At 41.1% G+C, this 106099-nt stretch overlaps 1 protein-coding gene across 4 annotated transcripts; it reads right to left on the bottom strand.

Annotated features, from left to right (window-relative positions):
* Positions 1–8572: 8572 nt before the first annotated feature.
* On the bottom strand, positions 8573–105210 carry FAM171A1 (family with sequence similarity 171 member A1). 4 transcript variants are annotated; one of them, XM_062623648.1, is made up of 9 exons: positions 104487–105210; positions 103791–103936; positions 44584–44811; positions 38997–39089; positions 33652–33810; positions 28397–28573; positions 14502–14618; positions 12196–12310; positions 8573–11454 (listed from the first exon to the last, which is right to left on the bottom strand). In XM_062623648.1, the coding sequence occupies exons 2-9, from the start codon at positions 103882–103884 to the stop codon at positions 9753–9755; spliced, it is 2685 nt and encodes an 894-aa protein (XP_062479632.1). In that variant the 5' UTR covers positions 103885–103936; positions 104487–105210; the 3' UTR covers positions 8573–9752. The 4 variants fall into 4 exon arrangements, with proteins under 4 accessions (XP_062479632.1, XP_062479633.1, XP_062479635.1 ...); XM_062623649.1 differs by lacking the exon at positions 104487–105210 and adding an exon at positions 104169–104183; XM_062623651.1 differs by lacking the exons at positions 103791–103936; positions 104487–105210 and having other exon boundaries at positions 44557–44675.
* Between the last annotated feature and the right edge of the window lie 889 nt (positions 105211–106099).

The following is a 106099-nucleotide window of genomic DNA, read 5'->3' as shown; positions in this document are numbered from 1 at the left end:
TAGAGCTTCAGCAGTGACTATAGGTTTGCTTCTAGATGTAGCCAAAATATACAGATGTTTATAGCAACAAATTGGAAGAAAGGAAGAGAGAAAGGTCAATAACACACTACAGATGTAGCTCTATGCAGCTACTCCCACCATGGTCAGCCACTGAGACAGACTACTATAGGGGACCCTTGACACTATTATAAATCACAGCTTTCTGGATCTTTCCCAATACTACTTCTCTTTCCAGGCTCTCTCTCTCCTCTGCTTTCCATAACAGATGCAATCATGGGTCTGTCATGGCTCACAAAATCAACCTATGCCTAAACACCAGATTCTGGTGTTGCCATGTTTAACATTTTCCTAATTGATTCCCACAGCAAAATCCAGGACTCAAAACAAAGCCCTATAAACACTGGAATACTTGGGGCATTTCAGTGGCCAGCATGAGTTCAAAAGAATCCCAGGCTATCAAAGGAGGAGATAGGTACCTAAGCTTGGAGGTATGAAATACTGAGTATTGGGAAGCCTTAACTCCCAGGGCTGTATGGGGCTTTGTCAGATCTTGTCTCTTGGATGAACCCTCAAGTGAAGCTGTGTAGTACGCGGTTAGGGTCATACCCTTCTTCTCCTTGCTCTTCTGTAGCTGAATAAAGCCAGCCAGTCACAGATAGTTTCCCCCAAGCAGCCAGGCATAATCCAGACTTGTTTACCTGCCTAGTGATATATCTTAATTACATCCCAGGGCGCTAGTGATATACAATACAGCATTCAGACTATTGGCATCATCTGATTAGTCTGTGTTCTGAGTGTTAAACACAGCAGAAGAAAAGCACCTGAAGCACCTGAAGTTTTCATGCAGTCTTATGACTGCTCCTACTTTCACACACCATATTGGAATGTCCATGGCATTTGTAATTTAAAATGGATTTCCTATTGCAAGTAATAATAAAAACATGGTATGAACTTTTTGTAATCCTGTAAATTGGAAGCAAAACAGATCCAGTTTGAAAATTAGCTAGCAGTTTAGTGTTTTCTCTATTTTCCTAATATATATATGTAAAAAGTTATGGAACAAATATATTTAGACTTTGCTTCATACAAGTGTCTAGTAGTACTGCCTTACAACAATATCTTTTTTATTGGCTGTTCTTTATACTGAGAACTTAAATACTGCCTTCTTCCATCCTGAATGAAATGCAAGGGTAAAAGAATACAGGTTCAAAATACACTGAACAAAACATATCCTATAAAACAGAAATAGGTAAAACCAGAATAGGTAGAAATAGGTAGGGAATGAAATGAACTCGTGATCCCATGTGTTGCACACTTGTATCCATGTGAGGTCATATATCCGATATTTATGGTTTGTCTTACTCACTTTACATCTCTTTAGCCTCCTGCACACCACACTTGGTGAGCTGCAGCCTTGCCTGTCTCCCACAGCCCATTTGCTGCTGGTCTGTACTGGCTGCATTCATATCATACAGGGGGACAAGCACTCTAAACAGCCCACTCTTTCTGCTGCACTCTGACATTCAACTCTTTTTGTTGAATTTTATTTTAAAATGCAGCTCATACCACACCTCTTCAATTTTATATCTTACCTTTTGCACTAAAGCATCTGCTTCTCCATGCTGATGCCTGCATCTGAAAGGGCTGTGGGCTATACAGCATTAAAAAAGGGTTAGACATTTACATGCATCGTGAGAACATACTGTAGCATTAAAAAAAAAAAAAGTGTGTGCTAAATAAAAAGCCTGATGCTTAAGGATATATGTGATAAGGATAGGAAGACTTTTATCCTGTGGGGTTATTATCACTAGTGGAGATTTCTTCTGCAGTTTTCTGATCCAGCTGTTTTTGATGATTGTTTGAAGCAGGATACAAGACTTAGATCAAACACAGGTTCAAACTGGTTCCAGCATTGCAGTTCCTCTGTTCCTAGGGTCTTTATCCCTAAAAGGTAAAACATAAATAAATCATTCTTTATACTGCAGCGACAGGACAAGGGGTAATGGGTTCAAACTTAAACAGGGGAAGTTCAGGTTAGATATAAGAAGTTCTTTCCTATTAGGGTGGTGAGGCACTGGAACAGGTTGCCCAAGAAAGCTGTAGATGCTCCATCCCTGGGAGTGTTCAAGGCCAGGTTGGACAGAGCCTTGGGTGAGATGGTTTGGTGTGAGGTGTCCCTGCCCATGGCAGGGGGGTTGGAACTGGATGATCTTAAGGTCCTTTCCAACCCAAACTATTATAAAATTCTGTAATTCTGTGGTATTTAATAATCAGTACTGACTCTTAAATAGTGACTATTACAAATATATACTACTACAAATATATTACAAATATACATATTTTGCATTTCTATGTTTTTTTTTTCCTCACTCTTCAGGTTTTTCTCAAACTATATATGTGAATGAGGATTAGTGGTGACAGTTTTTTACAAAGATGATGTTGACACTCCTGCTGCAGGAGCTCTGAGCAGTACTCAGCAATTACTTCAATTACTTCTGCACATCCAATCTCCAAATCAATCCAATTTACTCCTGTCTGCTTCTAAATCAGTTCTCCCATCAGCCTTTTACAGTTCCCCTGTATCATTATGCCTGCTGTTTCCTCGTCTTTCAGGGAGGCTGCAGGCACAGTCAAGATGCTTTGTTTTCCAGATTCTGGATGGAGGGAGCAATAGAGACATGAATTATTCTTCATCTTGTGACTATTTCAGTATTTTTCCAAGCCAAAAGTTTTCAGTGTTTTCTTTCTGTCTGTTTCTGATAGTTTTTTTATTCCAAACCAAAAAGGGACTTTTTCCATTTTTTCCCTGCTGGATTGAAGAGGCTACAGCCTGACTATAACTCTCAGAGCATTTGTAACAGACTGGAACTATTAGGGTGCTCCTAGAGTATTTAACACTGTTAGACATCCTCAAATGGAGACTAGAGTCTGGAAACCTTGAGGATATTAAGTAGGATAGTTCTCCAAGTTCAGGTCCAGATAAGAAAACCTGGAAGTCTGACTATCCCCAAACAAATGGTATGTTTATCAAATACTGTAGTATTCATTATCTATTCACATTAGCATAAATCACTGTTACTTGGAAAGTGCTCTTCCAGTCTTGGGAGATTGCAGTCTAAAGACAAGCAGGCCTTGGATGAGGATAGTATTTTATGATGAACAGAATGCCCCTTGTGACAACCTGCTCAGGGACAGTATGTTTTTACTTCTGGGTAGACACTGTATTTCTCACATTTCCATGAGAGAGCCAACAGGAAATATTTTCCAGTGTTCTGTAGGTTACTCCAACCAGAAATATCCCATTAACTTACAAATCAGATAAATGGATAATGCCAATAAAGGTTCTGCATACCTTCTGGGCAGTTAGAAGCAGATTAACAGTGTTGCTCAGGACGCACGCCTACTGCACGGGGAATTACTTTGGATTAAAAGTGTCTCATGGACACATTGTCTTCCCTAGGATGAAAATGGGAAATCAGACTTTATTATAACTCCTCCATTTCTATGCAAAATTTTTGGAATTTTTGCAGTAAGATTTTACCCTTCAGAATTTTACAACTTTCTGCAAAAGAAATGCCTCTGTCAAATGCTGCAACAATTGCAGAGTAAATGACTTAAAATATTGTCACTAGACAAGCTTTAATCATAAAATTTAGACATTTGGTCTAGGCTAGTAGGGGAGTGTGAATAAATCTCATGGAAGTTGAGGGCAGAGCCACAGCAGAAACTCAGCATCAAGCACGGCTTTGACCCTGCAATGTCATACCACAAGGACAATTATGTTAATTAATACAAGTCTTTATGAGCTCTTATGCTGGTTCGGCCAGTCAGCCTAGGTGAGCGACCTTTACTTTGGCATCACGTGATGTCAAAATGCTGAAAGTAGCATTTAAGCCAGTTTTTATATTAAATGCACATGTATCTATGCATGCAAATACACACATACATTTACTCAGGTATACTTTGCTGATTTCAAGGAATAAAGGACCAATCCATCTCTCAAAAGAAAAATCTTCCTCATATGGGGGAAGACAGCTACCACATTCAGCTTTTGTCACTGTTACTGTGTTATTCAATACAGGATTACAAGATGTTAAACTCAAGGTAGAGCTAATGGCATAGACACAAAGAGACATAGCTTGAAAAAGCTCACCCTCACCAACACCTACAAGTAGCATTCCTGAAATGTTATTAGTGTCACATTGCATGTCCCATCCACGTTGGCCTCACACCATGGCACAAAACTGAAGGTGGAACTGGGGTTTGAGTTTATAGAAGGGCTATTCCCTGAAGACACAGGGAAAGAAGCCCCTGAAGACAGAGAAGGAAGCCAAGGCCCATGGCCTCTCACCTTCAGGGGCTGGGGACACTGGGAGAAAGGCCCTGCTCTGAACATGTAGGTAAGGGTAGTATGTAGGCAAATCTGCTGTTAGTTTCTGTCCATGCAGATTTTCCCAAATTTGAGGTGTTGTTCTGGCTTCTTCCTTTATTGATGGAAAAATCCCAGAAGAAATGCGCAGGGAAGAAAATCTCCCTGGAGTAACTGGCTCAGCTCTGGCTGTGGTGCATATGCCACAGCCAGAGCTGTAAGCTCCAGCATCAGAGTAGGACAACAGTGGGTTTCTATCTAGGAAGAAGCTGAGGGGCCAGCATTGCTGCAAGTGTGCTTGTGAAAATCTGGTGAGGGTTGGCAAGAAGACAGTTTTGAATATTTTTTTAAAATCCCTACAACCACTAAACCCCCAAAACCCTTTAAAAACCAATGCTTGTAACAGGACCCCTTTCAGATAATTTCTTACAGCTTTGATGCCCAACATCTTTCACAACAGGACCAGCCATTCCTCTGAAATGGTATTTCTCATTTCAAGAACCATTTCCTACCTTTATAATATAGAACTGGCAGGACCATTCCTCAGGTGGGTTTATGCAGGAATCCGTTTCTCCAGTCATGTGAACACAAAGTGCTTCTCTCCAGAATACCATAAAATAAACCAGAAAGAAACCCCTTCATTTGTACCTCCCTGTTATCTATTTTCCTTCTCTGTAAGATTCCCAGGCAGAAGAGATATTTAATGATCAAACATCCTAACTGGCACTGTTTATTCCTAAAAGAAAAGCACAATAATAAGAAGTACTTCAGTTAAATGATAATAGACCAGGTGCCACATTTTGCAAGCTAGTAATCTGGATACCAGAGGATTATTAAAAAGAACTAGATACCTTGTCTGTTCTTACTGTCACATAGAAGACAGTACCTGGTGTCAGTTTTCCAGTTGGAATTATACCAGTAACATAAAAAAAATGGTCCTCCACGCTGAAAAAGACACTTGGCTGCTGCCTACTGGTCTACCTGAAGCTCCAATTCCAAATGGTTTGCAGCCTGGAAATGAAAATATCAGACATATATCATGAAAATATTATGTGTATATATCTATCATGGTACAGGATCTATCATTATACTCTTTGTATCATATATCATATATATGAGTAAGGTCAGCAGTAAACCTGACAGCTTATTACATTTATCTGTAAGCAGAGGAACAGGAAAAGAATAATTATTGAGTAGCTTTTATTTTTCTCAACTTCTGAAGCATTCAGATTGACAAAGGCCCATGGAACAACTGATGCTCTTTTATCAGCTGCCTTCAATAACTGGTGTTACTGAAGTTACAAACTGTGCTTTATACTGAAATTATGGACTATGTTTTATTATAGACGGCATGTATGGAGAAACAGTTCACCACCAGGTGGCAGATATTCCAACTTCAACAGTTTCAAATGCTAAGAGGACCCAAATGGCAGCGATTTAAAAAATACAAAATACCCCTTACCTGTCACCCGTACATTTTAGAAAAACAAATTTATGTGTTTTTTTGTTTTGTTGTTTGTTTGTATTTTTTCTTTTTTTTTTTTTTTTTTTTTTAGAAAAGACATTCCTCTTCTAGTTTGACCAAGTCCAAGGACGTATGGGATGAATGCTACCATGCCCCAGGATACAGCCTATCGATAGTTTCAGAGGTACTGTATTATACAAGAAGTTTTAATCCTCAGATAAATTCTTGTTGATTAAGAAAAAAATCATGTCTTTTTGTTTCACGAGGGACCTTCCTAGAGAGAGTAAATATCTAATCCAACACTTGCTCATTTACACCTGTACACCTCTGTAAGCTAAACCCTACATGGGACAAGTAATTTCTTACCAGACCAACCATGTTGGTTTAGGATAATGAAATTGGTCCACCAGAGCATTCATGGATAAAACAAAAGGAAGAAAATGAAAATACTGCCATGGCATTTCGAGAGTGCTTAATTTACTCTAATAAAGCTACTAAATCCTTCCTGTAAGACAGAAAAGCATCATGAGCAATTTCCATATGATGGGGTTTCTTTGTAAACTGTTCATTTAAGCTCAGTACCACAATTTTGTGTGTGTAATGCGTTACTGCAAATGCTGTAAGGCAGGAACCATTTTTTTTCCTGTACTTGTAGAGGGTTTAGCATGCTGGTACGGACAAAGCACTTAATCAAGTAACAAGGTCATTATCACAACAAGTCAAGGTGCTTTACAGACAGTTTAATAAGCTTTGAGAAGCAAGTATTTAGTGGGAACTTAAGTGGGAGCTGAGAGACAACCATGAAGTGAATGGATTATTAATGAGTGAATTAACTTCCAACAGTCCTAACATTTCACAGGCCCTATGATATGAAATGGACTTTGGGTAACATATCCTGAGATTTGATTTCACTCCTTCACTCATTATCCATTTGAAAATCCTGATTACTGACAGGCAGTTGAAGACCTGCTCTTAGTTTAAGTCCAATGTATTTTCGTGACTTTTGTAATCTTTGTCATTACAATATTTTGCATTTTTCCTCACTAATATCTGCCATCAAAAAGTAGGAAAACAACTACTTTTCTAGGTTATCTTATGTTCTACATGGGCTAAGAACACTTGGGAATTGCTTAAGCCAAGACCTATTAAAGTTATAATTCGCCCTGTTTTATACGTCTTACTGGTGCTTGCTTCACTGTGCAACTGCAAAATGTATGCAACAAAATTTCTTTATATCTTACAGAACTCTTCCTAAGCATGCTTTTGAAAATTCAAACACAAAACTTGGCACTGGACTATAAGATTACACAAAGTGTGTACCATGTACACACTTTAATCTCAGCTGATTATCTGATCTGTGTTACTCTGTTCCCATTTCATTTAACACGTGTCTCAGATCTGTTGGATATATTGAGAATCAAGTTTCATAAACTATATATTCTGCACAACCCAACTACTATATGGCTCATAGTATCACAGCAATTTAAAAAAATGCTATTTTAAAGATTTGCAAAATACTCACATTGTGTTTGTTCAAATATATTTGTTGTATAATTTCACAAATTATCAGACCATCAAAATAAATGTTTTGAACATAAAACCAACACAATTAAAGAAACAAACAACTGCAATTTAATAGCAACAATCTCACTTTACAAGATAATAATGATGGAAAATGCAAAGGAATCTGAAAAATAATGCAATTAAAAGTGACCCATTTAAGACAACAGAGAGTTCAAAATTAAATAGCACGATAATTCTAGTACGTGGAAATTCTAACCAGAATGTTTACTTGATGCAGCATTCTGATTAGTAAGTGACACTGTGTTACCAGCACCTACTGACATCTGACAAATACTATTCCTTTAAAGCAGTATTTTTCTGGAACACATGATGAATAAACCATAACTAACTGCCAATATGGTGACTTCACTATTCAGTGCACTCCACAAATATTATTTTAGATTTCTTTTACAACATACACCACTTCCAAACATAAAGCAAAGCAAAACAGAGGTGAAGTGACTTTGTGGATGGAGAGGAGCACTGGCCTGGCAACTAGGAAATCAGGATTTGATTCCTGGCTCAAGCCCAGATTCCCAGTTAAGACATTCAGTAAAACAGAAATTACAGCACTGGCCTCCTAAGAAAACCTTGAAATCTACTGAAAATCCCCCCCCCCCATGAATGCAAGTCAGGGCTTACTATTAAAAATTAAATAGGAACTATATAACACTTTCTCTAATCACTTTGGAGACGATGTAATAATTAACTTTATTAAGCATGACTGCTGCTAATGCTGCATAAAAATAATTAAACATGATAAACTGAATGTATACGAAGGATTCCACAACAGTGAATGTCAAACTTGCCCTTCTTTGAACCCAATTCATGAAGAAGTGAGAAGTGTGTGATGAGCACCCACAGAAATCTCAGAAAGAAAACTGGTCCCACAGGAAGTGTGACTCCATAGCAAATTTTAGTGATACCAGGATTTAATTTCCAAGGTTTTCAATGATACTTAAGTAAATAGTTATGTATTTATCAAGACAGGGAGGATGCTTTTCTGAAAAGTGGTCTTAATTTCAGTATTGACTGAAATTCATGAGAATTGCATGAGAAAGTAAGTCACACAAGCATAGATACATACGCAAAGCAAACTGAAACCAAAGTATTTTTCTCATTAAATAACATAAAATAATGTGATGACTATCAACAGAGTAAAAAATCCACAAAGGTATGTTTTGCAGTTTATTTTCAATTATAATTTTTGGATAACCAAGCAGCTCTGTATGGAGAAAGCACAGAAGAGTCATTCTGGCACTTTTGGATAGTACATTATTATTTGTTTTTTCTTTCCCAAAATTTTTCTAGACACATTCAGCCCACTTGCTCGGTCTATAGTCCATTTTATATGAGCATGATTAGCTCATATGATTCCAGAGGAAACTAACAATATATACAGTCAATGAAACTATCTTCTTGTCTACTCTGGGCCCTTTAAAATGACTTCTAAGTCTATCCTGGCTAAACAGAATTCACAATATACATGATAGCTACAGAATACACTGTATTGAAATGAGAAATGCTCAGCACAAAATGGGACTCTTGGCATGCAGCTTAAAATAAAAGGTAGAAGTTCAGAAATTTATAAAATCTCAAATGGGGTCAATTAAAAGGAGTTAGCAAAAGAAGGGACTGTTCATTGTTACTGTAAAAAAGGCACTTTGAGTAAATGGGACCAGAATTGGAGGAATCTTAGTCGACACAAAGTTCAGTTTGGTTTCATAAAAAGGCTTCAATGCTAAGGGATGCTACTCAAGTTTCCTGCAGTTTTACATTAAAATAAATTGCTGAGTAGTTTATAATAAAGGACATAAAATGTTTACAACCAACTTGTAAAATTAAGAAAAAGCACAGTATAAGCAAAATATTACTAAAAGCAGCAATGCATAGCCTTTCATAGAGATAATGCACAATTTTGGACACCATGTGTCAAATTCTTGTTTTTAAGATACTTTCAGTAGCATTATCAACATAAAATTGGCCTACAAAAAAAAGCTTTACCAGCTCCCATTCATAAGGAGATTGAGGTCATAAACCAACCAAAACAACTTGTCAGTATTTTCAACATCCTGGATGACCAATATCAAGTATATGGAATAATAATCACACTCTTTGTTCAGCTATCTCACTGGAGGCAGCTGTTAAATCAGAGGAATGATTTTAATTCTTTTCTAACATTTACACAGTAATGCATTTAAGTTCTTTCAAATGTTGCTCACCACAGTTTGTTTTTCTCTTTTCTCTCCACAACAAAACAAAAAACAAGAAAGGAAAAAAAAAAAATCAAGCACTTCCACAGAAAGAATATTTGGCAATTTTATACTCCACTGAATGGTGGATTTTCACAATAGCTCACTTCAGATTGAAAGTCATTAGTGGTCGTTCCTCTCGCTTCTGCCAAGGACTCTTCTTATCTTCACCTTGGTCATCTTCCTCATCCTCCTCATCCTCCTCCTCATCTTGAACTGATGTTCCATGTTCAGGACTAGTTAATGGCTCTGGTTTGGTATCCACAGTTCTCGTTTCCTCCTGCAGGCTGGGCAGCTGCACACCACTTCTCTTACTCGTGCCTTCTAGCAGGCATCGTAGAGCATTGTCCTCAGGGCTACAAACCGCTGTTCCACACTCACTGCCACTTTGGTCCATATCATCCAAGTACACAAGTTGTGTGTAAGCTGTGCTGTCTGAAACCTTCCGCTCTCTCTGCTGGTGCTCTTGCACTGGTGGGTGACTCTGTGGTGCAGACAGATGATCTCCTCTTCCCTTTCGGACAGATTTTGGTTCATTCATGTCAACACCAGAGTCCAAACTGGCATCATTACTCCCATTCCTACCAGCTCTTTGGAGATCGATGTATGAATGTCTAACATGAGCATTTGAACGTCCATCTAGAGAAACAAACCATGCTCGAGGATGAGGCAATGGCTTTCCACCTCCTAATTCCATCAAAGCCTTTTCTGTAAGAAGCTGCACTTCGCTATTCATTTGAGCCAGGGATGCATCGTTGAGTGAGGCAGGAATGGAAATAGATTCAGACATGGAAGCATTTTGTTGACTCCACTCAGCTGCACCTGCATCTTGCAAATGTTGCTGAGATATTGCTTGGGATGCTAACTGCTGGGGTTGCAGCTGTTGTGGGGGGTGTGGAAAAAGCCGTGCATGAGGGTTAGGAAGCTCAGCCTGAAGTCTTTCTATATCAATCTGCTGGTCAGCTGGGACAACCAGTGGCTGGCTAACAAAAGGATGCTCTCCTGGCAATTTCATGTAATGACCTGGGATGACCAGTGCAGGCAAAACTTTTCTGTAAACACTGTCATTGACTTGGTCAACAGAATTGCAGCAGATTAACTGACCTGGTCGAGGGAAAGATGTAGGTCTTTCAAGGTGATCAACTGAACGAGACATCATACAATCAGTAGGTCTGCAGTCCAGCAGCTCTTTTTCAGGGGCTGAAGGTGTGGGGTATATTTGTTCCTGAATATTATATTTACTTCCAGTAGCAATATGATTCATAGATACTTGAATTTCTCTCTCTTGCTTTTCAAATAAAGGCTGAGACAGCATAGCATTGTAACTCCTCCTATACTCATCTTTGATAGGGGACTCATAGCCTTCAGCTGTTTCTGTAGATTTTCTTGTCTTTAAAGGAAAACTATCTGCTGACTTGTGATAGTCTTTCCTTAGAGACCCACTGGGAGTCAGGTCATCCAAGGAAATTCTGCTCTTGTCTTTCACCTTTTCAGAGAGCAGTTCCTCTCGTGAGCTAAACTCCTGAGAAGTGCTGAATGAGTGTTTGAGCATAGGCGTATGCATATCTGCTTCTCCACTAGGTGATGCCATCTCCATTTGGACAGCACTGATTAATTCCTTTGCACCTGAGTTTTCAGTGTGCCCATTGCTAGCAACGGACAATCCGCCAGGAAATTCTGACTCACGACGTGAAAAGATTAAATTTATATGGGACATCGAGGTTGCTTGATCCTTTTTAGAAGTGTCCAGTGCTGTTGAAAGCTGCAGTTTCTTATGATGCTGACGTGGTCTTAAACATTTTCTTCTACAAAAGCCAGTAAAAAAAGAAGTTACAGATTTATGACTGTTTTACGCAGAAACAAGAGCAGCAAGTGTGTTTTAATGGGAGATTTTTTAGCAGTGATTAGTATTAGGGGAATTGTGCTTTTATTACATAACCTAACAATTAAAAGCTTATTCCAGCAGCGAAGATAAAATTAAAGAATAACTAATGTCAAGTGGGAAATGTCTCAAGCACCAATTACAAATTGGAGCAAATGTCTGGAGGAGGCAAATACCAAATCACTCATTAATATACACTTGCTGATAAAAGTTTAACAGACCAACAGAAATATCACTTGCAAATATTTGAGGTGTCCCTGCCCAGGGCATCTAGTTTGGAACTAGATGATCTTAAGATCCTTTCCAACCCTAACTATTCCATTGTTCTATGAAATACATAACAGGTACAACGACAGACATCTTGTACCTATGCCCATGTTCGACAGGAGGTTTTAGAACATCTTACAAGAAAATCACAGGTACAGATGCATATGATTCACTCAACTCCCATCCTACCAAAGGCAAAGATTGTACATACTGCATGTAATCAGGAATGTATGAAATTTGATTTCATTGTTTCTTTCTTCTTCAAGCCTTTGCTTGCCTTCCCCCTCTCCCAAATTCCTAAAGTGAAAAAGTTTCAATACAAAAGTTTGTAATTTGACAAGCACAAACCCCCTTCTATTTCCAACACAAACTAAGTAACCAGGGTTGTGAATCTTACCTGCAATAATACAAAAGCAGACACAGCAAGACTAGAAGTATGAGAGCCATCCCTCCTAAAATTGCCAAAAGAAACATTGTGTGATAGCTGGTAATGTCGTGAGTTACAACAGGACCTGGAGGGCCAGAAAAGAGAATTTAGACTTGTAACAACCTGCAAACAGGAAGCTGAACAACACTTAAACAGAGAGCGACATCCACCTCCGTTATGAGGGTGATAAGTGAGCAACACTGCCACTCATAGCCCTGGTGCCTATTGAGCAGACCACCTCTGGATCAGGGAGCAAGTTGTGGAGAAAGCATGTGCTAGTTTTCATGACTGCGAGTCCAAATAGATCATTCTGTGGAAAAGCAGTTAGTTTCAATGGGAGTATGTGCCAGTGAAGGCTGCCTTCCAGTTCCTGATGCCAACACAGTGCACCAAAGCTCTCATCACTGCAGGAAAAACCATTACAACATCTTCCAGCACTGTAATGCATGCAGCAGCTCTGTGGCAAACAGCTTCTCTTTAACATTTGTGGTGCTTTGCACTTAACAGTACATACAGTGCAGTACAGGATTCACTGGAAGATGTGTTGGTGCTCTGAAGTCTAGATCAAGCCAAGCCAAGCAGATCTTCAGTAGCTTTAAAAACCAGGCCACTAGTGAAACAGTGTTGTAACTCCAGGTTTCAATAATGCTTAGTAGATGTTCTAACATATGGAGGAATGCCCACACATGAACAGCATCTGTTCACAATTATGCATGTGGAACCCTGTTGGTTTGTAAAATCCTTATCATGATTTTGAAGTAACAGCCCAAATGTTCATCTGCAGGAAAGGAGGTACAGCACCAGCCGACAGAGTAACATGCACATATTGTGAAGGACAGCCAACTTGGCCAGCATTAAGGTTCTAGATCATGAGGTTTGTAAAACCTCATCTGTGGATCTTGAGTTATCAGCAGAGCCACTGCTAGGAATACAATGCCCATTTTTGCCCATTTTTTGAGATAAGAAATTAAATAGATTCAATGAGGAGATAAAATAAGCAGACATTAACCTTATTAAAAATAACATCAATTATATGGCATTTGGGAAATACAAATATTTATACATTCTGGCCCACCACTACCTTTATATAATTGATTGATACTTTTGCTTCAGGACATTAAGCAAAAAGAAGAGATGAACCACTTGAATTTTTTCATGACGATATTGTTCCCATTACAACAAAGTTTTAGGAACCCAGATCTAGCCCTGAGAAAAAAAGGAAAAGTAAAATACAAGTAAAAATTCTGCCATACAAGTGAAACTGCAAGGACAAATAAGCCTTCTAACCTTAGAGTTACAGGAACAATTTTATGGCTAGTGTAACTTCCTTGCAGTCTGCAAAATGTCTGATTCAGAGCAGTTGCTTTTTCTTAAAGTACGATTCTTTTGTAAGGTTCCATTAAATTCAGTATGGGAGCTTATCCAGATCTGCACCTGCCTCTAAACTCTGCTCACCAAGGACTCAGCTAAGTATTCCAGCAGTTTCATTTAATATAGCCTCAAATAAAAAAAACTTGCATACCATGGAACAGCTTCATGGCATATACAACAGACTTTAAAAACAGTCCTCATGATAGAGTTTGTTTTGTTGGTTAGATATAGTTTATTTAGCTTGCACAGCCAAGACAAGAATGTTTTCATTTCTATTGATTTGGTTTTCATCCAGAAAACCTACTAAAGAAAATCTGGAAGAGGAGGAGGTGTTTTTTGTTTGATTGATTGGCTCTTTTATACAGAGAGGTACCTCTGGTTATTGGTGGCTGAAGAACTAATACTATGAAATCTAGGCAGCCACCTAGAAAAAAGGAAGAGCGAGCTGCAGCATTAATGATCTCCGTAGGCACAGAAGTACATATAATGCCTAATTCAAAGTGATTTTCTGCAGTTATGCCAAGAGGCTTGCAGATGGTAACCAGTCAGCTGGTCTCCTAATGCCGCTCTGTTAATACACTTTCCAGAACCAATACATTGATGTTATAACTCCCCTCATCTTCTAGCAATGGCTCTACCAGGCAGTGGTGACATAAATGCATCAAAGCAGGAACACTTTAGTAAGTTTCCCATTTAAATAGCTCAGAGATTTTGAGCACAAGGGTTACCCCCCACAATCCCCAAAAGATTTTAGCCCTTTACTTTCAGATTTCTTTTTTCTAATAATCCATTATTGATCAAGCTGTGGCATCTCAGATGGGGTCATTCTGAAAAACATAAACATTATAGATGAATAAATAATTACTCAGTGCTGTGAACACCAATAAAATTCAATTCCATCTTACCTGGCACAGTAGGTGACATAGCTGCAACCCAGTAGCCCAGCTGAGGTGCAATGTAAGTCCAAGTCAACTGATTTCCTTCTTCTTGTACAAGGCCCAAACTACTCTTCAGCCATGTCCCTGTGAAGTTTGTAGGAAGGCGTTACAGATATAATCATACCTTCCTCTGCAAGCAAGTGGAAAAGTAAGTAGCAACAAACCCTGTAGGGGTTGTTTGCATTGCTGTTAAGTGGAAGATTGTGTCAGTGGCATTTGAGAACCCCCACAAGCAGTCATCCCCGTGGGTTCTCAGAACCTTTGTACAGAAAAAACATTGAAGATTAAATAAAACTATCTTCAAAAGGGTTAAAATAAAATTATTGCTGCAATATTAGATTCCATTTTTTAAAGAAGGATATTCCTGAAGCTGATTATATGTAGGCAGCACACTTAAAAACTGTATTTCAAGAGACATCACATCTCCCAGACCACATGCGAGTTCTGCACACCACTCTTCTATGAGCTCTGGCTGTCAGCTTCTGAGGGCTGAAGAAAATACTTCCACAAAATGTGAGTCTTCCTATACAGGAAACAAGCTTATGAATATTACTGCCAATTCATGTGAAATTAAGTTGCACCATCACTTTGATTCAGTCAGAATGTGTATACACCCAGGAATCCTCTTTGATAATAGATGATGAGTTTTTTAAAACGTTTCTTAACAGAAATGTAAAAGATTTTTTAGAATTACCAAATGATCATCCTGAAATAAGTAAGACTGGCAATTGTAAAACAATGTGTTTAAGTTCACATAGCTCTTAAGTAGTCCAGATAGAACAACTCTCAACTGGTATAGACTGTCAATTTACAGAAGATAAATTTTGTTGCAAGAACTGAGCTACAAAAAACCTTTATAACTGAATCAGCTGTATGCCTTTTTATAATTCGTTAAGATCTCCAATTCTGGGGTTGTAGGAGAACAAAATTATTGTAGTTTCTGATGTATTAACTGTCCAGTATGACTTTTAGGCTGCTCCCATATGTACTGTCTCTAAAAGAAACACAGAATTGCTGGCCTGGACACTGAGAGCAGTTGCTGGAAAGCCACCCCTGACACCAAGCAGCGTTTCCAAAGCTGCAGTCCTGGTCTGGCATATCCAGTGGGTGCCATAACACAGGACATTAACTCACTAAAGAGGTTCTTCACTTTGGTGGCTACTACCAGTACAGCTGACTTGTGTACAGAGAATGGATTAAGTCCCTCTGCACTTCTGTAGCACAGCTCTCTGTTTTTGTGCATTTCCCTTCCTCCAACTGCTCACTGTAAGGGCAAGCTGCATCTTGCGATTCCCTTTCCATCAGTCTCTGGCATGTAATTCCTGAAACAGTGCTTTTCATCAGATGTCACTTAGGACTAAGACCAAGCATATGTGGATGACAGTCACGTCAACACTTAGCAGTGAATGCATAGCATGCAGAAGAGATGCTGCTATTGTTTTGAGTTTTTTTAATACCTCTGATATCCTGATGATTTACTCTGTATTCCGTAAATTATCCATCTGTGCAAATCCCGTATGAATCAGAATGACTTCCCTAAGTATTTAGTTTCTCTCTACTACTGACTTGTCCTACGTAAGCACATCCCTAAAGTCCACCATCTTTGGCTAAAAATAAACACATTTACATATTGTTTATGTCTGTTGTTTAGTCTGGAGAGGGGGGGACCTTATCACTCTCTACAACTACCTGAAAGGAGGTTGTAGTGGGGGGGTGAGGTGGTATCAGTCTCTTTTCCCAAGTGATAGGACAAGAATTAACAGTCTCAAGCTGTGCCAGGTGCCAGGGGAAGTTTACATTGGATATTAGGAAAAAATTCTTCACTGAGAGGGTGATCAGGCATTGGAACCAGCTGCCCAGAAAAGTGCTGGAATCACCATCCCTGGAAGTGTTCAATAACCATTTAGATGAGGCCCTCAGTGACACGGCTTAGTCATCGACTTGGCAGTCTTGGGGTAATGGTTGGACTTGATGATCTTAAGGTATTTTCCAGCCTAGATGATTCTGTGATTCTATGATACAATGAAAGGTTTAGAAAAACACATGTTTGAGAGGATTTCTAGATCTAGGTGACTAATATTGCCAGACAGTGACTCTGTATTTGCAACCAAACTGAATTTGTAGGCAACAGGTGAAAGGAATTACTGATGTAATTTTCAGCTTTCCAAGTATCGTTTCAGTCTGTACAGGACAGCTATAATCTGCTATTTCATAAAGAAAGTCACACAAGACAAGTGATTTTGATTCACAGTACCAAAAGGACTGTACAGATCTGCACACACAGCATCCATAGCTGTCATATCAGAAAATATAACTGAGCTGTCCACAGTTATGTGTGAAGGTTCTAGAAAACCCAGGAAAAGTAGATTCATTTTCTCCACTAAGATGATCACTATCCCTTCAAATTTTCTACCCACACACTTTTTGGGAAGATGTCACACTAATAGACCTGAACCACAAGGTGAGAAATAGCCCATAGGGCCAAAATCTGCTTCTAAAATGTCATTTGTAAGAAAACTCCTGTAAGCTTAAACTTTGTAATCTTTTTCTGCAAGTTCTAGACAACAAGATTGTGCACCAACTATTCAAATACTTAATAACGTGAAAAAGACTAAAAGAGATATAAAACTGCTGATTAAAAACAGAAGAATGGAAGGACCTGGGTGATGAATTCATCATGCTTCCCATACTTACCTTACCATCTCTAAGCCCTTTACTTTTACACACAAGCAGAACACATATGCAATGTAGCAAAGTTCATTACCTTTGCAGTCTATATAGCTACCTCCCTGCGCAGAAACTATTACTGATTCCCTCACTAGGGGGAACTTGTGTTCAGCTTGCCTTATTCACATCGCACTGCACTCTTAATGAACACAATCCTCCTAATGGCTCTTTAAAAGCCTTTTACTCATAATACTCTGCTTGCATAATGCAGTGATCAAGATGCTAACAGAGGCTGAACTCTTATCGCTGTGAGCAGAGCTCAGCTGCCATCCTGCCAAACAAGCAGCAGCTCAGATTGCTCATATTTTAGCAATGAAAGGAATCCCTGTATTTGCAATTGAAGCAAACAATAGTATCTACTGCACATGATCAGTCAGGTTTCATGCTTGTCTTCTGCTCTTTTAGGTCACCCTTTTTTGCTAACCACTGGATATACACAAGAAAATGTATGGGTCTGTATAACATTAGAGAAAAATGTAATTCCCTCTTTCTCTTACGGACAGTGAAGAATTTCAAAAGACTAACAAATATATCTGATACTGGTAATGGAACTTTTGTTGATGATACCCTACATATCAGTATGTGATGACTGCTAGAAAAGAACTACTTTTTAAATGGCACTCTCCTGACTTCCTTCATCAAGACAACACCAAGTGCGAGTTCCTAGGAACCATGGGTACACATCATCAACTGCCTTCTTTAATACCTTCTTGGTCCAACATTTTAGTGATAAACTCTCCTCTTATACTTTCACTATATCTTACCAGTAGTCCACTAATAAAACCGAGCATCCTCCCACATGATGGGATAACGAGAATGAAGAACTTCATCCTTCAGAACAGCAGCGGCAAAACAGGTTCGAGTGGAAGCAGTTGAAACGCAAAGTCCCGTATTGTTTCTTATGCGACCATACAGCTGTAAGCCAGCACAGTATTACTGGAGGGAACCGATATGCCTTTGGTATTCTCCAAATCCATCACAACATTTCAAGTCTCTCTCGTATTTCCTACTTTATAGCTTCTAATATCCTGGTTGCTTTTCAACTATCATTAAACACCAAGCAGCGTTCTTGTAGTTTACTACGTACAATGCCTTGCTTTAATAACTAATGCTGGACCTCCTACCAAGCAAAACCCAACCACATTGTACTTTCTGGCCATTGCTCCTAGTGTGTTTCAAGCTGCCTTGAGTAAGCAAGACTTCATCGCTGTGCAGCCTCAAGAGTGAATTCCCTATCCTGCCCCAGATTCTTCCTTGCAGGGTGAAACAAGATGTTCTACTCTTCTAAAAAACACAGCTGCTTATCCTCTGTGTTGTCACATACTTGCTCTTGTAAGCAAGAGAGGAGACTGAGGGGCAACGGGTAAAGGACTTTTTCTGTCCTTTCCTATCCACTAGCCTGCAAATGGAGTAAGGGCAAGCAGCATTCATTTTGTTCTGTGCAAGCAGGATTCCAACTGCAGAACTAAGCAGAAGGATTTAGGAGGGAAGAGAGGTTTTAGCTCCCTGCATGGCTGTAGTATGATCATTTAATTCATTATTCTCCAAATATCCCATAACATCTACTTCCTCCCCTACCCAAGGCAGCTCAATCAACTGGCTTAATTGCTTATAAAGTTTAATATATGATGTGCAATAATTGTTAAGTAACAAGTGATATAGGATTATAAATAAAAAGCAGTATAGATAATTGATGTAATAGAACTGGTAATTTTTGTTCAAGATTGACTGTGTACTTACAAAGAAAACTTGTCAATGGATCTCTGGAGCAGAAACAGCAAGTTCAGTATAGTTTGTAAGCACTGTATGATTTGGGCCAGTTTGCCATTAATTCCTAAGAAGTGTCTGGTGCTCCATGGAAAACTTCTATATATAGAGACATTCTTGCGTATAGATCACTTTTACATTTCTCTTCCTCTTTTTCCTCTATTGCTGCTCAGTGGAGCCAACATGCTGATCCAGGATTCAAGTCAGGGGAGCTGTCTCCTGGCTCAAACTAATGGCAGGGGGAGAACCAAAAAGTTTCTTAACTCTTTCCTCACTAAAATTATATTTAGGGTTACTGACCTTTTCAAATAAATGGTGTCATTTAACAAACTTTTAAAAAAGCTTATAAAACAGCTACCCAGCACTCCTTCCTATACAGAACTTAAAACCAAGGCAAGAGAATTACCATCATCGACACTACAAAGGATATAAAAATGAGAGTACTTTAAAAGAAATGCAAATCAAAAAACAATCAGATAAAGAACACTGAGCTCCATCTGGCCGCAAAAAAACCCATATATCAGAGACAAGTTGAAGATTTCAGCAGAACAGGAGAAATAAATTCTGCTACAGAGAAGCATCTTAATGCTTTGCAGTGACTTTGATTCTGATGAACATATTTATCTCAGGCAGCTTTTAGGACTTGCCAGTTGGGGCAAGAAAGGGTTACAAGTAAATTTAACGGCAACAGGTTTGCACATTAAATCTTTGTTCCAACACACATTCTGCACCAAAAATGTTGTTTTGTAATTTGAACTGGTTTACTTTTAAATCATATTGAGAAACCACACTTTCAGCAAGGAGGGTGTCCACGTGGGCAGCTACTGCAAAGAAGCCATCACAAAACAGCTATTCTAGACTATTTTCCTGCACAATCGGGTCACTACAAGCACAGCCAGTCTACCAAGAAAAGAGACATCCTGTTGTCTTCAAAGGCACTAATTATTCAATGTGGCAGCTTGCTGGATCCAGGCAGCATGAATGGATCTGATTTTGTAGCACGATGCCTCTGAATAAGACATTGCTTCCATATTTTAAAGCTAGACCTTACTATTTTAAATTAATCTGTGGTGAAATCCAGGGAATCGTGTACCTCTCTGGCTTCCACGTGTGTGACTCTGCATGTTGACAACCTTGTGCTGCTCCAGCTCAAGCAAATGGCAAACCTCTGACTGGCCTACATGAGGCAGGACCACACTTCATTTAGGCGGGATTGCCTCACCAGGCCACCTACTCCAGAGACACGCTTGTGACTCCTATTGAAGTCAAGAAGAAAGGAGACAAATTCCCCTTGTGTGTGCTGGCTGTATGGGAAGTTGCATGCTGGCACCCCAGCACACAGTGCGACTCTCTGGGAAGATGTACAATGCTGCTCACTTCAGGTTGAACTTTCTAAGCTAATTGTTTCGGAGCCTCCCAGATCATTACTGCTGCAGTGATTTCTGTTGACTTTGACTGTGACTTCTTCCTATCACTGAGCAAAACAGTTCTGGTAAATGACTGTCAGAGGAGCATGCTGTAGCCAGCAGCTTTCCCTAAGGACAGTCATAAAGTCTAAATATTGCTAGTGTTTAAATATATGGAAGCTGTGGTATTTTTTTCCATGGATTACTTTCACATGTGAGCTTTTGGTAAGAAACTCTTCCACTGATCAAATACTGGTTGTTTTTTATTTTGTTTCTTTTAACTGGCATCATCCAATCCCACTCAAACAGGGAACCAAAACTGTGCTATTTACAGCATGAATTATTTCCATCCAATAGGTTTGACAAGTAAGAGGATTTAATTAGCCAGAGAGCAAATTAAGCATAATCCCATTATATGAATTTATTTTTATTCACAAGATTATCTTCCCTGGACAAAGGAGTTTTGGAAAGAAAAGAAAGATACTTTTAACTGTACAATTAAATAGCATAGATGTTTTAAATAAATATAATGGGAAGGGCTTGTCTTTCAGCATGGGTCTTTTCTATGCTGTTTATGATGTCTTGCAAGACTGCCATTGCCCCTTGCTTGGGCAGAGATTCACAGTTAAATGGCGATAAACGTGTCAAAAGGAATGAGGCAGGTTGTTAAACAGGGTGTGGGACAGCAAAGGATATTCAAAACATACAGTGTTTCCAGGAGTAATTGATTTAGACACTTCAAATGGCAATGTTGTTATGGAGGTTAATCAAGGGCAAGTTTGTGAAAATAACTTCCTAAAGCATGTTCTGACATACATAAAATGAAGCTTTTAATTCTACCAGCTGAAAGCTGCTTATCAGATTTCTTCTTCCAATCGAAAATCACCTCTAATCTGCATCAGCACAGGAAGTTTTACTACAGAAGGATAGTTTTGGGTGGTTTTCTTTTTTTGTTTTACCTTTGTTTATTTTCTAGAAAGCAAAAAGCTGCTGGAATTGGAAGCTGAAAAATTCCTTCTTGAATATTGGTAGAGATTACAATCCTCCTGCCCTCCCCCAATACACAGGGGTTTAAAAATTCATAGTATTTCAGTTAATATTACAACTTTGGTTTTGGAGTTGCTAGGCAACATCAAAAAAAAAAAAAAAAAGTCCCTGCTCTGAGCTCATACTTTCATTATTCTGCCACTCTCACAGAATTTGTTACACAAGCCTTCCAGGGCTGAATCCTGCTACTGTTCAAGCAGCACCACCATTATTTGGTGCGCTGTAATGGAAATGTTTTTAACATCATGCCTTGAAGATATTTGCAAGGATGTCTAACTGTTCTATTTGTTACTAGTGTCTGAGAAGCTCTGTAGTTTTTGCCATCTCTACTCATTTTTCCTCTTAAATCACCTGTCAAGTAAAGAACAAAAGAACACAACAGTTTCATTATTTCATAATTTTAATTATGTCAGGGCAGAAGGCAGAGCACATTGTCCACAGAACTGCTTGCATTGCTTCAGTCCCCTAGCATTTCCTTCCAGAATGCCAGAAGAGATTACTAAAGGAAATGACTTCCATACATAATTACTGGTTAATAATTGTATTTCAAAAGGGAAAGCTTAGCTATGCTCACTAGACCACCATCCCTAGTTACTGGTGTATGTGAAAGATATTACCTTTAATATTTATCACATCATTAACCACATTCAGTCAATTACTGACAAAATTGTTAGAACAACTAACAAATAAAAGCTCAAGGCAGTTCAAAACACTGCATGCCTTTTCCTTCAGTCAGCCTCACATCACGCTCACATTCAGTTTCTATTTTTCAAGCTGGAAGTAGAAGCAGACACACTTAGATTTGATCTGCCACCCAGGAGCTGTCCCAGCTCCTCCTCAGCCTCTTCCAGCTCCACCCAGACATTTCACACCCTGCTCTATGCACTCCTGCATGTATTTCCACCAATCTCCAAGTCCTCTCCAGCTCTAGCAGCTGCACAAGCACAACAACCTTTAAATCTCCACTTCTGAAATTTCCATGTCCACCTCTTCCCACCTTCTACTGCATGCCTTCTGTAGGTGGAGCTACAGGGCCATCTACATGATGCAGCATATAGTCTGTTACTAAAACCTGTTCCCAGAAGCCACACTATTTGTATCATCAGTGACATAATAGTAAAGTATTTGCATTTATCACTAAGCTTTGGCACCAACCTGATTCCTTGACCATCCTCTTAAGCTCCACCAGCATGCTATGCCATACATATCTGCTTTACCACAAATGCAACTCACATGGCGTATGAGATAGGCAGAGGATCAAACAATCCATTCACGTCACTTTCACATGTCTAAGTCACAACATCCCTTTTAAAACCAACATACATATCAATAAACAAGCACAACTGCATCCTGTGATCCCCTACACCTCTCCAGAGGAATCATGATAATGAGAACATACCTCAGTGAGCTACACTGTGAAGCACTGGAGGAAGAGCTTCTTTTCCTTTCAATGCTGAGGTCTGTCTACTACTCTGCAATTGTATCTGCACCTATTATGTAGACATCGTAAATGGTAAAAAGCTGGGTTTGGTAGCTGCCATTTCTATGGCAACACACAAAATATGAAATTCTTTGAGAGCAGTTAGTTAAAAATCTGTATCCCTTGGCGTATTTAGTCTTTAAGAATAATTTAACCTGCACAGCTGAGATAGAAAAGGAAGTCAAAAATTGTCACAGAATTTGTAAACTACGGAAATAGTGTAGCTATGAACTTTGTGAAAACTTGGATTTCTTCTTGCAATCTGCAAATACATCTCCATATTACCAGTGAATCTGAGCTAGAACCAAATGTTCTGGATCTGATTATATTACATTCAAAGAGGCAAGTACTTGTCCCGAGTGTCTGATCAAGTAACAGACAGCAGAAGCTTTTGTTGAATGATTGTTTTGTGTTACGCAGTGTATGTCTGCAATCAGAAATTAACAGAATTCATAGCAAAAGGGAATGATTTTTACTTTTAAACTATGAAAACGTTAAGTCAGTCTTGTCTTCAGGTGGATTATCTTTGCTACCACACGGGGAATCTTGAATCAGATTTTTACAAAACATGTTATTTACAAAACATGTGCAGTGAACTAGACAGGTAAGTGAACAGAAACCCGCTTACATCTTCTGCCTGACAGTAGCTGTTGCTCTCTCCCTATGAACAAAAACCAAGCACCATTTAACCTCCATGAAATACAGCAAAACCATACTGCAGTCAAGTTTAAGTAGGCACTGATACTGTTTGTGCATTATGTATACCCTCATGGCTTCTGAACACAGAAAACATTATCTTCATTTTGCTGAGGAAAGAACATCAGGAAATTCTGACTCTACAAAAATAAATGGAAATTTTACCGCCAAAGGCAGGACATCACCCTGAAAAAGCAAGTACCAGACTCTGAAATGTATTTAGAAATCTATTATGGCATTAAATGCAGTCAGAAAGCACTGACCAAGCACAGCAGAGTACATAAACTATTGTGCTTTACAAAGCTATAAAAAGTGCTCCCCAAGATACTCTTCTCTGTATTCTGCCATCACTTTACATTAATACATGGTTGAGATTTCAGGCACTGGGGAAACATACTGCTCTGCAAAGAAGCTAGTAATTTAAAGACAACAAGGTCATGTCAAAGATGTACACCGAGTGTTCGGAGAGGAGGAAGAGCAGACAAACAGTACTTCATTTACCCGTACTGCACAAGAAATAACACATTTTAAGGAGGAGGAGCAAAGGAGTGTAGGTTTAACCCCTTCACTCCACAGTCCTTTGCCCCACAAGGTAAAAATAGTGTTGAAAATATTTTCCTGTTATTGGGTGGAATTAATAAACTAGCAGATACATTGATACTGCCACTGAAGAATAAATCCCCTTTCCGTATTATGCATACTGAAATATTTGGTAATATTTTAAAGTCCTTCATACAGCTCTAGATGTGGTTGTAGAGGTCTAGTTGCAGTATAATGCCTCTGGATCACATGGGATGAAACTGAGGACTTAAAATGGAGAACTCTGGTCTTACAATTTTACTCACTGAATCCAACAAGAAACAGACACCTTAACATAAAGCGCAAGCCATTTAAGTGGAGGCTGAGGAGAATACAGCTAAGCAAGTGCTGTGTTATTCAGTCCAGCTGGTGAAAGCTGGAAATGATACAGGAGGTACAAAGTTTCCTTCCTACTGGGATCTGTAGCATTCATTTCTGACTGAAGAGGACAAGGCTAGAAAGAAGTCTTGGACAGAAATCTGGTGTCCAAGAATAGAGAGATTAATTTCATTGCTGTAAATCCTGCTGACATCAAGGCAAATACAGAGGGAGGAAGTCATGATCCCAACCATCTGTTTATGGATAAAGAAGAAAAAAGTTTTCCATCCCTTCAGATTTTGAGAAGAGAAAAAAACAACACATTTGGGAAAGAAAAAAAGCCAGGAACCCAGAAAACCACACTGAGCAATCCTGATTTATAAAAACAAGAACCCATATCTCTTCTTGCTCAAACCTTTAAGTGTGCACTATGAAATAAAACTACTCTCCTACAGTAGTGTGAAACACAAGAGATACAGATATGTCAACAGCAGGGAATGATTAAGATACATTTTAGAGTATGCACCTCCAGAACATCAGTGTACCTGTGCTTATTATTACCAACACTAAGAAATGCTGCAGAGAAAAGTGGTGGAATGCATCTCCATCACAAGAACAAGGCTAGACATATTCCTTTACCCTAAAACTTCTCCCAGGCATAGCTCGCTGCTCTTTATTAATTATTCAAAAAGGTATTACTGCTTTAATTTGCTTGTTGTGCATGCAGAGCAGTAAGTTTGTTTTGTAATGGAAAATCTCATTTGGAACAGCCTAAACTAGATGTAGCAGATTGCCTTATTTTGATGTCAGCCTGCTTTTTCTGGCTGTGTGTTTCATCAGTGTCAGTGGAACCACCCTCAGCCCTAAGTAGGCTATGCTGCTTCTCCTCCTTCTCTCAAGGGCAGAAACTGTAGTCATGAAAATACAGATTGTTTACAGTAAACATCCTAAAAAGCCATTAATTATTTTTGGCTGCTATAATATGCTAATATGCCTAATTTCTGTAGAAACTATAAAAATCTCTGCACTTCCAATCAGGCGCCACTGGGTTTATATTAGTACATCATGAGATCAGCAAAATGTATGAAATTCTGAGGTTTAAAACATATTTGTGGTATTTCTGTCCCTTCTCCATTTTTCCCTCTAAAAGTGAAAAGTAACTCTGCTTTTTAGAGCAGAAATTATACTTCATGCAGTAATGATGACAACCACATGGATTCTAAACAAAAACAATGGCTTGCACGAACAAGCACCCACTGTACTCTGCTAGAGAAAAGCACTGCACTATTGCCTGGTAATAGTCACAGTTCCCTATCTCTGGCATTTACTCGATTTTCAGATACAAGTGTGAAAATTTAATCCACTGAAAATCTATTAAGGAGAGATTGCAACAGAACTATCACTGAAAAAAAGCAGCTCCTGAAATGAAAGACAATCAGAATAATGAGGTTAGGTGTCCTCTCCTGACAAGGCACAGATTTGGCAGTGCAAATGTGTTAAACTTATTTGCCAGTTAACTATTTCTCCAGCACGGAGCCATCCCAGCCATCATCCATCCTCCTCCCTTTACAGTCCAAGCGCAACAGGAATGGGGAATGACAGGATAACACCGTGTTTACTTTACATATAGCTACTTTGACAGCCCTTAGAGTGCTCATGCAGCCTGCACAAATAGAATGGCTGCTCTACTTATTAAATTAGGCTACTTTAATATAAATTGGTTGGGACATGGCCAAAATTCTACTAGAACTGGCATGATGCAGTCAGGGCTCAAATGCGTCTTTGTTCAACATCTTTGGTTGCATGGAAAGATGCTTGCTTCAGCTGAAGTGTGAGCTGGAGCCTAAGCATATCATCTTCAATACCTTCCTCTCCATGGCTTTGTGAAGCTAAGCGACCCAACAAAGACACATTTTGTTTAGTGGTCTTCAAGCCTTCCCTTTCCAATAACACAAGTCCTCCAGCAGTTTGTCATGAATCAAACAAGGCTGGACTTGTCTCAAGATTGGGAGCCTCAAGCCTGCAACACTAATTAACTAACCCGTATTGCTCTTTACTAATATATACTGTACACAAAAGGGTAACTAGCTTTTTATACGCAAGAGTAAAAACCATTTTCCATACCAAGAGCCTTTGTGGCCCCATGACAGGGGCATGGAAATTCAGCCATAAATGAGAAAGCTCCATAATCAAAATCAGAACCATTTTACTGAAGTGAGTGACTAGCAATGAAGCAGTCTGCAGCTATAACACAGCTGACAGGAAGGACTGGGGATGGACTGCTTTTTGTGGAGAAAGTAAACGTGAGTCAGTCTTCCCTGTCTTTTTCTGAACAAGGGAAAACAGAATAGTTTATAAATTCACAAATTAAAATCAGTTTCAGGAAGAATGCAGTGAAACTTAGTGTGAGAGCACCACCAGAGAAGTGCCATTTCCACAGTTAAGGGAAACGCTGAATCCATTCATTGCACTCTTTTTTCTATTACTCAATTTTCATAGAATCATAGAATCATTAGGGTTGGAAAGGACCTTAAGATCATCTAGTTCCAACCCCCCTGCCGTGGGCAGGGACACCTTACGCTAAATCATATCACCCAAGGCCTCGTCCAACCTGGCCTTGAACACTGACAGGGATGGAGCATTCACCATATTCAAATTTATTCTTTATTAAATCCCACTGTTTCACAATCTAATACAGCCAACTTCTGACAGAAGACTTACAGCATGCTGTTTGAAAATACATCACCTTTTTCAGTGAAGAGAGGCAGGAAGGAAACAAGAAATGTTTCCCCCTTCACCTCTCTCACTCTCCCTCCCCTCCCTTCCGCCAACACGCTGGTTTCATGCTTGTTGCTCTACTCCTGGATGTGATCATACACTGCCTCAAAGCATTTGCCTTGCAGGGACAAAAATCCCACCAATTGTCTATACAGACCCACATTTCTGGCTCTTTTTCTTCTTCTCTTCCTCACAGCATCTATCTTTCTCACCTTCCAGCCTTCTTTTTTTCACTTCTTTTTCTTAACAACCATCTGGTCCATATTTAAGAAGACACAGTGCAATTAACTGAAGGGGAACCACCAGAAAAGACTTATGGACCCCTTAATCATTTACACTTGGAAGGTGTAAAGATGGCCAGCACAGTATACCAGCTAGCAATGAAAAAACAAACAAACAGAAATAGGGAGCCTGAACCACATATTTCTGGAAAACGTCCTGTTTGCAATGGGAAACATTATCCTAAAGTGTAGAACACTGAGTGCATTTTACAGCTCATATTACTCACTTGGTCCTTTCAAAATTATTTTATTAATTTTGCTTGCCTTATTTTTTTTAATTTGAAATCATTTATATGTACTTTTCTGCTTTAATGTAGTAGTCAATCTTAAAGTGATTTACAAAAGAAGTTGGTACTATATTCCCTATCTGACAGGCAGGAAACTGAGCTACAGACAAGAGACAGACCAAAGGTCAGATGCTGGCTGCTGGCAAAGATAAGGCTAGTTTCCATTTCTCCAGGCTTCCAGTTCAATGCTGCAGTAAATATGTCTTCCTACTTCTCCGCCTGTGGGTGAAATCAAGTTCTTTCAAGATAGTTTTTACATGAAATATTTAATAACTGCAAAAATGGTACATTTACAAAAAATTCTGTCTAGAAGTGGCACACAATGCTACTCAAGTATATTTGCATATATACTATGTATTACTTGATGAATAAAACTCAGTCTTCTTTTAGACAGAAAACAGATTTCTGTATGCTTACGTTAACATAATAAATACAGCAAGACATTTGTTTCAGGCAAATGAAGCCATCCAGGGAATCCCAATGAGATGTTACCTACCAAATTTTTGGTCAAACCTCCACGCTGGAACGTGCGCATTGTGCTTCAGGTTGCTGTTTGTTGGCAGAGGCACTGTTACATAGATGGGGCCATTCACAGGGATTGGAGTCCCATCGCTGTTGAGGAGATGAACGCTGACTGCAGTGACAGGGGTGAGGTCATACCTAGTGCTGTTTCCTACCAAGAGAATGAATGAATATTGTGACCACAGAATTTCCTAGAATTTACACCCATGGTGTCCAAAAATGCAATACTACACCAGCGTATTTCCTCTAGGGACTATGGAAGTAATCCTCCCCACCTTACAAAATTTACAACACAGATATCCATGCTTCTGTATTTTTCACTTAATTTTGGAAAACTGTGAAGAAAATGACAATGAAAAAATCTCCTGCATATATTTTAATTCATCTTAAATAAATATATATGAATATCACAGTGATAATCATGGCAAAAAAAAAAATAATCTCACAAGCCTTTACTATAGCCTCACATGGCCCTATTATAACTGACAGCCAAACACGCAGTGCAACTACAGTGATGATCAGGCATATGTTTAAGAATGCCAGGATGGGTTTCCTTTGGCCTTTCACTGAAATAAACCAAACTAAAGGGATTATTAGGATACACAGTGTTAGCTCCTTATCTATGTAAGGTAATAATAATTACTCTTTATGTTTAAACTGCATGCCAATGGATGTTACCTCATGACAACACTACTTAAAAAAGCGTTATAACCCTTCAGCCATTTAACCAAATTAATCAATGACAGGGAAAAATACCATGTATATATAAAATATATATATATATATATGCACACACACATGTATTCGGGGTATATACATACATGTATTCAGAGGAGGAAAGCTTGAAGTTTAAAACCAAAGAGAACTGAAACTTTAAGCAATAGTGGTAGTAGTTCAAATCTGAAGAGATGGAGCTTCCAGTTTTACGGGTCCCTAGTGCTGCCAAGAGCATCAGTCTTGCAACCTCCTTCGTGCTAATCTGGGGTTGTGCAGCTTGTCATCTTGCTGTGGGGCTAATGTGACAGAAGTAGCAGCGGTGCCTGGTTGGCAGAGCATGGGGTACTGTCCTTCCTGCAATCCTGGTGCCTTACATCAGCATAAACTGCCTGTAAAAGCACATTCACACTCCGCAGTGGTACACTACCTGCAACGCTGAGACACACAGTATCCTCAGGAACATGCATTATCTCAGTGACTATACATTAGGATGAGTACATTTGAGAGAATGAAGGGAAAGCATTAAGACCTTTATGACTTCTCCTAACAGTGAGTAAGTCTCAAGGAATGGCTTTTAAATTTGTTATCTCTGAGTAACAGCTCACCAAAGTTAAAATTGGCAAACGGAAAGGAAAAAGATAAAACTCCTCAGAATTTTCAGATTCTTTGGATTTTGCAAGAGTTGCCAAACTGAAGACATGGAAAATAACCAGCATGTGGCTTATTTACTATAGCATCTGCTCTGATGCACATTTTCCCCAGATTCCAAGGCAAGTGTCACTGCTGCACAGCTGACAAGCAAAGGGGAATGCACACTGCTTTGATCTACTGTGAACGGCAGGGCAGAAGCATATCTTCCAGAGGAATTAAAATGCTGAGAAAACAGGCACTTCGAAGATGACCATATAAGAAAGCCACAGAGCTAACAGAGAGAAAACCAGAAAAAATAAGGTTTGGAAATTCAGTTAAGGTGTAGGGGAAAGCTGACAGCCTACCCAAGCATTTGTATATTACAGGTTCCAATGGTGCACAGTATCATCCCCTTACAGCCTTAGAATATAAAATAGAGGAGGGAACTGGTGGGGGAAAAGTTGTTCCTTTACTCCCGATTGTTCGATCCACTGCTTCTGTCACGCACCTGTAACTTATGTCAGACTGATACATGTCCCCAGGTCACTGGACTTGAGTCACTAAGTTTCTCAGGCTGTATCCCAGAAATAAATTCCTGGTACTTAGTAGCATAACCTGACTAAGTTCTGGCATACTACAAATTCCTAATGACAAAAGGTACAACTTCAGATCTTAGTTATCTGAAGTAAGATTAATATTTAAGATTAAATTATATATTTTACTTATTTTTAGATATCAAATGTCTTGAATTTCTCTTTCATTAGTGTCTTGATAAAGCATATCTGCCTAATATCTGTAAATATGAGTTTTCATCCCCAGAAAAAGCATTCTGACTTTGCATCTTTTTTACTTAAGATGTACTGACTTTGCTCTGTGTTGTCTTGTACTGATGCTTTGCTCAGTGCTGGGTTGAACAAGTTATATTAGAAAATGGAAGAAATTTCTGAAATCCACTGACCTCTGCAAGAAGAAATAATCCTTCAGTTTTCCACCTTGCACAGTATTTAAATGCTCATTAAAAAGATAAATCTTTGTCTTTTCTGTTGTAAAGGTAAATTAAAATCAATGCTTATGAAATTCTCACATGCTAAAAAATGATAAGCACATGCACAGATTAAATGGGAATGGACTTCAATAAATGTCAGCTTTCATTTCTTTCTTATCATTTTTGACTTCTGGTGACCTGCAAAGAGCTTTAAAAATAATCAGAGGAAAATCCTCTGTGATTTAGACTCAACTCTTTATAGAACAGACTACAAATGCAGCAGGAGTAATGGTTATTAGCCAGCTTTGTCCATTGCTGTAGCTGATGTCAAGTTTTGTTTACCTTAGTTAAAAAGACAAGATACTGTGAAACCAGTCTGTTCAACTGGTGATTAATACAAACAATCAGCTAATACTATACAGGCTTGTCACTACGAGCAGCTAAATTCTCGGAATTTTTATGTTTGGAACATGCTGATTCATGCAATGAATTTTCACTGCTCCATATTCGACACCCAGTTGGGATTTAGTGGAAACTGTTGAACTCATAGACAATAGGTCTTAGTTAAAACAACTGTAAAGTCACTCTGGATGAATATTAGTCAGAGAACTGAGCTCACTGAAACAAATGGGAAGACCTCTCCAAAACTCTACAGACATGTAGAACTGTGAAAGAACAGAGGAGTAACTGGGTGGGGAAGAGAGGTGAGAGACAGAAGAGACGGAGCAGTGTTCAGGAACAGGAACACTCCAAAACTTCCCATGCATGTAAATGATAAGTTTTTTTAGACTTCTAAAAGTTTTACATATTTTCCTTTTGATAAGAGAAATATTCAAATTACCCCAGCAAGTGGTGATTTCATTTTTTATTTCTGAAAAAGCTTTTCAGGTGAAATCTTCACCAAGCCATGTGGAGATGAAGGAAAGCAAGTCAACCCAAGTTTAGGATTTTAAAGTTCCATCTTTCCACAGGAGGAGAAACTTCTCATAAAAATGGAGAACATTTCACCTATACTACTGTGCATATACCAATGTATTGTATTTGTAGTCTGTATTATATCATACTGAATACTAATACTACAGCATTCAGAAAACATGGCTCTTCACAGTCTTTTAAACCCCATCTGCCAGCCATTTTGGTCTTTTGTGACATACTTTTACTTGAAGGCTAGTAACAGTCAAATCCAGGGCTCCATGCTCAAGTAGAAAAGGTTCTGTCATGCAAGCAAACACAACACTAAAAATCCAGGGGCGCATTCACCTGTTTTGTAGGAGGCAAAACAGGAGAAAGACGATATCCTGGCTATCTGGGGTGTTCAAGGCCAGGTTGGACAGAGCCTTGGGTGACATGGTTTAGTGTGAGGTGTCCCTGCCCATGGCAGGGGGGCTGGAACTAGACGATCCTTTCCCACCCTAACTATTCTATGATTCCATGTAAGTCTCAGGAAAGTGATCATCTGAAAACGTGGCGAGACCTATTTTCACTAAATAAATGCAAGGGTGGGAAGTTGGGCTGCTGAGTACTAAGGAAAGACTTGGGAATCCCACACACATTGTTAACGCTTTGTTCAGTGGGTTTAGAGATAAAAAGAAAGGAGATGAGGAAGGAGACAGACGAATGAGATCAAGTGCATTCCTTCATTTTAAAAAAGAGATAAAGAGATATTTGATCATGTCTGAATATGAAGAGCCAGATAAGACTGATGGTTGAAGATGAGAATAGGGAAATAACAGAGAGAGAGAATGAGATAGGATGAGATGTACTCCCTGGAGCAGACAGAAGCATTGGAGTAAGGTAGCAGACGTTCCTAATCATAATAGAAAAGGGGATATTCAGATTTGTACAAAGGGAAGTTTATTTTGCCTTTTTTAGGGAAAAGATAGCAAGCTCAGTATATACACACATGACCTAGCATTCAAAGTCACCTAGATCAATACATCACAAGTAAACGCATCCTGAGAAACAGCAGGGGTTATTCAGCCTGCTTCAAAGCAGGCTCTTTACGCCTATGCCATCCTCGCAGGTCATTGCCTAACCTTGTCCAACACCCGCAAGCAATTGTTTCTAAAGCTTAAACTATTCTCACCATAGTGAGGTTTTTCTCATAACTAGTCTGTATCTCTCTTGCTGCACTGCAAGTCCACTGTTGCTTTCTACATCACTAGGAACATAGAGAAAACATTATTCTCCTTTTCCCAGCAGCATTTTATGAATTTAAAGAGCTCTGTTCCCAATTCTTCTATTTTTTGCTAGCCTACACAACACCAATTATTTCAATTAAGAGTAAATGAGAAGTGGAAGAAGATTAACAGGCAGTCACAGTCATAAAAATGTATTACAGCTTTGAACTGAACAGTGGTCGTGTTTCTACTATGAATTTTCATTGTTTTCCCTTGGTGCTAGATGAATTTGCACACTTTTGGCTAAAGCTAGATCCAAAAGTATTAACCAAGCCATTGAAACAAGTCATAGCTGAAACAACAGAATACTGAATCCTTGATATACAGGCATTTTATTTATTTTTAGAAAAAAAATGAACAAGAATTCTATGGCATCCTCAAGTTAAATTCTCTTTTGTCCCTTCACATTAACTTCCATTCTTGTACATGCACATGTGACACATTTGGAAACTTAGCTCTAAACTACAAGTGTTAACAAACTTTTCTGATCTCCCAAGATCAGAGTTTTCACCTTTGGTATTCAGTGGCCCCATTTAAGGGACAGCGGACCTTGCTCTCTTGCTTATTGGAACAGCACGTTGGTAGGGAAGTTGAACCTGTAACATCACATGAATTTTAAGGAACATCTGCTGGAATGGGGAATGGAAAAAATTGTATGGTCAAAAGTCAATCTCAGGACCAATATGAAATCAGAGCAAAAACAAAGTAGTGGGTTACCTGTTCCATTTCCATCTAATCCCTGCAAATAAGGAAAACTGTCCACTTCCCAGGGTGAACTGGCTGCAGTCAGATATGCTGTCAAATCGCTGTAGCTAGTGTTCTCAGGTAATTTCACAGATCTTCTCTGAAAGTGAACTTGTGGCTGAGTCCGTGCACCTAAAAATAATTAGAAGTGACTTTATATCCAAGGTGGGCAGAATACGTAGGTTTCTGCATTTATGGAGGCACATCTACAGTCGTCTTTTATTAGAAATTGTGACAGTTTGTGAAGGATAGAGACATCAGAGGGCTATTATGACAGAGGAGGGAAAACAGTATTTTTACATTTATTTTGCACTCGCCATTATTTTTCCACAAGTATTACAGAGCAAAACTGTTAAGGCACCTAATGTCAGAGGTTTTTCTTGCTATGTTTTTCTCCCCTGGATCACCTCCAATTTCATTACATGCTTATTTTAATGTATATAACCGAAACTAAAACTGAGTTCAGAGACAGAGCACGTGAAAGCACAGAAAAGCATCCTGTTCACCACATTTGTTTATATTTTGTTTTTCCTGAATTCCTGAAATAGCAAGATAAACGTAATTTATATTCTTGAAAGTGATTTTCTAAGAGACAATTCTACCTGTAGTCCAAATTAACTTGTGTAATCTCTGTATTTAATTTTTACAAAGCTTTGGCCACATTACCTACCTCTAGTGCTGAGGGAACAATTGCTTTTCATTTAAATCCCTGGATAAAAAGATTTACTTGACAAAACTTGGGTGAAAAGTTTCCACATTTTCCCACATAAAGAACACATCTAAACAGAACCAGATTAGTGGGCATCTAAGATTTCTCTCTTTTCCTCTGTGTTGTATAGTTTGAGAGTTTTTTTCAAGATCGCTAGGTGTTAATTGAGGGGTCTTTGCTGCAACATGATTTAAGAGTGTTTTATGTGCTATGGCACTTCATGTCTCATTTAAATCTCAGTTTATAAAGTCAACAGTCTTTTTTCAATGGATGCTCACCATTATCACTGTTCAGCAACACACAGCAAGACTCCATCTGCAAGTTTGTGTGTGCAACATGCAAATTAATTTTTAAATCAAAAGCTATTGTATTTTCTGGAGCTCATTTTGAATATGCACAGAACACACACACACACCCCCCAGCACAAAATCAAGAGGCAAGCAGGTTTTTTCTTAATTCACATTTGACTATGCAGTTCAAAGATGGCAACTCAAAACAATTTTGCTTTTTTTCCCCTATTAGTCTCTGCCAGCACTTTAAGGTTACATGCAACTTCACGGCAAGAAAGATTAAAGAGTTTGACTCCCAACTCCTAAGCTCTGTAACTGCCAATGTCATTAACCAGGAGACTGGAATCTTTTCTTCCATTATCTTCTAGCAGGAGCTCTAGCTATGAGAAAACACAAAAATTCCACAGGACAAACTTTGTATTGGCCAACAGGAATCGCTATGTAGGCAGGCAAGTACCTCCAAATGGCTGATCACTGTTTAGCTCTCATGTCTTTGGCAATTCTGCAAGAAAAAGCTATAAACCAAGCTTTTCAATTTCTGAAACACGTAAGTATTTACAGCAGGCTCTCAGGACTGGCAGTATCCTCAAGTGTTTAAGACAGGCATTACACAACACTCATGTGAAATAGGGAGAAATCTCCCTTACCCAATTTCTAGGTTTCAATGGAAAACAACACGAAAGACTAAATAAATTGACTGCAATGAACTTGGGGAAGCTTTCTCTCCTGAGTGCTCTGCAATACCACAGTAGTTTGCTATACCCTGGGAACAGATCTGTTCAGGGAGCTGGGAACCTCTGATTGCACTACTGAGCAGGCTCCTACAGCCCGTAGTGATAAGCGTTCACAGTAACAAAACAGAAAAAAACCTGAACACAATAAAGAAACTGGCATTAGGATTACCACTAACAGTTCAATGTAAAATTGTAGGCTCTTCTGCAGTCTGAATCTCTGGTTAAGATGACTTATGCAAGTTGCCAAGAACCAGTATTATATTTCCAAAGATCTGAAGTAATTAAGAATTAAAACCAAAGTAACTGCTGCTGAGTGTCTAACACTGTAGTTTATGTGAAGGCTCTACGGTCTTCTACTAACAAATAGCTGTTTTGTAGCACTAGGAGAGCAATGAGCTTCCAAATTTTAACTAGATAGGGAGGATTCAGAAAGCCAGTCTTAGTTTCTTGAATCCTAAAGGCAGCACAAAGCATTCCTGTGACTTAGCCCCAAACCTGGCAGGAAAACTTGGATGCAAGTTTTAAGGTGAACGAAACAGCTTCCTCTGTAGATAGTGCTTATACCTACAGTAAATCAGTGCAGAGTAGTTAATTCACACTCTATGTTAACAAGCTCTTTGATAGAGATCTAGCCTCAGCTGGATCTCTCCAAACCTGGCAAGAGCCTTTGAAGGCGCAGAATACCGGGACCTACCGGTGAAAGGCTTGTGAGGTAAGCAGCTACCAAAACTTTTGCCTTCTCTCACCACCTTGCTAGAAAATAATCCAGTGTATTCCTTTAGAGGAGGTCATAGAGGATTTGGGGGCATATGTTTAGGAATAGATTTACTGGGGGAATTGGAAGTGGTAAAATGCAGAGACAGACTTGTGCTGACCATACTCTCTTTTTTTTTCAACAAGTCAACACTTATCACTGGGAATGGACTTATTGCTTCTACTGAAGGTACCTGGACAGCATGCTGGGACATCTAGTCTATGTCCTGCTTTGCCTAGAAAGGTGGGACCAGATGATCCTTGAGGTCCCTTCCAAGCTGTTATTCCACGATTCCATGATATCTAGTTTTGACTTAAAAACCCCAAACAAAATCCAAACACATTCAAGTATAAAACTGGCATGTGACCTCTCTCCACTTGGTGAGTGCCATGAGGTATAAGACTGCTGAGCACTGATCTTACCTTCTTTAAACATCTTCTTGTCATACACTGGCCCTGCATTGAATCACACAATGATTCAAAGGCTGTCAGCTCCAGTTTGGACTGGAGTCTGGACTGGAGTCCAAACTCCAGTTTGGACACACCTGAAGACATAACCATCTCAAAGAGTCCCTCTAGGGAACCTCTCGTCACACTGAATACATGACACATGGCATTACTGGCATTTGAGCTTCAATCTATGCAAAATAACATTGAAGTATCAGCAGTTCATGCTCTGATTGCTCACATGTCAGAGGCAGATAGAGGGTACCCATACAGCTCCCATTCACTGAATGCTGAAGGTTCAGCTCATCACTGGGCCGGTATTGAGTAACTTAAATGACCCAGTGGCTGGCAAGCTCCATCCCTTGCAATTACTGACAGAGCAGAGCAGTGGAATGTAATGCCATCATGAAAATGAAGCTGGCTGCATCAACTCAGACAGACCTCTCAATTGCATAATAAGTCGCTTGCTTGCTTAATTATTCAGAAGCAACTGGTAACTTACTGTACCAGACAGACCTTTCTTTCCCTTTGACTGGGCTTCCAACACCAGTGTTCCCAGTCTGTTCCTGGGTATAATGGGTTCTGTTTTGCTCTCATTTTTGCACTGAGGTAACTCCTAATCAGCTCTTTTGAAGCAGAGTGAAATTACTGGGAAATAAATCGGAGAAGTAACAGAGAAAAACTAGGTCACAAGGACCTTGGATCAAGACAAGAGAGGCTCCATTCAAATTTTAGTACAATGTCTAGGCTGTCCTTCATTCAGGTTTCACCATAAGAGAATTCCCAAGAAAAGGACTGTGGGCTGTTCCCATAAAATAGTTTTTACTGGACAAGACTGAGAGTTCAAATCCCAACCCTTAGAGTACTTGGGGTATCACTTTCCTCTTTTATCCTCTTTCTCTGCTATACCAGCAGAACCAGTAATACTATTCTAATTTATATATATATAGGGGACACTTTGGATCAATTCACTGAAGGGAGCATGATTATGTGGGAAATATTTATGAGTGTCAGTTGTTAAATTGTCCCTCTAGCCTTTTAACATCCCTCATTTATTTGAAGAAAGGAAGCTGTAAATATGAAAAGACTGTTCTTTTAAAGTTAACTGCATATTAGCACTTTACAAAAGAGTAAAAGTATTTAATATACTGTGCTAGTAGAATACTGTTGGTAAACAACATTTCATGTCTTGTCTAATGGAATCCCTTGTGGTTTAACACAGTTCACTGTCCATCTAATCTAAACCATTAGATAATATAGCTCTCAAATTGCAGAATGTCTGTATGGCAGCTGTGCTGTTCTCCTTCTGAGCATTCCATCAGCTACCTAATTTGTTTAGTGCTTTTTCAGCTCCAGTTGTATCTACTGCTATCATTAATGAAAAGCCTATTGTATATCTGGATGCTTTCTAACTATAAAAAAAAGGTGTCAGGAAGGCATAACTGTATTATATTCTCTCAGATAAAACAAAGTTCTCTTAGGATATTATTGAAGGTAGTATTCCCATGCATATTAATTATCTGGTGGAGTGATGCTAATCATAATACACAGGAATAAGACAAAGTTTATGCACTATAAGCTCACAGGAAGGATGTGCCTTGTTTTGGCTCATTAAAGGTATCTTTAAAAATTTCTGTTCTTACATCAACAGACTTACCTCAGTTGTCACATCAACTGGGCTAAGTCAGGTCTGATCCCTAAATCAGATTAACATTTTATCCTTTACTGTGTAATTCAGGAAACACAGTGTTCATCCTACTGATGCTACTGTTGCTTAAACTTCTACGTTTGGCCTTATGAAAAGGTGATTCAAACTTTACTCTTCTAAAACAGTGGGTTTCATTCTGTAATATGTGGGTTTGCAGACAGTCTGATAAGGGGTCCACAGGAGGTACTTAAGAAAAATAAGTTTGTATAGGATATACAACAAAGTTGATATGAGAAATTTTTCTATGCCTTAAATTTCTAAGGCCTTCACAGTAGGAAGCAATAAACAAAACCAGATAAATTTCTCAGACAATAACAACATCAGAAAACATTTTCTGTAAGGGCAGCTAAATGAGGTTAGATATAAAAAAAGAACCAAAACACTTAACAGATAGCAAAATAAACTTCATCTCTAGCTCTCAGACAGCACACTGAAGTCCAAACTTGTTTATTACCAAGTAACTTGAATTCCCTAATCACAGCAGTTAGGAATGAATTTAGCTATTAATCAGTTTGGTAAAACCATCCCACAGAAGAGCATTCCTTGAGGAACTCAGAAAAACTCCCAATGAGATAACCAGTCTCATCCACAGGATAGAGTTCAGAAAGTATCAGGCTGTCAGGCTTTTTGTTTAGAGACCCTCAAATTTCACTTCTGACTTCCAAGAAACATCATACCTTGAAATCCTGAGACTATCTGGACTACATCATCATAGACCATGAGAGTAGCTGAGCGTTCAGGAAGAAGGCCGAGACTCAGTGAAGAGAACACTGTGGGAGAGAAGTGGTTTAAGTGGCATATATTTGAGTTCTCATAAACGCAACAACAACACGTACTTTCTTCTACATTTTTGCAAAAGCAGGCCACCCAAACTATTATAATCATACTGTATACATGGCAGAAACCATATGCATTTTCTAAACCAAATAATTAAACTGCCAGGGTATTATTATTGACCTAAACAGCCTGTTCTACACTTTGACTCCTGCAAGTCGTGCATGGTAGCTGAAAGCACACAACAGTGCAGAGTGAAGCAGGGTTTTGGGTTATAATTCCCAGCTCCAGAGAAACACTTGTCATTACATGAAGAGGACTGGAACAGTAACTCAGTCTGACTGCATTATTTTTCTGTGAAACAGCTATACTTCTTACCTCAGGAAGATATTAATGAAACTTAACTTTTAAATACTTTGAGATTACATAAAAAGTCATACAGAAAGGTAAAGTATGATGAATAAATGTGAATAATTTGCTTTAAAATACAGCATGTCCCTACTGAGTCACCACCCACACTACAGCAGTGTTAAATATAGCGGAACTACTGTCTCTATCAGTGGTGCAAAAGGAGAGAGATAAATGGTATTTGCTGCAAGAAATTTGCCCGCAAGGACCTCATTTGCCACTGGGTACTGACGTTCCTTACAGGGGACTGTGTCTGTATGCACACACATCTCTGAAGAGTGAAGATCATGGTATAATTTCATGCTAAGTTCTTCAGACCCAGAAGACCAGAAGTACGTATGGAATTAGCCACCAAGCACATCTAACTCCTACACCCATGAAAACAGTAAGAAGTAAATCTGCTCACAGTCCATGCATGGCTTTCAAAGACAGAAGAAGAAAAGGAGATTAATAGAGACTAATAATTTTTTGGAAGTGGGCAGCATCCCACGTTTGCACCTGGAAAGTACTCATCTCATTCTGAAGAGACCACAAGCTGAGGAAGACATTTCCAGAACTGATTAATGGAACACTGCAAGCTCTTCTGATTTTCTGGAGCTTCATAAATTTCCTCTAAACTAATATGTATTACCTAATACAAAAGACCGTATAGATGTTAGCTATGAATATGGAGACTATTTTAAGCAATATACTTTTTTAAAGATTAGAAATTTTAGTATTTGGGAGAAATACAGAGGAAAGGAGAAGAAACCTGGAGAAACACACTGATAAGAACCACCATCTAGAAGATGGTCTTAACGTATCTGAGCATTGGAAAAATAAAACAAAGAATCATGTGACTGCAAGTACAGCTGAGAATTTTCTTTCCAATGCTCTAGATGTGAAACAGACCTATACATCAGGCAACATAAACAGGAAAGCCTAGTGTAAGTAGCACTAAGGCCACACAATTACAGAATTTGTCTGTCTTTACTCCAATAACTTAATTTGCATGAAGAAAGCTAATATAATTTAGACACCCTAGGGAGCTCACTACAATAAAACATGCCAACATCTTCTTCCAACATATACGCCAGGCTATAATGCACATGCAACCTCTAAAGTTCCCTCGGGCTTTCCTGCACAATCTTTTCTCAGCATGACAGAAGGATGACTGTGACAATCCAGTCTCACTCCTGTGTAACCACAGCCTTCCCTGAATTAATTACTGCTTCAGCTCCAATAGCTGAGCTTAAACTAGAAAACATGTAGAAAAGCTATCAAATTTTCTTTTAAGGTGTCCAGTGGTGAAGAACACACCACAACATCAAAGTAAATAATTATGAGCACAGTTGAACTCTGTGCCTTTTTACCCATCAAAATTTATTGAGGTTAGACTTCCAGCCATTTGATCTTCTTTTTATACAAGCCTGCTAGACAGAGGAATTCTCTCATATCCTTTTCTTGTTCTCTGTGTGGGTACTGATGGATTACGATCAAATTACTCCATGAGCTTTCTCTCTGGTGAACAAAATAAATTAAGCACTTCCAAGTCTTCCCCTGAAGCCATATCTTCCAATCTTTTAATCACTCCTGATATAACCCTAGAGATATAAACATTCTTCTTGCAGCCTGGATCCAGAACTGGACACACATTTTCCTGAGTGGTTGCACCAAGGACAAGTTCTGAATCACTATACTCTGCCTTCTCAGTCTTTACCTTATTTTACAGCTAAGGATCAGATTATTCTGCCTTATTGCAGTGCTGAATTGGGAGGTAATTTTCAATCGCTCATCTACCATGACTCACATGTCATCTGCAGAGATACTGCTTCCCAGATGAGCTCCCCTCTCCCAGAAGCACCAGAAGCATCCTCTGTTCCTAGGACTACATTTCACCACAGTGAATAACATGCCTTGCCTTGACTGACTGTCATGGTTTCAGCTTTGAGAGAGTTACTTTTTTCTTAGTAGATGCTGCAGTGCTGAGTTTCAGCTTTAGTATGAAAACAATGCTGCTCACCCACGTTCAAGTTGTTCCCAAGTAGTGCTTACCCTGATCAAGGACTTTTCAGTCTCATGCTCTGCCAGTGAGGGCACAAGAAGCTAGGAGGAAGCAGAGGCAGGACACCTGACCCAAACTAGCCAAAGGGGTATTCCACACCATAGCATGTCATGCCCAGTATATGACATGGTGCTGGCCAGGAGGGGCCAATCGTTGCTCAGGCCTGGTATTAATCAGCAGGTAGTGGGTGTGAGCAAGCAGTTACATGGTACTTAGTTGCTGGCTGGGGTTAAACACAACCATGACCCTACCAGCTTGAATGAACTGTGCTGCCTTAGCAGCTTCCCACTGTTCACTGCACACACTGCTCCAACAACATCCTCATAAATAGGGACTAATATTTTTCTTCCTAATCATTTAGAAAGGAAAATCTATGTGCAGCTAAGAGCAGATAGATGAGCACATCTTCCATCACGAACACTTCAACAGCTCAAGTGATGTTAAATTAATGAACTGTTAATAAGTGGAGCCATGGCTCTGGTGATAAATATTTCAATGGAAAAAAAGATCTTAATCTTTTCCTCCTACCATTTATCTTTATGTAAATAAATAGTTTTTCTGCTTAAGTGGCAAAATGCTAGTAATTATTTTGGTTAATATAAGAAAAGTTCACTTCTGGCGAATTAAGGGAACAGAAAACCCTTGATGTTTATTCCTTAAAGCTAATACAGGAGTTCAGTAGCTGCACAACTTTTCAATGTAAGATTACAACTAATGCATATTGACTGTGATGCAAACATCATGACTGCCTGTTCCCCATCATCCAGCCCAGATTAAAAATAACAAAAAATGCCATGGTTTTCAAGACTTCTATACTGTGCTGGTTACAAATCGAAGAGGCATTTAAATACAAGGCATTTAAATACAAACAGTTCTTGGAAAGGTTTTTAAAGACTACGTATCTTAGTCAATACAGAAACTAACAGCCTAAGTATCTTGGGCCTGAAGTTTTTCGTCATGTCCCTTTGAAGGACTAACTCAAAGAACAACCCCAGTAAATCTACATAGGACGTATCAAGTTGTAAGTTGTTGTTTCTTTAATCAAGGAAAGGATTAAGTTCAAGGTAAAGAAAGCAAAAGAAAACATTCTACTCCCAATTAAATAAATGGCAAGCTATCTATCTGTTTCAATGGAGGATGACCAGAGGTGAAAGGAATCTATTTTCTGAGGTAAGATCACATTTCAGCCTTGGAAAGATTTTGTGGAAACTATATACAATTACTGCTCTTTAAACTTCAATGACTTACCAAAACAACAATGCCATGTTTGATTCCCTTGCCTCAAACTCAGTATTAGAGAAAAAGCAACAAGAAAAAAACCTAACCAAACAAACTCCAGGCCATGGAGGAGTAGGCTGCATTCAAAAGACCTAGGGTGCAAAGTCAGAAAGATAGGAGACACAAAACAAGAAAAGGTTCAAGCAAGAAAAGGCTATTGCATGCTTTACTCATACATGATTGTATCTTAAGGAAGTACATGAAGTATGCTGAAGAAATTGCACTTCATCTTATTTAAACAGAAAAACTATCAAGGAACTTTTTAAACAGTCACAGAACAATTACAGTTGGAAGGAACCTCTGGAGGTCACCTGCTTCAACCAAGCAGGGGCATGTCCAGCTGAGATTTGAGTATCTTTAAAGACAGAGCTTTCACAACCTTTCTTGGCAACCTATTCCAATCTTTGACTACAGCTGCTGTAAAGAATTGTCCCCTTTTATTTATTTCAAACTCGCCTTGCTGAAATGCATTTCAGTTGCTTCTTCTTTTTCCTCTATGCACCTAAGAACCTGGCTTAGTCTTCGCTATAGCTCCATTAAGCAGCTGGAAAACGTGGCAGAATACAGCAGAGGAAATGTGGAAGAAGTCAGTCTATCTTATCTGAAGCACACAAATGCAGATAAGTAAACAGCATGCTGAAATGCCTAAAGCATAATCCTCAGTTTGAAGAGACTCAAGTTCCTTTCCTCATCTGAAAATACATTTGCTGCTCCACCTTGCAGCAAGTCACACAGTCCCTCTGGCTGATATTAATAAATATTATTTAAAATTGATATTAATAAATAAAAATATTTAATAACTAAAATGGGGTTTTAGAAATATTAATATAAATAGATATTAATATTAATAAATAAAATAAATCTTAATAAATAAAATGGAGCCAAGGCATGGGACTGAACACTGTCCTGTGATCATTTATATTATTTAAATATTAGCACACTTAAAACCTGGCATGGCTTTGGCATCGGCTAATTATCAGATCTGAGGTGATATTTGGGTGTGATCTGGATATAATACAAGCCTGGGACCATTCCCAAACTACTTGGACTCTAATAATGGCTGGGGATTAGAGGAAAGGCAGAAGAAAACTGAGGATGTGACCTTCACCTAGGTGTTATGTTTCAAGGTCTGAAAGCCACCCCCAATCTGTTCTATTTAGCAGTACATAAATAAGTCTTCATGACTCAGAATCCCATTCTGTACAACTACTGCAATGTCTCCCACTTCCCATAAAATTGAGGCATTCTGATAAAAACTAACATGCAAGTATTATTGTTACAGTTTTTGCCTGCAGAAGAAACAAATCACGCTAATCAACTTTAAAAAAATCCTTACATCTGGATAACATAGCTACAGATTAAAACTGTCCTATGGGCACAGCCAAGAATTGAAAGGCCAGGACTTCTTTTGTACACTACAGCCTATGGTGCAGCAGTTGTTTCTACACCTTGAGAGAGAAACGAATGAGTGTATCACAGCTGCTGAAACAAAACACTTGGAAACAGAGTTCCCATAAAGAAAAAGATCTGGAATAGATTTGCATTTGCTGTGGAGCTCTAAGAGCACCAACAGTTGTTTGAAAACTGATGTAGCCCTGATGCCACAGTTTAACTGAGGAAGAATCCTTGCCTTTTTTGAACAACCCAGATGTTCTTCCTCCTACCCAGGATCACAAGCATTAAAAAATACATCATACAAAACTGTGTAGCTTCCTTTAGATGCAAAATCTTACCTCAGAACAAAAATAAAGATCTCTTACCAGGCAATCTTACAGGTTTCCACGGTGCAGAATTTGGCACATATGCATGTTTACTAGCAGTCACTATCAGCTGATTGCCCAGCTTATACTGAAACTTGAGGAAGGCAGTGCCGTCTGCTCCTGAGGTTCCAGATGCAATGGAGATCTGGTTGGTAAAAATCTCAATGAAGGCTTCAGTTACTGGCTGATGTGTGCTGGCATCGCTTACATGGACCTTCAGCGTTACTTCTGCAATGACAAACAACCATAGCAATTATCGTCCCAAAAGATTCTATATTCTATATTCCACTTATGACTCACACGCAGCCAGGCAGCACATCACCAGGGGCAGGCAATATCCCCCCGATGGGCAACATGTCAATCTCACAGTAGCATCATAATTCTAATTATGCATGCTATCAAACATCATGGATAGTACGGCATCCCAACTCCGAGAGGTCCCCGCCTTCCTGTGCTTCTGCTCAGCCAGCCTTCTCCACCAGCAGTGGGGAGAGGGAAAGGCTGGAAGTCTGCTGTGCTCCCTCACCCCTTCCCCAAAACATTCTCTCTTTGTGTAGTGAAGGAACAGAGGATGTCTGCTGTGATGGAAGCCTGGGAAGAGAGTGGGCAATGCGTGGCCTGTGTTACACTCAGAGATTTTGATCTCCATCAGGAGAGGTTCCCCCAGCTGGCAAAGGACTTCCCTGGCGATGTCTAACCAAGACAGTGAAAACCCACAGGATCAGGTCCTTGTCCTCAAAACACAGGGCAGGGAGGATGCTAGCAGTGAGGAAGAGGGGTACACTCCCCCCACCACCTCCCAGTTCAGTGGCCTTTTTTCTGAAGGGGCAAACATGTCACAGGCCATGGTGATACCTGCTTGTCTGCCCTGATACCACTGCATTACCTGTCCCCACATATAAGTAGCGGCTATGAGAAGCAAAGAAGTGATAAGGTTAAGGCAGTCTGGAGAATCATACATCTTGTAGACATGCAGTCAGAAGCTAACACAATGGACTTCATTTTCCTTGAGTAATTTGCGATTTTTTCCAGAAAGTAATTACTTGTTTAAATGTTTCCAGATGTACAACATTTGTCTACTCCAGGGCACTCCTAAGACTAAACCATGCATTGTGTCACCACACTTTGTTACATAAAGTGGAGTGGCTTGTGCAAGACAGTCCCTGTGGAAGGCATTCCTCTGTATCTACGATTATTTTTCTGCCCCTCCAATATTTCCTCTGCCTCATGCTCTAAAGAAGCAGCTGTTGCCTTTCTTCAATAACTATGACTTAAATGCAGTGCTGCACTGAAAAGACACAACAACGGTTCAATGCCTCCACCAAGCCACTCCTTGGATTTTTTCATTTACAGTTGCCTTGTTTTCCTCCATGAGTATCTCCCTCCCTCCCTTCTCTCATTCTCATCTTTGGAAATCCTGCTGTTCTTGCATGATGTCCCCCACCTCTGCTTATTCCATTCCCCAAGATAATAGACAGTACCATGTGCAACTCATTTCTTCATGTGCTGCCCAGAAAAGAGAGCATGACCTCCTTTTCATACAGATTTTAAAACGATATATTGATTTACATAGAACAGTGTTGGTGGTACAGTTCTATTACTACTGTGCATTAGATTTTAAGAACTTATTTCAGTGTAAGCCCTGAGCCAGAAAGACATAACACCAAGAACCACAAAGAACAAAATCTCTGTTGTGAATTTCAATAGTGAAATGACACAACTGAGTATGCTGAGAAACATACTGTAACAATGTATAAATTTAAAAGGATATCAGGATCTAATACAGAAATATCAGCACATCTGTCCTAAGGGCATTGCAGCCAGAAACTTATTGAGCCCTTTTATAAGCAGAGACTTTCTGTTTTAATCCTACAGTACAGAAAATACAAATATCAGGCAGCCCTGAACAAAAACCCCATTAAGAGAAATTCATCATCATTGCAGCCCTCACTTTAGAACTTGGCGATGGTGAACACCAATTTAGAAGGGATCAGCATGAAATACATTCTAGCTATTAAAGATTCTGGACTTGTTCCCAGTTTTGCATTTAGTAGTCAAAGAAAACAATATATACTGAAAAACAGTGTCCATACACTCTGATGTGCACATACTGAATGCCTCCTTAGAAATCTTGCCTTGACCACCAAGCAACTTGTGAAGTCTTATGCATATGAAAAGCAGCCACATTAATTAAAGGAGGAATGCCTATGTATTTATGTATTTACAAACTGTACATGTATTTACAAACATGAGGGCAAAAAGCAATATAAGTTATTTTCAAAATGTGCACGAACAATACACTTAGATCCAAAGCCAGATAGCTGTGCTGTTAATGTTTCCCACTTTGAATTGCCTAGCAAAGAATGTTGAAGAACAGATGCGGTTAAGAATAATGGGTCATGCATTAAAGAAAAAGCAAGGGAACAGGACAAGCTGAACATTGTGGTTAGTAATTTCAACAACATGAAAGTTTAGTCTTTTCTAAACAACCACATATAAGAAGGAACTAAAGAGCTTTGAAATATTAATCAAGGAAGAATATAAGAAAACAACAGAAGTACCAAATCTATTTAATTCCTTATAGACAGTCAAAATTCTAGAATAGACTACCACTAAAATTGATCTAGAAACAAAGACTGATAAGCAAAAATTTTCCTGAATACACAAATCCAGATCTCTCTTCCCAAACAAGAGAGCTAGCCACTGGTATCTCCAATAGGAAATTCCTTTATCCTTCACTCTATAGCTATATAGGTGGTTCTGTCTACATCCTTCTCTCTTTCTGATAAGGAAGGATAACGGTTTCCAAAATCCTGTTTCCAAATGAAGTGACAAAGGCCATCACCCAAGATGGAAGACGGATGTCCTGGAATGCAACAGACTGGAACTGCTGTTGTAATCCACAGTCCCTAAATCAGACACTGGGCTTTGTTGTTTTTTTTTTCGCCTCCTTTTTAATATTTAGACTTGTTGGGGCTTTTTTATGACTCAGAAGATAGAGAAAATCCTAGCAGCCTGAACAACCCCAATTCCTTTTCATGTATTATTTTCCCTGACATATATGTGAAATGTATACAACTTACTTAACTCAGGGCTTTCTCCCACACAAAAGCTCTTTTTTTCTTCTTATCTAATGCAGCAGTGAAGTCATGAACAGCAAACCTGCATTATCACAGTGATTTCCACAGCAACAGAATGATTACAAGCTTTAAATTGCAGAGAAATTGTTGAAACAGTGAGTGTGACGAGAACAACCTATAAAGAGAGACTACTAAAAAAACTTAAAGCTATACAGTAAGTTTGAGAATTGTTAGGAGATACTCAGGACTTCTTAACAGGAAAACTGAAGAAAGAAAAGAAGAGAACAGAGGAAAGACAGCAAGTGATCAAAATCACTCTGACCTCAAATTAATAGGGAGGTCTTAGACCGAAGCATTACGTATAATAAAAGAACTATTTAATTATTAAAAAGCTGCCTCGAAGACTCATTATTAGCTACAGAATACAGTCTTTAAAATATCTGGCAAACATTTTAGTCTGTACTTTCAGTAAAACAGTGGGAATAAAGCAGATACATTATTCTGGAGTTTTACAGCCTACCACAGCAAGCAGCTCACCAGAATTAAAGACACATGGACTCTGAGAAGGAAGAACATCTGCAGTAGGTGGGGAACATGATGGAGACAGGAAACTGAAAGCACTGCAGAAGGTGAACTCTGAGAACATGAACTGCTAACATGAAGCATGCTTCATCCTTCCACAGATTTGCGATACTGTTTTCTCTCTATTATTGACTACAGCAGGAATATTCAGTTACAAAGATCTGAAGGAGCTTTGCTCTGTGCTGCTAGTGAGGTTCTGTAGGAAGGAAGGGGACATAATGGTGCACAGTGTTGATGTTTCCTCCCTGCAGATCAAAGCAGACGGCTGAGGTGACAGGCCCCAGGCTGATGAATTCACCCAGGGCAGGTGACATCTCTCCCATCCCCCAGACAGGCCAGGCTATGCCTGAGCCAAGAGCCCCTAGGTAGCAGCCAGACCTGGCTCCTGACCAGTGTGCTGTGAATGTGACCCTTTCAAACCTGGGCTCTGGCACACGGCTACCTTTTGGCTTGCAGGGCACAGGCAGAGCCAGAGTAATTTGCTTGTACCACTAGCCCATGCCCTGTAATATTCCCACAGGAATGTTTCCTGTCCAAAGCAAGAGCTACTTAATGTTAACTGTTCATTTCCAGGAGATAAACTACAGGCAAAGGTATCCTGTCTGGATGGGCAAAGAGACCCTGTGTCCCTGTATAAAAGCACTGCTAGGAATGGGCCACACAACAGTTAAATAGTGCAAGCCATCTGGGAAACCCTGCAACTCCACTTCAAGAATCCCAAAGCAAAGTGGGAAAAGGAGGTTAGTAGGAAAACAGCAAATACAGAGTTACAATCCACAAAGAGGACAAGGTTGCTGTATGTATACGCTGAAGCAAGTCAAGCGTAAATTTCTCTTCTCACAGTTATAATCCTTTGTCGTCTTTCAGCAATTGCATCTTGCTGTTCAAATGAGTGCAAAAAAACCCTACCAGTTACAGTGAAAACAGCTGCTGAAGTATAACTCCCTCCCAGTTTTCTAGTACTAAATTTATGTCAGCTGTATAAAAAAAGTCCCAGCATCTCCAAGGTTATAATTTGGGAAAGTGAAACAGAAAAAGGCAAAAAAAAGCCCTAGCATGTTAGCTAGGCAATCCAGAGCCCCATCTGTCTTCTTAATCTGATTTTTGAGATTTTGCTAAATCTAAACTTTCTCTGAGCAATCCTTCCAGTGCCATCTGCTTTATGAAACATACTGCCTCCTCTGAAATACAAGTAACCTTAAGACAACTATTTCTTCAGTTGCAACCCCTCTTAGACTCACAACTGCTCTTTATGTTGCTGTGTACTCCCAGTTTGGGAATGGTTTCCTTCAGAACTGGTATAATCAGTGCTGTTGTCTATAACCAAACTCCTGAAAAGTGAAAAGCACTGGTTTTGGTTTTTAAAAATAACCGAAAGCACACACAAAACCCCCATTCTTTGTAAAATTCTATGTAACATATAGAATGTTACATAGAAAACTCCTGAGCCATCTGAGTGATGGCACACTGTCAAATCTCAAATACTGAAATAAACAGAGAAAAGTTATGACACAGATTGGAATTCAAAGATGACAATCTTCTTTAGATGCCAATCCTGCAATTTGGTGCACGTACACTTCTCTGTCAGGCAGATTCTCACTGATGTCTGCTGGACAGATGATCTCTTTTGGGAACATGCTGACACAGACAGCCTTTATCACTTTTCTTTTCCTCTGAGGGTCCCCTATCCATGGACAATGTCAGGATATTACCAAAGCAAGAGATATTTAAATTATCTAGGTTTTGATTAGAGAAAGAAAACTTCCTGTTCATGTAAAAAATACCATTATGAACTTCATTTAAAATTGCATCCTCTGCTCTGACTGAGCTTACTGGCAACTTGCCTGGTTTTGATTCTTATGTGCCAAATGGATAAGCCTTTCTGCCTCCTGACCTTTTGCCCAAGTGCAAGGTCACGCCTCAGCCAAACAATAGGATTTTCATTTATCTAAAGGAAAACATTTTCCTAGAAAAAGGAGTGTTTCCCATCCCCTAGCCACAGATGCCAGCTCAATCATTTATACATTGTCATATTTTTGTAATGTACTGTATCAAGAAGGCTCTACTGACAGCCATGCTTCAAAATAGTAGCGGAGTAAGTTTGTATGAAGAAAAAGGAAATGTGCATAAAGTCCTTCTAGAAGCAAAGTCTGATCTTCACTGATGTCAACACCTGAAAAGTAAGTGCACTAGTACCACCTTAAATAGCAGACTAGGTGTGCTTGTAGAATACTCACAGCAAAAACAATGACATCCCTTGCTCAAAACAGGCTCTGGTCCACAGGAAACAGGACAAACCAGTGGTGCTACACAGCTTTCCCCTCCACCACAGAAGACCAAGCCTTCAACTGGCTGAGCATCTGCCACTGATTTCCAGGGTACCCAGCCATGCACTTAATTCTGTCCACAGCACTGGTCAGAACTCTAGTAAGGACCACACAACAGGGCTTGGTTCTCAGGCCCACACTTGAAGGATTTAGACAGTGGAAGGGTTCAGAGAAGAGCCACATAAAAATCTAGGGTACAGGGAAACAGCCTTGGGACTGGCCATCTGAAGAAGCTGACCTCTTCATCTACTGAAAGAGAAGGCTGGATGATTGTGTGAAACAGGGAAACTGACGAAACCAGTTCAGCTTTAGTCTTGTTGAGAGAGGTACAGTATGACCCAAAAGCTATACATTGAACTTAAGCAAATTCAGGTGTCATTTCTCAGAAACAAGAGAACAGCTCAAGAGATAGCAGACTCGTTTGTGCTGACAGATAGTGGGAAGATATCTTTTTTTTAATAGCATTAATTTTAATTTTAAGTGCTTAATTAAGGCTTACAATTAATGTTTAGTTCTGGAGTTAAGAGAATTAACGTTTGATTCCAGAACATTTATGAAGACAGCCCAAATGGTTGTCTGTAGTGCTTCTGATTTTTTAGCACTGCAATATGAATTTGCTAAACACTTTTCTGCTTTACAGGTCACGGGGAAGACTGTCAGTACTGTCCTGACACACTCTGTCTGCACACTCTGAGCACTTGTAGTGTGATGACTATAATTAACTCTCACACCTCAAGTACACTTTTCCCCAAATGTACAACTGACTGTGATTTCTGAGTTCTTCTTTTTTTCCTCTCCCTTGCTTTTCCTCAGAAACAGTAAGAACTCATGCAATGGGAGCTGCACAGTCCAGTCTCTGAGCTGGCGCAGAGAAGCCCATCTGCAATGCTCTTGGGTGGCACATAAGGCTTTTTTTCCTCCTCTGAAGCACAGGTTGATTTGTCTGCATTTCTCATCTAACATTCCTTGCCATTGCAAGTGCCTCAGGCATTGCTGGCACTGTGGCTGGTTCCTCCAGCGTGCACAAATTTAATTTCCAGGGGACAGAAATGGTTTATCTTAACTAAAATAATTAGACTAAATCCACAATATTAAAGCACAGTGGTCTGTGATACGAAGGTCAGACAGGTGGCCTACTTGCCTCTTCAGGTCCAAAATCTATTAAACAAAGCATTTGAAAACTCAAATGATAAATACATTAGTTAAAGTATCTGCTAGTAATAATGCACACAGATTTTAATAAAATGTCACAACAGGAACTCCAATATAAAAACTAGAGCAATTTATGCCATATCCAGTGACAATCAGGCTACTAAACAACCATGTAGAGAAAGGATAATAAAAGATATCCATCACACAACTGTCCAACATTTAAAAGAGGATTTGCATATCCTGACCTGCGAGAGCCTGGAGCAGTACCACCAAAATTAATTTCTTAGGGAAAAAAAAAAAAAGGTAGGAATTTGCTTTAATTAAAAAAAGTGAGAGCTATATGCACAATGCCCAGATGAGACTCCGATACCCTATTGTTAAGCAATTAAACAAGCATTTATAATTAACTTGAAACTCACACGGCTATGAAACTCATGAATAGCAATAGTTGCATTAACAGGTCTGCCTCTGATCTCTGCAGGAACTGTGCATGATGCAAACTAATTTCACTTCCAAAGCTTGTCTTTTAGACATGGAATTATATAAAATACCATCATGGAGCACAGATGGAAGTTGACTTTCAAAGCTTTAGCTTGCCCCACACATAATGGGTTCTTTGCAAGACATGAAAACATAATCCCGGCTTAAAACTCTCTTTTTTTTTCCCCCTAAGACAGTCCTTTGAAACTCTGTTTGGAGATCAATATGGAATGAAAACTTAATGCATTGATATTTTTCAGTTGCTGAGCATTAGAGTTCTCCACTGATTCAAACAAGACCACTGCTGATTTTGCAACATCATCTCTGAGGATAACAACACATGAGCTCAGCTGCTGCACAGTTTGCGGGGATTTTAAGCCAACTTTATACCTACTGAATCACCAGTCCAACCTGGGGGAGGGCAGAAAAGGAAAGCCTGGATTTGCTTAACCATGAACGGATGTGTTACATTTTCTCAGAACATCTTTTTCCTAACTCTATTATTAACAGTCTGCATCTGATGAAAACAATTTAAAGCAGTTGTATTGTATGACCAAGTGAACCAGTGTATGTGCAATGGGGCAGGGAGGAGATAACCAATTCTTCCTGCTTATTTCCCAATCAGCATTAGTGTTAGGTTTAAGCTCTACTTATTTCCAAAACCTGTCGTGAAAGCAAAGCTAGATATCCCTTTGGAAGAGTGTATTTTTATAAAATAAAAGACAAACAACTTGAGTAAACAAAACACTGTAGCAATTCAAACAAACCCAACTCAAGTGACTCTTCTGCATTCCCACTGCAGTCTGCAAGGCAGATTTCCACTTTCATCTCAGTACTCCGCTGGTGAAGGCTAATACAGAGGCAAATTCTTGTTTAAAGTTTTATCCAAGCACTTGCATGACCACTTTTTTTTTTTTCAAATAACTAAACAACCAATTTATATTCACTTCACTCCTTGAAGAGGTTATCCCCAACCGGCAGACAGGAAAATTAAGCCTAGGTGAAGCTATGCATGGGAACAACCTCATTCTTCCCAGCAGCCTGCCTGAGCAGATTTCTGCAAGGTGATTAGGAGCTCAGCACTGCTGCTCAGCTACTCCAGGGCAAAAAAACAGGGGCATCCCCTCCCTTCCCGCCTCCATGGCCTGGCTGCAGACTTCTACTCTGTGTCCTGCGCTGCTCTGCTGCTCCTTGGACCTCGGACTGTGTCAGCTCCATTACTAACCCAGCACAGCACCAGCCTAACAAAACAAAAGGCTTGTCGCCAGGTTATCAGCCTGAGCTGCTGAAGCAACGTGGCTCCAAGTGACAACATCAGCAGAACAGGCAGGCGTGGCGGCAGAGAGGCATGAAGTCTTCTGGCCAAGCACAACACTGGTGGAGGAAAAGGCAGGAATGGTTCCATCCCTGCCAGTTCAGGGGCAATTAGGTCTGCCCAGCCATACCACTAAAATACACCCCGAGAGACCTTCTCAAGTAACTGCACCCCTGTGGTCACTCTGGAAGGCTGCCTGTGCCACTCCTGACTCAAGAAAAACTTTAGGTCAGTATTTGACATGTACAGTTGCAGGAGACCTTTAGTTTGCGTTAGTCCCAAATGCCAAACAACTTCCTGGCTGTGGTACCCCTACCACTGCAAAATGGTACCTGGCTCCTTAAGGATAGGATGCTTGTGACATGCCAAAGGGAAGAGTCTGATTTGGAGTAGCAAGGACTTTCACACGGGCACTATACAGGGTTTACAGCTGCTCCTGAACACCCAAAAATCTCTGCAGGCACAGCTGATATTTCTGCCTGGGTGGAGGTCACAGTCACAGATATTGTGGTAGGTTATTGTTTGTTCCTCCTAACCCTAAAAAGCATGCTTTCATTAACATGCCAGCTGCTGTGGCTTGTTTTCTCCTCACTGCAGCCGAGGATTAACTGCCCACCAACTTGTCTCTATTGAAACTTCCGTAACCTCCAAAAATTTTTTGCTGAATTTCCAAGTTTCTGAGATTTTTTTTTTCTCAAAACAGTGTTCACATTTCCTTATTTGAAATAGCTAATAAAAAAAATTAATCTATGATCTAAGCCTTCTTCTTGAAAATGAATGAAGACTATAAAACAAAATAGGACCCACTACAGTTCCCTCCGTCCTGTGAAACATACCCAGCTTGACACTGGGCCATTTGTCATTACCCCGTTTAGTCCTTCATCCAGTATCAGTAACACGGAAGCCTTCTCATCCAAGTCAATTTTCAAACAGTATTTTTGAACCAGGCTGCTGTACTGTTTATATTTCAGCTGAGATGACTGCATATATATGCAGAGCATAGCAACTGACTCAGCAACCAACACTTGCTTCGGTTTAAATTACTGTAACAGCATGGTGATCTTAATTCCTGTAAGAGGATTAATTTAAGGGCTGCTAGGATTTCATTAGAAAAATTTCTAATCAGACTAAAATTGTGAATTTTAAAATATTACTTTCTATTCCCCTACACTGGAAGTCAAATATGTAAGTCAAAGTTATTGGCTCTTTCACAAATTCACAATAATGACTGGAAAGTACATTGACAGTTACACTTGCAACATGCATCTTTCTTGCAGACTTATTTTATACAAAAACCACAAAGCAACAATGACCAGAGTTTTGATACGCTGCTCATCCAGCCTATATTGCTTTCCATCACTGGAAGAGCACTGGAGCGTACCTTTGTATTTCTTGGTCACCTGCAGCTCTGATTCATGCCAGTGCTTGTTGCAGTCCACTACAGTTCTACAGTCTCCTGGCAGTGTAGCTAGGAGACAAAGGTTTTCAACTTAGAGGTCCATGGTCCAGGCTTCGGGCATGTGTGAAACCTGACTTGGTGAAGCATGTTCATTTAGGCTGTGAGACTGCCTGCCTAAGGGGAGCCTGAAGGGGATGGCACTTTGCTAAAGGACTCTTGAGGTTCACAAATCAAAACGTTGAAAATCAAGGAAGCACAACAGAAATAGCTGATCAAACAAACAGGTGAATTACCTGTTCTCTTTAGAAATAAATCTCAATGTGAAATGCTCTGACTGGCCAATAAATGATGGAAGACGGCTGAAAGGAGACAGGCAAGGGCAACATGCCCTGAAGCTCCGGGAATAATGCAGGGTGTGACTGAACACAGCTGCTGCAAACAGGTCTGACTTTATCTCAATACGAATGGGACTCAAGGTTGGCCTTGGTTTCGCATGAACATGAGTTCCTCCGACAGCTACTGGATCAACTGACTATACCACAGGTGAGTGTATCAAACCTTTCTCCCAGGTTCATTAAAAGCAATGTCTCCCAGACCAGCATGGGGATGGGGTGTATACATGGCTCAGCCTGGTACAGAGTATAAAACCTGAAAAAACTAACAACAGATACAAGTAAATTTGAACACAGCAAAGAGCTTCAGCTGGTTTCAACCCACAAATTTCTTCTTGGTGTCTGGTGATGTCCAGCATTGTGATGGTGAACATAGTACAGAGACCAGCAACAGGTATCACACATCGGTGATTGTGACTGAACTGTTATTGCCACTGCTGTATTTCCTATTTGCTAAGTGCAAATTGCACTGGTATTGTGATTACAGTATATTCTGTATCACTGTGCTAAAACAAAAATCCCATGTAACATTAAATACCTTCAAATAAGTATATTCGATATTAAGCATTATACTCTCCACATGTGGCCTACCTGAGTCCAGTCAGAGAGTACAAGATTCTGACAAACATCCCTATCACTTACTAGCTTGCCCATCTGACAACAGAAAGGGGTTATCCCTTACACTCTACCATAAACCCATCTGAGATATTTACAGCTGTAAACATCACCCTGCTCAAGCTCTCTCACACAGCACAAAATCCCTCAAATTATGCCATTTTATCTCTTCTGTTTCTATGCTCATGCTGCAAAACATACATCTGTTTAAAAGTAACACTATCATGACAAGCTGCTGGCATTTTTAGTTTAACAAATACTTCCACTTTCCCATTAACAAGCAGATATGTAGAACTGAAAACATTCCAGCAGCATGCTCTGTTTCCTTGGCACAGACAGCAACATGAATATTTTGTAGGCCATTTAGTCTATGCATTAAGCAAGCATTTTGAATTATTATACTGCTTTATTTACTGTGTGTTTGGAAAGTAAACTACTGCATATGAGCAATGTTTGAAGGGGAAACAGGAGGAAGGCATTTCTAAACAACCAAATCATACAGATGCTAAACTTATATACAGAAGCTGCATTAACAAGATGTGCTGGGGGAATTTGCTGGGAAGCAAATAAAAAAAGTACATATACAAAATGAATAATCAACTTCTGAAATGGTAAAATATGCTCTATTTTCTATCTAAGATGAACATAAGGTTAGCAGATGAAGGGTTCATGGATGTTACGCATACTTGCACACATGTATGTGTGCTAAATTAAACTGAAAATACAAGGTACAGCTAATCCCACTAAAAGTTCTAGCATTTACTTAAAAAGTTTCCTCAGCACTATCAGTCCATATCACTGCCCTGAAACCCATTCTAAGAAACTGTTTATGGGTACTTTCTTGATGTTAAGAAAGTATGTATTTCATGCAGGGATATATATCATCTTTTGTTTGTTTGCAATTAATTCTGTTCTCACACTTAGAAAAGAACTGCTAAGGAAAATAACTGTATACAACAGTTAGCCAATATTTTAAAGCAGCCAGCTGAATACATTTAAAACCTGTTCCACCATATTTAGTCATAAATACAATTCCAGTGAGAACTACAGGAGTGCTAACCACCTTGTAAATATGTAAAATAAAGATACAGAATCCTCAGCTTCTGAAATTTAACAGCTTTAGGAAATCTACAAATACCAGTTTTTAGCAACACATTCAGTAACATTTCATGTTACATATTACTTTGACATCCATTTCTCTGAAGTGCTATACATCTAATTTTAAAGTTCAGATAATTTCAACATGTGCTGGGATTTGGGAAACTAACACTCCACAACAGAAAAATAAGGTATTCTTCCTGCTTTGCTGAGCATATGTTCTAAATCAAAATTGCACTTCTTTTTTTTTCTCCCTCTTCACATTGAGCTCTGGGAAAAAAACCTAAACACATAACCCAGTGGATGTGTATGTACATAAACACACATCCCACAGCAAGCAGTTTTACAAGAAAGCTGATATATTTATTTCAACATCTGGTCTAATAACCCAAGTGGCCACTTGTTCTCTTGAGGTTACAGAATTACTTAAGGGAAGAGTAAAAGTACAGCAGACTGCTATTATTGCTCAAAGCCAACCCGAATTCCCAGGCAGCCTTGTGCTACCATACCAGCACGACAGACGCTTCCAGCCAGCAGCTGGCAGAGCACGATATGCACAGTTTTAAAGAGCTTGAAACATAAAAAGGTTAGGAAATCCAGCAGCACTCATCCAGTAGGAACTGGCTGTCTACCCCAAAGATTCTGACAATCACCTGAGTTGCCTTAGATGCTTACAAAGAGGAAAGGACTTTGGGTCCACTGATCTAGTACAGTATCAGCTAATGCAGGGCAGAGAAGGAGGGACAACTCCGATTCTACAGTTACAACATTAACATCCTCTACCCATATACATGTGGATGTAGCATAAATGAAATTGCCTTACCGGCAATGCAAAATAGCGTATCTGCAGACTTCAAGTTTCTCCCAGAAATAGCTGTTACACCAATACCAAGACTCTCAATGTAAGCAAGAAGAATTGTAACTTCGGCTTTGGACCATTCATCAGATGCTCCCACCTCAGTGGGTAGTTAAATAAAGAAAAACCATGACAAGTAATAACCATTAATAGTTAATGTGAATGAAACAACCTTAAGTATTTGAACTTTATCTTTCCAGCCATTAAATGCATATTAAACTTAGACTGAAATTATTTTGTGGTTATATTCACATAGAGTACAAAATCCTTAGGATCATGAACAGCACATAAAATGCAAGGTAATCACCTGGCTAAGTACAAACATTCATAGTGTACACGTACTCATTTAAAACATGGTGGTTCATATGTTATCTGCAGTACCAAAGCCAAGCAAAATACATTTTGTATCCTTTTAAATGAGCATGCTTACATATAAAACATTGCTGTGTACTTTGGATGCTGCTTTTGAAATTGATTTAACAAACTGCAGCAAGGTAGGTGGAATTCCTTAATATCTCTTCTCAGATAGGAACTCAGCAAACGTGTTTTCTAGAGCCACTGTTCCAACTCTCTTGGTAAAAAGGACTTTCTGAAAATCAAATAGGCACCTGTGAAGCATAATGGGTGAGATTTCATGATTCACTTAGGGATGCAGTGCTAAACTTTCCGTCAACACAGAGAATGGTAGGAGCAGATGGCTTTGCAGGCCATAAGCTAGTTTTGCACTGTGCCTATCCTTTGCTACAAATTAGAGGGATTTCCTGGCAAAGTGCCTTGGGGACTGCCAGAAATCAGCTGCAACAACACCTGGACTCTGGAGATGTGGCTTTGCCCTTGACAGTTCTCTCATTTCTTCTGCCCAGGCTACACCAGAGGGCATAAGGAAGGGGTCTGTGAAAGGCAGCTGTGCTCCAAGACTCTCTGGCAGGCAGTGCAGTTGCAGAGCATCTCCCTGGCCTACATTCCTGGCACAATCAGTGTAAGATGCTCAAGGCTGATGGTCTCACCCAGGAATCATGGTCTGGCTTATTTTCCACTCTTGTGCTGAAGTCTCATTTGGCTTAAAACCACCTCTTTGGCCTGATGAGCTTCTGCTGAAATAACTTTGATGTGTTTTGTACCTCAGCTATGAATTTTCAGAGATGTTTATCAAACACCTTGCTTCATGTTCAGGTACCTTTGCCCTGCTGTCCTCCCACTCCAAGACTCCATCACTTACTAATACACGTTTTTTAAAAAAGGAAAAGGAGAAAGCTCTGGTAGAGATAAATTTAATCAAGTGATTATGTTTAAAAACCTGAATAAATGCATTTACTCTAGAGCAATATGTCTTAAGCTCCATTTTATCTAAGTAGTGATAGCAAATTATACCAAATATGCTTAAAGAGCAGTCCCGCTGCCGTTAAAAGAAAAAACAAAACATCTATGTTACTTTTGGCTCTCTCTGCAAAAGCTTGGTACAACCTGCCTCAAGCTTCACATGAGGTTGTGCCAATCTGCAGAGAAAAACAGGTTTCAGAAGTTCCTCCTACAAAGTGCATCAAAATTTGAAATTGCTTTTTAAATTAAGACTGCTCATTTTTCAACAGCTTCATTGCAACCCTCAGTACTTTGATGCCCAAGAGTCCTCTTGAAAATACATATCCTTTTTAGTTTGCTTACTGCAGTGACAGCAGGCCCACTGCTTCCAGCAAGTGCAGCAGCTCCGTTGTGAAGTTACCAAATTAAATCCAAAGATAAAAGAAGCTCACAAAATAATGTTGCACAATATTTTGAATATCTGGAATGTGGTAAGATCACGAAGGTCAGAGCAGCAAGAAGGCCCCTTGGTACACCAGAGTCCTGGAGCTGTTATATCTAGGGTGAGAAAACACAGGGTTTAGCAGACTCACAAGAACGCATCTTCCTCTCATTTTGTGTGGGCAACCCTAATTACTCTTGCATATCACTCAATTGTAACAGTCAGCAGACGGGTACTTGACCTACTCCCTTTCAAGGGAAGCTATCACCTACTCATCTATTTGTTTTTCATGGCAGTGTTTTTCAGGTTCTGTACAAGGCCCCTGAATCTACAGATTAGAGAAAAAGATTCACAAATGACACCTGAAAAACAATACACCTTAAAAAAGCAAGCCATGAGGCTTACCAGTGTTGTACTGGGATTTTTGCTGTTACTGGATGTTTCCGTCTTTTTTCATAGGATCCATAAAAGCAAAAAGGATAAAAACTACTGCTGAATAATGAAAAAAATCTATTAAGATGGCAGTGGGGTTGCTTCTTGGTTTGGAATTCTTAAGAAACTGATACTTAAAGACTGTGCATGAAAACAAGCTCTGAACTCAAAGAATAATAGTGCAATAGCGGAAAATGAAAATGTAATAAAGATAGCTCACAGCCCTGGAGTTCAAAAGAGCAAACTTTGGCCTCTTCAGGAACCTGCTTAGGAAGATTCCATGGGATACAGCCCTAGAGGGCAGGGGTGCCCAAGACTGTTGGTTGATATTCAAGGGTCACCTGCTACAACCTCAGGAGTGTTGCATCCCAACCAGAAGGAAGTACAGTAAGAGGGCCAGGAGACCTCCTTGGATGGATAAGGAGCTGCTGAGGAAAATTTGAAGGAAAAAAAGAGGCTTATAATAAGTGGAAGCAAGGACATGTGGCATGGGAAGAATACAGGGGTGTTGTCTGGGAAGCTAGGGACCAGGTTAGGAAAGCTAAGGCCCAGTTAGAATAAAACTTACCTAGAGGTATTAAAGATAACAGGAAGGGATTCTACAGGTACATAGCAAATAAAAAACAGACTAGGGAGAATGTAGGCCCCCTCAGGAAGCTCTCAGGAGAACTGGCTACCCAGGATTTGGAGAAGGCTGAGGTTCTCAATGACTTCTTTGCCTTGGTCTTCACTGGCAAAGGCTCTGACCACACCACCCAAGTCTTGGAAGGCAGATGCAGGGACTGTGAGAATGAAGACCTTACGGCCACAGTAGGAGAGGATCTGGTTCGAGACGATCTTAAAAATCTGAACGTGCACAAGTCCATGGGTCCTGATGAGATCCATCCACGGGTCCTGAAGGAGCTGGTGAATGAAGTTGCGAAGCCACTGGCCATCATATTTGAAAAATCATGGCAGTCAGGTGAAGTTCCCGACAGCTGGAAAAAGGGAAATATAACCCCCATTTTCAAGAAGGGGAAAATGGATGACCCGGGGAACTACAGACCAGTCAGTCTCACCTCTGTGCATGGCAAAATCTTGGAGCAGATTCTCCTGGATGGCATGCTAAGGCACATGAAAAACAACAAGGTGCTTGGTGACAGCCAGCATGGCTTCACTAAGGGGAAATCCTGCCTGACCAATTGGTGGCCTTCTATGATGGGGCTACAGAACTGATGGACAGGGGTAGAGCAGTTGATGTCATCTACCTGGACTTGTGCAAAGCGTTCGACACTGTCCCACATGACATCCTTGTCTCTAAATTGGAGAGACATCAATTTGATGGATGGACCACTCGGTGGATAAAGAACTGGCTGGATGGCCGCACACAATGAGTTGTGGTCAATGGCTCAATGTCCGGCTGGAGACCAGTAACGAGTGGTGTCCCTCAGGGATCAGTGCTGGGGACCGGTCTTGTTTAACATCTTTGTCGCTGACATGGACAGTGGGATTGAGTGCGCCCTCAGCAAGTTTGCCAATGACACCAAGCTGTGTGGTTCAGTTGATACACTGGAGGGAAGGAATGCCATCAGAGGGACCTCGACACACTTGTGAGGTTGGCTGATGCCAACCTCATGCAGTTTAACCATGCCAAGTGCAAGGTCCTACACCCGGGTCGGAGCAGTCCCAGGCACAGCTACAGGTTGGGCAGAGAAGAGATTCAGAGCAGCCTCGTGGAGGAGGACTTGGGGGTGTTGGCTGATGAGAAAATGAACATGAGCCGGCTTCAGTGTGCGCTTGCAGCCCAGAAAGCCAACCGTATCCTGGGCTGCATTAAAAGGAGCGTGACCAGCAGGTCGAAGGAGGCGATCCTGCCCCTCTACTCTGCTCTTGTGAGACCTCACCTGGAGTATTGTGTGCAGTTCTGGTGTCCTCAACATAAAAAGGACATGGAACTGTTGGACCAAGTCCAGAGGAGGGCCATGAGGATGATCAGGGGACTGGAGCACCTCCTGTATGAAGACAGGCTGGGAAAGCTGGGGCTGTTCAGCCTGGAGAAAAGAAGGCTGTGTGGAGACCTCATAGCAGCATTCCAGTATCTGAAGGGGGCCTATAAGGATGCTGGAGAGGGACTCTTCATTAGAGACTGTAGTGATAGGACAAGGGATAACGGGTTAAAACTTAAACAGGGGAAGTTTAGGTTGGATATAAGAAAGAAATTCTTTCCTGTTAGGGTGCTGAGGCACTGGAATGGGTTGCCCAGGAAGGTTGTGAATGCTCCATCCCTGGCAGTGTTCAAGACCAGGTTGGACGAGGCCTTGGGTGATACAATTTAGCGTAAGATGTCCCTGCCCACGGCAGGGGGGTTGGAACTAGATGATCTTAAGGTCCTTTCCAACCCTAACAATTCTATGATTCTATGATAGATCAGTATCTAGCTTTTACGTGAGTTAAATTAGTGCCTATGAATAGACTTATTCTAATAATTTGTTAGTTTGCAAAGAATCTACACAAGGCTTCGTGTTCAGTGAGACTTTCACCCTCTATTAGATAAAAACAGGTGAGTGTATGTATCCTTGTGAAGGGAAATGCCTTTTGGGTGAGCATTAAAGGGATGTGCACCACAGGCAGAGACAGCTAACACAGCTGGGAGTCCACTCCATTACCTGCCATCTCTGGCAGCTTGAGTACAAACAAAGCTGACAGGAAAACACAGGAAGAGGAGGACAATCTCCATCCACTGCAACAAATAAACAAGAACAAGGAGAGATGCTTATGGAAAAGTCATAGGTTTGCAGATGCTATTCCTCTGTCTTGGAGTATTTAAAAAAAACAAGGGTTTTCTCCCTGAAATCTTGGGTTCTCCTTCCTTTATGAGTCCTTATCACATTCCAGTAATTCCCATCAGCTCTAGACTGACTGCTGTAATTTGCTAGTACTTGCCTTAAAATGGATCCAAAAGTATTAGGAGAAGCAAGATGCAGCAAATTTTTTTCCTTTGTGCAGTGGTGAGAGAATGACACTGAAGACTACGCCACAGGCCTTGCTTGCTGATACATCCACCTCTCCACTTTCCTTACCTGCCAAGCTCTCCAGGATGGAGGTGTAAAGCAGCAGAGGCAGCTCAAGCTATGTTCACACAGGCAGCAAAGAGCAGCTGGGCTTCCTTAGTGCTCTGCTGGAGGGGCTACCCCCTCCCCCATCGCTGGACCCACACACTTCACTGACCTCATGCAAGATTAACTTGTCTCCCAGCACGTCCACCCCAGATACTGCCAACATCTGCTCTGGGCCAGAACACCTTGGCCTTTTGACTCCTATTTCCCCTTACTCTTTGGGATCATTTGCTACGTTTTATTTATGACAGCAGCTGGCTGTTCAAGTTTAAGATCCTCCTACAGATGTGGGGTTTGTATATGAAAAGTATCATGTCCCCCTGGATGTGGGAGTGTTGGGACATAAAATAAGAAGTGGAATATTTCAGGCTGATCCCTTTGATTTGCACAGGACTACATCACTGCTGCAGCCCAAGGCGCTGCAGTCCAAGGGCTGCAGGCAGCTGTGCTGTGGTGGAGCCAGGCAGCAGAACAGGGCAGCTCCGCAGCTGGCATACACTCCTGCCCACTGGGCGACTTTGCTGTCTTGCCTCACCACACTATCTCAGAGCTGTCAGCTAGCTGGTAAGGAAGCCAGGTGGAAAGGGGAGAAAAATAAATAATCCAAGGCTCTGTCTTCTCCCTTCACAGCAGTCAAGACAAGCTCCAAGAGATACAAACACTTCTCTACCCACACATTGTGCTCTGATGCTGCAGGAAAATTACATCCCCTCTTTCTCTCTCCCTCCTTCCTTCCCCCAGAGGAACAGTGACTCATACAAGCACTAACTTCACATCATGCAAGCATCAAAACCAGCGGCAGGGTATCAGGGGTGAGGGTAGGTATACTAAACAGCATGCCCCGCCTTCTATTATAGGACCTAAGGAAATTTCTTGGATTTTGGCTCTGTATGCACTGCTTCAACAGATCCCAGTGCCACCCCCATGCTGAGAGGGGACCTAGGAATATGCCATCTCCTCCAGCTTCTGCAGCTTGTTTTCCACAAGATGAAACTTGGAATAGTTGCAATCCGTCTGTGTCCCACCCCAGCCAGAACTGCAAGGCATGTGGTGGAACCCTCTTGCCCTGACGCTTTGACTTGGCTTGTGTGACCCACTCAGCATTTGGGACACTTGCTGCACTCTGCAACTTGCTCTGGTCTTATCTTGCAATGAGAAAGGCATCTAACACTAGCATAGCTTTCACAAACACTTGAGTAATACAGAGGTTAAGCAGCTAAGTAAGTGCTAGAAGATGATCTGAACATTGCTTTATGGGGGGAGGGGGTCATACAGAATAGGTTTTGTCACTTGCAACAATGAACAGTGGTGGAGGACATAGATACATTTTTGAAACAGATTAGAAATCAGATATGAAGCAATACATAAAGTGAAAATTAGTAAAAACGGCATGCTTAAATGCAAATGGTGTGTCACAGCTGCTTTTTCTATGTTGCCTTAACTCCAAAAAATCTCGGTGCTTTTTTGGATGTTAAATGATTAGAGATAATGTTGGGGGTTATTTTAGTAGTTTAATTATGTTCCTCATTGCCAGTAAAATACCTGCTAGCTTTTACACAGAAATTTTCCACTGAAGTCTTACATAAAAGGCTCACTGGTGCTGCAACAAATAACCATAGGACACTCTCACTTGCAGGCTAAAGCTTGTTTACTTGTTTACTTCAGAAACTGCAAGCTTTAGCAAGCCCAGAAAATGAAGCTTTCTGAGCAGTCAGTACAGACCTGCAGGATTCCAGAGGCTGTAGGGATTCATGCTCCTATGTCACCAGCATACCTCTGTGAAAAAGGCAAGTAATATGGAGTGTTAAGTTTAGGCTCCTATTTTTGAATGCTCTGCCTGTATATGCCTAACAAACTAGTCCTGAATTATTCAAAGTCAGTACACAAAGAAAGTACTTAGTTCTTAACACTAATCCAGTTTTACTATGAAGTGCCAGAGGCAACACAGAATACAGTTAGTGTTTACCAGGCAGTTGTTTGGTTCTACACTCATCTTATGTCCAGCTGCCAGAACATCCTTAACTGAGTACTCAGAAAAGCAAGCTTTTAAGGTACAAGCACACGGATAACAGCACCAAGGCCAATAGCATTAGAAGTGTGAGTACCATTGCCTATCATATGTACATTTTACAGACTCCTAGGCTTTATCTGCACTCTTTTGGCTTTTACTATAATGGGGTTTTTGAGATATTCAAAAGCACTCTTAAGTTAGGACAGCGTATTAACAAACCAAGATGTAACTCAAGCCTTATACACTATAGTCTGAAGATCTAATCCACCTGTGCTTTTAAACAGAATACACATAATAAATACATAGTTTAAAAGGGAGATTTAAAAGAGCTTAAAAACCCCAAACAGGAAAAAGGGTGTTTAAAATTATTCTTACTCATATCTGGTCTGAAAAATTCTGCATTCATATCTAAAATTCACGCCTAGCAAACAAAGTCCCTTCTTTACAAAGTTGATCTTTATAAAATACGTAAAAATTCTAAATCATCTGTTGTGTGTGAAGCTTAATTCCAAGAATACCACTTTAACTGTAGTTTTAATATAGGAAAAACAGCCGTGAATTTCACCAAGTGACTAGACCCTTCCAGTTCCCAGCCTGAGTTCTGCCCAGTCAGATAGGAAGGTGACTGGAAGTTTTATATGGAAGAAAGGATGACAAGCTCTCCTGGGGTTTGAGGGAACAGACTACAGGCAGACGTGGGAGAAGTTTCTCAGTTCTAGACACTCCTCACGCCAAGGGGCCTGACATGTCTAGCCAACATGCTCTTTCCTACATTGCTTCTCCAGGGAAATGTGACACAGATTCTAAAGAATGACCTACAGGACCAACAGAAAACAGAAAACCAGGTGATTGCAGGGAAACAGATGTTTTTATTAGCCTCCCCCCCCAATTTTTAATAAAAGCAATTGATAAGGGCTTGAAATTCTGTGAACTACATGGTGACCACATGGAAATATTTCTCCATTGTGCTGAAAGGGAGACTGCCTCCCTGGCAGGAATGCTCACAATGCCTCTTATTCATAGCTAGCTCCAGAGGGCTCACAGTGGGGTGAGTGGGCTGAGGATGACAGCCACTTTGAGAGAACACGCAGGAATCTGGTGACGCACTAATCACTGCCTTCATTTTTCACTGCAGAGCCCCTCATGTGCCTGTTTCAGCAGCCAACTCTCACCCTGCTTTGCTGCCACAGCAACACAGGAACCATCATGTGGGAGTGCTGAAAACGGATTTCCTCTCATTACTGAAACCAAGAGACCCAGCAGCAGATGGGGAACCAAGAACAACTCACTCTTCCACCACTCTTCTACCACCTTGTGGGCTCATCCCACTCAAGTCCCAAAGGCACAGTTTGAGGGTTTTCTTACTCAGCCTTAAAACAAACACCCCTGCTGCCCACAGACAATATGAAAAATCTAAGGTGAGTTCTACACAGTAATGCTTTTGACTGGGCTCATTTTGATCAGTGGTTATTGTCTGGTTTGTGGGCAAGGACGAGTTGCTGACACTTTTTGTGAATCAGCCTCAGCAGCACAAGAAACCCTGGGTTACACTGCAAAACCAGGCAAAAGAAAACAGCCACCCTGAAGCCAAGGCCATACGAGTCAAGAAAAATACTCTTGACTTTTCTTCTCCTTTGAGGAGATCCCTGCTTTCTCAGCAGGGCTTTAGGCTGACTGGAAGACCTATAAACTTACCCAGCACCTCAACAAAAAACAAAGGTGGCTGCTACTGGGGTAGGTCATGCAGATCACCAGCATATTTTACTATGCTTTGGTTTCTTTTCCCTTGTAACAGATTTGCAGCTTTTTGACAAGGATACAGAGTTTTTAATTTTACATTATGAACTTTCACAGTCAATACCCTGACAGCTAGTGAAACACATAATAGGTTGCTGAGATTCTGCAGTGTGGAAAATTCAGTCTGTGGGTGGTGTTTTAAAAGCAGCAGTTTCCCTCCTGAGAGTTGCTACTTGCATCTGTGGTTATAGGGAGGAGAAGGCAACAGTTCACCACAGCACGGCATGCACTAAAAAACCCGCTGCTGTGCACCTATTGCTTTTGTCATGCTCTATGCCAAAGAGAGAGTAAACCTTGGTCACCACAGGAATTCAACCTATTAGTATACACCCTCATATAGTTCACAGCTTTTAGTGATACAACCACATCACCTATCCTAATATTGTGTTTTCCTGCAGGAGAAACAGTATTGGAAGTGTGCCATTTATTAAAAAGCAAACAATTAAATAGGAAGTTTATCATTTTTTTCAGCCAAGACAAGGCAGAACTGAAGCACCTGAAAATTAGAATATACTTAATTTCACTGGAATATATCCTTAATTCCAATTAGGAGATTATTTTCCTAAAAAATTGTGTGGATTTTATGCATTACTCCTTATGCATTACATCTTCAATAGAAGTATTGGCCCAGATGCATAAGGAAGAGTGAGGACTAACTTTCCTGCAGTTAAATCAAGAAACCAGTTTCCACTTCATGCGGGCTTTGTTTCAGGGCTAGAACACTTCATCATATGGTATTAATATAAAGCCAAGAAACCCAACCAGAAAGGCCTTAATCATACTACAGTTTCAGACAAATTTTAATTCAGCACCATTCAATCTGGTGGTCATTTAACTGTAAGTGTCATGCAAAAACTTAACTATATCTGACAGTAAGGTTCTCAGTATCAGAATACTTATTCAGTATCATATGAACACAGTATGTTTTGAAATTGAAATATGTCACACCTCAGTATGGATCCAGCAATGTGGCACGGCTGCTTGAATCACACCATCCATGCACAGCATGCCCATTGACAAAAAAATGGCCTCAGTGTGAAATCCTACAACAACAGAGCCAGAAGCAGAACTCTGAGAAGATTCACCTTTCCCCCTTGTCAAACACACACCATGAACCGATGGTTGACAGACGGTGCTGTGAGCACAACAGTTGTACCACAGTGGTCTTCTGCGTCTATACAGCCCTACTGAGGTGGGGGACTCTTCATTAGGGACTGTAGTGACAGGACAAGGGTAACGGGTTAAAACTTAAACAGGGGAAGTTTAGACTGGATATAAGGAAGAAATTCTTTACTGTGAGGGTGGTGAGGCACTGGAATGGATTGCCCAGGGAAGCTGTGAATGCTCCACCCCTGGCGGTGTTCAAGGTTGGACAAAGCCTTGGGTGACATGGTTTAGTGGGAGGTGTCCCTGCCCATGGCAGGGGGATTCGAATTAGATGATCTTAAGGCCCTTTCCAACCCTAACCCAAGCAGCAAGCAGCATGACTGTTCAATGCAGGACTGCAACTGCCTGGCATTTGACGTGCCTTTCAGGTCTTTTATCTTATTCTGACTTCTTTTCCTTGCAGATCAGAAGTGCTGCAAAAAAGCTCTAAGTGTAAAAATCCTGGACTGGAGACACAATGAGGGAGTTTTATATCGTATGTTTTACACTGCCAGAAGCATTCAAATTCAACACCTCCAGGGAAGGTCAGCACTCCTCCAGTGACAATGTAAGGAATACAGTATGCTTATTTTGGTACTTTGATTTGCAAGCAAGTTAAATACCCATACAAGCTTAAAATTGATACGGAAAAAGATTCCATTATCTACATGAAAACTTACGCAGAAAAATCTCATGGCAATTGGGGAAACAGTCTGCAGTCAAATTGTCTCTCCAAGAAGTACTTGGTAAGCAAAGGGGAAAAGGAGTCTGATTAACAGAGCAGCATTCCCTTTAGTTGACTTAAATTCAGCTGTATTCATTTATTTAACAGATGTCAAAGAGAGCAAACCATTATTTGCCAGTTTAAAGCAATTTCACAAAGCAATCTTTAACCCTCAGTGGTATTATCTCCCTTAGCTTTCTGACCACTACAAAGTTACTACAAATGTAGTTAATCAGCCTGTTATCAGTGCTGATACTGCTATGAGGTATCAGGAAAGCAATGCACAAAACCCACATAGCTTTTTAGGAAAATCATCTCCTAATTAACAGAATACACTGTGGCAATGAAATCAAGTGATATTCTAGCCTTCAGACAGTCCAATTCCAACTTTCCTGGCATCTTCACTAAGTCAATCCACACACACATTGATAATAAACAAGCCTGCCTACAAAATCAGGACTCCTGCATTTGATATGCTCCCCTCTCCTTTTAGTTACACCAAGAAAAGCATAGTAGTGATATGATGTCCCATATCTTGCAACCATATGCTTTTTACCTGCTGTCCACTGTATTTAAAAGAGAAAGCAAAGCGGATACTGTAAAGTTTTATATAGCAAGAAACACTCCTCAGTCAAATTTTGCTGCAATAAATGATCTTATTCTAAACCATCTTGAAAGAGTGATCTTGCTGAAATACGTCCTTTGAGAAAATACAGTTGAAAGAGTAGTATGGAAAAGACATAACACTAAAGCAGCCTGGAAACTGGTTTAAAAAACAATCTGTTTTCCCTCAATGCTTAACAGAGAACATTATCTGCATCAAGACACTTTTTAAAATCAATTGGGTTCCATTTCTCCTTGGAGTGCTTTCAAGCCTGATGCCTCCTCAAGACCTTTCCAATAATGACTGCGTTTGCACCTCAATTTCATTTGACATTTAACATACACATTAAATGTTAGTTGAAGATAAAAGTACCCCACTTAACAGTTCCTGTATGTGAATATAATGGGTATATCACCTTAATTACAGTCATTCCCTTCCCCCTCAAAGAAAAGAAAAAAAGCCCAGCCACAAGCAGAAGCCAGGGCTGTTAACACTGCATTAGTTTACCATAGGATACAAAGGATAGTAGTGGGCAAACTTTCAAAATATAAATTTTCTACTGTGAGAGTCCTTCTGTTTTCAATCTGTTACAGCTAAGTGTGTGTGCTCATTAAAAGTATGTTTTGCACAAACAGGGAGAGAGCAATGAAATGTTCACTTTCAAGTGAAGTTAATATGGTTGCTCACAATTCAACATGACACAAGGAAGGGAAAAGGCAATTCAGTGATGCAAAGGCAGTACCACTTACCTGCCAAGAGTAATATAAATGAAACCTGCACTGCTTAATTGTCTTTTCTTTTAAATAATGCATATAGTTTTTCACATTTAGCCAACTTAATTTGGCTTAGATCACTACCTTGTTTTTTATTGGCTTTTTAAAAAGATCCTTTTCTAAGGCTGTAGATGACCAAAACTTCCATCATTTTGGTAAATACTTAGGAAAGTGCTTGGATGGATGCCTTCAATTAGACTTTTTTGTTGAATGTAGGAACGGCTCACAACCACATTAGCCTGCATTATAAGCCACACAGTACTTGTGGGACAACCTACTTTTGGAAGAAGGGAAAAACAAGAGAACAGAAAGAACAAATTTAAATCTTCAGAAAAATGTCTTCAGTGATCTGCATACGCATTTGTCTGAAGGGAAGTTTTATTCCTGGGTATACAACATACAAGAATACTGCAGCTTTCAACCCCTCACGTGCCTTGTGCTGGGTCTGGGAAAGGGACAAAAGGAAAGAATGTGCAGTTTACTTACTTCTCCTGAGGACACAAACCTCCTCTTGGCATGCAATAGAATGGAAAATGGAATTGATGCAGTTATCACATGGAAGCAAAGTATACAGGATTTTGAGGTATAATTTTATTATTTTTCCATTTTAAACTGGTCAATTTTTTTTTTCTCCAAGATATTGAGGACAGGCAAGTACAAACAAAATCGGCAATTTAAGCAAGTTAACTTGTAAAGGACAGAACCCCATATTCAGCTGTATCAGAACTATTCCTAGTTCCTTCTGCAACAGTGCATGGATGCCATCTCATTTGGGACTCCAGATCAGGCAACACACACCACAGAAAGGATGAATGTCACGGAAATGAACGATTAAGGCAGTCCTTTTCTCTAAGGGAACTTCAGTTAGAAAGACCTAGAGGGTGTACAAGCCTGTTTATTCAGCCACCTGCCTTGCTCTGTAGCTTTATAAATGCTGTCTGAATACGGCTATACTTACTGGACAGAAGGAAAAACACTAAGAATGTTAATCTTCATGGGTACGTTAAGTAAAGACATTTATCCTTTTCGTAGCCTCATGATCCTATGAGGTAATTCTCCAACTTTACATTAACACTGTGGGGACAGATCTACATTTTGGATTCACTAATGCCACTTACTACTCTTTTCAAGCCCTGACTTGTTACTAAAAAGAGAGTGTGTGTAGGGAGTGAAAGAAGGAGCTATGAATACTAGTGCATTCACTGCTATGAATACTAGTGCATGACGACCTTCATGAGGTTCAAGATGAGATTCTGACTTAAAGATACTTCATTTTTTTCAGATAGATCTATTTTCCTCACTCTTTTGTCCAACTATAAGCTGTATTTTTTTCTACTTAGCAACATAATTCACATAAAAAGGCAGCAGAGAGCTGCAAAGAGCATGTTTTACTCAAATTGCTGCATCCCTGGTGTTGATTTTATAAAGTTTAATTTCTGTACTTCAGGAGCATACATACTACCAAGAGACAAGATGGGGCTCAGTCTCACTGCAATATCTACAGCATATGCACCAGAGCTACAAAACAGCTGAGCATTTGCAAGGACAGGCAGATCAACAGTCATTACAATTAACTTCAGTAACTGATTAACAGACACATGAGAGCCTTAAATATCTGATGGGCTGCACCTTTGCTGAGGTACACAGACAAAAATGTGTCAATAGTCCTCACATGTCTACTCTGTACATTCATGTCCCTGTCATGAGACATGACAGTTGTTGTAGTGACTTTAAATATCAACTTTTCCATATTCCACAAGTGCTAATCATCTTGCCAGTGAGTATATCTTCAGCAGGTTAGAAACAGCACAAAATGAACATATGGCTGGTATAAGGAGACAACTGGACATCCCAGTTGCAGCCACTGAACCAGAGGAATGTTGTATCCTCTTGAGCCATGAGATGTTTGAAAAGGATGTTTTCTCAATATAACGAGCCTATCCAATAAGGAAGCTGTGCCCCAGGCAGTTCTAGAAGCCTACAGAGTCAAGTTCTATGTATTTCACTGTCAAGCACGGTAAGTTATATCTTAACAGCAAAAGCAACATCTACTGGAAGTGGAGCATGAACTATCATCTAGTTCCTTAACTAACCACTTCAAGGCAGATATCCTCTTACCCAACCAGTCATTTTGTCCTTGTCAAGATATAACAAAGAGTATGCAAAGTACTAAAAGTAAACCAAGTCCACTAGTGAATGAACTTCTAGAAAAACAGGGCTGTACTGTCCTCAACAAAACAAGCATTTGCCAATTATTCCCCTGCTACAACACAGGGCAGAATGTCCTTTAACTCACAAGCAAGGCAGAGAATTGACTAACCTATTGATTTCTGTCCCAGGGTGTGAGATGGGTTTTAGCCATACAAATTTAGGGTTATCCAGAGCCAGAGGGTAGGTACAGTCCACCTGACAGATCCTCTGTGACAGAACTCAGTCACTGCTTTGACAAAAAACAAGTATGAAAGCTGGGAAATGAGGCTGAACCACTGAAATGTGCCTTCAGGCAGTTTGGGTGGGGTTTTTTTAATGGTAGCAGTGAATATTACTTCACAGATCAGGGACTCCTGAATGATGTATATGGGCTGAACTTGAACCAATGACCTATAAACTGCGTTATCTTTTGTTGGGTTCTGCAATTTACTAGTGTGACTACTGAAGTAATTAAAACAATTCACCTCATCAAACCATTATATTGACACTCCCAACAGTCATTCACTCATTTATACTTTTAGATACCACTTACATCTACACTCAGCCTCAAAATACTGGATTGTCATGAAGTAATTTGCAATATTTCTATGTGGTTTGGATTTAGGTAAATCAGACTTTGAACCAACAGATGTATTTAAAAAAACAACCAACCAAAACATTCATTAAAGAATGCAAACAGGATCTGCCACAGCAGATCAGACAACTACTGTATGGTATTTGCCTCTGTCATTGGCTCAATACTGCAGATTGGCAAGAAAGTGACAAAGTCAGACCAATTAAAAAAAGAGTTGCACAACATACATATATGAAAATAAAAGAGTAAAGAACAGGGGAAAGTGTATTGTCTTACATAAAAATCATGTAATAAATTAGGCAGTTTCCCAAGAGTTAATTCACTGTTCAAGGTTATAACTCCACAAGCAGTCCAAGGAACAATTAAGAACAATGCCAAAGTAATCTCACAAGCATTACAAGTGAGGGCAAACTTAGAAATACAACAGATAATGGTATCATGACAGATGGGGCTCCGTCTGCCAAGTATGTCTAGTCAATAAAGGAAATTCTGTAAGAACTGATGGGGGGAAAACAAAATTCCAGCTGGTGCAAGAAGAGACCTTCTTCAGATGTTGTTCCAGGAAGGACTTAACCAGGGTACAGCAGCACTCAAGAGTTTTGCAGGCCTTTAATTCTCTCCACTTTCCCACAAACATGGGCTGGTTAACAAACCTTAAGTAAAAAATTAAGATGGGCAGGACTTGTTTTTAACCCAGGTCACTGGTATAGTGGGTAGTGATGGTACCAGTAGATCCAAAAGGTGGCAGAGAAGACAGATGAGTGATTGGGGTCAAGGCAAGTGGAGTTGTACCCTGACTTTCACATATGCAGCAGTATCAGTATATCAATTTTTCTTACTCATTTTTTTGTTCTGGGAGAGGGTAAGTGTTGCTCACAACATATATCCTTTAAGATGCCTCATGGTTATCAACAAACTCCCCATGAGGGAGTTATCTGGATAATCAGGAAATACTTCCCACATTCATTTTACTAGGATTAAAGAGAAAAACTTTCCCAGGCAAAGAACTGCTTAGTTCACTGACCTAGGTTAAAGAATTTACCTTTTTTGTAGATAAGCACAGCTGCCATGAGGTGGCATTTTTATGGTTTGTTAAGACCTAACAAAGTTCTGAAGCAATGGAAAAAGAAGAAAAATCAGGGGGAAAAAAAAAAAGTTAACTTACCCCTATACCCCAAAAAAAGAAAAATCTAGGAAACTCCCTGAGAGAACCATCCAGGAAAAGATCAACTTGCAGGCAAGCCATAGGGGATTGTATGTACCATGCTGGAGCAGTAAGCAAGACAAAAAACAAGGTCACATAGCAGAAAAAGGACATGTTCCTGATACCTGCTTTTTTTCCTGATAGCTGCAATTTTACTTGGGATCGGTTTTCAACTAATAACTAAATTTTGTCAAACCAAATGTAGAAACAATATTCTTTGTTGAGAATTAGCTAAACCAGAAAACATTATTAAAAAATAGTTGAATAGTTATTTGCAGTAAGCTTGGTCAGACTTAGCTACATGTGGGACACTCCATGAAGAAGGGTATTCCATGGCCTAAAGCATTCTTGCATCAAATGAATCTAATGTTTCTAAAATTCTTAATGATCTCTGCTGCTGGTCATAACATTAAACCAAACACTGCATCAATTAGCTCTCTAACCTTTACAGGAGCTCTCTGTTCTTATCCAAGTGTTGAGAATACCTGGATAACCTATTTAAAGCCTCAACCTTTGCCGCTTCATCACCGAAGTCTTTTACACTACAAGTGAGCACACAAAGAAACCCACAAACTGAGGTTCTGCAAGCACGTTTGCTGGAGAACACAGCCACCGCCATATAAATTTAATTCCATCAACTCATTAAGGCAACATCCGCAGTAGCCACACCTTTGTGGGATCATAGAATAGACATCTAAACAGCCATTTAACTTTTCCCAAGATTAGGAGCTGCATTTAAGTTTGGATTGTTTTTCGTATTCCTCTTGCTATCCAGTCATTTGCATTAGTGATTAACCACCACCAAACCCACCACAAACAAGAAAGTGAATTCTTCCATATTCAGTCATTCAAGTCGGCACTGAAATGCAATTACACTATTTATCCTTTCAGTCCCTTATTTGCACAGTAATGACTTCCCATATGCACTGAATAAAGCTACAAGTTCTCTTGCAGTAAGAAGGGACAAAAATTACTTACACTTAAAGTAACCTGTACAGGAATTATCAAGAAATACTAACATGCAATCCCTAATAAACTTCAATACACAAACAAAAGGAAGTATAAATCCCAAGAAATTAGAGAGCAACTTTTTCAAAATCTTGTGTTGGTTTTAGTTTTTTATTTAAATATTGGGTCACCTCAGGCCATTTTTAGAAAAAGGATGTTTTTTTTGGTATTCCACTGAAAAAACAAAAATGAAAAACAAAGGAAAAATATTTTATCTTGATCTTCATTGCACTACCGCATCTTCCTGTGTTTTTAATTTTTTTCAGTTGTTCTTGTTAGGAATGCTTTAAATTAGAAGAAACGACATAAAGGGATCATGTGTGTAGTCATTTCCAGGCCTCTGTTCACAAGAATTATATGCAATAAAAAAAAGCACAAGCTTTTCAAGTGGCATTTTAAAAACAGTAATTACACATCTTTCACCCCTATGCAGCTAGCTGCTGTGCCAGAACCCCATTTCTCTCATTTCTCATGGCCAAACTCTCAAGTGTCACTCTTCCCTTAAAGAGGTCCTTTCTGTATCTGCAGACAGCAATCACATTTCACTCTTCATTTTCCCCAAGTCCCTTTTTTTCCTTTTGTTCTCCACTGAGATGCACCCTCTTTTCCTTTCCCAGTTTGAAATGTTTTTTTCAAAGGTTTGAACTACCCTCTTCCAAGTGAGAAACAGAACAGAATCCAGAATTTCAGAGAAGGTGCTGCCAATGTCTTTACGACAGCATTAATATCACTCTTGCTGCTGAGAAGAACTCATCCAACACATTCTGCAGTCACATTTGTTTTTTTCCATAGCAAAATCACTTTAGTGGCTCATAAAACACCCTGTGATTGACCAATACTCTTGTATCTATTTCTTCCTCTGTAACTAACAACTGCTGAGACTCCAACTTAAAAATTCTTGTTATTGGTCCCAAAAGCCATAAATCCACACTGTAATACAGTGCCTCATGTTGTAAAGAATGTTATAAAATTAAACCTTTAGAAATCTTATCATTAGAAATGTGAACAAAAAAACTCTGGTAAAAATATTCAGTACCTATTCATAGGCTAGTACGCTTGGTCACATAGGAATACTTTTGTGATCCCACATGCAAAACAAAATCCTCATGAAACACTACTAGCATCTTTGGTACTTCAGGTACTGAAAGGTTTGGGCTCCATAAGCCTAAGAGGAACAGTACCATTATCCCATTAAATATTAACTGGAGCTTATGTGTAGTGTTAACATGTTATGAGAGAAAGATCCAAAACAGCTTCTACAAGAGTCTATCAAAATTTCGGCTTTGTAGAAAATAAGGGAAAACAGTCACAAATGTTCTTCATCATAGCCATTTTTCGACTCTTAGAAATAAAAGAGCAGACAATATAAAATGACAATTTCCCTACAAAACAAAAAACCCAAACAACCCAGAACCAACTAAACAAAAAACCAAGCCACAAACACACACACATGAACACAAGAAACCCTCACCTCCCTCCCCCAAAAAAATCCTACCAAACAAAACTCCAAAACCCAAGGCATAAGTTCTGGAAGTCTAAATACAAATGCAATCTCAAGACACCCTGAAGCCTTTACCAAGTTAAAAGTTAGATGTAAGACTACAAGTAAAAACTAAAGATTCAAACTTTGCTAAAAAGTGATCCTAATAAATATGATGTTTTCCCATGTTATTGGATTATTGCACGCACTATGAAACCACTTACTTCAAGACCATTAATGTATATGCTAAGCCTAAGACATGGAGTCCAGAGGAGTGCCATGAAGATGATCAGGGGGCTGGAGCACCTCTCCTATGAAGACAGGCTGAGAGAGTTGAGCCTGGAGAAGAGAAGGCTGCTTGGAGACCTCAAAGCAGCCTTCCAGTATGCGAAGGGGCCTACAAGAAATCTGGAGAGGGACTTTTTATAAGGGCATGCAGTGATAGGATAAAGGGGAATGGCTTTAAACTGAAAGAGGGTAGATTTAGACTAGATTATTAGGAAGCAATTCTTCACTATAAAGGTGGTGAGACAGTTGGACAGATTGCCCAGAGGGGTAATAGATGCCCCACACCCTGGAAGCATTCAAGGTCAGGCTGATTGTGTCCTGGTCTAGTGGAAGATGTCCCTGCTCATGGCAGGGGGGTTGGAATCAGATGATCTTTAAGGTTCCTTCCAGCCCAAACCATTCTATGACTCTATGACTGGATGCATTTATGTTGTTTAATATTAAGACATTTGCTTTGTGACTGCCATGGACAAAACAAGAGCACAGAGAAAGCATATACTTTTCTGATAATCAACTTCTCAGCTTTAAAAAGAGCATTTCAACTCCTTAAGAAAAACAGAACTTCGTAACTGAGACCACAGAACACAAAGGACAGTAAGGGAAGCAAAAGAATACAAAGATCTTGGGATAAAAAGGTTTAGGAAAGTACTTGAAAATTAACTTCCTATCTGTAACAACTGAAAGTGCAGCATTACAATAATAAATGATGTAATAGTTTGAACTGTGATGTTTCCATGCATACAAGTCTTCCGGATTTATAACTTTGCAAAAAGTTATCCAAAATTATAAAAACAATAAAAGTGCTTTTAAAAGGTGGTCTGAACTCCAGAACCATGAAGGCAGGGTGTAACCCTGAGAGAAGCTCCAGCAGACAGGACACCTACTGCAGAAGTCTCCGGCTCTGATGGTGAATTTCCAGCTACAACTCCTCTTGAGCAAGAGGCAGTGACAGTAATTCTTACTATGCTCACGAGGTCAAACACGTGCTATTATCCAAAATATTTTCCAGAATTCTTGAAGAAAAGCAGCAGGTCATATGGATTAACCTGGGGATGGCACAGTGTGGCCATGACACAACCAGCTTGATCATGAAATCTTGAGAAATCTTTTTTTTTCCCCTCCACCCCATGTCCCCCTTTTTTTTAATGGGGGATAGACAGCTAAGTTTTGCAAGTACTGGGATGCAGCATTAGGTCACTGATAGTGCAAAGCTGAAAGTCAAAAGAGAACATGGCAATATACTCAGAAATGCTGATGGAATCTATCCTATAAAATGATTTCTATGAGCAATCTTTACTAGAGGAAAACTAAGTTAACTATGCCATGAGAAGAAAAAAAAAAAGTGTGATTGAGCAAGTTCATCTGTAGTTCAAAAGCTAGATAGCAATGAACATTACAGAAACAAGAAATGAATTCATTTATCTCCAATCATCACACACTGATGTTTATATGATTATTCAGGGCCTGAAGCGGCTGTTTCCTCCTTTCTGGAAAAGGAGAGAAAATTGAATGTACTGGAGCTGTGCCAGGTGGCAAAAACTAACACAAGAGAAAAAGCAAAATCCCATGTGGCTTTGCAAAGCTGTGAGCTCAGGCTAGCAACAGCAACCTTTTCTGGATAGGTAAATAGCATCCACTTCTGATTAGCTTAAAGAATAAGACTGCTTTTTGAATGAGATCAAACACTATTATTACAGCTACTCACCATGGGTACCAAAGGGTAGGAAAAACAGTGTATTCACAAACATCAGGAGCAGATGAGGATGCTCATACCCAAGCTGCCTAGCACCATCCCTCATCTCCATATTATTGCTCCTACAGCTGAAGAATTGCAGAGCTTACTTGAGTACATCTCATCTACAATAGCACAAAAGCAGCCAGGCAGTGACTCCATCCACCAATACTGCCAACAGGCTTCTGGTGAAAATCAGTTGAAGTTACCCAAACTGCAGAATAGCAAAATCTACCTGCTGCAACATCCCAAGCTGATTCTGCTAGATCTGGAAAGATAATATGATTGTATCTTAACTGTAAGGAGTATGATATAAAATTGCTTATCAAATAAGATATAGATGCCACCTATGGCTAAAAAAAAAATAAAGAAAGAAAACCCAAGCATACAAGCAGGGTAATACTACAACTCACTGTATATTAAATTCTACATAGCAGAGCCAGAACTCTGGACAGACAGATGTAGTGTGAAAACATTTTCCTTGAGATACTTCAGATCACAGGCAACTGTTAAACATCCTAATTGCCTGGCTGTTCACCTTGTGTCTTTACTGTTCATGTTTTAGTAACAAATGCTTTGAAAACAATACAACTTCACTCAAAATTACCTGGCTTACAGGCAACTTCTTGGCTCTGTATGGAACTTATAATATCGAGGAAGCATGAAAGGTTTCATTTCCAATACATATCTTATACTGAATGAGTAATTAGCAAAATTTTAATAATTTTTCCAAACACAAGTGTCTTTTCACCCTTTCTGGTCATTAGTAGCAGCATCTTCCAGCTAAATATAACTTGGTAAAAAGAACTTTTAATGTGGCATAGTTATGCGAACACCATATAGTCACAGTTTTTCCTCACTTCCTACTTTAGTGTGAAGTTGACAGAGCCAGGCTCTTCTCAGTGGTGGCCAGTGACAGCACCAGAAGCAATGAAACTAAAACACAAGAGGTTACCTCTGAACATCAGGAAACACTTTTTCCACTCAGAGGGTGAGTAAGCACTGGGACAGGTTGTCCAGGGAGGCTGTGGAGTCTCCATCTGTGGAGATACTTAAAAGACAACTGGACACAATCCTGGGCCACTGACTCTAGGCGGCCCTGCTTGAGCAGGGGCTGGACCACATGACCTCCAGAAGTGCCTCCCATCCTCAAAACTCCTATGATTCTGTAATCCTAGTGCCCTGCTATTTCAGTGCCTTCCTCTCTCCAGTTTGATGGATGTTAACCATCCTCCCCCCTTCCCAATTCGTCTTGTCTCAATATTAAAGTCAGTGTAACCGTACTGAGGCATGTACAAGTTGAAAAGCCAACTTTGTCCAAGACATGGAGAAAATCTTTATGCCTGCAAGCCTACCTGCTGGTTTTCTGATTCACAAGCTAGTCTAAAATACTATCATTCTAAGAAACAGGACCACGTGCAAGCTACATTCATTTGGGTAAGACTGAAGAAGGAAAGCATGAGGGATTATGTGGTTCACACCAGTTTATCACTTCAGTTCAGTTACCCAGGTTCTCCTGAATACCAACTGGATAGGAATTGACTGCTTGCTTTTCTGAACACCTGTGGCTAGCACCTGCTGGCAGAGACCCCATGCCCAATTTTTAGCTTATAATTTATTCTTTTTTTTTACCTTACACCAAACATGAGGTTATTTTGTACAACTATGACTTTCACTGGACTCAACCAGATGCATCAAGCTGTTGGGTCACTCATGAGCTACGATTTAACTATTTTAGTTGCTGTTGCAGATGAAAAGTATTGTAAAGTTTGAGCTGGATAACACAATATTATTGTAACAGTGAAATGCTTTGAAGCATCCTCCAATTCACAAATGGTGGAATCAAGCAGAGCTCAGTTTTAAGATGAGGTAAGTCAGATTCAAGATGAGCTCACCTGCTATAGAGATGACAATCCAGTCGGTTCCAGCCCCATACTCCTACACTTTCATCAGGCTCACTGTTCATATTCAAAACTGTGTTCCAAACATATTTAGGTCAAACACAGAAATTAACATATTGCTGCACTTCATTACCTCTCCCCATCTGCAAAGAGCATTGTGGTTGCATCTTGCACACCACCTGTAATTTCTGCAGTAATACATGTGCAGATAGGATGGCAGAAGGGCCATTTGATATGACATCTAACACTAATGAATTTCACCTAGTTCTGCTTCTGTTCTGCAAACAAGCACTAACTGCAACCTTGTAGGCAAGCAACTCGCTCTGAAAACATGCTGTCATTTTGCACACCAAAAGGAGAAATGAGACAGCCTCTCTTTACTTTCAGCTAGCAAATACTTGCTTTTTATGTTCTGCAGTTAACCATCCTGCTCCAGGTTAAAAGCAAAGAAGACAAAACAGACCTATCAGACTAAAGAAATATATGTGTGGGGAAGTTAAAAACAGAAAAATCAGTAATCCAAAAATCAAGTACAGGCTATTGATGGTGCCTGTAATAGCTTTCAGAAATTCAAATAAACATAGATTACTGACAAGGAAATCTCAAGTTTATATAATACACAAAATCTTGAGACTATTACTGAAGTGCTCCAAAGACTACAAATTGCCCCTGAGGAAATAATTCTAAAATAATAATAATAAAAATTTAATCAGAAATCAAAAGATGCATTTATTCTGGCATAAGACCTGTATATTTCTTGGAATTAAATATCTGGGTTTTTATTAAAAACATCCATGTCTGCTCATGCTGGGTTTAAAACATGAACAGAAGACATTTGCTAGATTAACACCCTTGCTGTCATGTTTTAACTCTTTAAAGAATCACACAATAAAAAGTTAGCATCTGATTTTCATCAGTTGACAATGCAGTCCAATTTCCCCCCCCCCCCCCCAAAAAAAAATAACCTTATTCCTCCCTCAGAAACCAAGATGGTAAGTAAAGAGTTAAAGCCGTTTGGCAGCTGTTACTTTAAACTCCTCTGGGTTTTATAATTTGCAGAGCATGTCAGTTCCTCCACTCTGGAACTTTTTTAAAATACCCAAGCAGAGGAATGTCACAGCACGATCATCTGCCATCAGTACAATAGGCAGAGATAGGACACAGCAACGGACCTCCTCCTCCTTCGAATCTGTCACTTGTAATAAATTATGCTGTAGCCAGGAGCTGACTGAGACCAGACAGACAAAGAAATCAAAATTAAAAGAGTATGTAGAATTGAACATGACCTATATAGAACTGACAGATAAGGCTGAAGAAAGCAGTGATTTCTTAGAGGGAGAATATAGGCAGAGAGGAGGGACAGAGCCAAATAGCACTCCACAGTGAAAGGGACAAACAGGAACATAAAGCCTGGAGCTATTAAAAAGGAGCAGTCTGAGGCAGTAGTCAAGCACACACCACCAGTTTCTTGTTAGAGGGGCTCGGAAAGTAAAGACTAATGAACATCACTAAAATCCAGCCACAGTGAACTCAGATCAGAGACGAGGTCAGCGCTGCAAGATGTGAAGGGCAAGTGCCACACAGAAATCAGAGACTGTCTTTGAAGAGAATACCTAGGACAGAAGCTTTTGCACAACTGAGTAAGAAAAATAAATGCTTGTGTTTTTAATTCTACAAATCAATGACCTTTTTCCCGTAAGCTCCTCTTTTCAGCACCTATGGAGAAAGGCTATTCCATCAGACGAACATCACATATCACTTCATCAAGCCCCTATATCTGGGAAATACAAACCCCCTTAAATCAGAGAAATGCAATGTGGATAGAGAAGCTAACATTTGAAGACAGATAACTGCTACCCCATCATTTCATAACCTTGCACTACATACACATCCTCTACAAATATCCAATTCCATCAACTCCAAGCTGTCAGCAGGAACTAATGAACAGTAAAATACCCTCTGGCTCCTACTCAGTACTGCAGGACAGTAGCTCTGAAGCAGTGCTGCACAACTCTGCCTTTGGCAAATGAGGGTGGACACATTCTTCTCTTACCAGTTTAGAACAAGCAGCCAAGGCCAGTAAGACACTGATGGGTACCTTTCATGTATCCTCTCCTACTGTTTACCTCTTCCAACTACTTGCATTTTCATATGAACTTTTTTTTTCTGTTTCTATCTGATTTGCTTTTCCCTAGTGCACACCTTACGGCATTAGAAGTTGTCACAAAGCACAACTTCTGCTATTTAGCTCCCTGGCAATGGAAAAAGGAAAAAAAAAAAAGCACAATTTGACAGATTACAGCACAGCAGAACCCCAGTCACAAGCTGGGACCCTCATGCATTACTGCTATTTACAGATATTTAATAGCCAAGCAAGAAGTTACAGCAGTGGTAGGCAACGTAAGCCCAGCATCTGCCTCCTGCAAGTACTGAGAGCCAAACAATGAGACATTTGTTCCAAGCTCACACAGCAAGGCAAAAACAACTGTATAGCAGCCACCATTCTTCTGAACAGAAGCCAATAAGATGATTTTATTTTTTCCTTTCCCCCAATGAGTTCACAAAATGTTCATAATGATAATAATAATTTATTAGTTATTGCAGAGATCCATGAGATCTGGATGCACAGTTACTCAAAAAGCAGCTGCGGTGGGCCTGGGATGATTGTGAAGAACAGGTGCGTAGTCTGCTCACTGCTGGAAGTTCCACCACACCAGCCCATGCTGAAGAAACTGCAATGTAGGATTCCCAGTGGTCAGAAAGACAACATGACAGGTTCTTCTCATTCTGGATGCAATGTGTCAAAAAGAACACAAGCGACTGCCCAGCCACTGCAGCACTTAGTAGCCATGAGATACCACTGCCACGGCTGTCAAGCTAACCAGGCATCCCTCAAGTAGGATGTAACACAGAAACATACTGTTGTAGCAACAGCCCCATCTGTGAACGTCCCTGCATGGTAGTAAAGGCCATTGAAACGCCCTATTCCACCTACACATCCAGTATCTCTCTCCAGAATCCACTGACCAACCAAATCCTCCTCAATCACTTCTAATTGGGATTAAGAATCTGGGAGAAGAGCACACAGTATTTCAGAAGCCAAAATGCAGCCGTATTTCAAGCAGCTGGAAGAACAGGTTGAAACACTGCCAAGTTATCAGAGACAAATAACTCATGAGTAAAACACCCAGGTAATACAACCTTTATAATGCACAGTTGGAAATACTGATCAGAAGTTCAAGTGAATCTGACAAAGCATAAAATGTCTTCAGAACTGCCACAAGAATGGACAGCCTCCAGAAACAAGAATCCTGAAACAACCAAGCCTTTAGCACAACTCTCTGATGAACTAGTCATCTCAATACTTTGGCCTGAGTGTGCTCTTTGCTCTAAGGGAAGCATAGGAACGTGATGAGGAGGAGGCATTTTCATCTCTTCTGAAAGTCAAGGTGGTCATAACCTTGAAAAATGACAGTGCATTAGTTCCAAACTGACTAGTAAGAGCCCAGGAGCAGTTAGAAACCAAGGACTTACTATCACCACCAAAGTGAAGAGCCTACTTATTAGTATTATGATCTATTATCATCTTGGAAGTATATTTTATTTTTCTTTGGTCATCAAGCATCAATATAGAATCACACAAGTTGCAGCACAAAGCACCACTGAGTCGGGAAAAAGAAATCAAAATACACAGAATTTACCAGTTCTGGGTAAATACACCTGATTCAACATCTGGCCAGTTTTTAGGGTAACTTAACTACCTCTGGAACCCTACTTAACAGATAAAAAGCTCTCCATTTTAATGTTACGCATATTTGTGTTTTTAGAAAGGATAATTTTAATAGTTTTGAAGGCACTATCACAGACTAAAGGCTGAATTGTCTTGAGCTACTAGAATAGGAGAAAAAAAATTTCTGAGTGAACCAGGTTTATGTAAAAGATCTAGAAGTCAGCATTTCATGACGTGAAGAGCAAGGGCCACATAGCAATGAGACTATCTTTGAAGAGAATACAATCATAGAAATCACCTAGGTTGGAAAATACCTTTAAGATCATCAACTCCAACAATCTCCCCAGCACTGCCAAGTCCACCACTAAGCCATGTCACTGAGGGCCTCATCTACAGAGTTTTTGAACACTCCCAGGGACAGTGATTCCACCACTGCCCTGGGCAGCCAGTTCCAATGCCTGATCACCCTCTCAGTGAAGAAACTGTTCCTAATATCCAATCTAAACCTCTGCTGGCACAGCTTGAGGCCATCTCCTCTTGTCCTACCGCTTGTTACTTGGGAGAAGAGACTGACCCCTACTACAACCTCCTTTCAGGTAGTTGTGGAGAGCAATAAGGTCTCCCCTGAGCCTTCCCTTCTCCGGACTAAACAGTTCCCTTGGCTGTTCCTCATCACATTTGTGCTTCAGACCCTTCACCAGCTTTGTTGCCCTTCTCTGGACCTGGTCCAGCACCTCAATGTCTCTCCTGTAGTGAGGGGTCCAGATCTGAACACAGTATTTGAGGTGCAGCCTCACAAGTGCTGAGTGCAAGGGGATGATCACTACCCTGGTACTCCTAAGCACACTATTTCCGATACAGTCCAGGTTGCTCTTGGCCACCTGGGCACAAGCTGGCTCATATTCAGTTGGCTGCCAATGAGCACCCCCAGGCCCTTTTCCACTGAGCAGCTTTCCAGTCACTCTTCCCCAGGCCTGTAGCATTGCATGTGGTTGTTGTGGCCCAAATGCAGGACCAAGCACTTTGCCTTCTTGAACCTTGTACCACTGGCCCCAGCTCCTTGATCCAGCCTGTCCAGATCCCTGTGTAGAGGTTTCCTATCCTTCAGCAGATCAACACTCCCAGCCAACTTGTGTTGTCTGCAAAATTACTGAGGGTGCACTCGCTTCCCTCGTCCAGATCATCAATGAAGATATTAAACAACACTGGCCCTAACACCAAGCCCTGAGGGACACCGCTACTGACTGGTCACCAACTAGATGTGACACCATTTACCACCACTCTTTGGGCTCGGCGATCCAGCCAGCTCCCAACCCAGCCAAAAATCTACAATCCACGCCATGAGCAGCCAATTTCTCCAGAACGCCGTTGGAGACAGTGCCAAAGGCTTTACTTAAGTCCATACAGACAGTGTCCACAGCCTTTCCCTCATCAACCAGGCAGGTCACCTTATCATAGAAGGAGATCAGGTTGGTCAAGAAGGACATACCCTTCATGACCTCAGGCTGACTAAGCCTGATTCCCCCGTTTTCCTGTAAATGCTTTGTGATCTCACTTAGGATCATCTGCTCCATGACCTTTCCCGGCACTGAGGTCAGGCTGACAGACCTGTAGTTTCCAGGGTTCTTCCTTCCTGCCCTTTTTATAGTGAGGCATCACACTGGCCAACCCACAATCTTGACCCTGAATACCTATAATAGAAGCTTTTACACAACTGAGTAAGAAAAAGAAATGCTTATGTTTATAATTGTACAAATCAATGCCCTTTTTCCTGTAAACTCCTCTTTTCTGCACCTATGGAGAAAGGCTATACCTTCACACAAACATCACATATCACTAAATCAAGCCGCTGTATGTGGGCAATACAAACCCCCTTAAAGCAGAGAAATATCAAAAATCAACTTTTTCTGAGAAAATTTGAAATTTGCATGAACTCCTGGTAATAGTATGCAAATACCATGAAAATTACAGGCAAAAAAGAAAAAGACCAGAAGCCCGTGATGCTTAATTAAAGGTTTCAACAGATTGTTTAAAAATTTTGAAAAAGGAAGTACACGTACTCACACACTCAATTAATTCACATGCCTTCTATGTGCTAGCAAGGATTTATTTCAAATCTACTGCCATGAACAAGAAAGAATAAACACATCTGTATATGTGTGCAAGCCAAAGCTGCTTTGAAACAAGTGAGCAGAAAAGAAGATGCAACTTCTGGTGTTATTTCAATAACTGCAGCAATCCAAGGACAAAATTGAAGCCAAGTACCCTGGATAACACATTAATTTCATAGAATAATGACCATTTATAAAGGACAATAACTTTAAGTTGTTCAAAGTACAGAGTACCATGCCATGAACGCATAACTGACAATGATGGAAAATGCATTACAGTTTTACTACTGAGGTAAGCTTTGATTCATACCATATGGTCTTACAAGACAAGCATGTGCGCACGGCTGCACATGTGTGCATGAATGTTGAGGTGTCCAACCCATAATTATATCCAGCCCAGTTTTCTAGCAGAAGTAAATACTGAATTCATAGTTTTTCAGAGTCATTCAGGAAAGCTAATAATATTGTCTTGGAAACCTGGTAATTAAGTCAAACTGAAATAAATTAAGGTGTGACAGTAATGCCTACCATCAATATAATACCTAGTTATATAATACCTTTACAAGGCTTAAAAAAATCAACCCTAAAACCTAATAATCATACCAGTGGCTGAATAATTCATGACAAGGAAAGGGATCAATGGACATATCATTAAGTTATTTTCTCCTTCCCTATTCTGTTTAACATGGTATAAAACACGCAGTATTTTTATTACCCCCTCAGGCAAACAGGTCCTGTGAATGCAATACGTGGCTACCTCACAAAATCATGGGTCATCAGTCTGGGTTTAAAATTTAAAAAAGCTAAAGGAAATATTACACTAGGCACAGAGAGAACATCATTTACAAGCTCAATTAGTTATCAGCAAACTTCTCTGAAGTCAACATTTATCTGCACTGCCTTACTCTTTGAATTAAGATAATTGCTTCTTACGGTATTTTCTGCATTGTAACTACAGACAAGTACCGACTCTTTTAACAGCACTTTGGATTTGAAGCGTTTCATCCTCCTGATGCTTAAGAACATGAAATGAGATTCTCATGTTACTCGCAACATCAAGCTTGTGAGTATGTTTGAAACACAGATTTGTTTACATGACTGCTTTTGAAAATGTAGGCTGTCTTCTGGCAGACTGAAATGAAGTTAAAAATTAAGATCAACTCCATAGGGAAGGGAAGGGGAGGAAAAGAGCAAGAGGAAAAGGAAAAAGCTTCTTAGTATTTGTAGCTGGAACCCATTCAAACTTCATTTCCTACGGAGGAATTTTAACATGCCATTTTATCGTCTTCATGCTTGTCTTCCCCCTACCCCCCACTGCATACATATTTTTATACAATATATGTATTTTCAGAAACCAAGCTTGCCATCCATTTGGGGGATAGAAAGCAAGCTTGCCATATACATACTGGCTGTGTATCTACTTATAATAAAAAATATCCTCAAATTTGAACATCAGTGTAGCAGGAGGGAGCTCTCTGCCTTCCCAGGAGGCCAAAAACCAGCCCAGACCGCTGACACACCACTGCGCTGCCCACTGCCAGGCAGCCTTCTGGCTTCATCCTTTTCACTCATGGAAATGTGACAAAGAAAAGCATGGGATGGCAAGAAAAGGGTGACTAAATCCAGAAATTATTTCATAAGGGTCCAAAAAAAAACTACCATGACTATCAGCAAATTTGTTAAAATCCCCCTAATCACTGAAGTAAAACTAGCATGAATTAAAACCTGATTCTTGTGTGGCCTTGGTTTACTTCCCAGCCCTGACTTAGACAATGTGCCATCTTGGTCACTGCTCTTTCTCTTTACTCTTTGACCTTATATTCTGCACAACATACGTATCTTCCTCATCCTGTGACTAGGGAGTACGCAACGAGTGTTTCAACAAAGATCCGTTCTTTTATTACTGTTAACTTCTGTTATGTACTCAAGATGCTATAAAGAATAACTTAGAGATGAAACTCAGCAAGAGAAAGTGCTATTCCTCTTGGCGAATGCATCCATCACCTCCTTTGGGTTGTTAAGAGATCTTCTGAATTTTAACGAGATTTGGAGTAATGAAGGCTGCACTTTGCTATCTCCACAAAGACACACCAGAAAGGAAGCACTAATCAGCCCTGCAACCCAATACTGACAGATACTATTTGTTTACAGCTAGTCCCCAGATGTACCAAAGCTCTTTCATGATGGACTATTTAAGAGCATATCCTTACTTACTGTATAGCAGTAGACAGAATGGCATAAAGAAACAGTGAGGCAATGAAATTTTTGCCTCATGTCAGCATCATGGTCAGGAAACACTACTATGCATCTGCTCTTCCTCCAATTCAATATACACCTTCTAGGAAATGCTAGAATCATCACAGTTTTGTAAGGCACAGGCATGCAGATTAAATAACACCTGAGAGCTTGGCCATAAGAATTTGAGCTTCAATATTCTCCACCATGCAATTAGGCTAAGGTAAGGAAGGATGATATTTGATCAGTTCTTAGTGGCTAACTGATAAAAACCTTAATACCTGAATGCATCGGATATTAAAAAGAATCTTTGTGTGCAATCATCCATGTAAACAAAAATTCTCTGCGGCTCTGGAGGAATCCACAGGGCTATCACTTATTTATAAGAGAGTCCGATACACATCTTTTTGGATTCTTCTTCACCACAGATGAATTTACGAACGTATGGAGTAGCCACTTAAAAGCATGCATTAACTTGCACATGGGAACAACCATTACCTTTCTAGGACACTATCATGAATACTGCTCTACTCTGCTTGCAGCCCCTCACCCCTCATAACCCAAGGATGTTTTCCATGCAGAAAGTTAGCTTGAGATATGACACTGCTTCAGTCCCCTTTCTAATGAGAACATCTGCTGAGAGGGCTCACTTGGCTCTTTCGGCAGCAACAGTAAACCACACTTTAAAAACAGAGAGTGAGCAAGAATGTTACTGAAAGATTAACTGCAGACTCACAGGTAAAATTACTAATTAAAACAAGATCTCCAGCAAGATTTTGAACATAGCTGAAGAGTGCCAAGTAGTTTTCGTCGAGGTAAAGCTTCCCAGAGCAGACAGATAGCTACTCATATCTGATCTGAAGAAGGAAGTCCTTATCTAACCAAATGTCTAGAAAACTATTAGCTTTCATGAAGAATTCAAATGGTGTCATGGTGTCTTCCTTCAAAAACTGATTTTTTAAGTATTTTTACTAGTTTAATATTCCAAAGCCTGCTGCAGTTATAACTCAATAGCTTGCAGCAACAAGTAAACTTGAAATTCATCCCATTAGAGGCTCTTGCTCCTACTGCTTCAGGCTGCTGGAAGCAAGCAGATTTTCAATTTTCAGGTGGACTGCTAAGAACAGTATTTACACTGAATAAGTTTTCTGCCATAGTTCCCTCTAAAAAGTTTTAACTAGCAGCATACGAAAGAATAATTGTCCTGGAAGAACAAAGGAAATTTTAACTTCTGAAGACAACAAATGTCTTCATATTAAAGTTTTAAAAGTAGCGAAAAAAGTCCCCACAGTCCCCACACACAGGCACTCTGCAAAACAACAAAAATACAGCTCCCATTTCGACCATCTGTGTTTCTGGCTCCTGTAAATCCTACATCATGAACCTAGAGACTGGTTCAAACTTAAGTTATTTGCCAGGACCTCAAATACAGCACCACATGCTGAAATAAACTCAGTTGCAAGAATACTCTGGGTGCTAGCAGTAAAGCTAAAAGAGCAATACAGTTACTGCTGTGGTTCACTGTGTCTTTAAACATTATTACCACAAGTAGCTTTTTAAACTACTGTAATATTTGCCCAGGTCAGCATGCTGCTCAGCAGGTTTCAGAACATGCCAGGAACACAGTTCAAAGGGAGGCAAAGAGAGCGACTGCTGCTCCCATCTTGAGCCAATGCCACACATTGTGCAAACACAACACGGCGCCTGAACGTGTTTATCACCCTGCTGCCCGGTGGCATGTTCCTGCCCTCACTGCCTCATCCCCTGCAGACTACCAGTCCTGTCTCCAGAGCTCCTGGACCACTTATTGCCCTAGCAATGCTTGCCCAACAGAAACATGAAACGGCCATGAACACTTCTTAGCAGACTTTCCTGCCTGTCTGCAGCAACCCCACTCCAAGCCTTTCATGTCACAAGAGGGCTAACGCAGGGACAGAAGGAGAAAGGGTAGGATAAGGAGTGAAAATTTCTTCTCTCTCAGCAGACACCCTAATCTAGCAGACATCAACGCAGAAGAGCAGTAACTAAGGAAAGCAAGGCAATTACCTGGTGGAGAGTGGGAATTGCTCCGGCTAACAGGCAGGTCAGTGAGGAGTGACCAGAAGCTATCAGGCATCATACACTAACTATGACAAATCGGGCATTCACAGCTAGCTGACAAAAGTTACTTTACCAGAATGCTATGCTGAGTGCCCAGAGCTGCCCTCAGCATTTCTATGGCATTTAAATAAGCTGAAGTGCATCTTTTCCTCTCAACCTATTTGGGACATCCAGACAGCAGAGAAAAGATGACTCAGATACTAACCCACCCATTACCCTACAACTGGGAGAAACACTGATGAATGCTGCATCTCATACCTCACTTAAGCAGAAACTGCGGGTGAAGCTCTTGTTTAAACTACAACGCAGGGTACAAACTGAAGTACCTGAGGCAGGGACAAAAACCTGTCCCAGTGGAGACAGTCACAACTGAAAGAGTCTTAAATCATCTGCCATTGCCTCCCTTGAGACCTACACTGCAGATACTTCCTCAGACTCAGGTCACAGCTTGTCATTCAGAACTATATGCATAACATATCATAGCTGCTCTGTTCTTAACTGTTCTATTCCATTCCATCCCATTCCATTCGGACACAAGTCAGGTTAAAGGTGGAAGGAGTATTTTATTTATTTATAAACAGTTACTTTACCTTAGTTTAGGTGAGGTTAATTTAAGTTAGTTTCAGTTAGTTAATTTTAGTCTAGCTTAGTTTAGATTCTATTTTTTTTTTCCTCAACCTCTTTCAGAGCTGATGCTCACAAGCATTAACCTGATGCCCATGTGCAGTCAGCAGCAGGCTGATGCATCCTTAAATCTAGCTTGAAAAAAACCTCCCTTGCAGCCTGACAAAGGAAAACCATGGCAGGAGCGGTGCCATGGTGGTGCGAGAGCAGTGCAAGAAAGAACCCAGCCAGAAAGGGCCAGGGAAACCTGACAAGGGGGGTGCTCAATGCAACAGAGAGAAGCAGCAAGTCCCGGGGCCACGCTGAGGCCACCCTGGGAGTACAGAAGGCTGCCTCCCCCCAGATGCGGGGCACGAGGGCCACCTGCATGGAGCACGAGCAGCTGCCTTTAGGACACCGTGACCCAAAGGAGCCCCATGAAGGGGCTGTGCTCGGCTGCAGAGGAGGCAAAAAACCCCAAGGACGCTTGCTAGTCCACCTGGGGGCAAAAAAGCCTTCCTCCCCCAGCTGCAGGACATGAGGGGCAGCCTTTGTAGAGCATGAGCACCAAGCGATAACGCAGAGCGTCAGGACCAGATGAGCCCTGAGAAGTGGTCATGCTCAGTGCTCAGAGGAAGGCAAAAAACCCCCGGGGACCGGTGCCAATCTGCCCCGGGGGAAAATTCCTTCCTGACCCCAGCGCTGGCAATCGGCTACTCCCTGAGCACCTGAGCAAGACCTGCTCCCGGTCCACGGGCTGGTTATGCCTCTGAGGGGACAAGGGGACGCTGGCACTGCCTCTTCTGCCTCCACCTGGAGCCATCTCAGGGGCTCCCAAGAGCAAAATGCCACTGACCTGATGTAGCCTGGGAGCAAGAACCCTTCCAGTGCCTGGCGCTGCAGCTCTGAAGCACTGGTGGAAGGCACCGGGCTTTATAGTGCCCCAAAGCACTGTGATGCTGCGTTGCCGGGTGCTGGAACTATGACACGGGGGTGACGGGGACCCCGCAAGCCCTGCCCACCGCAGCCCTGCTGCTGCTGCCCCTTCACCCAGCATCCCTTGGAGAAAGGCCTTTGGGGCGCTGGCCCTGAGGCAGTGCCTGTGCCCAGGAGACCCAGGGGGATGTCCCTGCCCATGGTGGCCACACACTGGGCACCGCTGCAGGCTGTCCCTGTAAAGTAATACCTATGTCCAGACTGTAAAGGCTTTTTATACCACGTACAGTCATTTGAGTGTGGCAATCCCAGAGGTGAAAGAAAGAATGGGGTTTTGGTTCCCTCTGCATGAACACTGCAGAAAAGCAGAGAGCATACAGGATCTGCTCACCATCCCTCATCAATACACCGAGTGGCAGTTACTACTATGCTGCTTATGCTGAGGTCTTCTTCTTGGGAAGAAGAAAGAAACTCAGAAATCCCTTCTGCATTTCTCCCACAGGGTGTTTCGATACTTGCTCGTGTTTATTAACATTTATGTGTCTAGTTTGGGGGTTTACCTCTTGTATTGCTACTTGACTGCATCACTTCATTGACTGCTGCCTAATTCCATGTTCCTCATAGCTAAATAAAGTGTTTTGATTCCAATTCTGTCTGAACTGGGTGGACTGAGTAGCTCTTCCCTACAGCACCCAAGAAAAACAAGACACTGACTCAGCTGAGTTTTCGAAACCTCAGCAAAGTGTCGCGTAAGGGTTCTGTACAGAGGGCAGAGATTGAGAAAATGGCAACAAATCCCCCCAGCACATTTGTCCAGATCCTGGAAATGCAGAATGCCCGCTGGTCTCTCTCCCATAGGCTTATTTCTTGAGTGGTCTATCTGAGGGGAAAGGGACAGTCACGCAGTTTGCTACTGGAGATGTTGGTGTAGGCTGCAGAAGACAGCCCCGGCTGGGTTCCTATATGAAATGAGGGAGTTTTTTTTGTCTGTCTGAACAAACTCTTCTTTTAGGCAAAACACCCATGTTTTTCCAACTAGAAGGAAGTGCAGCAGGAGGGCCAGGAGACCTCCTTGGATGGATAAGGAGCTCCTGAGGAAAATTTGAAGGAAAAAAGAGGCTTATAAAAAGTGGAAGCAAAGACAGGTGGCATGGGAAGAATACAGGGATGTTGTCTGGGAAGCTAGGAAATAGGTTAGGAAAGCTAAGGCCCAGTTAGAATTAAACTTGGCTAGGGATGTTAAGGATAACAGGAAGGGATACTATAGGCACACTGCAAATAAAAAACAGGCTAGGAAGAACGCAGGCCCCCTAAGGAAGCTCTCGGAAGAACTAGCTACACAGGATTTGGAGAAGGCTGAGGTTCTCAATGACTTCTTTGCCTTGGTCTTCACTGGCAAAGGCTCTGACCACACCACCCAAGTCTTGGAAGGCAGATGCAGGGACTGTGAGAATGAAGACCTGACGCCCACTGTAGGAGAGGCACTGGTTCAAGACCATCTTAAAAATCTGAACGTGCACAAGTCCATGGGACCTGATGAGATCCATCCACAGGTCCTGAAGGAGCTGGTGAATGAAGTTGCTAAGCCACTGGCCATCATATTTGAAAAATCATGGCAGTCAGGTGAAGTTCCCGACAGCTGGAAAAAGGGAAATATAACCCCCATTTTCAAGAAGAGGAAAATGGATGACCTGGGGAACTACAGACCAGTCAGTCTCACCTCTGTGCCCGGCAAAATCTTGGAGCAGATTCTCCTGGAAGGCATGCTAAGGCACATGAAAATCAACAAGGTGCTTGGTGACAGCCAGCATGGCTTCACTAAGGGGAAATCCTGCCTGACCAATTTCGTGGCCTTCCATGATGGGGCTACAGAACTGATGGACAGAGGTAGAGGAGTTGATGGCATCTACCTGGACTTGTGTAAAGCATTCGACACTGTCCCACACGACATCCTTGTCTCTAAATTGGAGAGACATCAATTTGATGGATGGACCACTCGGTGGATAAAGAACTGGCTGGATGGCTACACACAAAGAGTTGTGGTCAATGGCTCAATGTCTGGCTGGAGACCAGTAACGAGTGGTGTCCCTCAGGGATTGGTGTTGGAACTGGTCTTGTTCAACATCTTCGTTGCTGACATGGACGTTGGGATTGAGTGCGCCCTCAGCAAGTTTGCCAATGACACCAAGCTGTGTGGTTCGGTTGATACACTGGAGGGAAGGAATGCCATCCAGAGGGAGCTTGGCACGCTTGTGAGGTGGCCAATGCCAACATTATGAAGTTTAACCATAACAAGTGCAAGGTCCTACACCTGGCTTGGAGCAATCCCAGGCACAGCTACAGGTTGGGCAGAGAAGAGATTCAGAGCAGCCCTGTGGAGGAGGACTTGGGGGTGTTGGTCAATGAGAAAATGAACATGAGCTGGCTTCAGTATGAGCTCGCAGCCCAGAAAGCCAACTGTATCCTGGGCGGCATCTAAAGGAGCGTGACCAGCAGGTCAAAGGAGGTGATCTACTCTGCTCTTGTGAGACCTCACTTGGAGTACTGTGTGCACTTCTGGTGTCCTCAACATAAAAAGGACATGGGAGTGTTGGAACAAGTCCAGACGAGGGCCACGAGGATGATCAGGGGACTGAAGCACCTCCCGTATGAAGACAGGCTGAGAAAGTTGGGGCTGTTCAGCCTGAAGAAGAGAAGGCTGCATGGAGACCTCATAGCAGCATTCCAGTATCTGAAGGGGGCCTATAGGGATGCTGGAGAGGGACTCTTCATTAGGGACTGTAGTGATAGGACAAGGGGTAATGGGTTCAAACTTAAATAGGGGAAGTTTAAATTGGATATAAGGAGGAAGTTCTTTACTGTAAGGGTGGTGAGGCACTGGAACAGGTTGCCCAAGAAAGCTGTGGATGCTCCAACCCTGGCAGTGTTCAGGGCCGGGTTGGACAGAGCCTTGGGTGACATGGTGACATAGTGCGAGGTGGCCCTGCTGATGGCACAGGGGCTGGAACTAGATGATCTTAAGGTCCTTTCCATCCCTAATTAACTATTCTATGATTCTACCTATGTCAGTGTCTGCCATTATTCACTGCTCTAATTCAGACTTCTTGTCGACAGTGGGCAAATTAGTTTTCAAGTTCTTCATGCCTTTTTTTGAGCAATGGGGTGGTATCGTATTTTCAGACAATAGCTATGTCCTTTGAGCAGTAACTTCTAAAAGTCAACTTTTTAAATGCTGTGTCCTACATCTTATGTTACAGTTCTACAAACAATTTAATCCTGCATCAACTGTCACTGCTGCCTTGAAATCCTTGTTTTCCTCTGTCTCCTCCTCTCAGCCCTTTCCTCCACATCAGCAACAGCATTTGTGTAATTCCCAAAGGGAAGTGATTCAGGTAAAGACTAAACTGGTGCACAGAGTTTTCAGTTGAATAACTTCCTTGATTTAGTTTAGCACATTGCTTATAAGAATGCCAGTAAGAGAAAACAGACAAAGGTGAGAGTAACTGCAGCTTAATCCAGAATAAATTAACTCTTGGGAATACAAGGCTAATTAAAAATATGGCAAAAAACCATGCAGGGAAAAAACCATGCAGACAAGCCCAAACAGTTCTGCAAGCCTCCTGACTTGTTTCTAAACCCTTCTTTTTGTTTATCTACTCTTGGGAGTGAAAGACTTAGGCTCATAAGCATAATGTACAAAGACAAATTGTTTAGAAATGTAAATAGACAATAACTCAAACTTGCTTGAGTCCTGAGAAATGCAAGATAACACAGCCAGGTAATCCAAGAGTGCGTGTGTGTGTGTTCCTTCACACAGCTTATTACACGGTACATATTCAGCAGCTCTGAGGCTGAGCCAGAGGGCAACACCAAGCTGATGAAACTTCCAGTTAAAAGTATCTGAGGGAGAATTCATCTGACTAAATGGGAGTACAGCTTTGTCCAGGCTGCCATGTTAGTCAATGAATATCCACACAGCAGAGTCCACCTGATCAAACGCGCTTACTCCAGGTGACAGGAGTGACGCTTGGCTCCATTAACTGAAAAGATCAGATTTTCATGTCTGTAACAGGGCTGTGGATGACTAGCTAAGAGGTCATAGACACTCGCAGACTGCAGACTCAAGTTAGGCAGGACGCCTCTCACCCTGGCTGACAGCTGCACACCCCTCACATGACAAGTTTTACATTCAGGTACCAAGTACAGACTGAGAGATGAGATGTTTTGATCTTAACCTTTCATTTTGCACAACTGTACACTGCATGCTAGAGTGCAGGAGGGCTGGACAAAACTGCTGATACATTAATTTCCTTCCAGCAGCAGTCCAAATATAGTGTCTACCTTCATTTGTTCTTCTTTTTTAATCAAGTCTCACAGCATCATTTGATAAATACTTGTTGCTGCATTAGTATACACCCTTTCTTATAAAGGATGAAAGAGAGCTTTTTTCCAGTAATGATAATCCCAGCCACAAAGGTGGGATAAAACAAGAGGGAGCTCCCAACACTGCTATCACCTCTGTTAATTACTTCAAGAAGAAGAAAGGCCTTTTTGTTTTCTTTAACAAAGCAGGACTCTATTACTCTACCTCTTGTCTCAAAATTTAGTGACTGTCAAGGTAAGCTCACCTTTACTGTTAAGCATTGCTACTGTATTACACCTACCACACAATAGGTTCTCAGCACTCCTGCAGCCAGAACTTAAGAAAACTGAAAGTATTTTGCACCTTACTGGATTCAGCTCCTTTGTTGTCCCCAAGCCAAAAGGATGCTGCTACTTCCTTCCCCTGAGCTTTCCCCCACACTCCATTTCCTATTTCCTCCCTGCTAACAGCAGTTGCAGCTGTGTCTCCTTGAAGAAGCTTGGTTCCCACAGGGCAGAGAGGCTGAGGGTGGCCTCTATAAGTCATCACTAGTCCAGCAAGGTTTACATGTATCCCCTCTCCTGCCATGCGCTTTTGCCTCCCCACCCGAAAAATTACCATTACAGTAGCATAGCAGAGGTCTCATCATAGATTCCTACTTGGAGTGACAGGGAGGCTTCACCTCTTGGTGCATGAGGTGTACAGATAATCCATAGACAGGATTTCACTCCCTAGCATGCCTCCGCAGCATGGCACAGGCAGTGACAGCTTACAGAACTGCAAAAGCTAAGAGCAGGAACAATTAAAAGATAGCTTTAGTGTTGGATTTCCAGGGACTTCTGTGCCTTGCCTGCAGAGACTGCTTCTACTCAAAATGTACTTTATATTGAAAGCAGTTCTGTTTAAATACACCCGATCTCCCAAGTAGCTAGTGAGGGAGATAAATTTACAGACCATACTGTGTGTAAATTAATTTTTCCTTCAGATTGCCACAAGATCCACTGCTCTTCAAGCTAGGAAAGAAGTGACGCAGGTATATCTGAATCAGAATACTGGCATTTTACATGAAGTAAAAATGTAGCTCTAAGGTGAAATATATTTAAATGCTGCTTCCAAGACCACAGACTCACCATTATATCAAATATGATTGTCTAAACATTTTAAAGTGAAAGATTCAATGCGCTTACTAAATGCAAAAAGAAATTACAGTATGTTCATATTTTTACAAGTCTGTATTAACAACTATACAGGTATCTTTCCAGTTTCCCATAAAACTAAAGATGGTGTTTGTAAAAAGCATGTGTGTAGTACTTATTACCCATGTGCAACAAACCAGATACTATATTAACTGAAAACATAATGTAAACCAGCTCACAGGAAAATGTTTCTGGAATTTATGAAGGAAGAAATAAGCAGCACTCAGCTCTCTTTAGTATTTCCCAAACCAAAATATTTTAGTGTATGTTATTAGTATTATATTTAGTATTATTAAATTCAGTTGTTCTAGTAAATACAACCCTTTACACAGGCTTCTTGCCTCTCTTATTTGTGCTTCCTGACAGGTAAATGATAAAACCACTGAGACCTGTGGGAGCAGCAGAATACCAACACTGCAGTTCTCTCAGGAGTTGCCTTTCTTCATATCTAAAACCAGAAATGATATGTACTGAAGGCAAGAGAAACTAATGCTACAAAAAAGTAGCATGCATAAGGTAATTGGTGTATAAGGCAACAAATACTGAAAGTGCACACTTTGATTTGATGCAAGTATTCTGAAGAGATTATTTAGTTTACCTATGGCTGATGGGAAAAGTTAACTATCTTCCTAATTATCAGCTCAAGATACACAACACAACTGTATTGATCAAACATACTAATTTGAGATATGTGGAAAAGAAGGATCATTCCCAACCAGCCTGCTATCAACAGTCAAACTTCAAGAAGGGTTGTTAAGAAATGGCATTAAAGATGAACCACCAAGATGCCAGATTCTGTGCATACCTACACGGCATGACCTACGCACTGAATTTCCTTGCCATGCATTTTCCCCTCAGTTTTTATCACGCATCAAGACTATGGCACAGAAGACAAGAGACAGGATAAACTCGCGAAGTTTGTACAGGCAGTAGGCAGAATTACACCTTGGCTCCTTCATGCATCAAAACCACTGGAGATTTCTTAAGTTTTTCAACAAACCTAAATGCACAATCCTTCTTCCTCCCCAGCACACAACTACATATACCCAGGTGATTCTGTTAAATTAAGAAGCATAGGGTAAAACTGCATTTCACTGATACCAGAAACATCTCCTGTGGAAAGGGGACTGCTATCTGAAACCATTCACTTGGCCAGAAGTTGGCCCAGAAAGGAGCCATCCCTAAAACTTTAATGAACCAGGTTCCAGTCTCATGCAGTAAAAGGTGTCAGTGTGAGGTTTGAAAAAAAAGACAAAAGGGAAGGGAGAAAGGTTGTTTTAACCTTTCTGTTAGGTGACACATGGTAATTAACACCATCTTAAGACACAAGTAGACAAATGACCACAGGGAAAGCCAGCATGTGAATCTGCTGTCATTTAACAAGAGTATATGCATATTATTTAAGGTAAGCGGAATCATTTACTGGGAAGTATTACAAGTCAAAAGAGTAAACACAAATGTTTAGTAGAAAAAGACTGCAGTTAAAAAACCCTCAGCTTACCCAGGTTGATATACTCATCTGACTTGAGAGAAACCAGTTACTAGGCATTTTCAGGCATTAGTAGTTCAAAGTAAATATGAAAAAGAAATCAGAAAAAAAAAAATTCACGCTTACCTGCATCTTGTAACAAACAAAACCAATGAATATCCCATCCTCATGAAGATTTTGCAACAGTATCTAGTACTAAGTAAACAATTTGCTCCTACACTAAAAGAAAACATCATCTTTTGTGCTGTTTTAAATCACTTTAGCTTCTACTCTTATGAGTCCATTTGTGGTCTCAATGAAATAAAAGTTTGCATTTGAAGGTCATTGGTAATTTGCATCTGATCGAGATGAGGCAGTATGGCAGCACAAGATGAAAAAGAGAAAGACTATTTCTGCATCATCTAAACTGTGTCATCATGGCTAAAACTGCAATTCAGGATAACCGGCTTAGGAAAAAAAGAAAACCCAACACAGGAACTTGTGGGCCTCCTCACAGCTGTTACTGTGCTGTCCAGAAAAGAAGCCTTCACAAAACATCCAGCTGAAATGGTTGCGAAATTAGCTTTTACAATGTCAAGTAATGCAATGGCTGTTTGCAAGGCAGGCAGGCAATTCAAACAGCAGCACTCGAGCATCAACCCTCCTGTCCTCCATGTGCACAGAAGGAGAAAATACTGCAGATTCCAACTAAGAAGCAACAGCTGAACTTTTATCCACCATTGTACTAGGAAAAAAAAGTATCTGCCTGATCTCACTCTGGGATTACAAAGCTGATATCCTGAGCATATTCACCTACTAGTAGTATAGTCCTTGAAGTGGCTGCTATTTATTCCTCAAATTATACTTTATTATTCCTAATTTCTTCGAACAACTATCGAAATCTGAAGATCAACCAACACATGATTTAAAAACAATACCAAAGTCATACTGGACTGCTGAACTACACCACAATATCCTATTTTTTTTCCTAGAAGAGCCTCCATAGCATCTACAAATGAAGTGGCCTCATTTACTGTGAAGCAAAGTTTACAGATGACAAATTTAACCCCTTCTAACATTACACCCATTTTGCTTACATTCCCCCAGGTTAGTGTTACTTCTTCACATAACTCTTACATTACTATTTGCCAAAGCTCCCTAAGTTTAAAAGAGAACCATTCATATAAAGAAAACTCACTTGTGTCTTTTGTTTGCACCCATCAGACAAGTCACCACTCTAGGAATGCATTTAAAGGTTGGTTTGGCTTTTTGTTACAATTAAAATTTCTACACATTCATTTCAGTATTGAAACCAATTTAAGTTCTGGAATACTTGGTAGAACAATTAAAAACCAAACAAACCCCACAAAAAAAAAACCTCTCAAACCCATAAATTAGTCCTCACTTGAAACACTTGTCAGGTTTTCAGTATTTAAGAAGTTAAAGAGGTAAAGCTGTACCAATCCTAAAGTGTACCTTCATGGACTTTTAACCACCTCACTGCTGGGGCTCCAAGCACCAACAGTGACAAAAATTAACAACTCACGTGTGTGGAGGATTTTACCATATTAAAGACAGTAACTTACTGAAACTTAAAAGGTACCTCTGTGACCTTCAGAGGCCACGAAAGATCTGCATAATGAGTCAAATAAGGTAACAGCGTGCCAAAGTCATCCAATTCTCTAAATAGGGTGCTAACTGCAGAGCTTAATTACCAGTGCTTTTCGTATTCACGAATTACGTAATCAGCCTGGCAGAGCAGAGTTTGAGGCTGGGACTGTCTGAACATACGGCTGAGAGGAGCGAAAGAGAGAAACGCTCGATGCAAAGCACCACTCCTTACCCCTTCCTTAATCAGAACGCCGACTACAGATTCCACTTTCAAAGGTCTCCCAATGCAAGACCTATTTACTCGGTCTATTAACACAGGCATGGAACATCTTAACATATCATCTGTCCCATTTTGAGGAGGACTTTCCGACTCAGTCTCTTCCAACTTGTCCAGCAATAAATATTGCAGCTGAACCAATTACTCCACGATGGCATCCTCTGCTTTTCTCACTTTCCAGCTTTATTCCAATGTCTTCATTTTTCACTAGTCTTCCCAGCCACAAGGGGAAAGTAAGTCATCTGCAGACATCCCTGAACTTTGGCAATGTCCATTCACCTGTACCTACAACTATCACCAGGGTGCTAAAAGGGTAAGAGGGGAAAAAACAGTTGGTTTAGGTTTCACAGCTATTTAGCACTTACCCTGCTCAGTATCCTAACAAGAAATGTGACTGGTACTAAAACACTTCTCTCCAAATGACGTTCACACCTGGTGATAAGGAATTTATTCAAGGCTACAAGCTGGTATGGCATAAACTTTCAAAAGAAAGACCTGTGGTAAGTAGATGGTAAGTACAGAATACACTTTGAGATTAGCTCTACATACCCACTTACCGATGTGCATGACAAAAAGTAAAGATTTGGCTCATAATTATACTTTGGAAAGTGATGCTATCTATGAAAGCTTCTATGTTCCTACACCAAAGATAAAATTAGACCATTCTATTTAGACAGAAATGTTCTCTATTCATAGATATAGCTGCTATTACTTAAATAATCAGCTATCAGGCTTGATGTGGACATAGACAAGTTCTTCCACATACCATGAACTGAACTTGACAATACCAGATGAGATCAACAGGGCAGTTGAAAGGCACTAATCTGCCCAATATCTGACCACTTTGATCATATATAAGAAAAAGATTTTCCATATGACACAGAAAATAGATTTAACTATTACACTGGTATTTGAAGTGCTAACTTCAAGGGATGAACACAGTTCTATTTTTCTGACACCTGTATCAATACACACAGTATAGTCTCAAGTCTACTGGTCTCTGAGTTACAGTTTGGTACTTCTCATTCCAGAACCACTACTTTTTCGTCCTTAGGAAAAGGCAGAATCTGACACAACATTTGTTGTCAGACTGCCTAGCGTGGTAGGTTTTGCAACAAGATACCAATACTTTTTGAATACTCTGTACAAGAATTCATAGGCCTACCTAGATCTTATTACACCACAAACCTTACTTTACTATTCTGCAAACAAAACCATTAAAGTCCAAAAGGTTACTTCTAATGTTTTCCTTCTTGTGGCAAGCATCACTTACTGATTCTTAACATGTGAGACAGGAAAGCTTAGAGGAAACTGGACATAAGCATACCCTTTGCACGGTGTATTTCTACCCAGCCACAGCAGGAAGAATGCTGCCAACTAACCCATCACCACGAAGGCTAAGCCAGCGTAAGATCTCTCATCCTAGATGACGCATTTCACCTCTTGACAACGCATGCCACCCGGCTAACATTGAATATGAGGGGGATGCATTTCCTCCTAGCATGTTTCGTACCCTTAGGTAGCCAAGTTCTCTGCTTCCTAGCATAGCCGTGGTCCCGGCAGGCGTGTTGCTGCCACAGGATGCCTGTCAGAGCCAGGCGGGAGGAAGCTGAAGGAGGTGTGTCCTCCTGCCCCCAAAAGCAAGGCCGAGGGCACGGGGAGCATCTCCCCACGCCGAGTTTCCCTACGAGTAGAGGGCTGCAGGGCAGGTGCACCGAGCCGGCGAGGGGACGCCACACCATGGCACCTGTGAGGACCAGGGCCAGGACCCCGGCCCTGAAGGACCAGGAGGAAGACCAGGAGCAGCCTCAGGGGCTGCGGACTCCCCAGAGAGGGGTAGGGCACTGCCCCGCCGCGGCTTCTGCTCCCGCCCGGGTGACGGCGGAGGGGGAGGCCAGCCCTACCCAGCCGGGAAGCGTCCCTCTCCGGCTACTGAGGGGGGCAACGGCCGCCCGGCGCCGTGACAGGCCCCCGCCCGGCAGGCGGGCAGCCCACCTCGCCGAACAAAAGGCCCGGCCAAGGCCCGGAAATGTCCCGGGGCGGCGGGCTGAGCCGCGCCACCAGCCCGGGGGGCGAACCCGCAGCCCGGTGTTCCCGCACGGCCGGGGACGGGGCCTGCGGCCGCTAGTGCCGCTCAGCCCGCCTCTCACCCCCGCGTCGGGCCCCGCAGTGGGAGGGAAGGAGCCGGGATAGAGGGGCGCTATGCAACAGCTCCGGCGGCGCTAAGGGAGGGAGGGGGCAGCACAATGAGGCCAGCGGCAGCCCCTGCTCCTTCGCTTAACAAAAGCTCCTCAGCCGCGGGGCTGGCACCCGCCTCCGCCCGGGGCTGCCTCCACCACCCCGGGCCCGAGGGGCTCTGCAGCGGGCGGCGCCCCCGCTGCGCCCCGCAGCCGGCGGGCGGTGGGAGCTGGATCTCTCATCGCCGTTCCCCCACAGCCAAATCCCCGGCCAGCCCCCCCCCGCCCCCCAAGTTTGCCGCCGCCCGCACAATGCAGCCCCCCCACCGCCCCGGGGGCCGTCGCACAAAGCGGGCCAGTCCCGCCGTCCTTCCCGCACCGACCTTGAGCCGCCTCAGGCACCCCTAAGGTTTTGGTCACCGCCTTCCACACGTTGCAGCCCAGCAGGCAGAGGAGAAGCGCTGCCGATCTGCTCATTTCCACTCGCCGCCGCCAGCCGCCGCCAAGGAGGGAATAGCCGCCGGAGCTGCTGCCCGGAGGAGGAGGAGAAAGAGCCGCATCAGGGGCTGGCCCGCTCCGCGCCTCCCTCCATGTTGCCGTGCGCTGCCCCTCCTGCTTTCTCCGCCTGCTGCATTGTCGTCCCGCCGCTGCGCCCCGGCCGCCGCGTCCCGCGCTCTCCCCGCGGGCGAGCAGCGGGAGGGGAAGGAGACGCGGGGGCGCCGCGCGGCTGCCTGCCCAGCTGTATTCTCTATCCCCTGCACCGCTCACTTCTCCCCGCTCTCCCGGCAGCAGCAGCCAGGCTCCACCGCCCGCTCCTTAACCCTTTGCAGCATCCCCTGCCCCGCGCGGCGCGCCTGGCGGGACAGCGCCCCCTGCCGCCCGAGCCGCACCTAGCCCTGCCCTCCCGGCCCGCCGCGGGGCGGGGAGCCGCGGCTCCGCGGCGATCACCGGGGCCTGCAGGGCGGATTCACCTGCTGTCGCCGGCGTGCGTTCCCCCCGCGACACCGGCTGTCGCCCGGGGAGCAGGCGTATGGCCCCGGCGGGCAGCGCGTGCCTCCGCCAGGTGGTACGGCTCTTACCTGCCGCGGGGGGCCGGGTCCCGCCTGGCTGCGCCCGCCGCCTGCTCTCTCTGCCTCTTCCCCCCTCAGCGGCTGCAAAATGGCCTCCTCGGTGGTGCTGTCCCCCGCTGCGGCGGCTCGCTCGCCTTCAGCCACAGCCCAGCGGGAGGGACGAGGGGGACGACGGACGTGGTGGCTATAATGGCACGGCTGAGACGTGTCGAGTCACAGGGTCCCCCATGGCCCTGCTGCTGTGCGTGGCACCCGGCCTTGTCCCTGATGGTGGTGATGTATTCAAGTCGTATTAAAAAATACAACCGAAGAACAACAGAAAATTCATCCATCTACTGTTTTTATGCAAAACTGCTTAAAAAACGCTATTGCAAACTGCACAAGGAAGGCAAATTTTGAGGTGGAAATACTGGCATTAATGGCTGAGGTCAGCCCTGGCGCTTGAGGTAGACTGTAGCAGTGTGGTGGCCTCCCACTGTGTCACAGTACAGGGCAGGACAGAAGCGGCACTGTGGAAACTAGCCAGGGCACAGAAGTCTCCTTGAAGGCTTTGTCACTGGTGTGTTTTGCACCATTGTAAGAGCATCCCTTGGTGCACTGTTTTCCAGGCCAGCAGAGACAAAATACAAGGCCACATCCCTCACTCCTCTCTTCCTGAGCTCTGCTGAGCGTTATGCTTCCTCGAGGAGGGAGAACATGCGCTCCTCCTGCTTCCTCCAGAGCAGGGGTTGCTGCTACAGACAGCTATTATGGCAAGTCTTTACACAGCTGTGCAAAGCAAAGTCCCTGCCCTGCTGCCTCACAGATTTCCCACGATCTGCTCCCAAGCACCACCAGTGCTTCAGTTTGCCCATGAGACTGAAGTTTGTATACCTACAAGTTCAATCTCACAAAAGTGTCTTAAAGCTTCAGGTTTTATTTATAACATCTATTTTTTAATAAAAATTTGCCATAAAAATGCAATGGGCTGTACATTTATTTTTAGAAAACAGTTTACTTTGTCACTTCAGTATTTGACCAGGGTAGGTATACCACAAGCTACAGGTTGTTCATTTTATGAATTTTATTAAATTCTTGTGCCCCAGAAGTGTTAAAACTCATTTTCTGCTTCATTTTTAGAGATGCTCCAGTAGATACAATGTATTTCACTTTGGTTTTATCATTGAGTTGCTCAAATACACTTTCTGAGAGTTAATAAATACAGCATAGACGCTGCAACTTTATCTTTTTATCCTGAGAATCTGGAGGAATTGCTTGTAAAACTTGGCCCTAGAAGAAAAGTAGGTACAAAAAGGCCATTCAGTTCACAGGGGAAACCAAATGAGCAAGTACAGATCATCTGATCTTACTCCTGTTTGTCATAAAACAAACATTTCTATATTGTAAACTCATGCCATGTCAAAACAGTTATCGTCTACCACGCATGGTCTGAAGAGTCTACTGGATTTATACCAAAGCTGATTGGAGTTTAGGGCCTGTTAGTGACTGTGAGGCAACTCCTTCCTAAAGAAAGGTTAGCCATGTGGCAAATAATCACACGTTAGCATACATAAGATGAGCTCATAGCTAGAAACTTACATAAAATTTATTTCTGTCCATAAGGAAAGCTAGAACAATTTGTT

Source organism: Pezoporus occidentalis, unplaced genomic scaffold (assembly GCF_034315485.1).
Source record: "Pezoporus occidentalis ecotype Australia unplaced genomic scaffold, CSIRO_AGI_Poc_V1 ctg257, whole genome shotgun sequence".
NCBI lineage: Eukaryota > Metazoa > Chordata > Aves > Psittaciformes > Psittacidae > Pezoporus > Pezoporus occidentalis.
This window is presented reverse-complemented; position numbering and strand designations above follow the sequence as displayed.

Excerpts from the sequence above, each read along its gene's own strand:
- FAM171A1 (XM_062623648.1), bottom strand. The coding sequence starts at position 103,884 with ATGAGCAGATCGGCAGCGCTTCTCCTCTGCCTGCTGGGCTGCAACGTG. Across the intron at positions 44,812-103,790 it reads GGTGCCTGAGGCGGCTCAAG|AAGTAACGCTGAAGGTCCAT; the intron begins GTCGGTGCGGGA and ends TTGTCATTGCAG. Across the intron at positions 39,090-44,583 it reads GAAACCTGTAAGATTGCCTG|TGTTCTCTTCACTGAGTCTC; the intron begins GTAAGAGATCTT and ends TCTCTCCCACAG.